Source organism: Hemiscyllium ocellatum, chromosome 31 (assembly GCF_020745735.1).
Source record: "Hemiscyllium ocellatum isolate sHemOce1 chromosome 31, sHemOce1.pat.X.cur, whole genome shotgun sequence".
NCBI classification, from domain to species: domain Eukaryota; kingdom Metazoa; phylum Chordata; class Chondrichthyes; order Orectolobiformes; family Hemiscylliidae; genus Hemiscyllium; species Hemiscyllium ocellatum.
In genome coordinates, this window is record NC_083431.1 from 20,801,513 (window position 1) to 20,945,691 (window position 144,179).

The 144,179-nt window shown below is 39.6% G+C and overlaps 2 protein-coding genes across 6 annotated transcripts; one reads left to right on the forward strand and one right to left on the reverse strand.

The window, feature by feature from the left end:
- The first annotated feature begins 211 nt into the window (after positions 1–211).
- On the forward strand, positions 212–46,119 carry nsrp1 (nuclear speckle splicing regulatory protein 1). The gene is made up of 7 exons (XM_060848088.1): positions 212–282; positions 18,878–18,959; positions 31,147–31,203; positions 33,932–34,060; positions 37,839–38,046; positions 40,073–40,184; positions 44,681–46,119. The coding sequence occupies exons 1-7, from the start codon at positions 263–265 to the stop codon at positions 45,771–45,773; spliced, it is 1,701 nt and encodes a 566-aa protein (XP_060704071.1). The 5' UTR covers positions 212–262; the 3' UTR covers positions 45,774–46,119.
- A 9,045-nt stretch (positions 46,120–55,164) lies between these two features.
- LOC132830530 (sodium-dependent serotonin transporter-like) lies at positions 55,165–118,201 on the reverse strand. Of its 5 annotated transcripts, none has more exons than XM_060848295.1 (15): positions 118,040–118,201; positions 116,680–116,762; positions 115,012–115,550; positions 109,589–109,723; positions 104,844–105,063; positions 102,585–102,723; positions 92,692–92,826; positions 82,033–82,136; positions 80,550–80,677; positions 76,681–76,793; positions 74,946–75,077; positions 70,511–70,610; positions 67,907–68,007; positions 62,194–62,361; positions 55,165–59,428 (listed from the first exon to the last, which is right to left on the reverse strand). In XM_060848295.1, exons 3-15 carry the CDS (start codon positions 115,412–115,414, stop codon positions 59,351–59,353), a joined length of 1,956 nt encoding a protein of 651 aa, XP_060704278.1. In that variant the 5' UTR covers positions 115,415–115,550; positions 116,680–116,762; positions 118,040–118,201; the 3' UTR covers positions 55,165–59,350. The 5 variants fall into 5 exon arrangements, 4 of the variants coding, with proteins under 4 accessions (XP_060704278.1, XP_060704279.1, XP_060704280.1 ...); XR_009646381.1 differs by lacking the exon at positions 55,165–59,428 and adding an exon at positions 63,274–63,361 and having other exon boundaries at positions 62,299–62,361; XM_060848296.1 differs by lacking the exon at positions 116,680–116,762.
- Between the last annotated feature and the right edge of the window lie 25,978 nt (positions 118,202–144,179).

The window sequence follows — 144,179 nt, forward strand, 5'->3', positions numbered from 1 at the left end:
AGTATTTGAACAGTATGATAAACCATCCTGTTTCTCTGAATTAAACCATTGATTGGAGGCATGAATAAATATTAAAAGGAACACGATATTGTATCAGATGTGAGTTTATTGTTGGAGGGGGGAGGGGGTGTGAGTTGTTGTATTCTCTGGTTGCCAGGGTGGACTAGCTCCGCGGAGGAGTACCGGTGGCGGAGTGGTGTGTGAGGGGGGCGGAGGGGTACACGGGGAGTGGTGTGTGTGGAGGGAGGCTGGAGCTCGGAGGATGGCGGCGCCTGTCAGACAGTAAGTGACCGTCTGTGTCGGGTGTCGGAGGTGGGTGGGACCGGCCCCGGGGGGCCAGAGCAAACGGGAGGCCTGTGCGAACCCGGGGCCCAGCGCAGCCTCGGCCTCTGCTTCTCCCTGCAGCCGCCCAACACGCCTCTGTTCCCGGCCCCTCACCTCAGGCCCAGAGCGGCCTCCTCCTGAGCTGTTAACCAGGAGTCAGGTCATGGACATGAGGTCACCTTATAAAACACACACAAAACCTCCTCAGATAAACAATTAAATTATGTTAAATTGTGTTTTAAAAATTTGATTGAATGAGCCTGGTCTGTGGATTCTCCTCAAGCAAAAGTGAGGACTGCAGCTGCTGGAGATTAGAGTCTGGATTAGAGTGGTGCTGGAAAAGCACAACAGGTCAGGCAACATCTGAGGAGCAGGAAAATCGGGCAAAAACCCTTCATCAGGAATCCAGCACCACTCTAATCTAGACTGTGGATTCTTCTCACCCTTGTGGATTTGACCCTGTTGAATAATGGATACTGAATAAAACCTGGAGACAGTGAGGACTGCAGATGCTGGAGATCTGAGCTTAAAAACGTGTTGCTGGAAAAGCGCAGCAGGTCAGGCAGCACCCAAGGAGCAGGAAATTCGACGTTTCGGGCATATGCCTTTCTTCAGGAATGAGGAGGGTATGCCAAGCAGGCTAAGATAAAAGTTAGGAGGGAGGGAGCGTTGGGAATACGAGAGGTGGAACGAGGTTAAGGTGAGGGTGATAGGCCGGATTATAAGGCGTTGGGGGCCGGGGAAGCGAAAATCACGGAGGAGGTGGAGGGCATGGGTGGTGTCCCGAACGTAGGTGGGGAGTTCTTGGACTAAGGGGGACAGGACCATATCGAGGTATGCAGAGATGAGTTCGGTGGGGCAGGAGCAGGCTGAGACAATGGGTCGGCCGGGGCAGTCAGGTTTGTGGATTTTGGGCAGGAGGTAGAAATGGGCGGTGTGGGGTTGTGGGACTATGAGGTTGGAGGCGGTGGATGGGAGATCCCCTGAGGTGATGAGGTTATGGATGGTCTGGAGATGATAGTTTGGTGGTGGGAGGTAGGGTCATGGTCAAGGGGGCAGTAGGAGGAGGTGTCCGCAAGCTGGCGGTTAGCCTCAGCAATATAAAGATTGGTGCGCCAAACTACCACCACGCCTCCCTTGTCTGCCGATTTGATGGTGAGGTTGGGGTTGGAATGGAGGACTGCACGTTGCAAGGGTGAGAGGTTGGAGTGGTTTATAAGGCGTTGGGGGCCCGGGAAGCGAAAATCATGGAGGCCTATCACCCTTACCTTAACCTCCTTCCACCTATCATATTCCCAGTGCCCCTCCCCCAAGTCCCTCCTCCCTACCTTTTATCTTAGTCTACTGAATAAAACATGTCATAAAACAAAACTGTTTCAAAACATATCATTAAAAAAGGAGTAGGCCCTTCGGCCCCTCAAACATGCTCATCCAGGGTAGCAGTTTGAATTGGAGGGGTAATCAGTCGGCCTTAAAAACTAACAATGTTTGGTTTGGTGTGGGCACAAGTAACAGTCTGGCATTGACAAACATGCAGTCAAAGCAACAACAAACCTCATTTATATTGTAAATAAAAACCAAAAGAACTGCAGATGCTGTAACTCAGAGACAAAAACAGAAAAGCTGGACAGGTCTGGCAGCATCTGTGAAGAGAAATCCGGGTTAACATTCCTGGACCTGAAACATTAACTCTGATTTTGCTTCAGAGATGCTGCTAGACCTGGTGAGTTTTTCCAGTAATTTCTTTCTTTGTCTCATTTATATAGTACTTGTGTACAGAAGGCGACTCTGAGTAGCTCAGTATAGAGGAAGAAGAGGAGAACCACAAGTCTAATTGGAGAATTGAAACAAAGGAAATATTGTTAAAGGGGAAAGTGAGAAAACGGAAGTTATTGTACACACTGTTAGGATTGGCACAGTTAGGAAAAAGGTTAAGGCTTTACAGACCGAATAGGTTAGGTGGAAGATTAAAAACACAGCTCCTCAAAAAGTAGTAATCTCAGTGCCAGTGAGGGAAAGAATTAAAGGATAAAGGAAATAAATCAGTGGCTGAAGAAGTTGTGTAATGTCCAGAGATTTGGGAGGGATGATTGGGATGTTTTCTGGGGCACAAAAGACCTGTTCAAAAAGGATGTGTTTTACCTCTACTGGAAAGGGACGAATCCTAATAAAAAAAATCATAATTCTATTAAGGGAAACAGTAAACTACGTTGGGGGGGGTGAGGGGAAGGGCACTGGAGGGATCCTAACAGGAAGAGTTAGTAGAAAGATCGATGAGGTTGGTTTTGACTCTGAAAATAACAAGTAAATTAGAAAAGACAGATAAGAGCAAGTCATAGAGTTATAGAGATGTATAGCATGGAAACAGACCTTTCGGTCCAACCTGTCCATGCCGACCATTATCCTAACCCAATCTAGTCCCACCTGCCAGCACCCGGCCATATGCCTCCAAACCCTTTCTATTTATATACCCATCCAAATGCCTCTTAAATGTTACAATTGTATCAGCCTCCACCACTTGCTCTGGCAGCTCATTCCATACACGTACCACCCTCTGCGTGAAAAAGTTGCCCATGAGGTCTCTTTTATATCCTTCACCTCTCACCCTAAACCTATGCCCTCTAGTTCTGGATTCCCTGACCCCAGGGAAAAGACTTTGTCTATTTATCCCATCCATGCCCCTCATAATTTTGTAAACCTCTATAAGGTCACCCCTCAGCCTCCGACACTCCAGGGAAAACAGCCCCAGTCTGTTCAGCCTCTCCCTATAGCTCAAATCAGAAGAAAAAAAAACTCTGAAATATTAAAGTTAAAAATCACACAACACCAGGTTATAGTCCAACAGGTTTATTTGGAAATACTTGTTTTCAGAGCGCTGCTCCTTCCATCAGATGGACAACCACCTTTTAACTTTGTACACTCCTGTCCAACACCTGCACCTCCAAATCGTGCAAAATTAAACTGCATTTACTTCAATGCAAGGGGTCATACAGGTCAGGCTGATGAACTCAGGGCATGTTTCACAAATGGGATTGCAATGTCATAGCTATAACAGGAAGTTGGCTGACGGATGAACAGGACTGGCTACTCTGTTCTGGGTTTTGGATGCTACAGGAAAGATAGAAAGAGGCAAAAGAGGAGATAGAATGGTGTTTTTGATGAAGGAAAACATTTACTGTTGTAACTCAAAAAAAAATTTATAAAAAATGTTTCTATGAAAAGTCTCCAATCGGGTGTATAAGGTTCTAAAAGGGGAGGGCAAACAGCCAGAAATCGTGTTACATATTGGTACTAATGATATACACAGAAAAAGGATTGAGGATATAAAAGGTGATTTCAGGGAGTTAGGATGGAAGCTGCAAAGCAGGGCGAACAGAGTAATGTTCTCTAGTTTACTACCGGTGCTACGAGGTAGCGAGGCGAGGAACAGGGAGCAGGTGCAGCTTAACATGTGGCAGCGCAGGTGGTGTAGGAGGGAGGGCTTCAGATATGTAGATAATTGGGATGCCCTCTGGGGAAGGTGGGACCTGTACAAGAAGGACAGGTTGCATTTGAACTGGAAGGGGACCAATGTCCTGGGTGGAAGGTTTGCTCAAGTAGTTCGAGAGGGTTTAAACTAGTATGGGAGGGGGGTGGGAGTCTAAGCTGTATACCAGAGGTGAGAGTTGATGCAGATGAGGCAATAGTAAGAGGTAGACCAGCTAGTCGGAAGGATTTTCCTGGGAAGGAACCAAGGGATCAGTTAAAGTGTGTTTGCTTTAACGCAAGGAGTAACAGGAATAAAAGTGATGAACTTAAAGCATGGATCAGTACCTGGTGCTGTGATATTGTGGCCATAACACAGACATGGGTTTCTCAGGGGCAGGAATGGTTGCTGGCTGTTCCAGGGTTTAGAGCATTTAAAAAGAATAGGGAGGGGAGAAAAAGAGGTGGGGGTGTAGCACTACTAATCAGAGAGGGTATCACAGCTATAGAAGCTTCCATTGTCGAGGAAGATCTGCCTACCGAGTCAGTATGGGTGGAAATTAGGAACAGCTAGGGAGCAGTCACCTCATTAGGGGTTTACTACAGGCCCTCCAATAGCAGCAGGGAGATTGAAGAAAGCATAGGTCGGCAGATTTTGGAAAAATGTGGACGTAGTAGCGTTGTTGTAATGGGTGACTTTAACTTTCCCAATATTGATTGGAATCTCCTTCGAGCAGAAGATTTGAATGGAATTGTTTTTGTAAGGTATGTTAGGGAGGGTTTCCTAACTCAATACGTTGACAGGCTGATGAGGGGAGAGGCCATTCTAGACTTGGTGCTCGGAAATGAACTGGGGCAGGTATCAGATCTTGTGGGAGAGCATTTTGGTGATAGTGACCACAACTGCCTCACATTCTACATAGCAATGGAGAAGGAGAGGATTAGGCAAAATGGGAGGATATTTAATTGGGGAAGAGGAAACTATGATGTGATTAGACATCAGTTAGGAAGTATGGACTGGGAGCAATTGTTCCATGGTAAAGGCACTATAGACATGTGGAGACTGTTTAAGGAACAGTTGTTGCGAGTGATGAATAAATATGTCCCTCTGAAACAGGCAAGAGGGGGTAAGATAAAGGAACCTTGGATGACGAGAGCGTTGGAGCTTCTTGTCAAAAGGAAGAAGGTAGCTTACATAAGGTGGAGGAAGCTAGGGTCAAGCTCAGCTCTAGTGGATTACAGGCAGGCAAGGAAGGAGCTCAAAAATGGTCTGAGGAGAGCCAGGAGGGGGCATGAGAAGGACTTGGCAGAACGGATGAGGGAGAACACAAAGGCATTTTACACTTTCGTGAGGAATAAGAGAATGGTCAAAGAGAGAGTAGGGCCGCTCAGGGATAGCATAGGGAACTTGTGTGTGGAGTTTGAGGAGATAGGGGAAGCCCTAAATGAGTTTTTTGCCTCTGTCTTTACGAAAGAAACAGACTTTGTAGTGAATGAAACCTTTGAAGAGCAGGTGTGCATGCTGGAGTGGATAGAGATAGAGGAAGCTGATGTGCTGAAAATTTTGTCAAATATTAAGATTGACAAGTCGCCAGGCCCGGACCAGATTTGTCCTCGGCTGCTTTGGGAAACAAGAAATGCAATTGCTTTGCCACTTGCGAAGATCTTTGCATCCTCGGTCTCCACTGGGGTCGTACCTGAGGACTGGAGAGAGGCAAATGTAATTCCTCTCTTCAAGAAAGGAAATAGGGAAATCCCTGGCAATTACAGACCAGACAGTCTCACGTCTGTTGTCTGCAAGGTATTAGAAAGGATTCTGAGGGATAGGATTTATGACCATCTGGAAGATCATGGCTTGATTAAATGCAGTCAGCACGGCTTTGTGAGGGGCAGATCATGCCTCACAAACCTTATCGAGTTCTTTGAGGATGTGACTAGAAAAGTTGATGAGGGTCGAGCTGTGGATGTGGTGTATATGGACTTCAGCAAGGCATTTGATAAGGTTCCTCATGGTAGGCTCATTCAGAAGGTCAGGAGGAATGGGATACAGGGGAACTTAGCTGTCTGGATACAAAACTGGCTGGCCAACAGATAGTAGAGTGATAGTAGAAGGAAAATATTCTGCCTGGGAGTCAGTGGTGAGTGGTGTTTCACAGGACTCTGTCCTTGGGCCTTTACTATTTGTAATTTTTGTTAATGACTTGGATGAGGGGATTGAAGGATGGGTCAGCAAGTTTGCAGACGACACAAAGATTGGAGATGGCGTTGACAGTATAGAGGGCTGTTGTAGGCTGCAGCGGGACATTGACAGGATGCAGAGATGGGCTGAGAGGTGGCAGATGGAGTTCAACCTGGATAAATGCAAGGTGATGCATTTTGGAAGGTTAAATTTGAAAGCTGAGTACAGGACTAAGGATAGGATTCTTGGCAGTGTGGCGGAACAGAGGGATCTTGGTGTGCAGGTATTTAGATCCTTAAAATGGCCCACCCAAGTGGACAGGGTTGGTAAGAAAGGTTGATATGGTGTTTTGGCTTTCATTAACAGGGGGATTGAGTTTAAGAGTCCTGAGATCTTGTTGCAGCTCTATAAAACTTTGGTTAGACTGCACTTGGAATACTGCATCCAGTTCTGGTCGCTGTATTATAGGAAAGATGTGGATGCTTTGGAGAGGGTTCAGAGGAGGTTTACCAGGATGCTGCCTGGACTGGAGGGCTTATCTTATGAAGAGAGGTTGACTGAGCTTGAACTTTTTTCAGTGGAGAAAAGGAGGAGGAGAGGGGCCCTAATTGAGGTACACAAGATAATGAGAGACATAGATAGAGTCGATAGCCAGAGACTATTTCGCACGGCAGAAATGGCTAACACGAGGGGTCATAGTTTTAAGCTGGTTGGAGGAAAGTATAGAGGGGATGTCAGAGGCAGGTTCTTTACACAGAGAGTTGTGAGAGCATGGAATGCGTTGCCAGCAGCAGTTGTGGAAGCAAGGTCATTGGGGACATTTAAGAGACTGCTTGACATGCGTATGGTCACAGAAATGTGAGGGTGCATACATGAGGATCAGTGGTCGGCACAACATCATGGGCTGAAGGGCCTGTTCTGTGCTGTACTGTTCTATGTTCTATGCATTGAAATTAGAAACAAAAAAATGAATGATTAACCTGGTTGGGATTATACTGTAGACACCCCCCACTCCCCCACCCCCACCCCCACCAAAGTAGTCAGGGGGAAGTTGAGGAACAAATATATAGAGAGATTTCAGATATATGTAAGAATAATAAGGTTGTAATTTTGTAGGCGTGGGTGATTTTAATTTTCCAAACATTGACAGGGGCTACCATAGTGTTAAAGGTTTGGATAGTCAAAAATTTGTTCCATGTGTTCAAGAAAACTTCCTTTGTTAATATGTAAATTATTCCTACCAGAGAAGGAATAAAATTTGACCTTCTCTAGGACGGTACATCTCTGAAGTAATAGCACAGGAACACTTTGGGTCTCGTGATCATAATTCTATTTGTTTTAAAACAGTTATGGAAAAGACAAAACTTCTATAAAAATTAAAGATTTTAATTGGAATAAGGCAAATGTTAATAGTTTGAGACAAAATCTTTCAAAAATTGATCGGAATAGACCGTTTGCAGGACATTTGATATGTAGGAGGCTTTTAAAGGTGTGATAAGAGAGTTCAGTCTTTATGTCCTGTTAAAGCGAAAGGTAAGGTTGCTAGGATTAGAACACAATGGATGAATAAAGATATTAAGGTTCTAGTCAAGAATAAAAAGGAGAGTGTGGTGCTGGAAAAGCACAACAGATCAGGCAGCATTCGAGGAGCAGGAGATTCGATGTTTCAGGCATAAGCCCTTCAGCATAAGCCCGAAACTCTCGATTCTGATTTCTCACTTTCTCCAAGAATAAAAAGGAGTCACATCTTAGATTTAAACAACAGGATTCAAATGAATCTCTTCAACAGTGTAGAGAGTGTAGGGTCATTCTTAAGAGGAAGATTAGGAAGGCAAAGAGATTATATAAGATGATAGTCTTGGCAAATAAGGATAATCCTAAAAGATTCTACAAATACATTAAGAGCAAGAGAGAGAAAGGGGGATTAGGGCCCCTTAAAGATCAAAGAGGTCATCTTTGTGTTGAAGCTGAGGAAATGGGTGAGATAGTGAATTAATATTGTGAGTCACTTTGGAGAAAGAAATGGAGGCTAGTGACCTTAGGGAAATAAATATTGATGTTTTGACAAAAGGTAACACGATGAAAGAGGAAATACGAGAGGTTTTTGGACATATAAATGTGGATAAATCTCTGGGGCCAGATCTAGCATATCCCAGGGCTTTGTAGAAAGTTAAGGAGGAAATTGTGGGGTCCCTTGCGGAAATATTTGTATCATCTGTAACATGGGTGCGGTGCTGGATGATCGGAGAGTGGCTAATGTATTTGTTTAAAAAGGGATGTAAAGAGAAACCTGGGAACTATAGCCCTATGAGTCTGATTTCATTGGTGGCTAAGTTGTGAGAATGTGATTCTAGAAATGACTAGGGATAGTCAGTGTGGTTTCGTGCGAAGAAAATTGTGTTTCACAAACTTGGTTGAGTTTTTTGAGGAAGTAACGAAGATGACTGATGAGGGCAGAGTGGCAGAGTCATAGAGATGTACAGCACAGAAACAGACCCTTTGATCCAATTCGTTCATACCGACCAGATACCCCAACCCAATCTAGTCCCACCTGCCAGCACCTGGCCTATATCCCTCTAAACCTTTGCTATTCATATACCCGTCCAGATGTCTTTTAAATGTCTTTTACATGGCTTGGAAAGGGTGGACGCTAGGAAATTGTTTCCGATAGACGAGGAGACCAGGACCCGTGGACACAGCCTTAGAATTAGAGGGGGTTAATTCAGAACAGAAATGCGGAGACATTTCTTCAGCCAGAGAGTGGTGAGCCTGTGGAATTCATTGCCGCAGAGTGCAGTGGAGGCCAGGACGCTAAATGTCTTCAAGGGAGAGATTGATAAATTCTTGATGTCACAAGGAATTAAGGGCTACGGGGAGAATGCTGGTAAGTTGAGTTGAAATGCCCATCAGCTATGATTAAATGGCGGAGTGGACTCGATGGGCCGAATGGCCTTACTTCCACCCCTATGTCTTATGGTCCTATGGTCTAAATGTTGCAATTGAACCAGTCTCCATCACTTCCTCTGGCAGCTTATTCCATACATGCACCACCCTCTGTGTGAAAAAGTTGCCCCTGAGGTCTCTTTTATATCTTTCCCCTCTCACCCTAAACCTATGCCCTCTAGTTCTGGACTTACCCACCCCAGGGAAAAGACCTGATCTATTTACCCTATTCATGCCCCTCATGATTTTATAAACCTCTGTAAGGTCACTCCTTAGCCTCTGATGCTCCAGAGAAAACAGCCCCAGACTATTCAGCCTTTCACAATTGCTCAAATCCTCCAACCCTGGCAAATCTTTTCTGAATCCTTTCAAGTTTCACAACGTCCTTCCGACAGGAAGATTTCTAGAATTGCACGCAATATTCCTACAGTGGCCTAACCAATACCCTATACAGCCGCAACGTGACCTCCTAGCTCCTGTACCCAATGCTCTGACCAATAAAGGAAAGCATACCAAACGCCTTCTTCACTATTCTATCTACCTGTGATTCAATTTTCAAGGAACTGTGAACCTGCACTCCAAGGTCTCTTTGTTCAGCAACATTCCCCAGGACCTTATCATTAAGTGTACAAGTCCTGCTGAGATTTGCTTTACCAAAATGCAGCACCTCGCATTTATCTAAATTAAACTCCATCTGCCACTCCACATCCCATTGGCCCATCTGATCAAGATCCTGTTGTAATCTGAGGTAACTTTCTTCGCTGTCCACTACACCTCCAATTTTGGTGGCATCTGCAAACTTGCTAACTATACCTCCCATGTTCACATCCAAATCATTTATGTAAATGACAAAAAGTAGTGGACCCAGCACCGATCCTTGTGGTACCCCACTTGTCACAAGCCTCAAGTCTGAAAAGCAACCCTCCCACACCACCCGCTGTCTTCTACCTTTGAGCCAGTTCTGTATTCCATAGATCTAAACTTGTTAACTGGTCTCCCATGGGGAACCTTGTCAAACACCTTACTGAAGTCAACGTGCTATAGGTGCACCAGAGTGCTGTTTGGATGATAATTGCCTGCAGTGTCCCAACCCTCCCTAGCTCTGTAATCCCCCTCCAGACTCAACCCCCCCCCCCCCCCCCCCAATATCTGTAATTTCCCCCCAACCACAAAGCCTCCCTATCTCTGTGGCCTCCCTCCAACCTCTCAACTCTCCCCATCTTCGTACTGCCGCTCCAGCCTTGCAACCCTCCCCAGTGCTTTAATCCCCCACCAGTCTCACAACCCTCCCCAGTGATTTAATCCCCCTCCAGCCTCACAACCCTCCCCAGTCCTCTAATCCCCCTCCAGCCTCACAACCCTCCCTGGTTTTCTAATTCCCCTGTAGCCTCACAACCTTCCCCGGTTTTCCAATCCTCCTCCAACCTCACAGCACTAATTCTGTAACCCTCCCAGCCTCACAACCCTCCTTATCTCTGTAATGTCCTTCTAGCCTCACAACCCCATCTCTGTAATTCCCCTCCAGCTTCACAACCCTCCCTATCGTTAATCTCCTAGCCTCAGAAATTACATTTCTGTGGTACAGGGCTTTTATTTCACTTTTTGGTTCTTTTTAAAATCAAAAATGCAGAAAAAAAGTCCCAAAAACTGAGTTCTGTTAGCGGACCTTTTGGGGAGGTTTACACATGGTCGGCTCAGTTTGTTTCCTCAAGTATAATGGTAGAAGGAGAATTTATTTTTAACATTGCTAAGAGGGGAGGTGACTCGCTAGACAAATAATCTGGAGACCCAGTTAATGCTCTGAGAACCTGGGTTCAAACCCCACCATGGCATATGGTGGCATCTGAATTCAATAACATCTGGAATGCAAAGTCTAATGAAGACCATGAAACTATTGTTGATTTTTAGGGAAACCACATTCACATCACTCATGTTCTTTAGGGAAGGAAACTGCCATCGTCACCTTGTCTGGCCTCCATGTGACTCCAGACCCAGAGCAGTGTGTGTTAGACTGCCCTCTGGGCATTTAGGAATGGACAATGAATGCTGGTCTGGTCAGCAATGCCCACATCTTCTAAATGAATTTTAAAAATTTAAACTGCGGAGGAGAGTTCTTTTTAAAACAAAACTGTATTCATGGAGTTTTTCAAATAAGAAAGAAATGATCACCTTCATGGGATTGTACAACAGACTTTGCAATTATCAGAGGGAAAGTGAGGAACAAATATGAAGAGACATCTCAGATATATGTCACAATGATATGGTTGCAATAATAGGTTATTTAATTTTTCAAACATTGACTGGGAATGTTACAGTGTTAAGGGTTTGGGTGGTGAAGAATTTGTTAACTGAGTTGAAGAAAATGTCCTTTATCAATCTGTACAGAAAGAGCAAAACATGGCCTTGTCTTGGATAAAAAGGCAGGGCAAGTGACTGAAGCCTTCCATAAAAATTAAAGATTTTAACTGGAGAAAATTTTATCAGTATGAGACAAAACTTCCAAATGTTGATTGGAGTAGACTGTTTGCAGAGAAGGGACATCTGATAAGTGGGAGGCTTTCAAAAGTATGATGGTAGATATTGTTTACTTGGATTTGAGTAAAGCTTTTGACGAGATTCTGCACAGTAGACTAATTAGTAAAGTTAGATCGCATGGGATTCAGGATGAGCTTGGATACAAAATTAGCTTAACGGCAGGAGCCAGTGAGTGATGGTTGGGGTGTTGTTTTTGGGATTAGAGGGCTGTGACCAGCAGTGCTTCATAGGGATCGGTGCTGGGGTGTGTATCACTTACATAAATGATTTCAATGACAATGTAGCAGGCATGATTAATAAGTTTGCAGATCAAACCAAGATTGATGTTCTAGTGGATAACCTTCACGAAGGTTATCCAAGATGTCTAAGAGATCTTTATCAATTGGGTCAATAGGCTGAGGTGTGGCAGATGGAGTTTAATTTGGATGAATTCGAGGTAAAACAAGAGTGGGAGAACTTGTCCAATTAAAGTAGGGCCTTGGGTCATGTGGTAGAACAGAGACAGTTCAGGATTCAGCTACATAATTCTTTGAAGTTTGCATCACATATAGGTAGGGTGATTTACAAGGTGTTTAGCATGCTTGCCTTCACCACTCAGACCTTTTGAATATAGGAGTTGGGATGTTGAAGTTGTCCAGGACATTTTGGAATACTGTGTCCAGTTCTGGTCTCCTGTTATAGGAAGGATAGGGTTCAGGAGATTTACCAGGATGTTGCCTGGAATGAAGGGTTTGAGTCTTGGGGAGTTGGGATTTGGTCAGTGCCACTAATCCTCCTTTCTCTGTGGTGACCTGGGGCCTATCTAATTAGCAATGGGAGAAGATAGACCGTAAGTGAGTCTAAATTGAAGAGGCAGTTGTCTTGCATAACAAGGTCGTTCATTGCAATGATAATAAGAAATACAATTTACATTAGCTTGCTAGACATGAGACTAACAAGAATTTTGCAATATTCAAAATCAGCCTCCACCTGATGATTCTGCACTGAGCATCATTACCACTTACCTTCCTGTTCCTCCACTTCTCTTCAATCCATTAAAACACAGGCATGTTGTAAACAATCCCTGAGTTCAAGGATGACATCTATTCAATGTAAACAAGTTTGCAGAAAACTCCATAAAGTAAAAGAATCATATTTAAATACTTAAATTTGTCACATTTTAATAATTCACATTTTAATAATGCACATCATATCACAAGATACTATGCTGAAATTAAATTATTCTATCAGTTTTATACTGTTTTCTTTTGTATTGTGCTGTGTTTCCTGGGGACCTAGTAGTAAACTGGAGCCCTTGACAGACCTATATGTCAATCCACCTTTGAATAGTGGTTGAACTTTAATGAGCTAGAATAATTATAAATAAAGCTGAACATTGTAAAGCATACAGCTGTGTACTTCTGTGTGACTGCGGTAGGAAGAGAAGACATTCTATGTGGATAATTTTGTTCAAAATATCCAATCATTTTACAAAGATATTAATATTGTGATGGAAGTTTTGTTTTTAAAAAGCATTCTTTCTAACATGAAGATTCTAGCCTCTGGTTCTTTCTTGCTTGTTGTGCCATTCCAATTGTGCCTGTGCCAGCAGAAATCACCATAGGTTCAATAATAAACAGCAGGATCTCTAACACCAAACTGACTGAGAGTCACTTGAGATAAAGGAACTTCATGAAACTACACCACAGGTTGGGAATGCAGATTGTAATGATTTGGTTCACTTCCTTTGTTCTCAAGATGATAGTTTAACTCAAAGTCCAGGCACAGCTTGTATTTTTATAGTGTTTTTGATGTCGTCCCAAGGAAAGTAATCTGTAGCAACATTTGAAAACTATTTACTGCTTGTAGATTACTTGTAGGATTTGCACACTGAGGTTACTGTGGTTATTGGAGAAAATAACTGATATGTCATGCCAGGTTTAAATATGAAACTATTTTATCTGTAAATTATAATTTACACAAGTGAAAGATAGTGGTGAGCTATTAAAGTTGATCCAAATAAAGTGACTTTGAGTCCGTTCATGAATTGACACTTTCCATTATGGAGCTCATCCAATTGTCTTTATTTTCATATTTTTTAAAGAGGGAGAAATGGAGTAGTCATTTGATCTTTCTAGTTCTTAGAATATTTGGACATTCCAACTTTTATGACTTCAGGACATGCCCATAAATGCTAACATATAGGTATTTTTCTTACCTAACATTGTGAGTACAAAAGTGTAGTTATAACTTGTGCAAGTTATTTGAAATGTTGAGACCATTACTGAAAATCATCATATTCATCAATGAGTAAGTCATTACCAGAATTTCCCTTTCACATTATAGTAGATGCTGAGTTGTGTTAAATGAAACTTAGGCTCTAACCCTTCTGGGTCTTTTCATTCTATTGCAACTATGCAGGTTGAGTATTTCCCAAACATTTGAAGTGTGAATGGCAAGTCCTTTAAGTAATTAAGCCATTGCAATACCTTGCAGTGAGAACACAGAACAGTACAACACAGGAACAGGCACTTCGGCCCAACATGTCTGTGCCGACCCTGATGCCATCTAAGCTCATCCCATGTTGCCTGTAAATGACCTGTATTTGTGTATTCCCTGCCTGTTTATGTGTCTGTGTAAATGCCTCGTAAACTTTGATAATATATCTGCTTCTACTACCTCCCCGGCAGTGTGTTCTGAGTACCTACCATCTTCTGTGTAAAAAAAAGCTTTCCTCAACACACCACCTTTAAACTTTTGCCCTGTCACCGTAAACCTATATCCCCTAGTATTTGACATTTCAACCTTGATTCCAACTATCCACCCTATCCATACGTCTTGTAACCTTATGTACTTTATACGCCCCTCAGCTTCCAGTGCTCTAATGAAAACAGCCTAAATTTATCCAAACTGTCCTTATAGCTAATAAATCCCAATCCAAACATAACCTGGTAAAAGTCTTTTATGTCTTTTCCAAAGCCTCTACGTCCAATAGTGCGGCGACCTGAACGGCACATAATACTCAAAATGTAGCCGAATTGAAGTATTTTACAGTTGCAACATGATTTGCCAATATTTATACCCATTGCCCGAACCAGTGAAGGCAAGCATACCACATGCCTTCAATATCGCCTTATCCCTTTGTGTTGTCACTTTCAGAGAGTTATGGACTTGGACCCCAAGATCCCTTTGTATATCAGTGCTCCTGCCATTTGTTGTGTAGTTTCCTCTTGCACTTTGACCTCCCAAAATGTATCAACTTAGACTTGCCTAGATTAATCTCCATCTACCATTTCTCCGTCCAACTTTCCAACTGATCTGTATCCTGCTGTATACTTTGATAATGTTCCTTACTGTCTACAACTCCTCCAACATTCATGTTGTCTGCAAACTTACTAATCAGACCATAAACATTTTCATCCAAATCACTTATTTGTGTGATTCCCAGCACTTGAGGCAGACCTCCAGTCAGAAAAACTTCCCGCCACAACTCCTCCTCCTATGACCAAGTCAATCCTGTATCCAGCTTGCCAGCTCACCATGCATTCCATGTGACTTAATCTTCTGGACCAGCCTAACATGAGGGATCTTGTAAATATTTTAGTAAAGTCCCTGTAGACCACATCCTTTGACCTATCCTCTTCAATTATCTTTGAACTTTTTTGAGGAAGTGATAATCAGGTTTGTGAGACAAGGGCAAGACCTCCCCTGCATCTACACTTAAGAAGTCCACTCTTCTTCAATGTGAGTAAATCCTGTCCCTAAGAATCTTCTTCAATAATTTCTCTACCATTGATGTAAGGCTCACTGGCTTAAACCTTACATGTTTTCCTTTATTTTCAACAGTTTAAGGTTCAGTGCCTTAAGGTATTTCCCTGAAATTTGTAGATGGTTTTTGTATCATTCAATTAAATTACCTTTTCATGTATTCCCAGGCATGTCAGATATACATTGGTATTGAAAAATGGTATATATATTCATGACCATATAAGACTAATTTTGATGTTACCCTTGCCTTGATAATCATTGTGCCATTTCTAATTTTTTTTCCAAACCAGCAGAGCAGTCTCTGCTATGCTAATCAATGAAACCTAACTCTTATTACTTTCCCCCAGCTAGATTTGGGAAAATACACTTTAATTCATTGTTGTAATATAGCAGCCCCTACTGGAACAGAATTGGACTTTCTGGCTGCTTTTGTATGGTTTAGTTGCTCCCTCAGGAACTGTACCATTGAGAAGGAAAGTTGGAGAGGAAGATAATACTTTTCAAAATTAAAATTATAAGCTAGAGAATTTAAATGTTGTAGGTTCCATTACTTAAATTCCTCTGTGTTCATTTTATACAATAGGCAAAATTTGAGGGAGAAAAATAATGGCTGTGGGATTAAATAATTTGCATAAATTCAGAGTTCAGGCAACATTGCCTAGATGTGACTGTTGCTTTAGGCCTGTCTAATCGATCTTTCTGTAATCATATTTTCTTTTGTAGAACTGTTTGCAAAATGTGTTGTAATATCAACAGATCTTAAAAGATTTTTGTGTAATTAAGTTTGACAATGGCTAAAGCTAATCTTTTGGTAACTCAGCAAATGCTCTGATAAAGAGGAAATTGCATTTGCTTTAAATGAGGTTGCATTGTGTGAGGTGGGAACAACTTTTCACAATTAGCTTAGATTGCTCTGTAAAGAAAACAAATAATTTCTTTCTGTGTAAATTTATCATGAAATATTTCTGCAGAATAGGAATCAAAGTTACAAAATCTGATGGAGTATGCTTTAATTTAAGTAAAGGTTTTGCATGGAATTTTGGTCTCCTCATTGTCACTCTTCATTAGGTGAGCTAAGAATTAAATGGGAGTAGCCAAGAATAATTTTCTTATAACTTTTATTCCCTTTCTTTGTGAGGGAATTTCTTATTGTTCATGATTTGTCTCTCGACTGGAAAGCTGAGAACACAAAGTTATCTTGAGGAGTTGTGGATCCGGTCTCTGTTTTGATGCAGGCAGGGTTTTCATATTGTGGACCTGTATGTACATATGTATGTAAAATCAACAAATATTTGCTTGGACTTTGGGACTACTCCCAGTTTGGAGTGGGAAATACTACAAAATTAATCCAGTTATTAGTTCATTAAACTATGAAAGGTATTTCATTTGTAGTTTTCTTTCAAATGGTCAGCATTAAGATTTAAATAAGGTAAAGTCTTTACTTTTGTGCTCCCCACATTCTGAAACCCCAAATTTTCTTTACAGCATTGGCGTCAGTCTTCAGCCAATGCTTTGGAATTCCTTCTTCAAACTTTTCTCTTGCTCTAGCTCTCACTGTTTCTTTTAAGACAAACCTTAAAATTTACTTGTATTCAGTATTAAATTTTAGGATGTTTTCCTAGATGGTGTAGAAGTACACACTATCTGATCTATAAGTATGTCTGCGTGGAAGCTTGTAACTGCTATCTAACTGTGTTGCTTTACACTTTATCGAAAATGTCGGAGAGCATGATGAGCTGGAGTATCTTATATTTACTCCACAAACAATATTTGATTTTAATTATTAAACTTCAGCATGAAGGCTTCAGCACAATGTCCAAAAGTATAGATTTGGTCCATCTGGGGCTTTTATTTTGTGAATGTAAACTATCAAGCTGTTAAAATAAGACCAAAGTGTTTGATTTAAAAACCCAAATTTTAGCACCTGCACTTAACTATTTTTTGATGTACAGTTTTCATGTTCAGTGAATGACTGGAACAGCAGAAAGCAGGCATTGTATTTTGCAGTTAAAGAAGTAAAACAAAAGAAAATCTCTATATTCCAAAGTTTAAGACAGAAGCTTAGGGGAAACATTGCCAAACAACGCAAAGCTATCATACAATGATTGTCAAATTAAGAAATTCTTAATGATTGCTGAAATTCTTTCCTCTTTCATACAGGATTTGGATTTATTTGATTAAATCATACGACTTTTATTAATGTAGCAAAGCATTTAAGGAGCTTCATGGGAGCAATATCAAAGAAAATATGACAATCAGCCATGTAAGGTGATATTTGGGCAGATGACCAAAAACATGGTTGAAGAAGTTGGTTTCAGGATATATCTTAAAGGAAGAAAGTGAGGTAGTCAGAAAAGTGTAGGGTAACAAATCCAGTGGTTGGAGTCCAAGAAATTGAAAGTTTAGTCACCAGTAGTAGAGTGATTAAATCAGGGATGTCCAAGAAGCCAGAGTTAGAGGAGTGAAGATTTCCTGGAGCAATGGGAAAAATTAGATTGTAGAGAAAGAGGAGTGGGTGAGGCCAAAGAGGAGTATGAAAGCAAGGATGAGAATTTCATATTCGATGTTGCTTGAATGGGAGCCGGTGTAGACCAGCGATCAGGATAATAGAGGAGCAGAACTTAATGTGAGTTAAGAATTGGGCAGGAGAATTCTTTATTACTTTAAATTTATGAAGTATAGAATGTAGGGGACCAACTAGGAATGGGTTGGAATAGTCAAGTCCAGAGGTAACAAAGGCATAAATGAGGATTTTAACAGTATGAATGTTTATTTTGGTAAAATTTGATTTGAAACTTTTTTTTGAAGAAATTAGCAAAGCCCAAATGTGTGAAGGAAATCACTTGCCGAACTAGGGTGCTTCGCTAGCAGCAAGTGATAAAACTGGTTAGTGTTTGGGTTAAAAGCTAAAGTCACCATAGTATTACCAAACCACAGGATTGCTCTCTCATTAAAGAGAGACTGCTAGTGGTGGTTGTAGCCTGAGAGTCACTGTACCTCAGATGAGGCGGGATGAGAAGGAGAAGCCTTTATTGTAACCTCAGTTGTGGGAATTGAGTCCATGCTATTGACATCGCTTTGCATTGCGAACCAACTGTCCAGCCAACTGAGCTAACATTAGACAGGAAAAGCACTTGTGAGGCTATAGTCATATAGCGATTTTTGTATTTCAAGTGCAATCTTTAAGCAGAGCTCCAAGAAAAAGTGCAAACTCAGGTCTGGCCTGTTGCCACTAAGAATACTCAAAAGATACCAAATGGAGAAATGCTTTATCCTGGACTTTATTGTTTGTTATAAATGTCCAACAATTTTTCTCTCCTTGTTAATTGGGACTCCAGGAAGCACTCTGGAGCTGGGATAAGGGGAAGAAAATAAGAGAAATAGCAAATATGTCAAATCATGCTTAAGGATTTCCTGTCAGCAGCATAGGAAATCCATGATTTGATTTTTGAACTTTGGGAGCAAATTCACGAGTAAGACGCTGCAAAATAATTGGGAGCAACAAGATCATGTCAAAAAGTACTGAATTCCCTATTGAGTAGGGGAAAAATTGGCTAAATGAGATTTGATGGCAATTCGATCATTAGCTGATGAGCAATGCTGTCATTTTGGAGATCAATAATTCATATTACTAATGCTCCTGTATTTTAAATTAATTTACAGTATTTTTCATTCTCTTTTCAGATATGGGCTGATACTGCCCAAGAAGACAAAGAACACTGTAGCATTGTCCAAACACTTTATTTTTGATGATTCAGATGATGAGGTAAATTTAGATGGTTTATGTAACATAATGTATATATCCTTTTGATTTTCCATTTCTTACTGTAACATAACAGATAAGGTAGTGATAATTCAAACAAATATTACTGTTTTTGAACTAAGGTTATGAGTTTTAATTTGCAGGTCATTTGAAAAGGTGCAAACAATTTGGATTTTACAAATTTCTTTGGTAATGTTGAACTTTATACTTGGAGGAACAGCAAGCCATTGTCATCCTGTAGTTAATCCTGAAAGGATTGCAAGAACTTTTCTTGTACTATTATCATCTCTTACCAAGATATTAACATTTACAGTAAAAATATTTTAGTCTCTTCAGAGAGGTACTGTGACAGCAAAACAGACATATCTCGGCAGACATGCTCATTTTAAGTTGTAACTCAAGCTTTTGAGTGTGGCGGTACAAGCTGCTTAAGAAATAAAAAGGAAGTTATGGACTACAATCTTCACTAGGTCCCGGTCATACAGCAATGTGATTTTAAAGTTCTCACCTTATTTTTCAAATCTCTCTATGACCTTGTCTTTTGTATTTGTGTTTTCTTAAGTGACCATGATCCAGTTGTTTGATGTGTGAGGTTAGTGTGTGTTCTTGCCCTGTGGGCTTATCTCAATTTAAATCATTTTAAGTAGTAAGTTTTAGTGAATTTAAGAATAAAGATTATTTATTATCTTATATTTGCCGTGGAGGTTAAAAACATTGTCTCACGCAATCATCAGCACCAAAATTAGTTAGAGATGAAGAAAGACAAAAGCAATATAAAACTAATTCATAATTATTTCCACTCTCTTTGGTAGCAGGACTGCAGTTTCTTGGAAGGCTTTATGAATTAGTTTGTACAGTGGCCTTAGAAAACAAAAGGAATCCTCAGAGGTTGACTCTCAGGTCAATTTGAATTTGGAATTGGCTTTGGGATAGTCCTTATCCCACTTTCAAGATATAGTTGCTTTAACTTGAGTGCATTGTTATTTTGCAGTTGGTTTAATAGTTTTTCTGGTGGTGTTCCAGATGGTATCTGTTATAGTGTTTCTTATCAAAATAGCTTCTGCTACAGTGTTACCCCATCAACTTTTATAAGACCAAAGTTGTTTTCCAAATAAGGTGGTGTGTTAGCCTGATAACCCTCCTGTATTGTAGCTTTTCACATTGAGAATTTTGAGGTAGCCATGGTCTTTATAATTGAATAGCCCATTCAGTTTAAGGTACCCTTTTGAACGTCTTTTAAGTAAATATGTTGAGTTTTGATGGCTGACAGTGAAGTGGAAAGTTAATTCAAGTGATACATGACAGTCTTACATCCTGAAAAGGACTTGTGTTGCTCACAAGTGGCTGTGATTGTCCATATTGTAAGTAGGCTTTTGCTGGAGTTTCAAGCCCACTTGGACCTGGCCTCATCAAAGTCACATAATATGTGACCAGCTATCTTTAAAAACTGCTGTATCCATTTAAAAAATGCACTTCTAATATTTGTAATATCTTCATGTCTGCACTCTGTAATCTCCTCCACTCCTATATATCTTCAAAATATACTCACTCTGTTAATATCTGTTTTTTATCCAGTTTTCTGATTTTGCTTGCTCCACCAATGTATGTGGAGAAGCCGGTGTTGGACTGAGGTGGACAAAGTTAAAAATCACAGCATCAGGTTATAGTCCAACAGGTTTATTTGTAAGCTTTATCTTCAGTTGCCCAGGTCCAAAGCTTTTGAATTCCCTTTATGAATCTCATTGCCTCTACCATTTTTTTCTTTATTCAGACACTTCTTAAGGCCTCAGCACATCTGGCAACATTTGTGGGGAGAACTCTACTTTCTCCCCACAAAGGCTGCCGCAAAGATGCTGTCAGATCTGCTGAGTTCCTGCAGCAATTTCTCTTTTTATTTCAGATTTCCAGCTCCACAGTTGTTATTTTTAAGACTGTCCTCTTTGACCAAGCTTTTGGCTACCTGTCATAATATCTATGTGAGGCTCAGTGTCTGATTTTTGCTCTCTAACCCTCCTGTGCAGCACCTTAGGGCATTTTACAAAGTTAGAAGTGCCATATAAATATTAGTTCTGAAGATCTGAGATGAAAAGAAACGTGTTATAGAAATTCAGCAGGTCTGCCAGTGTTTGTGGACTCAACCAGGAGCTCTGTTTTCTCTTTACAGATGCTACTAGACCTGCTGTCTATGTATTTGAAGTACTTTTTGAAAATATGTATGTAGTATATTTTTTAAGCTCCATCATAATATTTTAGTCAATTTATTTATTGTTTCATTGCACTATATTTTGCTTCCACTTTTATCCCATTTAAAATTTTGGTCTTGCAGAAGTATGATTTTGTAGACATATAGGTGCATGTTTTTTTTTCTTACGTCCCTGCAACTCAATTGCTGAGCTCAGTGGCAGACCAAACCTAGTGAAAACAGTTTTGAGATGTTCTTTTCCTGTGGCTCTTGGCCAGACCCAATTGCTTATTGTATAACCTCATGGACCACTTTGACCTCCTTTCCCCACACCACCCCAAAGCATTACTCCATTTTTTTAAATTTAAAAAATAACATGTCTTCATAGATGTTATAGAATCCCTATGATGTGGAGGCAGGCCATTCAGCCTATCAAGTCCACACCGACCCTCTGAAGAGCATCCCACCCAGGCCCTCCCTCAAGTCTCTGTAACCCTGCATTTTCCAAGGCTAACACAACTTGCCTGCACACCCCTGGATACTATTGGCAATTTAGCATGGCCATTCCATCAAACCTGCACACCTTTGTGGGGGGAAGCTCATGCAGACTGTGCAAGCTCCACATAGACAGTCGTCCAAGGGTGGAAGCAAACCCAGGTCCCTGACGCTGAACCACCGTGCTGCTTTGCTGTGACCAATTCTAGTTTAACCTCTCAAGATTTCAGTTAGCTCACTTTAATCAGTAAGATGATTTCTGTAAAGCTACAAATTAGACAGAGTTAACAATATAGCGATGATGTTTATACTTCCTGTTTCATAACCTATCTATTCCTTTTTCTAAACTAAGAATGTAGACAACTAGGGTTCCTGGAGCAAGAGGACAGCACTTAATACTTTATTCTTAAGCCCTTTTTCATGCTCCAAGTAGGTGCCTAGAAGCAATAATTTTAAATAAGCCAACAAAGTATTTGATATTGTTCCTTTTTCTCATTTTAAAAAAAAGTTTGTTTTTCAATTGAGCAGAGTTCTATTAGAAGCTTGTCTTTATTGGAAAAACATTCTTGTAGCAATTTGAACAAGCAGGTAAAATGTGTAAACACATTAAATAAAAATGAATCCTTTTTTGTTATTGCAACAATGCTTGATGTGGCTCAGAGTGCCCTGAAAAAGCAATAAAACATTGTCTTTGGTTTGATTGTATCTTGAGGAGATAAGAAGTGTGTTTCTTTGACAAAAATAATTTCATTACTTTAGTAATTTGTGAATGATATAGATAAGTAAAATCATAGTAGGTAGGGAATTTCATTTCCTGTGAGGTATGAAGCTGCTTGTCAGTTTTGATATTTGAACCTAGTTCTGAATGTTCTGCATAAACTTTCCCGTGCGCTTGTTTATGCTCGGTATTATGGCATTATACTTACCTGTGGTGGAAGGAAATGAAAGGAGACAAGATAAAGTAGATTTAGTTTAAAATTTGAACACCAGATTTTAAACATTCAAGGACACAATTTGTATTGTGCCTGGGAGGCAGGAGAATACTCTGCATTACACCATAGACCAAAGGATTTGATTTAAATGGTTACAGTTGCAGGAATTCTTAAATTTATTATCCATCTGTAGCTTAGTATCATGTGCAGTTTGATTGTCTTGTTTAACATATGCAAACTTTCTAAATTAGTTTAAACTGTTCAAGTCCATCCCAGTAACATGTTTTCTTCCTGAACCTTTTAAGAAATGATCTCTTGAGACCATACCTCGTGCTATAACATGAAAGACACAGTTGTGCACTTTTCAACAAAGGTAAACTGGTTCTGGGGTTACATTGCACTTTAACAGTGTAACTAGAGTCAGATCTGAACCTGACTTACCAGCAACAAGGACATGATGCTGTGAGAAACCTTCTGTTTGATTGTCTCATGTTATTTGAGTTTTTGCCCAATATAGGCAGAGGACATGGTAACTTGGATCTTCATTCGTTCAATTGTTGAATGTTAAAAAATCTTCAGTGCTGCACCAGATCTTTCGAGTCATTCATAAATTCAGCCTTTTTTCCTAAAGGTGCCATGAGAAGGTAATCTCTCCTGTCCCTGGTGAGGAAACATCAATGCCTGTACTCCTGTGAAAAATTCTGTCCTGACACACTAGACAAGAGTGACAACTCACAGCTTATGTTGGATCTTCTCAACAACATATGTGACACATTCACCATGTTAAATGAGATAGGCCTTGCAATTCCAGACTGGTCATGCATGAAGCACTTTGGGGCTTCAGCAGCAAAACGCAATATAATCTGCAACTTAATGGCCTGCATATTCTCCACTTTACAGGGAATCAACCCAGGTTTAGTGAGGAGTGCAGGGGAGGTGGGCATGTCAGGAACAGGACCAGGCATATCTCAAAATGAGGAGTCAACTTAGGGAAACCACAGTACTGATCTGCTTGCATGCCAAGCAGCATAAGCAGCAAGTGATAGACAGGGCTAAGTGATCCCACAAGCCACAGATCAGATTTAAGCTCTGGAGTCCTCCTACATCTATTCATGAATGGAGATGGGCAATTATACAATGCACTAGAGGAGTAGGCTCCATATATCTTTGTAAAGATAAGGCTGAAGCATTTGCAGCAATCTTCAGCCAGAAGTTCGAGTGGATGTTTCATCTCAGTCTCCTCCAAAGCTCCCCACCATCACAGATGCCATTCTTCAGCCAATTCTGTTCACTCATGCCACACGATATTGAGAAATGGCTGAAGGCACTGGATATTAAAAAGGCTTTGGGCCCTGACAACATCTGGCTGTAATACTGAAGACTTGTGCTCCAGCACATACTGTGTTACCAGCCAAGCTGTTCCAGTACAGCTACAACTGGAAAATCTAGACCATAACATGAAAAATTGCCTAGTTTTGTATGCAAAAACATGGCAAATCCAACCTGTCCAGTTACCACCCCATTGGTTAACTCTCAATCGTCAGTAAAGTGTTGGAAAGGGCTGCTTGCTGTTCAGTGCTATTTGTGATTGCTGAGATGCTGAAGCAGTTCGTTGCCAGATGCAACAAGATCTGGACAGTATCAAGACTTGGACTGACAAGTGACAAGTAATACTGTCAGTCAGTGGCCATCTCCAATGGCTAAGAGAGAATCTAACCGTTCCCCCTTGACACTCAATGGCATTGCCATCACCAAATGTCCTCCATTATTAACATCCTGGGGGTTACTATTAACCATAAACTGAGCTGAATAGCTGAACTAGCCATATAAATACTGTGACCATAAAATCAGATCAGAGGCTTGAAATCTTGTAGCAAGTAACTCCGCAAAATCTGTCTACCATCTACAAGGCCCAAATCAGGAATGTGATGGAACACTCCCCAATTGTCTGGGTGGAAGCAGTGCCAATAACAATCTTATCCAAGGGAAAAATAGTCTACTTGATTGGCACCATATCTATAAACATTCAATTCCTCCACCACTGATTTACAGTAGCAACAATAGTGTAATATCTACAAGATGCACTGCAGAAATTCACCAAGGCTTCTTAGATGGCACCTTCCAAACCAACAGCCAACACTACAAAGAAGGACAAGGACAGCAGATGAATGGTAACAGCACCATCTGCAAGTACTATTCCAATCCACTCACCATCCTGATTTGGAATTGTGCTGCTGTTCCTTTAACATTGTTTTATCAAAATCCTGGAACTCTCCCTAACAGCATTTTGGGTTTACCTACATCAGCTCAAGAAAGCAGTTTACCACCATCTCCTTGAGAGAATGTGGGAATAGGCAATAATGCTGGCCCAACCAGTGCTGCCCACATCCTGTGAATGAATTGAAAAAAAGAAGGGTCACCCATTTAAGGCTGAGAGAAAGAGAGTTTCTTTTTTTTCTCTCAAGGTTGAAAGTCTTTGCAATTCTGCATCCACTTCCTTTTGGAGGAGGATAGTCTTTGAATATTTTGACAGCAGAGGTGGATAGATTCTTGGTAACTGTTGAGAGAGGTCATTGGAGACCACGGGAGGCTAGAGACTGATCCCTGTTCTGATGGCACCTTTGGTGTTCATTCTTCTGTCGTCCACTGCTTTTTTTTTAAACAGATGCCAATTACTTGATCAGAGAGCAAATCTTTCATCTCTTCACTTGACAACAGCTTCATACTTTATTCCCTTTGGAAGATTCATTTCTTTTTGTCATTTGCTATGCCTTACGTAGTCTGCTGTATGGGTGTGACTTAAACATTTTCGCAACACTGCTTGATTCCATGTGCCAAAACAAATGTGGTCATCTTATACAGTGGTTTGACTTGTGTACCATGATTTATGGTCGTAACATCATGCAGCTTTTAAATGTTTCCTTATTAATTGGAAGAATTTCATGATTTTAGCAGCCCAAGTTTATAAGTTTTGTTGGTGATAAAAACCATAAAATAAGATTCTATATAAAATGCGAAAATGCTGTAGGTCCTGGAAATCCGAAATAAAAGCAGGAAATGCTGGAAGTATTCAACAAGTGGGTCAATATCTGGGCGAGAGAGCCATTAATTGATATTTCAGTTGTGTAACTTCTCTTCAGAACTGGATTTAACAGATTTTATGCAAATGTCGATGTAGGCAAAGTTAATAAAAGCACAGAGCTAAGAACAAAGAAGGTGCGTGATAGCGTGGAAAGCAGGAGTAATTTAAATGATGATGGGATAATGAAGCAAGTCAAAAAGGGAATGGTAATGGGGCATGAAACAACAAATGGGTTTACAGGGCGTGTAAATGACATCCACCAACTGGAAACATGGGACCAGTAGTTACAACCTAATCTTGTATTTATGGGATTAAAGTTTATAGTACTTTAATAAGAAAAACAAACTTTTTTTTAAACCCTTGTGTCAATATTATCAACTCGCATACTGTATAAGTTCATCAAACCAATTTGTTGCTGAGAACTATAGGCCGGTAAGCCTGACATCGATGGTGGGCAAGTTTCTAAGGGACAAGGTTTACGTGTATTTGAAAAGGCAAGGACTGATTAGGGATAGTCAAAATGGCTTTGTGTGTGCGAAATCATGTTTCACGAAATTGATTGAGTTTTGAAGACCTAACAAAGAGGGTTGATGAGGGCAAAGTGGTAGACGTGATCTATATGGACTTCAGTAAGGCGCTCTTGATCAGATGGGCTCTTGATCAGGAGAGCCAAAGGGCTGAGGAGTGGCAGAAGGAGTTTAATTTAGACAAATATAAGGTGCTGCAATTTGGAAAAGCAAATCAGAGCAGGACTTAAGCACTTAATAGTAAGGTCCAGGGGAGTGTTGCTGAACAAAGAGACCTTGGAGTGCAGGTTCACAGTTCCTTGAAAGTGGAGTCACAGGTAGATAGGATAGTGAAGAAGGCGTTTGGTATGCTTTCCTTTATTGGTCAGATAATTGAGTACAGGGGTTGGGAGGTCATGTTGCGGCTGTACAGGACATTGGTTAGGCCACTTTTGGAATATTGTGTGCAATTCTGGTCTCCTTCCTATCAAACAGGATGTTGTGAAACTTGAAAGGGTTCAGAAAAGATTTACAAGGATGTCGCCAGAGTTGGAGGATTTGAGCTATAGGGAGAGGCTGAACAGGCTGGGACCGTGTTCCCTGGGGCATTGAAAGCTGAGGGGTTACCTTTTAGAGGTTTATAAAATCATAAGGGACATAGACAAGGTCTTTTTCCTAGGGTGCGAATTGATTTAGGCTGAGAGGGCAGATATATAAAAGAGATCTAAGGGGCAACTTTTTCACACAAAGTATGGTGCATGTATGGAATTAGCTGCCAGAGAAAATTGTGGAGACTGGTAAAATCACTGCATTTAACAGGCATGGATTTATGAATAGGAAGGGTTTAGAGGGATATGGGCCAAGCACTGGCAGATGGGGCTAGATTAATTTAGGATATGTGGTCAGCATGGATGAGTTGGACTGAAGGGTCTATTTCCGTGCTGTACATCTCTATGACTCTATAAATCCCAAAATATCTTTGCAAAAATAATCCTATTATGTGAGCCTTGTTTTTCTGATTTATTGTGCTGTGAAAAATTTGTTAAATACAGATTTTTCTATTGTGCATCTTTTTTGCGCACTCTTTTTCTCCTGAACACCAGAGCATTTTAATTGAAACCTGAACCAGCAATAATTGATCGTACTTCAACAATCCAATACCACAAACTACAGCTTTAAAAAGTTGTACTCTGTTTACTGCTTATGCATTAATTATTTCCACAATGTGTATTTTACTATATTTATAATCTATGGAACTGACTGTCGTCTTTATTTAAACAGTTATCCGACTCCATAAATATCTTTAGTCATTTGAATACTTGAAGGACTTTTTTTTTGGAAAGAGGTCATTGTGTGAACCAACTTCTGGTTCTTTGCTATCTTGTGTTCTTGTTTAAACCTCTGTAAAAATATTAATACTTTGTTAGAGGAGTGAAGTGAAATGTTGTGTATTATTATCACAATATTAAAAAGAACTAGGATTACGTATGCTTTGAAGCACTCCATTTAATAAAGGTTTGATTATATCTCTCAGGTATCTAGCAAAACAGGAAATTTGTATCAGTCAATGGGCTTGGGAAATGCTTCTAGTAAACTGCTGATGTGGTTGAATTTGTAGTTTTGTTTATTTGGTTGACTCTTTTAAAAGAGCAAAGTAAATTGTAGACTTTACTCTGGGATTTAACTTTAATCACACTATTCATTAATTTCTTTGTTAATTTCTGCAGTATGCTGCTTTGTACAATTTCCATTTTTAATACAAATATTATTTTTGCTGGGGAACATTGGTGCCTACTTTTGTGGATGACTGAAATTTAATAGAATGTTAATCATTTGTTTTAAAACGGTGGGGTGTGGGGAGGGGGGGGCGGTGGGGCGGTGGCGCTGACGCGGGGGGTTTTAAGATAGTTAATGAGGAATGAGTTCAGTTGATAGTTTGACCCAAAATAATTCTCCACTGCTTGTCACAGTTTCAGGGCCAGCACAGGTCCTGGTTGGCCTTGGGATATGAGTGTCTCATGACTTGTGGGCATTTCAGGACAGCGAGAAACAGTTTATCTTCTAAGACAATGCATATGTACACTGAAAACTCATCACTGCACTTCAATTGTACTAAATTATAATTTTAGCTATGCGCAATCTCTTTGTCCTAAGTATTTGTAATTTAAATTTAAAGATGACTGTAAACTGTTAGATTTTATGCCAGAACAGATGCAGAAATTTATTGAACATAATCTGTAGAATTAGAGTAGGCTTTGAGTTTTTTGACCCAGGATTGAAAGCTGTAAAAGCAAACTCTCCCACTAAGTCCAAACATGAAACTACCCTAGACATATAATGTATTCAGTCTTGCATGGCTTTCAACTACATGAGTTCTCTAACTTTGTATCTCAGATGACTCTGATGACGTACTGCAGTATATTGATTGAACAAATATACATTAAAAAACATATGTCATCACTAAATGAGGTTGCCATTTGTGGGAGATGAAATGGTATTTGTCTGCATGGATACAAGTCAATTATGATCATTAAACACCACCCCCCACCCCGAACATAATGCTGTTTTTTAGATTGAATGGTTAGTTTCATTGATATGATTCTAAGCATTATGAATAACATGTTAGATTGGGCCTGATCTAATATCTGTATTCTTTGGGTGTCTGCAGAAATAATTATTGGCAAACTGTTTTAATCCCATGTTCTGTTGTGACTAACAAGACAGAATTCATACATAAACCATTATTATTTATTTCATTTTTATCACAGCTTTGGGGTGACATGGCCAGCTAATTGAGACAGAATGCTAGGAAAAAGGAATGCAGTTAACTAACAGCTTTTATCCTTTTGGGAAACTTTTGTGACAATTTTCTTCTTTTCCTTCCTTTACTAAACACAGTGAGGTTTCTTGGGGGTGGTAAGGGAGGATGCGGTAAAGGTCCATAGGTAACAGTTTGAGTCACCCGGTTAATCTGTTTGTTCAATTGTACACTGAATGAGGATACTCAGCCAGTGGGAAACCTATTCAGAAATGGCTTCCAAGAATGACTTAAAACTGTTGGCATCTTACCATTGTCTGGTCGATTATGATTGAAGTGTAAACATATGGTTAAGTAGCACTTTGGTTCATTGTGCTTAAAGTTGAGTTTAGTTTATAGACACCCTGTATATGTCTCCCGCATGTGGATACTGAACTTGCCGTATGATTGAGTGCTTAGTCCCTGGGATGTGTAAAACACTATAATGTTTAGTGTAAGCCAGTGAAGGGTTTTATTAATGAAATGACTTACTTTGCTGAAATGACCATTGCAGAGTGCATGCAAGAAGCACATTGAAGTTGTGATAACTTTCCTGGTTTAGGAAAGTTCTTTCACATTTTATAAAGCACTCATTGAAATTTTGCTCTGATCAATGTCAATTTTTCAGCCTACTTTAAAACTCCCTGGATTTTAAGATTTGCCCCCTCAGAAATTAGAGCATTTGATTTTTCTTTTGGAAACAACTTTCTTCAAAGACAGTAAATGAAATTTTTTTAACCTCTTAAAAATGAGTCAATCATGTGAAATATAGAAACGACCAGAGCTAACTATTAATCCAGCAAATCACCAAGAATTGTTTGACAGTATCTTCCAAGACCAACAGGTATATGTAACATCACCACCTGCAAGTTCTGCTCCAAACCATAGATATCTATACGCATTCTAATATAGAACTGTTGCTTGGTCAAAATTCTGGAACTTTTTCTTTCTAGCACTGTTAACGTATCCAACTGCAGTTCAAGAATGCAGCTTACCACCACCTTTTGTGGGGCAATTGGGGGTGGATGATAAATGCTATTCCCACCTGCTTCATCCACTTCCTGTGAAAAAGTTTTATTTTAAGAAGTCCAGTTAGGTAAAGTCCGAAAAATCAGAGTGAGAATCAAATGTATTTGGTAAATTTATTCTCCAAACCTTTGATTACTATTTAGAATCCAAGTGGAATTTGAAACTTTTTACCAGATGTTCAAACCTGTGATTATTCATATTGTTGGGAAATAAAGTAAGAGTAGGTAATTCTGTGAATTTGATATTGTTGACCTGTCCCACCCCACAGTAAAAATTCAGGTCAACTCAACTTCACTGAATTCTGACTTTTGGTTGCATTCTGAGTAGAAATTATGCAGCAATTTGGCATTTCTTGAATGTGAGGGTGAATAACTTCAAGCTACTCTTGTCTAGCTGCAGTTTAGAACTCAACAATATAGCTAAGGACTTGAAATATGTCCCTATCTTCTGTGTGATTTGGGATAACCTAGATCCTGATGGACCATGCTGAATAAAATGGGATTTGTAATTCTGCTGATGTGTAACTCAAGTTGCTCCTTTATTATTTGCATAATTTGTTTGCCTGTTCTTTCAAATTGTGATGTGTGGTGGCATGTGTCATGGAAAGGGTGCCACCTTAATGCTTGTTTTATGTTATGAAGGTTTAGCTGTATTTCTTCCTGAGAAAAAAAATCAATATTGAATCAATTTTGAGAAAGTATAGACCATGCATCTTCCTTGAAAAATATTAATTTCGTTGAAGTGTGTATTTAGATGAAGAAGTAAATCATCTTCACAATATTGACTTGATGCCATGTTTAAAATTGAGAAAGTCACATTATAGCCTAAGTAAAATGAAATTTTAGTGTAGAAATACTTAATACATTTGTGAGAAATTAATATTTTTAATTCTTTAATCTATTTGAATTATTTTAAACAGATGATATAATAGCTAATATCATATAGGGCAATGTCTAGATTCCTATTTCTAACTGCAGTGACTGTTGTTTAAGTCTTTGACCCAATTTAAGTTAAATTTGAACATTTATATCTCTCCATTGGATTAATTAATCTCCATATAAAAAATATAGTATGTGTTATTTATCTTTAAACTTAAAATAAATTATCCCATGTAGCTAAGATTACATTCAGGTGTTGTTCAGCACATTTTTCATTTTATGCTTGCAGACTTCAGTCAATGAAACCCTTCAAAAGGAGTCACTGAAGAAAACAATGATGAAGCAGGTATGTTTCTGTACAAACATTAAACTATTATTTTTAACCTATTGAAAAAAGTATTCATTTTAAATGAATCTAACTGTGACAAATACTAATGATTTTAGCAAATGCCACAGGTGGTAAAGCCTCAATGCGACTGGTGTAACATCGTGATTGACATTCAAATACTGTACAGAAGATGAGTTTGTACGTTTCATATGTAATTACAATAATTTGCATATGCCAGTTCCCTCAACCAAGGAGACATAATAGGGAAGGGAAAGGGTCTGGAATAACAAAGAAAAAAATTCAGTTGTAATGAAATTATATTAAAATGTGATGTTATAGTATGAAATCTGTATATTGCAAACGTGTCGCATCTTGGTAAAATCTAAAGCTACTGTGGCCATAATAGTGGTTCATCTCAAGTGGCTATAAAACATTGTTGTGAATGACCAAGATATCCATTAGATTGAGTGCATGTTAAACTCTCTAATGACCATATGCACATCAAGTTGCACTACCCTTTTTTATTAATTTGAACTGCTATTGACCGATTTTCATATTTTTCACTTTCTCTCTGATATGTATGCTACTTTCAACTCGTCAGCATATGTTCTAGTTAAAAGATGCTGGTAATTCAGTACCAAACAATTTGTTTTGAATGAATAGTCTAATATTTAGATGGGAAACTTGAAATGTCTTGTTGAAGAACTAAGATGAATCACAATAAGGTCTTTGGGTTCAGCTTATTTGATTAATTACATTGCACAGTTATACTGTCTAATGCCAAATGCTTTCAATTTGGACTATTTGTGGTTAAATACTGGATTTGTATTTACGTGACCAAATATGGATTTGTGAGAACATGCCTCTCTGTATTTCTCTTTGCCATTCAATTTCAACGAGATTTACAAATACAATTTTGATGTGCCTTTGTCCAGAGAAGGCTAATCTTTATTGTGCTCATTGAGAAAAGTTAGTTTCCTAAAGTACTTAATCCAGAGAGAACATCTAATTACAATTGAATCTGAAATTTCAACTGAAATCGTACAGTAATTCATCCTGTCATAGCAATTGAATGATCAGTGCATGTGTATTGTGGTCATCTGTTTTAAAAAGTATGTAGGTTTGCTATTTTTACTGAATCAAAACTGCACAACCAAAACTACATACTTAGTCAGTTTTGAGAAGATTTGTAGCTCAGGTTGAGGTTTTGGATGTAGGTTTGCTCGCTGAGCTTGAAGGTTCATTCCCAGACATTTCATCACCCTACTGGGTATCATCTTCAGTGGGCCTCGGGCGAAGCATTGCTGAAAAATTCTTGCTTTCTATTTATATGTTCGAGTTTTTTTCTATAAATCGAAAGCAGGAATTTTTTAGCAGTGCTTCGCCTGAGGCCCACTGAAGACATTACCTAGTAGGATGACAAAATATCTGGAAATGAACCTTCAAGCTCAGCGAGCAAACCTACATCCAAAACGTCAACCTGAGCTACAAATCTTCTCAAAACTGGCTAAGTATGTAGTTTTGGTTGTGCAGTTTTGATTCAGTAAAAATAATTTCCTAGGAAACTGCATGGATAAGACAGTCCAAGTAGCCATTTCAGTGCTAAACAAGGAAGGGAATTATTTAAGTAACATAAAACATCTCAAAATTATTTGCACCTAATTGATTATTTTGGTGAACAGTCCCTTTCAAATGCACAACTTCTTGAAGTTGCATTTTTATAGCGTTTTTCACAGCTCCAAGTTACCAAAACTTACTTTCTGAAATGTTGTCATTTACATGAGGCAAATTAGTGGTGATGGTGATTAAAAGATGGAAGTTTGCTATGATTGTAAGATACTTTTTAATGTTACCAAGTGATCCTAATGAAGCCTCGGAATAGACTATTGGTTTACAATGTGATCAAGCTATACTGTATAAAAACTGCCTTTTGTTTTCATTGGCAGAAAATCACTGACTAATTTTTTAAAGGACGAAGAGAACAAACTGTAAAGATAGCTCCTGAGGGTCATCAAACCTTTGAAATAAATCTCCAGAAAAGGTCTTAATTAAATGGCGTAGGGGAGGTGCCCTTCCTTGAACAGCCATATAGAGACAAAGTCATCTGTGGAATTTGCACTTTTTATTTTCTGTGGATCTGCCAAAACCCAAGATCCCCAGGCTTCCAGCCTCATTGTGTTTCCAAACTGAAAACTGATCAGAGAGGTATAGTGAAACCAGTTCATCTTGAGTAGGTTTGAATAACTCCGTTGAGTAATAATGACTTTGAACTCTAAATCATACAGGTGGACAGTGGAAGTATTGATCAGATGATCATATGACCAAAACTGACTAGATTTTTAAAAGTCCTTTCTTCAAAAAAGAAAGAAGAAACAAGCCAGGTTGGAAAGAGCAGCACACCTCTGTTGGGGAAGTGGGTCTCTCTCCATCTACTCTTACAGTACCTTACTGGCTGTTTTTGACTAGCTGTGTGGCATTGGCAAAGACATTTTTAAAGCGCTCAACCCAGCAATTATTGCTTCTAGAAGAACTGATAAATAAAGATATGCAGCAGGATAGACTTCACATTCTAGAAATGATATGCCTAAACCTTTTTGCCTATCCACCTCCCTCTTCTTTTTGAACATATTAATATTTCTTTGGATTATGTCTGTGTATAGCACTGGTATAGTTTTAATGTTTCCTGTTTTATGAAGAAAGTCTTTTTCAATGATTAGCTACCAAACATAGACTTTTTTTTTAACAGACTAAGTTAGAAATACAGAAGGCACTGGAGGAAGATTCCACAGTCTATGAATATGACAGTATTTATGATGACCTTCAACAGAAGAAGCTGGAAAGCAGCACAAAGTTGTTGTCTGGTGCCAATAAAAAGGTAGATTTTGATGTATGAAATTAACTTTTTTTTAATACAGCTGAGCTTCCCTGTTCTTAAAAAGAAATTCCAACACACTTTCAATGCCCCAATCTTCTTCCTTAAACTTTCCATACCAAGGTTGTAAGAGAGCTGTTAGTGAAGCACGTCATTAGTTGTCTGACATACTGCTGTGAACAACCCATTATGTGGTACAGTAAACTAGAATGCAGTTTTATGTACTGTTGTTTTGTCTTTCTGATCTTATAAATGTTGAATTGAATTGAATTTATTGTCATGTGTACTGAGGTACAGTGAAAAGCTTTGTCTTGTGAGCAATACAGGCAGGTCACAGAGTTAAGTATTATAGATAGTAAATAATAGGTAAACAGCAGCAAAAACAAAAACACAGGTACAGGCGAATTTTAAGAGTTTGTGAGACCATTCAGTATTCTAACAACATAGGGTAGAAACTGTTACGAAACTGGCTGGTGCATGTATTCTGGCTTCTGTACCTTCTCGCCGATGGTAGAGGTTGTAGAAAAACATTCTTAAAGATCCCTCCCAGGGTCGGATGGATCTTTAAGAATGCTAACAGCCTTTCCTTGACAGCGGGCTTGACAGATGGATTCTCTAGATGGGAAGTTGGTCTTTGTGATTGTCTGTGTCGAGTTCACCATTCTCTGTAACCATCTCTGATCTTGAATGGTACAGTTGCCATACCAGGTAATGATGCATCCAGACAGAATGCTCTCGATGGCGCGCCTATAAAAATTAGCAAGGGTATTCACTGTCATGCCAAATTTCCTCAGCTGTCTGAGGAAGAAGGGACGTTATTGGGCCGTTATAACTAGTATGTCCACATGAAAAATCCAAGAAAGCTTGTTGTGAATGATCACTCCCAGGAGATTGAAACTCTCCACTCATTGCACGTCTGTGTTGTTAATGTGTAGGAGGGCATGAGTAACATCCCGCTGAAAATCGAGGAGTTCCTTAGTAATAAAATGAGTGGACACCTGAAAACCTTAAGTTAAATCAAAAAATATTCGGATGTAGCAAATTTAATGTGCAAAATATTTTGTTTCACGCAGTCTGGAGTGTCCTGACTGGAATCCTTTTCTCTAAATTTGTTTATGAGATGTGGACATCTCTGCCCATCACCTTGGACCGAAGGGTCTGTTTCCATGCTGTACATCTCTATGACTCTATAACCACATTGCAATGGATCTGAAATCACATGTAGGCTAGACTAGGTAAGAACATTGGTGAACCAGGTGGAGGCTTACAACAATTAGTAGTGGTTGTGTAGTTACCATTGGCTAGCTTTTTATTCCAGATTGTGAAATTTGCATTTAATAACAATCTGTCATGGTGGGATTCGAACCCATTCAAGCCCATGTCTCCTGAACATTAGCCTGGTGTTCTTGATCACTAGTCCGGTGATGTTGCTATTACACCATAGGTTCCTGTTGAGACAGGTTCTGTTTAGATGTCCATGAGGGCATTGAATTCAAGTAATGTGCAACAAAGGGGAAACATGTACAATGTTTAGATGCAAAATATTTGTAGGAAAGAATACAGACACAACTGTCCAAATGGCACTTCCTGTGGAGAGGGAACAGGTTTAATGTTCAGAATTCTGTCAGGTTGACATGGCTGTCGTCTGTTGGTCAGGTACCTGATTGGGAAGGCTTGACAGAATTGTGTGACTTTCCTGGCCATGGTATGGTCTTTTGCATGATTGAGGTCCATGACATTGGAGGTCTTGTCACGGAGAGTTGCCAGTCGTTAAGAGACCAGTAATTCCTCGTGCTAATTCCAGCAGTGGCAGCCAACAACATTGTACCTGCCAGTTACCCAGGATCATCGTGCGATTTTAAGTTAAAGATATCTGAGGTGGGATGGGATTACATGAGGGGAAGGAACAGATTTGAGGGGGCAGCACAGTTGTCAACACTCAGGTCAAACTCGGGCCCTCAATCAAGCCAGATTGCCTAATAATTCTGGTCCCCATCCCCAGAAGCCACTGGCAATCAGTAGGGCTTGCTGAATGGTTTTCGAAGGGTTCAGGAATCTATGAATCAGTACTCACTGAACTGCAGTGCGCTCAGGATCAGTTGACTTATCAATAAGCCTAATATTTCAGCAGTAGTAGCGAGGAATGTCACATCAGCCGTTGTCATGCTCCCACCAAATCAGTTATGTTTCACTGCCACTATAAGTGCATTGGGGTCCCTCTGGTTATTAAGTGCACTCAGCCGCCATGTTTCTCACTATGGGGCTACATTATATCCAGTAATCAGCCTGAAACATGAAGTCTGGTTCTCTCTTCACAAGTATTGTCTGACATGCTGAGTACTTCCACTGTTTTCTGTTATTTAATGTTTGATCCTTGGCAGAGGAAGCTTGATATATATTAAACATATGTGTGAAAAATCCCATAACCTGCTGTGCAATTATAAGTATTATGCTGCCAGGGAGATGACTCTTTTTTAAAAAAAGATAAATTAATCCATCTGTTAATGAAGTTAACCGACTCATTTTGCTAATGTCTTTAATTGGTGAAAAATAGACTGAAAGGCCATTTAAACTTTGGTTATTGAGGTGCTTTAAGCATGAAATATATTAGGAAGAATTGATAAATAGTAATAAAATGCTCTGTGAAATTAATATTGCTCAATAATTATTTTGTTTTGGATATTCATATATAGTTAGAAATTTCTCAGAGAAAGTGATTGCGCATGTAATTTGCTTGAGGTACAAAGTTTTACTGCTATTTATAATTTGATTTTTTTCCTAACTTTTTTTTTCTGAGCATTGATGCAAGGCTGGTACAGTCTCCATGGTAATAGTACCTCTACAAATCAGAATCCACTTGCCAGCCTTCCACATTCTCCTCCTGTACAATATAAATGTTATTTAATAGCAAACCTTGGGAATTTTTGTGAATTGTCCTGATGAGTTCAAGACAGTTGTCTTTCAGCAATATTCAAGTTCTGTATAACTAAATGATTATTTAGTTTTCTTTCAAAAAAAAACTTGAAATTTGTTTTTAAATTGAAGCTTATTTATAGATAGTTTAACTATTTTCCTTTTTGTCTAGATTACTTCACTAAAATAAATGTTTATTTTTGCACAATTGACCATTTAAGCTAAACTTAAAGCATTTGACCCAGATTTTAATGTAATTTCAATGCTGGTCCATTTCAAAATTATTAGGTTATACTCTCGTATTATGAAGTGAGAAAATGGGCAAGCATCTGGATAATAAGTTTGAGCATTTCTGCAATGCTGTCTTTCTTTTAATAATATTCAGGAAATTATTGCCTACTTTGTCCCCGAGACCAAACTGCAAACCGTTACTGCCGTTTATATAAACAGTATAATTGGGAGGCTAAACCAAATTTGAAAAATAATAGCTCATATGTCACAAAACTATGCCTTCAATACCATCCTTTCGTTAAGAATGTCCATTATGGAATGCAGATAATATTGTTATGTCCTGTTTCTCAATTGACCATCTTTTCACTTCAGGATGGGATTTTGGTCTCCTCCTTTGCAGCAATCTCTACCTATAATATAACATTTTCATCGTAGTATCAGCTAATAACAAAGACACTAAGTATTCTGGGAATAGTTCATGAGTAATATGTGGCAGTATTGAAATTAACTTCAGACTAATAATTTAAGTTTTATCAATTTCTGTTCTTGGTGGTCTGTGTTCATATTTGTAAAATTTAAAACCCGATTTTAGTTCAAGACTAAGCTACAATTTCTATCCCCCACATTATCTTTAAAGCCCAAGTACATTGAGAGCTTACTAAAAGCTGTAGGAGAGCGCAAAAAAGAACAAGACAGAAGGATGGAACGAAAAATCCAAAAGGAAAGAGAGGCTGAAGGAGAGAAGTATATGGACAAAGATGCATTTGTCACTTCTGCGTACAAAAAGAAACTCCAGGAGCAAGCAGAGGAGAAGGAACAAGAACGCAGAGAGGCAGAAAGAGAGGGTGAGCTATAATATCTGTACACAAAGAGTGCTCAAAAACACTGTTCCCAGCTTTTATAATCCAGGTATTTCAAACAACGGGATATAACCAGTTTTCAAAGTATGCTCAAGATTGCATTTGTTTTGAAAAGGGGTAATCATCTTAAAATATTCTTTTCAGATAGTAGATTCTGACTTAACGTTTTATGCTCCAGAAGAGTTACAGCTTTGAGTGTATGTGTTAGAGGACTAACCAGGAGTTTATTTGCCTAAAAATAACTTTCTGGTGATCTCTGCAAATGATTTGAGTGACTCCAGAGCAGCAAGATGCACCTAAAGAGGTGATACTGACCTTGGACCTTTTTGAGGGATGCATTGCATGTGCACCGTATAACCTTGCAGGTGAGCTGTAACTCCTAAACAAAAACTCCACACAAAAACTAAAAAGGCCTCCTAAGAAGCAATCTATTCGGGCCTCCAAATGCAATCGTATAGCATTCCTTTCATTATTTATTGCATGTTATAGAGGTGTGTCAAGATTTCACAAAAACTAATGAGTTTATAGTTTTTAGCACAAGGATTTGCTTTACTTCGCTGACACAGAAGAAGCACTGATTGCAATTATAAGTAGCTACGTTGAATATCATCATGACTATAAATATAATTAGGAATTTTCATTTGTTGTTTTTCTTTGCATTGAAGGCTAGTACCAAGGCAACAAGTGGTGTGGCAGAACAGAATAGGAAGAAAATGTCTGAAAAGGAAAACAACAATTCTAACAAGCCAATGCTAACAAGCAGAGGGCAGTGTAACTACACATATGTGCACAAAAACTGCAATGCCTGAGGAAAAGTACAGATAGAGAAAAATTGTGCAATGCTAAGGAAGTAGTGTATGCAATTTCTATGCCTTTTACCACTGTAAAGCTACCCAGGCACGCCACCTAATTCAGACCTAAAGCTGATTTGGACAACTGAAGGATATGTTTGCTAAGTTTTGAAGTAAGACATGAGAAAAATATGCAATATGTTATGCAAATGCGATATCATTTTGGATTGTTTTTAACAACGTCATTAATGTAACACAGTGTTCAATGAATTGCAAACTTGTAGATAATTTCTCTGCCGAGAATGCAGGGTCAAGTGATTGGAGTTCTCTTAATTTTGTAATGTAAAGTTGTAAATTTATTCAAGAGATTTTTTTCCCAAAAGGCTGTTTTGGCTGCCAAGAATATAGGAAGTCAGTAATACCTTGCCTGATTGTCATTGTGTATATACTTAGTTATAAATCAAATAAATCAAAAATTTTCAAGGATTTAATACCAATCATTCTTTCATTACATTAGAAAGTATTGAGGCTGCTTGATACAATATATTTTAGTGATTCTGTGCAAGTAGAAATGTTTGCTATTACAAACTGATCCACTATTTGAACTTTCGAATGTAAAAGTAAGTTAAAGCAGCGAAGCAAATTGTTTTCAGATCTTAAAATTTTGGCTGTATTCTAAATGCTGCATTTTAAGGAAATGTTAACACAGAAAATTATGTTTGAATATTGGCTAAAAATGTTCAAAAAAAGTGCAGAATTTGTTTGGTCCCACTATTTCACTTTTGAAAGAAATATATGGATTTAGTTGTTTTTCTTATCTATCTTTTATATAAGAAAAGTCAGTTTCCAATCATAACTGTTTGGCTACTTTATTGTAGATTGAGCTTGAAGCCTAGAAATACACAACATTCTTGCCTTAAAATTAACTGAGAGAGTGCAATTGACCTGGCATATTATTTGAGAGAAGTTAAGAATATGTGACCTTTAGAGTAATCAAATTTAGTAACAGAATATTACTTGTGTGGCACAATGCAACCATACTAATTATAAAATAATGGCTTCCCATGAGTCGTATCACTGGAAATTTCCTGGTTTATTATTAAATTAGAAAGTGTTGAAGCTGCTTTATGTGATATATTTTAGTGATTCTGTGCAAGTAGAAATGGCTATTACATACTGATGCACTATTTGTCTCTAATATTTTATTTTATTCTTATTAGCTTCTTTGGATGTAACAAAACAGAAAGACCTCAGTGGTTTCTATCGGCACTTCTTGAATCAGAAAGTGGGTGAAGAGTCAATTCCAGAATGCAGCATTCGTGGAACCAAAGGGTAAGTTGTACAGTTTTACTGCAGTATTAGTCCATTCCTGAAGAAGAGCTTATGCCCAAAACGTCGATTCTCCTGCTCCTTTGATGCTGCCTGACCTGCTGCGCTTTTCCAGCAACACATTTTTAAACTCTGATCTCCAGCATCTGCAGTCCTCACTTTCTCTCTGCAGTATTCGTCCATCTCCCAGAATTTATATGCTGAAAGCTAAAGGTATCAAATTATAACATAGGACTTGCACAAAATATTTGAGCCCATAAAACCAAACCAAATATATTATTTAGGTCATATTTAATTCTCATAAGCTATTTCCAGGAACATGAGAATTAATTCCATAATGCTTAATTGTATATCAATGTGTTTCATTAGATGCAGGTGAAGGACTTCCAATACTTTTGAGCGTCTGAGTGAAGGTTTAGCCTTGCAATGTTTCATGTAAATAATTGGAAATCTGGCTCCAGTATCATCCCTCTCCAGCTAGTTATCCAGATGAGAACAACATCTTTCCAAACCATCCATGAATTTCAATGATGAATATTAAAAGATTGATTTCTCAAAGTTTGAATAATTCATAACTACGAATTCCACTTTATCAACCCAAAAAATTGGTGATCCTGAGCTTTCTTTGTTTAATTTTTGTTTATTTAATGCATTGTCACAATTACCATAGATCTTGGTGTCTTAGACGACTAAATCTTTCTTGCCCACTTAGCATGTAAGTTGACTTATTTTTCTCTCAACTCCTTTTAGCCATGGTCTGTATTATTAGTGGATCTCAATTTTTCACCCTGCAAAAGGATGTTTTACTTCCTAATATTTTTTAAATTGGGTCCAAATGGATCAAACCGGCAATACCAGCCTTGTCGCCAAGATGCAGGAGAGTTTTAAGATGCATCCACAAAGACCATATACTGTGCAGTGAACAACAAAATGGCATGCATCCACAATATTGTTTCAGATATATATATTCAGCTTATAAATTGACCTGTTTTTATGAGGCTTTGATAGTAAATGTATGCGCTGATCTCTTATGTGATTCCATGTAACCCTTTCTGATCAGAATAGTGCAGATATCAGTTGTTGAATGGGTTTTTGGAGAATAAGTTGAAGATAGAACTTTCTGTGCATTACCCAAACCCCAAAACTGCCTCAAATTATATTTCCAATTTCTACAAAAATTAGGAAATTTTGATTAGCCTAATTGTGATTGATACTAATGGAGACTGGCAGCAACATCCTGCCAATAATTATCTCTCATTGATATTATGCATTAAACTATGTTAGACACTAATACTTAACCACCAAGTTACAGTTAATAAGGTGAAAAATCATGTTAACTTAATTGTTCACTAAATCTGACCTATTGAAAACATCCACTGTTGGTAAGAATAACCATTAAATCATTGTGAATGTTGATTTAACTATTCAGATACTGAGGTATATAAATGTGATCCTATCTTTTACCACTTAGCAACTTTATGGGGAAAAGTTGATTATTCTATTGTCAAAATATTTTCTTCATCATCCTGTTCAGACCTTTTTTGACATGTCTCTCGGATGGGTAGGACCTAAACATGGACCTTCTGACCGAGAGGTTAGGCATTGTCATTGCATCTCATGTCTTAAATACCAAACTTTATATTAATGTAGTATATTTACTGAATTAAGTCAAGAAAAACAAGAACTGTATCTTAATATAATTCATATCAAGTGCTAATCCGACCCACTCTAAGGAGCTAAAAATAGAAGATCCAGAAAATCGATTTGCAACTGTTGAAAGAATGGCAGAAATAATGCCCAAGATTAAGTCACCTTCATACCCCCTCAACCATGGGACCATCATAGCATGGGAATGCCAGGTAGTGGAAAAAAGAAATAAATCTATTGAATATAATATTGATTTTTAAAATATGAACAGATTGGTTGAATACCAACCAAATTAGCTGAGTTGGTTTCTGGTCTCTAGTAAATTCTTCATTCCTGGCTTACTGCTACAGAATGGGGATTGAAAAGTGCTTTGTTGACCAGGAAGATCAATCTCTGTTGTCTTTGATGCAGTCGAGCAGCTAGTGGCTTCAGAGAAAGTTGGAGAGAAATGTTTTAAATATAGATGCAACTTATTTATTTCTTTAAATGATTTTTGATGAGTATAGTTCTCCAAAATGTATTGGTCAGAACAGATTGAGTCTGCACTTATTGGAAGTGTTACTTGATAAAAATTATGGGTTTGCAAATTTCTACAAAACTGCTTTTGTTCCAGAGGTCATATTTAAGGGTTAGTCTGATTGATCTGACTCCTATGGTCTATCCTTCTAAGGTTCAGGGTGAAGCTATAAACTTACATGCAGTATATAAATTAGAAAGTTGTGAATAGTATTAAAACTGTCAGTATTCAATCTCAGTTTTTTTCATGCTTTGTGTCAGTTTACTACTGAATTGCATTGGGTTGAAATAAGCAGCCTGATGTGAGCCCATGTCACTTTGTGGCCAAGAAATAAAAATCCATATGTTTTGTGCAAAGAACTTCACCTAGCACATGAACTGAATTGGAGAATCTGAAACCATGAGCACTCAGGGAATTTTGTTTGCAATGTAACACACTCTAGTCTATTTCAAGTAAGATTATTATGGGCCACCCATTGAGGGAAAAGTATTATTGGAGTGATTACTTTATTTAAAATAACCACCTGATCAATTAATATATTTCAGAGTCATGTGAAATCTTTTCCACAACAATTCTAGGCTGACGTGAATTTTTAAAATTGGCACTGCATTATTGGCTTGCAGAACAGAAAGCATTGATCCTTATCTTGTTGTGATTGGCAGTGTAACTATTTCTTATCCATTAAATGAAAAATGGTAGACAAAGCGGGTTCTGACCTACACTGTTGCCCAACACCCTAGTGAGGAATCAGCCCAATATCTGTTCAGCAAAGTCCCTGTGAGAGAACCCAGATTAAGTAATTTAATGAAGAACGAAAGCAAAATACTCCAGATTCTTGCAAAATAAAATAAAAACAGAAGGTGCTGGAAAGCACAAGCCTGACAGCATCTATGGAGAGACAAATTTAATTAACATTTTGAGTCTCATATGATTCCTTCTGAGAACTCTGTGAGAAGTAGCCTGTACATAACATTGAATGTGCGTACATAGAGCTTTGATTTAACTGTCCAGTAGTAGTAACCTACTAGATTTATATCGCATTGTTCAGCTTGGTGTTTGTCACACATCTAATGAAGCCTGAAATTTTAGAAGTCAGACATGTGATCATGTTCAAACATCCCTGATTTAATGCTTAGCTTGATTAGTTTGTATAGATGCTGACAGTTACTGCTGAAACCTCTGTAGGATGAAGTAGATGAGCTCTGTTGCTGACCTCTCGAGAGGATTTTTGTATTCATGAACTATGTAATTGTCCTTTTTTGCCATCCTGTTCATTAATTTCTGCCCGCACGTAATGGACAATCCCATAACTGTCTAATGATTATTTGATTGGAGATTTGGGATAGAGGGAGAAGTGAGTAAGCAAGATGAGTTTGGGACCAAATTGGCTCCAAATGACATTATTGGCAGTAGGAGATTGGAAGTGAATGGTTCATTATTAAACTGAAAAATAAGATAATTAATTTAGCTCAAAGAACATACTGCAGTTTGGCAAGGGCTAAGCATCTGAAAACGTGTGAAGAACTGCTGGCTTTTAACTGATAAATAGGCTGATAAGTATTGCCTTAAGAGTACTGCTAAATTGGCTGGCTTATTTTTTAGTTTAATAATGATGAATGTCCTGTTGCCAATGATGTCACCTTGGAGTCAATGTGGCTGTTGTTTTGGAGTCTTTTACATCATGATGGATCTTTGCATGCAAAGCACATGCCCCACTAAGAGTGATATCATGTATCCATGTGCTGTTAGCAAGCTAGTCTCCAGGTGGATTTTTTCCCATCTAGTCAAAATGAATTTGTTATTGTGTGTTAAGCAATTGATAAAGCTGACCTTAGAATAGTGGATGTCATTAATTTGACAGTTTAGCATGCTGTGAAGTTGTTGACAAAAATTTACATTTGATCTGGTTAAGGTCAGAAAGTTAAAACATGATCTGTTTTACAGCAGTAGCATTCTGTACCCTGAGAACACACAGGGTAAATTGTGAAATTTAGCTGGCACCAGAGCAATTTCTTAACTTTTGTTCACATTGGATTTTGTGTCCTGTGATGTAGCTTCTCTGAATTAGAGTTGATTTCCTAAAAGTGAAAATGTCTTTGTTTTGTTTAAATCTTTTTTTATGTTTTCAAAATCTCAAGAAATGTTCTAATTTAATATATACACTAAAAGATTGAAGCTACATCACCTTCTGGAAAAAGCTTTTATCAGGTTCCTTTAATTCAATTGATTCAGATCATTTACTTAGTGAATAAAGAATATCTATAAGGTGGAAATTTTAAATACCTGACAGTGGTTTTATTTATTAGACCTAAATTTTCTTTATTTGCCTCCTCAGTGTGAAGGAAGAACAATCTGGAAACTATCCTAATGAAAGTGACTGTCAAAATCCTGCTGCCATATCAAGGGGATCAATGTCTGTGAATGAACAAAACCCTGATGCAGACAGTGACTTTGAAATTGATAGTGAAGATGACAAAGCTAAAAATGGTCAGAAAAAAACGGCTTCCAAAACAAGAAATGATGACAGTTCTGATAATAATGAAGAAAAGGGAGCAGTTCGTCAATACAGAAGGCATGTTGGGTCCTCTAGTGAGGAAGAACAAAGTCATCATCAACATATGAGTTATTCCCACAAAGAAGGAAAAAGTGAGAAAAGCAAGCGGCATTCTAAGAGCTATAGAGATAAAGAAAAAAGCTTCAGAAATAAGGGAAGTTCTGGTCATAAAGAACACTCACATGTAAAGGGCAAGTATAAAGAAAAAGATCATCACAGAAAGGAGAGAGAACATGAAAGATACAAGGATGGCAAAGAACAGAAGAGAATCAAGGAGGAAAAATGTAAAGATAAGGACTACAACAGTGGAAGGAATGTGAGACACAGAGATTATGGAGAGAAGCATAAAGAAAGAGATGAGCAAACAGATGAAAAACTCCAAGAACGAGAACGAAGCAAAGTGGAAAAGTATGCAAAGAAAAATGACAGAAGAAAGGAAGAAAAGCACAGAGAACACAAAGAAGAGGGAAAATGGGACAAGATTATTAGTGAAAGGGAAAAGGAAAAAGATACCTTTGAAAGAACTGATAAGAAATATGGAAGCAGTGATACGAGGGAAGATAGCTCAGAGAAAGAAAAACACAGAAAACATGATCATAAGAGAGCACGATCTGAAGAGAAAAAAATTGAAGAACTGAGTGTGGAAGCCAGAGATAATGAAGAAAAGGGAAAAATTATGAATTTGCTGAGTGAGCAAAAATCAAAAGATGATGCAGAAAAACAAATAGATGAAGCTGCGCTGTCCCAACCAGTTAGTAAATTTGTGAAGCGCAGCAACCAAGAGACTATTACATCTGCAAAAGAGCGATTCCTTGCAAGGCAGATGAACAGAGCTTTAACAAAGTCATATATTGAACCAGAAGAAAATGACTAATTTTATTAGGACTGCTAACTACAAAAAAATCAGATTTTAAATATATAAAATAACCCTTTGAATGTTTTTGTGAAGTCTTGTATGAAACCATGGCAACCATTAAAAATGATTTTCACTTAATAACAAGAGAAATTCATTGTGACTACACGAGTATAAAATAATTAACACGTCACTTTTGAATTGGAGGTGTCAGTGTTGGACTGGGATGGACAAAGTTAAAAATCACACAACTCCAGGTTACAGTCCATATGGACCTATTGGACTATAACCTGGTGTTGTGTGGTTTTTAAACTTTGATCAATTTTGAAACCTCATTTTACTGTATGTATATAAGAACATTTTAAGGCAAAGAATCTATTATTAATTGTCTAGTAACTGCAAAAGTATGCACTTTGGTGTTTAAACATATCCTACTAAACTTAGAACAAAACTTCTTAAAAATACTAGCAAAGATACTGCAGCAATTGCAGATGATTATAGATCAATGTGATTTTATTTGCATCATCAAACTAAACCTGTGCAGTGGGAACCTGTTGTAGCTTAAATATTTTGAGTTTTCCCATGAGGTTGAAATTCTTCAAAGTGGAAAAACTTTGTCACCTGGTGTTTTATGACGATAATAAAAAAAATGCTCGAACCTCGGTCTTCAGCTTGCTTCCTTAGCAGGCTGTGCACATACCATACAATTCATCGGTAGCAATATTTCTCTTGGTTGTGTTTGTGATGCTTCTGTTTCTGAAGAGTATTTTCAAGCTGCCAAGCACAACTTTATTGTTTTTTAATTGAAGCTGCTATAGTAAATGTTTGGTTTCATTTTGAGTAATGTGGCAGGTCTCTGTCTGAATAAATGAAAAAAGAATCCAAGAGTACGAAAAGATGATGCAATCTGGACTCCCTTGTAGATTCCTACAGGCCAGCCTACTGCCTTCTGTGTCCTGGTTCCACACTTCCACATTGCCCTTATTTGGCAAACTGGCAGCCGTCAATTCACACACCATGATGGAAGCACATCACTCTAAACCTCCAGTTGCTGTCAATGCAGTATTAAATGTACTTCCCACATGAATATATATAATTGTTCAACTACACTTCCTTCATAAAGTCATACAGAACAGAAACAGACCCTTTATTACAATCGGTCAATGCTGAACATAATCCCAAACTAAACTAGTCCCACCTGCCTGCACTTGCCCCAACCATTTTTTATTTATGTACTTATTTAAGTATTTTATAAATGTTGTAACTGTGCCCACATCCACCATTTCCTCTGGAAGTTCATTCCACACGTGAATCATGCTCCATGTAAAGAAAAAATCCCCTCCTAGCTTATGAAATCTTTTCCTCTCACCTTAAAAACATGCCTCCTAATTTTGTAAACCCTCATCCCAGGGAAAAAGGCATCCGCTATTCTCTTTATCTTTTTCGCTCATGATTTTATAAACCTCTGAGGTCACCCCCAAACCTCCTTCGCTCCAGTGAAAGAAGCCCCAGCCTATTTAGCCTTTCTTTATAACTCAAACCATCCATTCTTGGCAACACCTTGGTAAATCTCTTCTGAACCCTCTCTAACTTGATAATAATCATAACAGGATGACTAGAACTGGACACAGTAGTCCAAAAGAGGCCTCACCAATGTCCTGTATAACTTCAACGTAATGTTCCAACTCCTTTAATCAAAGGTCTGAGCAATGAAGGGAAGTGTATTATGTTATGGACTAGGCAGACCACTCAAAACATTTTTAATCAGGCAGCCCAGACCATAACTTTGCAATTTGTTTCGGTAAGTGTACAGTGAAAATTACTTGGAGTAAGTTAGCTAGGTTGACAACCAGGTTTTAAAACAGACAGAAATTTATTCACAAAATTACAATGAAACACAAAGAACAGAGTAAAGAACCCCTACAGTACTCAGTCTATCCAAACTATGCTTAGTTATGCTGTTCCGAATATATGCAACATTACCTTCTTGAAAGCAAACCTTCTTGAAAAACAGTATAAATGGAACAAATGCTTACAGGTTGAAGTTAGAAGGGGAAAGAGAGAGAGAGTGAGTGAGTCTGTTTTCACACAGCTCACTGTTGAACACCTAACTAGTTCTGGACTGAACTGTACTGCTGCTAGAGAGCTGACCACTCCCCTTTCATTATACAGGTCACTTCTAAAACATGACCACATTGTGCTGAAACCTCATCTATTTACATATAAACAAAAAGGCCTCTCAATACTCTTTTATCTCTGTACTAAACCAGTCTTAATCGACATCAGGAGATGTTTACGACTTCTCTGAAAAAATCCAAGGACACGGTATCCTTGCGAAAAGGAACAGCTTTTAGAAAAATAGGATCAGCTTTGTGACAGCCCCATTAAAAAAATGAACCATCTATATCAAAAGAAGGCTTAATTTGTACAACCCTTCTAAAACAAACTGGTTAATCGTCTAAAACACACATACAGTGTACTAACTATACACATGAAAACATGCAAAACCATATGCAAATTCAGGCCACAGCACACCCATCATCAAACGCCCCAGTATCTCATTCGAGTCTTGATAGTGCATCGGCAATCGCGTTTCCATAACCTGCGACGTGCACAATTGTCAAATTAAATGGCTGCAACACCAAGCTCCATGTAAACAGTCTGGTATTTTTGTCCTTAACATTTTTCACAAATGTCAATGGGTTGGTTATGATCAGTGTATATGATTGTCTCAGATGCATTGCTGGTAATATAAACACTGAAATGTTGCAATGATCAAGCTCAAAGTCTCTTTCTCCACTTTTGAATATTTCTGTTGATGAACGTCAACTTGCTGGAAAAATACCCAATGGGTCTTTCTATGCCCTCGTCATCCTCCTGCAGGAGCATCGCACTGAAACCCACATTGCTGGAATCGATAACCACCTTGAAAGGCTTTGTGTAATCCATTGTGGCTAATACTGGGGCAGTGGTTAACACAGTTTTTAGGCTGTCAAATGTTTTTTGACCGTCAGCTGTCCATTGAAACTTCTTGCCCTTTTTTAACAATTTGGTGAGTGGAGCAGCCACATTACTAAAGTTTGGCACAAACTTTTGGTAAAATTCACTCAATCCCAGGAACCATAGTACTTTTTTGTCGGCGGTGTGGGAAATTCCCCAATTACTTTAGTTTTTGCATCCCATGGGGCCATTTGTCCATATCCAATAATATGGCCCAGGAAGGTGACTTGGGCTGTGGCAAATACCCTTTTAGCTAGATTTACCACCAAGCCTGCCTTCCGAAGTCAATCGAACAAGTCCAATAAATGCTGTAAATGTTCCTTCCATTATTGACTAAAAATCACTAGGTATTCCGGATATGCCACACAGTTGGGCAATCCAGCTATGACCTTATTAGTCAGTGTCTGAAATGTGGCTGGAGTGTTTTTCGTACCAAATGGCATGACTTTGAATTGATATGGTCCATTTGGCATTACAAAAACCAAAATTGCTTTTGCTCTCTCTGAGTAGCCTCTGAGCATATCCAATTGAGGAATGTTAAGTTGCTTGTCCCACTTTTTTGGCACAGTTCTCCAACCGTGGAATTGGATAGACATCGGTCTTTGTAATGGCGTTGATTTTGCGATAGTCCACACATAGCCATTGGGTACCCTTTGGTTTTGGTACCATGACTATGAGTGAGCTCTAGTCAGTATAACTCACTTTGATTATGCCTTCTTGGAGCATGCGCTCTATCTCCCTCAGCCTGTGCCAACTTTAGAGGGTTATACCTATCAGGATATTGCTTAATCAGAACACGATATCTCCTATACCTACATCATGCATAATTAGGTTAATACTTCATGGTTTATTTCCGCACATCTCCCCATATGATAGTAATAACTCTTTGAGGTCATTTTGATTTTCTTATGAAAGGTAACTCAATAATTTATCCCAATTTTTGACAGCTTCCTCATTGTCCAATTTGATTTGAAGTATGTCCACTTCAGAATCCCCTGAACTTGGATCTTCCTTCTGTGCTGTAATCATTAACATCTTTCCCTCTTGCTTTCCTTCCCTATCAAAATACCTTTTGAGCATATTCACATGACACACTCTGTTAGATTTCTTCCTGTCTAAAGTCCTTAGCAAGTAGTTCACTTCACTCAGTTTCTTCTCAATTTGATAAGGCCCACTTAAACCTTGCTTTTCAAGACTCACCTGTCACTGGAATTAACCTTATACCCAATAGCAAAATTGCTAATTTGTGATTTCTTATCTGTCTCCTGTTTCATTGTAAGCTGTGATACTTCTAAATGCTGTCCAGCCAATCTCCAGCTCTATTTAATTGTTTTCTAAAATTTGACATATCATCCAAATGGGTGGTTTCTGAATTCTGACTTATTAATTTCTCCTTAATCAATTTTAACTTCTTACTTCATGACCAAAAATTAATGCAAGTGGACTGAATTTGGTCGATTCATTCGGTGCATCTCTGATTAAAAAAGTACAAACAGAACTCCCTTATCCCAATCATCTGGAAAATGCTGACCCTAAGCCCTCAACATGGTCTTTAGTGTTTGATGCCATCTCTCTCGCATTCCCTGTGATTCCGGATGGTATGTATGAGATTTGAATTGCTTTATTCCCAAGTTAGCCATAACGTCCATGAATAGTTTGGATGTGATGTTTGATCCTTGTCTGACTAGATCTCTATTGGCAGTCTGTATCTAGTCAAAAATTTAAGTAGTTCTTCTACAATCCTTTTAGCTGTGATGTTGCATAATGGGATTACCTCTGGAAATCTAGTCGATAGATCCATTATTATTAATAAATAACATCCATTATTCCCACTTTTTGTTTGAGGTAGGGGACCTATGCAATCAATCAAGACTCTTGTGAAATACTGGAATAGATATTAAAGGTGCAGGTTTTGTTAGTGCCTGTGGTTTTCCGATTAGCTGCTATGTATGACACATCAGTCAAAATTCAACTGCATCCTTGTGTAGTCCAGGCCAGCAAAAATGTCTTTTCCTCACCCCTAAATTACCTCCAAGTGGTAACTCAGCCACTCACAGCACCTCATTTCTATACCCTACTGGCAAAACAATTTGATGAATCTCTGCCTATGTCTCATCTGCTTGAATGTGTGATGGTCTCCATTTCCTCATTAAGACATCATTTGTTAAGTAATAACATGCAAGAATGCATTCACACTCCTCTGTAAATGCCTTTTGATATAACTGTTTTAAGTTCTCATCTTTCTGCTGTAACTCAATCAGCTTAGCAAAGCTAAAGATGACTGCATGCTTACCTATTTGCTCTTGCTCTGTGCCACTTTTCTGATCAAAAAAGGTTTCTGATAAAGCTGTGTCAACTTCCTTATCTGTATTGATTAAGGAGGAAATGTCCGATTTGCTTATCTGTGTCTTTTGATCTCTCTTGCTTCAACTTGTGCCTCTGTGATCTTGTAACCACACAATCAGGGAAAATTCCTGGAAAAACATTCTTCATTTCTTCAGTTGCCTGTGTCTCCACTGGCTTTTCAATTAGATTAGGCAGCATGCCTACCAGTGAATCAGCTATATCATTTGAAAAGACAACTTGTATTCATGGAGATGAGAGTTTGTCCAGTACTCCTACCACAAATTCTCCACTCTTCTCTGGACTCTGTAGCCTTAATTTACATAATTGAGCAATTTTTGTCTCACCATGAATTCCTGTTACCAATACCTTTTCTGGCAGTAGACCCTCAGGAGTACATTTCTCCTCATCCCTCAGCACTACAGACTGAGAGGATCCTGTGTCCTTTAATAGTGTAATCTCCTTACCTACTACTCCTGGCCTTTGTGAATAATCTTTATCCTTGCATGAATATTTTTTAAGCAAATCGGACATTTCCTCCTTAATCAACCTCTGATCGCCTTGTACACTCTGAGGCAGTTGTCTAACTTCCCTTGTGCCTTTTGTTACTAGTCCAACAAAACCTCCAGGCTTGTCTGGTTTTCCTATATCCTTTCTCCAAGCCCACCAGTACTGTGGCCCACTGTATTACAATGAAAACATCAGAGCTTTTTGACTTCTTTGTCCCTCTCAAGGGTTTCTTCTTTACTCTGTGGTAAATTATCCTTACGATCTTCACTGGGATCTACCTTTTCCTTTCCACGTGAGGATTTCTCTTTGCCCCAATTCCTACCCCTCATGGACCGAAATTGATTCTGGAAGCCAAACCAAGTTTTATGGACCAGCTCATAATCATCAGCCCCTCCAGCTGCTAACCTTGCTGCTTCAACTCTTTGCTCTTCCACATGAGTTTGCACTAATTCAGAGTGAATTTTTGAATTCCTCCAAAATAATTACCTCTCTATATGTTTGCTTGATTTTTAAAACTCTTATCCATCTATCAAAATTACTCTGTTTGTTCCTTTCAAACTCAATATAGGTTTGACCAGGATCCTTCCTTAGATTCCTGAACAGTTGTCTATAGACTTCTGGTACAAGCTCATATGCACTTAAAATGTCTTTTTTTACCTCCTCGTACTTCCCAGATACCTCCTCTGATAATGATACAAATACCTCACTAGCCCTAACTATGCGTTTCATTTGGATCAACAAAACCCACATTGCCACTGGCTATTGCATTTGTTTAGCCACCTTCTCATCAACTTTAGGTTTGAACATACTTAAACAGTTTCTTACTAGGCTTCTGACTCCCAGGGGCTTGCTCACCCTGACTCTCTTCCTCACTGAGCCTACCCTCACCCTTTATCCCCAGCCTTTTAAGCTGACTTTCCTTTTTAAGTGTAAGTTTGGAAGTTCAAAAGCTGTCTCTTTTTCTTTCTCTGCTCTCTGTTTCCCTCTCTTCTGCTGCACTCCCTTTTTCTCTCTGTTCTGCTGCTCTCTCTTTCCCTCTCTTCTGCTTTTAATCATAACTCAAACTGTTTCATTTCCACTGCCCTTTCCTTTTCTCTTCCCTCTAACTCAAGCTGCTTCATTTGCAATTGAATTCTTGCTGTCTCTATCGATTCTGATGCTTTCTTCAGCAAGTTTAAATGCTGAGCCACTACTGTAATTCTCCTCACAAAAGCAACCAGTTCCAATTCCAGCATCTCTGCTAATTCCTGCAGCTTGGTCTTATTCACCTTTTGCAAAATTTCCGAAGTCACTGTATCCACATCCAGAAAACTCCTGGCAACTGCGAGCCCCATTACTATCCCAAGCTTTGTCTCCCAACCAAACAACAACCGAAATAACTAGCACCCACCACTCGCTGTTTAAAATCCCAGACGAGCCCCCAGTCTGTTATGGACTAGGCCAGACTACTCAAAACATTCTTAACAGGTAGCCCAGACCATAACTTTGCAATTTGTTTCAGTAACTGTACAGTGAAAATTACCCGGAGTAAGTTTGCAAGGTTGACTACCGGGTTTTAAAATAGACAGAAATTTATTCACAAAATTACACAATGAAACATGAAGAACAGAATAAAGAAACCCTACAGAACTCAGTTCTATCCAAGCTAGACTTAATTATGCTCTTCCAAATATACAAAACAGTCCCAATAAGTAAACCCTCTTGAAAAACAGTATAAATGGAACAAATGCTTACATTTTGAAGTTAGAAGGACAGGAGAGAGAGAGAGCCTGTTTTCACACCGCTCAATTTTGAACTCCTATTTTGAACTGAAGTTGCTGCTAGAGAGCTAACCACTCCCTTTTCATTATACAAGTCACTTCTAAAACATGACCACTTTGGCCTGAAGTCTCATCTATTTACATATAAACAAAAAGTCTCTCGATACCCTTTTATCTCTGTACCAAATAAGTCTAATCAACACCAAGAGATGTTTCCGACCTTCTGAAAAGGCCAAGGACACAGTATCCTTGAGAAAATGAACAGCTTTTAGCAAAAAGGGACCAGCTTTGTGACAATTAAAATGCTTTCTTATCCATTCGACCATTCTCAATCGTTGCTGACAAAATATCTCTGTGTATAACACTACCTATGATGATACTATGGCTTGAAGAGAGGTATTTTGTTTTTTATTATGAAGCAAGGTTGAGGTGATGAATTGTCTGCCTAAAATCAATAAACAACTTGTGAATTTCTTAAAAATTAGAACAAACAGTCCGAATGGATTGAGTCAAGCTCCCACAATACCAGGAATTTTAGTTTTAGCTTTCTGTAGTTGCTAGAGTCTTGAAGCTGGATGTGCAAGCTCTTTTCCTCTCTCTCAGCTATTAAGCTGGAGTTCTTGCTGCTAGAATTGTATGTGAGACAATCTATTTTACTGAATTTGGCTTTGTCAAGGGTGTGTTTTTGGGATGTTACTATATATTATTAAACATTTCAGTAGTTAGTTAAGCCAATTTTCTTTTTTTATTTTATCTAGTGTAGTGTAACAATATAGTATGTTTTGTTTAACGTTTAGTTTGACCAAACGAATTGTATCCGGAATACAAAGTCTTATAGTTACCTTGAAAATAACAAGAAGTTAGGCTCCGGGCTATCTTCTGAATATATTTTGAGGGGGTTTGGTCTGATCCACAGCACTATCCAAATGTGTACCAATGTACTAACAAACTAAACCACAGTTGTAAATTTGGTTTTTGCAAAATAACTTTCAAAAATTTAAATGGTGTAGTGTTTAGTTTGTGATTCTCCATCATATAGTCATACTTTTTATATAGAATAAAATATAAATTCTGAATTCATGATTGGGTATCACATTCCAGTATATTAATGCTATTCTGGTAAGGACCATCAGTGAATTAATCTCAGTGCAACTTGGAAATTTTCTGTTTTCCTTGCACAAGGGTATGATTTGTTTTGAAATGTGTAAATAGTGTGCAGCATCTTTTCTCCTGTGTTTTTTTGAACAACAGTCTACAAAATGAAAATAATTGCTTCAAACAGCAGGATTTATTTCTTGTTCTATGCGGATGATGGTCTCTCTTATATACAGTAGAGAACTAAATCTGGTCAGCTCATAATGGAAGCCTTGTGGATTGAGCACTTGCCTTTTAGAGTACTTTATTGATATTTCTTTATCCTTGTCTTAGCAACAACATTGCTGTCTTCCTCAAAGGCTTGTCAGGGTATCAAAACTTCCATTTTGTCACAGGAAGAAATTGAAATTAACTTGGCTATTTTCTAAATCTCTCCAACTTGCAGGAAATTAAATTCACTTTTGAACAATGTTTTAAATAGGATATTTTTAAATACTATTTCTTTAGTCTGGTGTTTTCAAAAACAAAAAGAAAAATTGCCACTTTCCATGATCCTACAAATGAATGTTGTGGTTGGGCAGGAAGCAATTAGATGTACATGTAACAATTTTACCTCCATACAAATTTATTAAGTCATCACTCTAATTAATGGAAATCATAAACTTTTATTTAATCATGTAAAATAATAGTAACTGTAGGCACACATTTGCAAGATATAATTACTACAACAATTTAGAAATATAATTTGCATACATACAAAAGCTAGACGAAGACATTAGACAGTAATATATAACTGACGCAGTCAATAAACGTACAGACTTGTGCAACAAACACAGAAGACATACAAAAATGGATTCATACACTGGCAGTTGCATAAGCAACCTCACAAATATGAAAATACTGTACTTAACAAAAATGAACATAGCTGTGTGCACTGTAAAGAGCATTTGATGATCTCTTTAATGTGCAACAAATCCCAAGTACATTTTATGAATGACTGGAATGCTGTGAAATCATAATCAGCACAAGATAATGTTATATTAGTTTATCAGCCATCATTCTGACAATTTGATCTAAAGCCAATTTATTAGTCCCAGTTTATACTCAGCTTTTCTATGTGTCTGGTTCTCATATTGTGGGAAGTTTTGTCGATAACCCAATATGAAGAAATATTTTAATTCGCACTGGACAGTGCAAGCTATTCAATTACAGGCACTTTTCCCTGGGCTGACTAAAGGAATAATGGTTCATAGTCCCATTACTGATGGAAGGGCATCAATATAAATGACAGACAAAAAAAACCCTCACATTTTAATGTCAAAAAAAAGGCAAATATTATGATTCACAACTATCTTCTCATAGACATAGAGTTATACAACACAGAAACACACCCTTTGGTCCAACTTGTCCATGCCAACCAGATATCCTAAATTAATCTAGTCCCATTTGCCAGCACTTGGCCCATATCCTTCTAAATCCTTCCTATTCATATACCCATTCAGATGCCTTTAAATGTTGTAATTGTACCAGCCTCCCACTTCCACTGGCAGTTCATCCCACATGTGCACCACCCTTTGTGTGGAAATATTGGCCCTTAGGTCCCTTTTAAATCTTTCCTCTCTCACCCTAAACCTATCCCCTTCAGTTCTGGACGATTACCTGGAACTGTTTAACTGTGTGATCAGTGGGTAAAAATAATATACATTCGCCATGACTACTTGTGTTTGTACCGTCTCTTACAAGGTGATTCAAGGATATTGATCTGTTTATCCTTATCATAACTGGATAATGTACTTGAGCCTACTTATCATTCAATTCTTTGATCAAAGTACTTTACTCCTGTTTGTACATGGAGATGTTCACAGCTAGTTCACTTAAATGATAATATGTTGCTGTTGAGGGATTTTTGGCTTTCTTTCCAGGATATGTTTGCTGCCTAAATTGTACGAGAATTTGGTTTGCAGGAAAAAAAGACAATTCCAAAATTAACCACCCTCTGCATCAAGCAATTTCTTATTAGCCATAAATATGATGGTGCCCCCGGCTGTTGACCCCACCCCTGCAATGGGAAAAGATCTGCTCCACCACTGTCATAAAGGAATTTGTGCCTTTTTTGTGGATGGTTTGGTCTGGCTCATTGTGCCCTGAATGGTGGAAGTGGTTAACCAAGCTGTCGAGGCAGATTTGGGCAACAGGAGTAAGATCAATTGGAATTTAATTCAGCAAAAAGGATTACTTAAACTTAACCAAGGTAGGAAGGGCAGAGGCAGTTTCATCACAATCACAGCAGAATGTTTTCAGGTGTTTTAACATTGAATTAATTCGCAGGCCACCCAATGGAGTGTTTTGCACTGTATATAATATTTAGAATTTTTCAAATGTGCTTACAATCAATATTCATCATCATTGAATACTTTTGAGGAAGTGTTAGATACATTCCTAACTAACAAGGGTGTCTAGTTATTAGTAGTAGGCTGGAATATAGAGTCGAGGCCACAAACAGCTCAGCAATGATGTTACTGAATGCTAAAGCAGGCTATTGAAGCCGACTGATCCATTCCTATCCAAATCTGTGTGTTCTTATTCAGTTTATTGTTTTAATGGGCTCATTCATCTTCTGGGTCTCAATTTAATTAGATTCTTAGCTAATGATTTTCAATTCAACAACACAATCCAGTAAATAATTTATTAAATGACAAAACCCCTCAACAAAACCATTTCACATTAAGAGAACATATATACATTCAATTTCAGATGTGGATCACTTTTGAGTGTCTTGTTTAATGCAGGATTGTTCTTACTTTGTCTTAGTAAAAAAAATTCTATTTTAAAATATTTTTCATCTTACTGTGTTGTTAACTGGTTTCTTTTGGCAGAAGCAATACCAGGGGAGACTGTAGCCAAATTGTTCAATCCTCTCTGGCTGTACAATGAAATAATAAGCAGCTGAGAAGAAAAAGTCAAAATCATTGTTGCTGTAGGGAAATCAATCTGTTTTCCTTTGTTACAATCAATACTTTCAATTCATCTACCTCAGGACAAAATAATTTGGTCTGGTCATTTTTTTAAAAATGAAATTTTAAATATTTACATTTATAGCAGTTCACATTTGTCTGCGAATAGTGTTTTGATTAGAAGAAACTTAATCTGCATGGTCAGATGCAGCAGAAATGTGCCATCATTTTACGTAACTATAGGAAAATAACTGCGAATCGGTCTCACTTCAGAACTGAGCAAACAACATCACAGAGAGTATAAGACATGAACTCTGATTCAAACAATAGTCAATTAATGTCTTGTTAATTGATTGAATTATGTAGCAGTGGCTTTTTAAGAGAATTGTGATGAATCTTGCTAGAACAATTATGCAAATGACTGATGATGCCTTCTAAAATGTCTAGGTATAACACATTTTATTTCATGACCCAATGTAAAGTGATAACTGCAAGGTAAATGGTCTTGTAGATTTCCTTTCTTTGCAGTAGAAATCTTCACCTAACATAGAATTGGACTTCTATATCAAAAGGGAAGTTTTTCTTTTGCATTGAGTAATTCGTCTCTCTTTCTACGAAGCTGGATTAATTACAATGAATTTAATTTCCATCAAAACATGACCAAGCATACGTTACTCAACTACCATGGGCAACTTTATAAGCTCAGAACAACAGCTGTAGTATCATAGTCCTGAAAGAAGTAAGTAGGTTGGTTAAAAATGCCACACACATTGATGTGTATCAAAATTTAGCAGCTCAGTCATCAGATATGTGAAGACAAAGGATTATACTACCACCTGGATGTAGTTTGAATTACAACAATCTTGTCAGTGGATGTTCAATTAATTTTCAATGCTTTCAAGTTGCTACTTGACTACAATGTCCAGGGTAACCATCGCATTAATTTTGAACAACAGTAGAGCAGTGAAACAGACCAACTCATTCATGCCGACCAGATATCCTAACCTAATCTAGTCTCCTTTGCCAGCATTTGGTCCATATCCCTCTGAAATTTTTCCTATTCTGACAGTCCAGGGAAAACAGCCCCAGCCTATAGTTCAAATCCTTATACAGCTTTTCTGAACTCTTACAACATCCTTCCAATAGAAAGGAGACCAGAATTGCACACACTATTCCAAAAGTGGCCTAACCAATGTCCTGTACAGCTGCAACATGACCTCCCAATTCCTGTCACTCAATGCTCTTACGTGAGTACTTAACAGAGTCTTGAAGCTTCAAATATAAAAATGTAAGTATGAAATGGTTTATAAAAATTACGATCAATATTTTAAATGATTTGTTTTGAATGTTGTATTACAAAAATCAGTTTTTGCTATTCCAGCTACCTCTTCCTTTTGGTCACTTTATTTCCCATTTATCTGCAGTTTTTTTAAAATATAAAAGCAATGATTAATATTTAAATACAGCATATAATGGATAAGGCACCCTGAACATAGATGTGAAGTCTTCCATCAAATACATCAAAAATCAGGTTCATGACTACACTTGGACTAAAAGTCAACAATTTTCACTTTTGAACAAATACACAAGCCAATTACAATGACTTCATGTAACCTTTAACAACCAAACCAAACTCCATCTTATGTTAAAACTAAATTTCTAATTATCTTTGAAATGTTGCTTTGGCAGCTTGGTCATAAAAAATTCTGATGTTGTAATTCAACAATAAATTGCTTGACTATAATTACAATACCAATTGCTTCAAAATACACAAAATACATCATTTTAGGACATAGCAACAGTCTCCAGTCACTGGTACTCATTTATTATAAAAACAATGTGTAGCATAATAATTTGGGGTTTGAGTTTGACCTCTCAAATATCATTGACTGATCTGAGCAGTCAGTCCAAGAAGGTAAGACCCATCATGGTTATATCAAACAGAATTCAGGTGGATACCAGAATTAGGAGTTTCATTTTCGTCAACTTCTGGAGTGATACTTCTTAACAATCGCTGTTAAAAAAACAAGTTTTAAGTATGTTATTACATATAATTTATTTGGTATACAATTAAAAGACATTCTTTGAATCAACATTGTGTAAAATACACAAATTACTGATTCATACTTATAAAACAAGAAAATCAGCTTTCTTATACTGTCATGAAATTATAATGGAATACAAGCTGTAATAGCACAATAATGTAATCTACAATAGTGCTGTTTTAATTTTACAGAAGTGTCTGCCTGACAACAGTCCAATAAAAACTGCAACCATTCTGCACACACTAAACTTTTAGAAAAGCACCACATCCTGTAATGTGTCTGTTGCGTTGTTCACAAGCCAAAACATTTATTTCTCCATCATGAAATATAGTTACAAATTGGTATGGTTCTCTGGGCCAAGTATGGATGGTCAGTAAATGTAGTCATGTCTACATCCCTTGACTGAATATAAAAGAAAATATGCCTTGTCAAATTGCTTCAAAAACTAAATGTTTGTAACAAGTTTTAAGAGTATAACCTAAAATTATTGGGTGTAATAAACTGTACACGCCAATTCTTCCCAACAGTGGAGAAATGAATAGCTATCTGTGATACTGAACCACACAGATCAGAAATTTGCCTTAATTCTTAGACAGTCAATTAGGTGCTTGAAATGGTCTTCAAATTGTCCCCATAGGCATGGGGAGTTGAAAAAAGTTGATTGTAATCCAGTGGCAGTAGAATGTATGAGCTGTTTGCCAATGCTGGTTGAGGACAGAATTAACTAGACTGGTTAAGTAGACACTTCAGCATGGTATCTTAGGCACAGTACTTTCAGTGGAACATCACTCTAATGTCCATTAACTCCTTTTGAGGAAAAAGCACGATTGCTGTGAATGCTAAAGGAAAGAAGTGGGATCAATGATTCATGAAAATTTGTAACAATCACTTACAATATTTACATATTTCATTTGTCTAATGGGCATAACTATTTCATGACATGATCATTTTATTGACTATGAAGCTAGGTTCTTTGTATGTAACTATTAAACCATTAGTCTGAGTGGGATTTATTTGTTGAGGTGAACAACCAAATTGCTGCGGTTTTAATTGAAGGAGGAAAGCAAAAAATTATCAAGCCAGACCATCACCAAGATTTTAGCTGAGAGTTTTTGGACCCCACTGTCCAGCTCAAATGAGCATCAGATGCCTGCACTACGTGAGAAAGCTGATCAGCTGTGACTGTGCCAGGCTTATTATCCAAGTAAAGATGCTTCGAGGGTTCCCAAAGCAAACACTGATGAAGCAAACGATAGCCTCCAAAGACAAAGAGACAGAGGGCAGGTAGACCTGTAATTTGTTCATATGTATCTGTGAAAATAGCCCAGCAATTGGATGAAATCAGGGATCCAGCATGCTAGTGGGCTGTGAGAAATTTCCTGGCTAGTTGCCTCTGTGCCTGTTCCAATTAAGGCTTAATAATTCGGTTCCATGCTAGTAGGCCTGGAATGGGCCTTAAAACTGTAGTGATGACTCAAAGTCAGGAGTCTAGCAACTGGATTAAAACAACACCGAAGGTCTAGATTAGAGTGGTGCTGGAAAAGCACAGGTCAGGCAGCATCCGAGGAGCAGGGAAAATCAACGTTTCGGGCAAAAGCCCTTCATCAGGGATTTTACCTAAAACAACATCCAAGGCAAGTGCACAATACCAATCCCTCAGGATGTTCCCTATTTCAGTATTTGGTCTGTGCTAGGTCCATTCATTTCAGCCAGGATGTTGGTTCTGGTAGTTCAATTTTTGTTCCTGAGTTGCTTTAGTCTTTCAGGGGGACGCGGCTTTCACAGCTAAGGTCAGCATTTGTTACACGTCCCTAATTTCCTTAAGCAGCTTCCAGGCCATTTCATAGGGCAGTTAAAAGTCAACTAAATTTCTGGGTGTCTAAGGTGTATTTTAGGCCAAACTGGATAAGAAAGGCAGGTTTCTTTTCCTAAAGGAAATTAGCAAACCAAATGGTTTTTATAACAATGATTGTTCGTGGTCACAGCCATCATTACTGGGATTAACTTTATATTCCAGGTTTATTAATTGAATTGAAACAGCACCAGCTGCTGTGACAGTGTCTGAAATTGTCACTAGAGCATTAGCCTGGGCCTCCGCTGTCTCTCCCTCTTTCCCTGGAATGGAATAATTAGCTCATGTTTCTGCTTCTTAAAGCATTCCAGCCACTCTTTCCAGAATGATCTATACTATTTGAGTAAGAGCAGCAATGGGTTCAGATTTTTACTGCGTACAAAACTTGGTGCCATGCAGCACTCTGGGCTTTGAACTTTTAACTTTATTTTTCAGTTACTACATTTGATTAGGTTCATACTGAAGTCCTGAAATTGTGAAGGACAGGCAATTCAGAGCTCCCACTGACTGAGTCCCCGTCTCACAATTATGGGGCTACCAAGAATGTAAAATGGGTAAGCTATTGCAAAGTGTTTAATGCCCGTGGAGCTTTTACCCCAGAATTTAAAAAAAACTATTCTGCAAAGCAGATGAGAAAATTGGCAGAAAACGAATAGGAAGCTAGATACAAATTCCTTCTACACTTAAACAATGAGGAGATATCAAACACACTTCTGAAAATAAACAAATGAATCAGCAAGCAAGCATTTCAAACAGCCGGTCAATCTGTGACACTTGCATAGTTCCCTTGGAATAATCTGAACATTGTTTGCTTTCCAGGGTCTTGTCCCCACTAGTCACTCAAACTGAATGTGAAGACTCACTTGAACATCTGCCACATACCTGTTTAAATGTTCCTGGAGTAATTATAATTTTGTAAACCATGTAGGATGGAACACAGATAAATGTTGAAGTACCAATGCAGTAGCCAACTACTGTAGTCCAATAGGGATATGAATAACTAAAGAGCTTAAGTTCTAGAGGGGTTGACAGGAAACTGCCAATGATGAACTGTTGAAAAATAGGACAGCTGTTGTTAACAGAAAGAGAGAAACAATCAAATACAGATTTACAACAAATTGTATCTATCCTTTTTCAGTGATGCCAAAGAGTTGTTTATTGAAAAGTTTGATAATGCTATGAAGCATTCTCACAGTTAGAGTTGAGTAAAGTATCATCTGTTTAAATATGGCTACAGACACATTTAATTTGCATTTAATTCCCAGATCAGATATAACATGGGTTAGATAGTCACTTAGGACAGAGTTGCCCTAAGTCTTCCAATTTCTCCAAATTCAAAAGATACTTTGTCACAACAGTCCAGCAGTACACTAAATTTCCTTGTTCAACACTTCTCCCTTTTATTTATTTCCAAATTGAGTTTCTTTAGAAAACTCAGCAAGCTTGCACAATGTTCTGTTCTTTTTGAATACTTTGAGTAATGATTTGTAGTAAAGTATATTAAACTTTAAAGAATATTTAACATAATTTTCTGTTTATAATTATTTACATTTAGTGTCAATGTCATTCCACTATCAAGAATATGTCCTTGCTATGGACAAAAATTGACCACCAATTTTTCTGAAAGGAGATTGGCAATGCAGAACTTGAATGTCGCTTTAAAAAAACTTTTACCAAAGCTTTTCACTTAGCATGTTCCTTCAGATATTTGTGATGGGCAGAATACAGATTGTACTCAACCAACCTAAGCTTGTTAAATCCAAAACAAATACCATCTGTTGGATATCATTCCATAAATAGGTAGCATATGCTAAATAATCTTAAGCATGCATCAATGAATAATTTAGGATGATCAGTTGAGCTCAGTGTAGCTCATTTATTCTTGCTTGAAGCTTACACAAAGACCTGTTCCCTGCAAACAAAAGGAATATGTTCAAGTCTTGCACTTTTAAAAAATCTTACATGGGAGCACAGACAGCTGGTAACTTGTTGCTTCCTTTTGAGCAATAGTTAACTATTGTTTTCTCCTGTAGTATTTCTTTAATTTGTCCTGATAAGAACAAAATGAAAAGCTTCAGCAACATATCTCCATTTTCAGCAATAATTTATTTTTTTCCTCACAAGACCTCCTAAAAATGGTACAAGAGTCCATGACCATTACTCATTCAGGCATCGGTATGTTGGATACAAATCACAGCAACAGTTCATGTTAAATGGTGTAAGGATGGTATTGCTTGTTGCTCAGATTTATTGGAACCAATGCCCATTTGAACTGAAATATAAATGTATGCACATACACAATTTGCTTTGTTTCTATGAATATTAATTTGATAGGACTTCTATATTTCCACCCAATGGATGTAGCCTTTCATGAACTATGAACTTTAGCAGACCTAACCTGTGATACACAATGAGTTAACTTCAACAAAATATTTCACAATGTAACATTGCAGTTACAAAAATAATGTACTTGGCTTAGTAGTAAATTAATTTTATTATGGTTGTGGTATTTAGATAATGCATTGATGGGACAGCTTGGGATCTAAAACCATTATCAACAGATTGTCAAGTGGCTTTATTTAATGGGTTCATTCAAGTTAAATATCTATTCTTGAGTCTGCCAAATAAATCTTGTTCTGAAATATTCCCTTCCAAGATATTTGACCTGATTTTTAAACATTTTCTTGCTCTTAATTTTATGCATTCACAGTTTAAATGAGAAAAAACTTGAGCCAACACAACTGCAATTCAGGCTAAGGTGGAGATATTAATTGAAATAAGCTGCGATTTTGTTCCAAGTTGCAGTGTCATAGGTGTAGGGTCTATGAAGTAAAAATCAAGCTGTATTGAAATAGATACTTTCAATTCCAGTAGTTAAAGAGTGAGCATTTTCAACAAACCATTTCTTTAAATGATGAATAGCAATTGCATCATTAAAGGAACATGTTGGGAGATTTTAATGAATTTGAGGATCCAAAGGCAGTTACTGTATCAATTAATAATAGTAACCCACAAGGATTAGCTTTGTGTGCAATTCGTCAAATCAGTTTTGCCTATGTTGCAAGGTGCTGGCATTCCTCCAAAGCTGTTTCACTGATGTTAATACTTGAGTTTAAATATATATATTAAAAAAAATCACCAGGAAAAGATCCAAACAGAGATGCTGATAAAAATCTTTATTGGAAGATTTTATAAGTTTGCCATGGAAATATCAATAACATTTTAACTTCCAATTTCTGCTTTCCACTTTTGTATTAAGTAACAAAGGTGGTCTTTGACACCTCCGTAAAGGAGAAGTTACCATAGTTCCAGATAGCCATGAGGCTGCTCTCTCAGTAGAGAGAGTTTAACCTGACGGTCACCACACCTCAGGTGAGGGAACAGGTTAAGAAGGGGGTAACCTCGGCTGATGTGGGAATTGAATCCACACTGTTAATGTCATTCTGCAAAGCAAACCAGGTGTCCAGTCAAATGAACTAACTGACCACCAGCTTTGGGTGGGGTTACAGACTATAATGTACCTTTCTGATACTAATTAAATTTCTAACCTACCAAAATCACCATGCTATTTGGGGAATAATACTTCCACAAGACTATTTTTCACATTAAATCAGTTTAAGTCCCACTAATACCTCATCCTTCTGTCAAACTGAAAGTGATCCACATGGGGAAGAAGTCTGGTATTTGCTTATAACAGAAAGAGCTGATATTTATGGAGGCTCCTGTCACAACCTCAAGGCATCCTTTTTCTTCATGATCAGAAAATAATTTTATTGATGCACAGTTCCTAATGGAATATAGGGGAAAGCCACTGCTCATTTGTACTTAGAAAAGTGTGACAAACAAAAATGAGGTAAATGCTGAGAGAACCTGGCATGGGCCCGGTGCTGGCATAGTCAAAATTAGAGTGGTGCTGGAAAAGCACAGCAAATCAGGCAGCATCCGAGGAGCAGGAAAGTCAACGTTTTGAGCAAAAGCCCTGGTTTGACACTGCTGGTTAAGGGGCAAATAGTGGCCTGGGAAAACTTCCTGCTCTCCTTTCAAATTATTACAGGTATCTTTAATGTCAGTTTGGTGCTATCATTAATAACATTCTCAATGCTCCATGAGAGGATTTGCATAGTAAAATCAGGCTGAGTCAGCACAGCTTTGTCAAGGGTGGTAATGCCTGACAAATCTGTTAGAAGTCTTTAGAGGGCATAACAAGCACATTAACAAAGGAGAGTCAGTGGTTGTGATCTGTTGGTTTTCCAGAAGGCCTTTAACAAGGTGCCACACAGGAGGCTACTAAATAAGGTATCAGCCTATGGCATTAGGGGCAAGATACTGGCAGGGATACAGGATTGGCTAACAGGCAGAATTCTTTTTCAGAATGGCAGCTGGTGACTAGTGGAGTTCCCAGGTGTCAGTGTTGGGACCATAACTAGTCATGTTATGGATTAACAACCCAGTTAAGGAACTGAAGACAATGTTGCCAAGTTTTCAGACGACACGTAGATAACTGGAGGGCCAGGTAGTTTGAGGAAGCTGCAGAAGGACTTGAACAGGCAAGGAGAGTGAGCAAAGAAGTGGCAGGTGGAATACATCGTGGGAAAAGTGGAAGATTATGTACTTAGGTAGGAAAAATAGAGGTTTGGACTATTTTACAAATGGGGAAAGGCTTCAGAAAACTGAAGCACAAAGGTTCTTAGGATTCAGGATTCTCTTAAGGATAACATGCAGCTTTAGTTGGCAGTCAGGAAGGCAAATGCAATGTTAGCATTCATTTCAAGAATACAAAAACAGAGATGACTTGCTGAGGCAGCATAAGGCTCCCGTCAGACACATTCAGAATATTGAGGACAGTTTTGGGCACTGTATCTAATGAAGGATGTGCTGGCCTTGGAGGGGCTCCAGCAGAGAACGATCCTGGGGATGAAAGCTTGTTACGTGAGGAGCAGTTGAGGATTCTGGGTCGGTACTTGATGGAGGTTAGAAGGATGAGAGGGGGATCTGATTGAAACTTACACAACACTGACAGCCTTGGATAGAGTAGACATTTCCTCAAGTAGGAGAGACTCGGACAAGAGGGCACAACCTCAGAGTGAAGGGGCAACCCTTTAGAACTGGGATGTGGAGGAACTTTTTCAGCCAGAGAGCGGTGAGTCTGTAGAACTCATTGCCACAAACGTTTGTGGAGGTCAGATCACTCAGTATATTTCAGGTAGAGATAGACAGGTTTGTGTTTAGTACGGGGATCAAGGGTTATCGGGCGAAGGCAGGAGAATGAGATTGAGAAACATATCAGCCATAACCAAATGGCAGAGCAGATTTGTTGGGCCAAATGATTTAATTCTGCTCCTACATCTTATGGTCTTGAGACCTTATTTTAATAGACAAGCAAACGTTAATAGTGTACCATAACTGAAGGGTGACACTTAAAATATTCTTTGACACTTTACAGGAAATCTATAATGCCATGGCTATCAATATAAAGGCTTTGATTCACAGTAATTAATTGCTTTACTTAATATACCTTTAATTAACAGAAAATTGAGAAATTAATGAAGTTGAAATGCATGTGAATGCAGAGTATAGTAAATAAGATTGGGGAAATTACAGGTACAGATTGCCATGTGAAAATATGATGTTATAGTGATAACAAACATCTGACTCAAGGAACTGCAAGACTGGATGGTAAATAAATTGAATAACTGGAATAAAATTAGTAATCACATGGGTTGATTAGGAAGGGCTAGCCTTAGGGGAAATTGAGTTTTTGAAGAGGTCAATAGAAAGGGTCAATGCTGTTGATATAGAATGTATGGATTCTCAAAGAGCATTTGATATAGTGACACACAAATGTGGCATGAGAGAAGACATTTTCACACAAGTGGTCCCAGTCTAGAATGCACTGCCTGGAAGTGTGGGAGAAGCAAGCTTAATCGAAGCATTCAATAAGGTACTGGATGTTTATTTAGATAGAAACAATGTGCAAGGGTATGGGGAAAAGGCAGATGAATGCTGTTCAGTCAGAATGCTGGTTGGAAAGTTAGTGCAAATGCAAAGCATGGCTTACTTCTGCACCCTAACAATTTAGAGATTTTGTGGCAAGGAACAGTGAGAAAATATCAAAAGTCTTCCAATCAAAGAGTTCTATCTTTGAGTATCTAAGCTCTCCAAAGGCTGTTTGATTTGTAAAGGTCAGTAAATTTCTTTACAGGGATTGTGTATTGAAGCACATTTTAACACTGATATTCCATCTTGGGTCCATCCAAAGGAGATGAAAGGGCCTTTATATCTTACATGAAATAAATCATTTCAATCCCAATGGACACACAGTAAACATCTGCTTTTACATTTACAAATCGGAATGTTTGTTCAATATGACAGTACTGCACAGAAACAGAAAGATCACCTTGATCAAGTACAGGGTATATTATTGAAGCTCAGAATTTGTGTTATTCCTTCAATGCTAATGCAAATGTTTATGTGATCGCTGTTACACCCATATTGTCAGTTTCCTGTGCCTTGAAATGAGTGCCCCATCTTTAATTAGTACTAGATACAAATCAGTAACAAGTTGTTGAAAAACTGCCATCAAGGCTAATCTTACCAGTAGGAAAAGTGGACTAATCGCAAACCAGCATATCTGCCAGTACCAGCCAGGGCTAAAACCAAGCATTTCTTTAACATCCCTGCAGAAACGTTTCATTCCTAAAGTAATAAGACCAGAATGGAAAATGAATAGGAATTAATTCAAACAAACGGAAGCTCTATATACAGCAGTTCTTTAGTGATGCGTTCTCTCTTGGTAATCCAATATGAGAGTGCAACAACTGATTTTTTTTTAATCAAAAGATCTTCCTAGTCCATCTCCTTATGGGGGTCAAAACCAAGTGAAGTTTTCAGGTGGAGATTACAGGATGGGGCACATGCAAGTTATGCAAATGTAACTTGGTCACTAAACATATATAACTTTGATTTTACGTTGTTCTTCATAATTAATTATCAAAACATCCTGCATCATTCTCGCACTTAAAAAGGTCCCAATTCAACAAAGGTGCTGGTAAGTAAAAAAGACACTGACATAAAGTTAATGTTGCGGGGATGACCAAAACTTTGATCAAAGTGATGGATTTTAACGTGGCTCTTGGAAGATGATGGAGTAGTCGGGAGGCTTGACTTTGTTTGGTGGATCATATATGTTTTCCTGATACCTGTGCTGAAGTTCATTTGTCATCAATTTCCACTTATTTAAAATAACCTGTGTTTAGCTTATCTAGAATGTTTATTCTATGTTTCTAATTTAGCCATCTCCCTAGCTCTTCTTTTAAGGCTGCATTGCTCAAGCTGTGATTTGGAGACACCTGATGAAGGAGCAGCGCTCCGAAAGCTAGTGCTTCCAAATAAACCTGTTGGATTATAACCTGGTGTTGTGTGATTTTTAACTTTGCTCAAGCTGATATGCAATTTACATAACAGAAAGAAGACATTTGGTCCAACTGGTCCAAACAGCACGGTGGCTCAGTAGTTAGTACTGCTACCTCACAGCAGCAGGGACCTAGGTTCATTTCCTGCCTTGAGCAACTGTCAGTGCGGAGTTTGCACATTCTCCCCACCGTCTGTGTGGGTTTCCTCCGGATGCTCTGGTTTCCTCCCACAATCCAAAGATGCGCAGGTTAGGTGAATTGGCCATGCTAAATTTCCCATAGTATTCGGTGTAGGGGAAATGGGTCTGGATGGATTACTCTTCTGAGGGTTGGTGTGGATTTGTTGGGCCAAAGGGCCTGTTTCCACACTGTAGGGGAATCTAATCTAAACTAGTATTTATACTTCACATAAAACGTCCTCCCACTCTTCATCCATCCCTATCAATATATCCTATAAACCTTTTTTCTTTAACTAGTTTCCTCCTAATGCATCTATGCTTTTTGCCTCAAGTGCGATATAGAAAGACAGCTGCAAATGTGTTGCTGGTTAAAGCACAGCAGGTTAGGCAGCATCCAAGGAATAGGAAATTCGACGTTTCAGGCATAAGCCCTTCATGATTCCTGATGAAGGGCTTATGCCCGAAACGTCGAATTTCCTATTCCTTGGATGCTGCCTAACCTGCTGTGCTTTAACCAGCAACACATTTGCAGCTGTGATCTCCAGCATCTGCAGACCTCATTTTTTACCCTTTATAGAAAAACAGGAACAGAAGTGAGCCATTCAAATTATCTGCCCTGCTATCCTATACCATCATAGATAATCAAACATTTTCAATGCAATGCTTCCCAATTGCCATAATCCTCTCTATATGCCATTAGTCATCAGAAATCTATAAATCTCTACCTTAAACATACTCAAACACTGAGGTTCCACAGCCCTCTGGCATGAAGAAACCCAAAGGTTCACAGCCCTCCGAGTACAAAACAAACTCCCATCTCGGGTCTAAGTGGCACCCCCTTTATTTTTATGTTTTTCTAGATGTACAACTGGCAGAAACATCTTCCCTGAGTCTATCCAATTATGTATTTTGTAGGTTTCAATCTAATCACATCTTATTCTTCAAAACCCTAAAGAATAAATGCTAGGCTTGCTGAATCTCTCTTCACAGGACAATCCCGTCATCCCAAGAACAAGTTTGATGAACCTCCATTGCAGTTCCTCTCTGCCAATAACATCTTTCCGGAGTTAAGGAGGCTAAAACTGCCCACATACTTCAGGTGTAGGCTAACCAAGCTCCGATACAATTGAAGCATTACAAATATTCATTCTTAACACACTTTGGTTAAAGGAGTGCATCTTGAGGTCCTTTTTGGACTCCTTACTCATGATCATATATGTGCTTCCTAGTTTGGGATTCTTCATAAATAGTAACATCTTTGCTAAGGCTTCACTTACAGTTCTTCACTATCACATCAATATTATACTTGGGATTGCTCGTAACAGGCTTTTCTATCAGATCCTTTATCGCGGGCGTAGATAATTTTGTTCCCTGGCTACCAAACTGATCATTTTAAGCATAATCTGATCAACATATTGTAAAATCTCAGCAAAAGAAACATGATGAAAGGATACGTTTTTAAAAAGGACAATCCATTAAAGCCATTTAGGTTCTGAACATCGTGTGCTCCTCAAATGTACAATGATGAGAAATATGTTCAGCAATCTATCTTACTGAATTCAAGTTCCTCCAATGTTGCACATGATTCTTCAGTGTAAATTCACTTACCGTAAAACCAAGACACTGCTATTGATTCTAGAAAAACAACAGCAATGATAGCAGCTCCAGTAGCGTATTCTTCAAAAAATTTCACCACAAATGCTCCACCCTGAAATAGCAGAAATGTATGACCATTATTCATCATTTCAAAACAATTATGAGGTGTGGGCATCACTGGCAAGTCTAGCACTTGTTGCCCATTTCCAGTTCCCCTTGAACTGAATAACCACCATGTGAAATGGCAGAGTAAGTTAAGAGCCATTGTTGTGAGTCTAGAGTCTTAAATTGGGTTAAAATGGCAGGTTTCCTCCCAGAGTAGTGAACCGAATTTTAACAACAACTTTGCTAAAACTAGCTTTCAATTCCAGATTTTATTAATTTAATTTAAATGTCACCAAGATGGTGTCCCCACAGCATTAACCTGGACTTGGTTACTACATTATTCCCTAAATGTAAATGTATAACATAGAGTCTTGAAGACCTGTCTCATACTGTGCTATTCACCTTCGCAATGCAACTAACAAAATCAACAGTTCATCAAAATACCATTGCATTAACGTTTTTTAGCTATAAGAAAGTGAATGGTACAGTGGTTAGCACTGCTGGCTCACAGCGCCAGGGACCCAGGTTCAATTCCTGCTTTGGGCGACTGTCTGTGTGGAGTTTGCACATTCTCCCTGTATCTGTGTGTGGTTTCCTCCCACAGTCCAACGATGGGCAGGTTAGGTGGATCAGCCATGCTGAATTGCCCTTAGAGTCCTGGGATGGGCAGGTTAGGTGGATCAGCCATGCTGAATTGCCCATAGTGTCCTGAGATGGGCAGGTTAAGTGAATTAGCCATGGGAAATGCAAGGTTATAGGGCAACATACAAGACACTTTCACAACAATTAAATCATTTCTTTCCATAATGCTATAATGACACCAAGGTGCCCCAATGTGCTTTACAGACAGTTAAGAACTTTTGAAGCGCATAAGCATGGCAGCTAACTTGTGTGCAGGGAAGTCCCACAAGGAGATAATGAATAGATCATTTGTTTGCATGACATTGGTGTTGGGATAAATATTGGTTAGAACATTTGCAGAGTTATCAGATTCCTCATGTACAAAGTACAAAATCCAATGTACACAACCTTAAAAATAGGAGTTTGAAACCTGACAAATGGAGAGATACATACATGTAACTACAAAGGTAAGGGAAGGTGGTTTGACTGATAGAGGTATTAATAAGAAGAATAATATGAATGCAGTATATGAATTCTCAGGGGTGTGCAGACAAAGCATGAATGATTTGACAAGATCACAGGTTACAGAGAACAGAGGCTCATTGTCAATTCATCATTTTATTTGATCGGTGGACCACCGGGAATTAAAATCCAGCTTTGGAGATCTAAAAATTGGTATATTGTACAACAAATCAGGAAAGGGTTTTTTGATTGCACAATTGTGATCTTGATATCTAAAAGCAGGATAATCCTACACTGCTAAAAAATATGGATAATGTTGTCCATGTGGAAGGAGGTCTGGTTTATCCAGAATCAATAGTTTTCAACCAGTTAATATGTAGGAATAACTCTCTTTAGTCCTCTTCTCATAGAATGATAGAGTCACAGAGATATACAACACGGAAATGGACTCTTCAGTCCAACTCGTCCATGCCAACCAGATATCCTATTTATATCAATTTAGTCCCATTTGCCAGCATTTGGCCTATATCTCTGTAAACCCTTCCTGTTTATATACCCATCCAGAGGTCTTTTAAATGGTGGAATTGTACCAGCCTCCACCACTTCCTCCGGCAGGTCATTCCATAGACTCACCACCTTCTGTGTGAAAAAAATGCCCCTTGGGTCCCTTTTAAGTCTTTCCCATCTCACCCTGAACCTTGGCTCTTTAGTTTTGGACTCTCCCCACCCCAGGGAATTTTGCCGATTTACTCTGACCATGCCCCTCATGATTTTATAAACCTCCGATAATAGCCCTAGCCTATTCAGCCTCTTGCTATATCTCAAAATCTCTAATCCAAGCAACATCCCTGTAAATCTTTTCTGAACCCTTTCACGTTTCACAACATTGTTCCTATAGGAGGGAGACCAGAATTGCATACACTACTCCAAACGTGGCCGAACCAATGTCCTGTATAGTCGCAACATGACCTCCCAACTCCTGTACTCAATGCACTGACCAATAAAGGCAAGCATACCAAATCTCTTCTTCACTATCCTATCTACCTGCAACTCCACTTTTGATGAACTATGAACCTCCACTCCAAGGTCTCTTTGTTCATTAACACTCCCAGGTCCTTACCATTAAGTGTATAAGTCCTGCCCTGATGTGCCTTTCCAAAATGCAGCACCTCACATTTATCGAAATTAAACTCCATCTGCCACTCCTCAGAACTATTGGCCCATCTGATCAAGATCCCATTGAACACATGCCAGGAAACAATGAGTCAAAATGATAAGCAAGTGTCATTTTGCTGAACAATTTAGAATTGACATCATTCCAATTACAGTTAAGTAATAAAGTGTTTGCCTCACATTATGAAGTGCAATAAAAGCAGTTGTGTAACACACTTCTCCAGAAAAAAAAAATCTGAGTTGTTTAATGAATGGGGTGGTGAGAAGGATGAAGAAAATCGGCAAGGATTTGAATCTTGAGATTTACCCAAATATTACAAGTTTAAATGATCTGCTTATGATGGGAGCGGTTAAGTCAATGGAGGAGTCTACAGGTTAAACTGAGTTATTCCTCTAACCAAGGAAAATAGCGTGTAGCTGCAATGCACAATGTAGCTAAATGTTTAAATCAATCTGTTTAAATTTACATTCATCAGTGAAACATAGCAAAATTATACAGAAAACTTTCCATTTTGGTTACTTGCTGTTGTGAATGCAAAGCTTTCATTCTGTTTTCCCATGTCTTCAAAAGCCCTTTCTAAGACCCAGATCAGACAAGATGTGACCTACATATCTTCCCAGGATTGTTTCAGGTTCAACTTTGATGCAAGTACAATCCCAACAGTGACACTAAGCAAGTCATGCAGGAAGCAAAGGAATGGACCTTCATAGAAGCTACATGGCGATGGCTGCCATGTTTCAGTGAGGAAATACTGTTCCGAGGTCCCAAAGTCATTTGAACACAACGGAGAGGAGGTAGGTGGGTGAAGGAGGAGGGGGACAATTGGTTAATGAGCGGGTGAGGATTTGAACAATGATTTGTCAAAACATAGCCAACCAATAACCCGCCAACCAATAGCCCTCTCCTCTCCTGCAGCTTTAGCGCTGGTTTTGTCTCTCGGTTTGGTATTCTTGCAAATTTGTTTTGATGAGTGCAAGTTTCAAAATGTCTCTTTTTTCAGCAATACTCAAATTGGCTACAGGTTAGAACAGGTTTTAATTCGTCAAACATTTTGTGGCTAACTATTAAGGTAACTAAGAACCCCTCTGAACTCTCCAACTCTAACTCAGAGTTGGGACTTTGTCAGAGTAGTCCAGACACTGGATCTTTGCCCATTGAAAGTGTAAACTTCCGGGTAATTACCACATAGTCTGTCCATCCAAACCTCCAGGTGGTTCTGGCACACATCTTTCAAGGGATGTCTAATCTCTGACTATTTGGAGACTGGAAGATTGGAGGGGAATTAGGAATTGGACAATACATGCTGGCAAAGCCAGCCACACTCACAACGCACGAACAAATATAAGACACTATGTGGCTCATGGCTAACCAATCACATTTTGCATTATGAATTCACAACTGCTGACTTCACCAATTTTCAATTAATACAAGAGCAAAAAAAGCTTTTTGTAAGCAATATTTCTGTTTAATAGATGTTTACGGTCTAGAAGGTGGTCATTCTGCCTACTGTATCTATGTTTCAACTGCTTTAGCAGTTGAAAGCTAATCCCCTGTCCCCTTGTCTTGTTGCTGCTCTCCAAATTCTTCTGCTTCAAATGTTTGCTTGTCTAGGGGATGAATTTTCTGAAACGGTTTCAGCTTTTTCAAAAATGTGTGAAGAATCAAAGAAGCGTTTACAACACAGAAGAAGTCATTCAGCACATCACATCAGTGCTGGCTTCTTCCAACCTCAACTTACCCAGTTCCCCCCATCCTTGTCTTTTCCCTGCATGTTTATTTAAAAGTGGCCATAAAATTAGTGACACTAAGCAAAGATATGAAATACTAAGTTGCCATAAGGTAAGGACCAGGTGAATCACCTCGTGCACCAATATTAGTAATTTTGCAAATGGTAAACGGCAAACAGGCAAAGTACAGACTATGTTTACACATCTTGAATTTATTAAAACTAATGGCACCAAAGTAAATATAATCCAATATTAAACTAAAACTGAAGTTAACAGATATTAAAGGAGGCTCTAGTTAATTATAAGAGCGCAATTGGTATGCAGTTTACGATGATTAAGGTTAAACCTTTCAACTTACATATGTAAGGGTGCTCAAAGCTCCCAAATAGCAGACTATGAGCAGGCCAAGCACAAACCATTCACGATGTTTTCGAAGTAGCTCTGAATATTCATCCAGTATTGCTGTTATCACTCCTTCCAGGCCTGCAAACTGAGGAACAAAAGCAGAAGATCTGACCAAAACTCTTTTTATTTTACATGAACATCCATATTTAATGAATTTTCGAGCAATTCATGAATTGTTACTGTTAATATTGCTGTTAATCCTGCGTATATCATTGTAAATGGAAGATGATGATATACAATTTGTGAAAAATAGTGAAAACATCAGTATGGTCTGGAAGGAAGGTTAGACACTTTTTAAATGGCTTGAGATCACTGAGGTTTTGGGGTAGTCAGTAGACTCAATTGGCACCTACCCCTTATTTTTTCTGGGGGGAGTGGAACGACTGATTGGCCACCTCCCCTATCAGGGATCTCAATGGGCCTTCCACTCTACTTGCCTAATCAGTAGCCTGGCTGATCTGGAGCCATAGCATTGAGATTGGTGATCACCACTAAGGAAGTAGGGACAATGTGAGGGCACCTCCACCTTACAGGGACCTGCTGAAATGTGGGTATTAAATAATTTTTCACATGGGGGAAGCCGGCAGGGCCTGAAGTGTAAATGGGAAGCTCTTCCAGTGCCAGCAATGAGCTAGGGTGGGTGCAGGATATCATTTGTAACTAGCAGTTCTCTTCCTGATCCATGGAGTCTTCATGTCAAATGACCCAAACAGGAAACTGCTAAGAGGGAAGCTCCTTGCAGCTAGGGGCCTCTCCACATGCTGAAGAGCTGAGTGGCCACCAAAGAATGCAAATTGCCAGGACAAAAGTGCTCTTCATTGGGCCAATGACCATTTAAATTCACTGCCCACCTCAGTTTGTCATCCAGCCATTCCTGCCTGTGAGAATTTTCAGTCTCAGGGGACGGTGTCAGGATGCTACCCAAATGCTGATTTCCAGCATTTCATTAGTCTCCCTGGTCTCTACTCCTGCCATCCAAGGCCAATAAAACATCATCCTTTCTTTCAAAACAGTGTATGTATTTATTTAATAAGTTGTAATCTCATAGAGCGATTCCATTAAACCAACTAACTATTCAGACAAATGTTTAGGTCCTCTGCGGTAAGGTGGTAATGAGTGTGTTGCTGGAAAAGCACAGCAGGTCAGGCAGCATCCAAGGAGCAGGAAAATCAACATTTCAGGCTGAAGCCCTTCATCAGGAAGAGCTCTTGCCCGAAACGTTGATTTTCCTGCACCTTGGATGCTGCCTGACCTGCTGTGCTTTTCCAGCAACACACTCTCAACTCTGATCTCCAACATCTGCAGACTTCACTGTCTCCCGTAAGGTGGTAATGTCCCTATCTCTGAGGCAGTAGACCAGGGTTTAAAGTCCCACCTGCTCCAGAGATGTGCCATAACATCCCTGAACAGGGTGACTGGAAAATATTTATCAACGAATGTTGAAGGGCCTGGTGGTGTAGTGGTAATGTCTCTATTTCTGGATCAGGAGGCATGAGAAGAAGTCATACCTGCTCCAGAGATGTCTCTTAACATCTCAGACATGTGATCAGCAATGATCCATAAACAAATTTTAAATACTTTCATATCAAATGTCATGCTGTCTGCATGTTGAAATATGAAACAACTCAATACTAGTAAGGCAATAAAGAATTTCAGCAGGTATCGAGGCTCTCTGATCTTTTACTTACCGTGCTGTCCAAGCCTAATGTGATCAACATTAGGAAAAATATTATAGCGAAAAATGTGGATGCAGGCATATTGGTGATTGCCTCAGCATAAGTAATGAAAAGTAGACTGGGGCCTAGGAGGAGAAAGGCAGAAGCAGATATTATAAACCGATCAGAATAATAAACATATTTTCAATACTTTCTTCCTTTATAAACCTTTGCATCCTAGCCTCTTGCTTGGAGTGTGCCTTTCTAAAGTACCAGACACATGTAAGGAAGCTCATAATTTCATCGTTCTTACTTTTCTACGTGAATTAGTCAGTGAGGCTTGGAGATTGGACTGATAGTCAGAAAATACTTTGAACAGCATTCACTCAGTCACTGCTGGAAATCATCAAAGTCTGTGCATGCATTTGGCTGGAACATTTAAATCAGATACCACCAGGATTATAAACAATTTACAACCAAATCGTCAAACTATTTATTCAAACTCTTCGATTTGTCGTCCTTAAGGTGAATCCCATAAAGTATATTGTGATATAATGAAGATTTTAATTTAGAGGATGAGACATAGAATTGTTATATATTAAAAATCTTTTTAAATATTGTGACATAAGCTTCAGGTCTCATTGTCAATGTTAGTATTAAGACCTTTCATCCAGCTGAACTTCTTCTGTTGACTTAGCATAACACCTCCTCTGACAATTTGAAATAAAGTCCTGGAATTCAGTGGATCCATGATATTAGCAACAAATAACATTAATTAGGTAATTATGCTGTCTGATACGCCACTGTTAAGTAATTTGAATACACCATAGTCAGGTAGATGGGAGAATTGGAAGCTGAATGGCCAATGGCCACTGTATAAAACCAATGAGATGTGAGGCTGCCTGGCACCAAATTTACTGAAAATAGATGTTTTGTGATCATGCAGGCAGACACTAGCACAAACCTAAACTGTGGTAATTTGATTTACCTCATGCACTGCCTCATGCTTGTTTAATTCATTAACAGTGACCCCTTCCATCCATTTCACTCCCCCATCCCAACTCCTGCCAAATTTCCCTTTGATGTTGTCTAAATAACATGGAAACTATAGACTTTAGGTCTTCAGTTTCTCAAGTAGTTTGCAATCCCCGTGTCAGTTTGATTTGCTACTAAAGGTGTAAATGGGCACTAAAAGCCATAACGTCTAAGATTAACAACCTGCTTTGCATATAGAAAGTCACATTTGGATGGTAGGTTAAGGCTAAGTCAACCAACTTCGGCCATCTTTTGAGCTGACTTGTAGTGACCCTTGGCATTCACGAAACTTCCAAGATAAACATCAAAATGCACCCAATGAGGGCAACATGATTATTTCTCAATATTAGTAGTTAACTATGATTGACTGCAAAGATTTTAAGCTCAAGAGTGCCATTCAGCAATGGCTTAGGCGACTGTATCATTCACAGTGGCTTAAATTCAACAACTTCAATCTTGTTGTTGATTTTAATGGGAGGGTGGGGGGAGCTATCAGAGTCAGTTTTTCGACTTTTCTGTTTGGGTCTGAAGAAATTATAGCATGTTGTATGTAATGGTTTCCAGGAGTTCTGCACCTGGGACATTATGCTCTAGTCCAACATCACTTCTTTGTTATTTTCTCAATCTTAGCGATTGAAAACGATTTTTGAGGAACTCTAGAACCATGTGGACTGCTGCTGTTCAAAGCGTCAGCTGACCGTTTCCATCACAGGGGCAATTAAAAATGGACACAAAATGCTGCGCTCATCCCATGAATGAGTTCAAAGAAATTCTGATACTGGCAACAAACCAAAGTCAATCATTTTTACTTGCTTGTTAGTGACTTATCATGTAATATAAGTTGATTAAATTACTCTCCTGAAAATCAATCTCAGTTATCAATAGTTTATTTAATGTTAGATATTAAAGGAAATAATCATATCTATAACCATCCATGAAAGCAATGGTTCTATAATTTCATTTACGTTTAGAAATCTCTCTTAAATTTAAAGATTTAATTTTTAGCTACTACATTGTTATAGTCAGCAAATGTTTCAAATAAATGCACTGAAGGGTCATGGTTCATAGGAATGGCTTATTTGTCTTTATGCTCCTCTGAGCAATTATATCAGTGAAAATTAGCTGTTTTGTACAATGCATATGCTGGTATATTTTAAATGGGATTTCTATCTAGCTGAAAATATTAAAATATTATCTCAATAAATTTTTAAAAATTAGTTCTGATATTAATTTTCATAAAACAAACTGTAGTTGCCAAAGCAGTTCATTGGTAGTGACCACATTGTGAATAAATATATTATTTTCTGTATATGTCAGATGTAAGCATGTTGAGGGACCAGGAATCACAACTGTTCAAAATAATTGTCTGTCCTAACATGAATAGGTTTACTTTGTGAGCAGTCTATGGGTTAATCTTTCTCACACTAGGAAGACAGGTACATGGACCACAGGGATAGTAATCAAGGAGTCTCCATCCCTGCTATTTTCCAACAGTTGCAAGATTATCATGTCTGATAATTTTTTTAAGAGTTCTTTATAGTATTTTAGCACGGGTAGTGAAATTGACTAATTAATAGAAGATAGCTAAAGGAGGCACGCAGGGTAAGGCATTTTCAGGATGGCAGCCTATAACTATTGGAGTGCTACAGGGACCAGTGCTAGAGCCACAATTATTTATGTTTATATTAATGACTTAATGTTAGAAGGTAATGTATTCTTACCAAGTGTATGTATGAATCAAAAATAGGTGGGAAGCAATGACTAAGCATGATGCAAAGAGTCTACAGTGACAGACAGATCAGGTGATGGTATATAATGTGTGAAGATGTGAGGTGATGTACTTTGGCAGGAAGATTGATAAAATGAATATTAATTTAATAGGGACTGACTGCAGAAAGCTGCAGCACAACATAATTTGGAAGTCCTTGTGCATAGATCACAAAACATGAGCACCCAAGTTCAGCTGATAATAGGGACTGTTAAGTTGACTGATGATCTTTAGTTTAAAGAGAATGGAGTATAAAAATAGGGAGGTGTTGCTAAAACTAGACATAGCACTAATCAAACCACACCTAGAAAACTGAACAGTTTTGGACTCCTTATCTGAGGAAAAACACCCTGCTATTGGAGGCAGTCCAGGCAAGGTTCACAAAATTGATTTCGGGTATGTTTGGACTTTCTTACGAAGAGAGATTGAATAGGTTAGGCTTGTACTCATTGGAGTTTTGAAAAAATGAGTGGAGACCGCACTGAAATGTAAGATTCTTAAGAACTTGACAGGGTAGATGCAGAACGGGTTGAGTCCACTTGTGGGAGAATCTAACACCAGAGAGCACTGTCTCAGAGTAAGAGGTTGTCCATTTAAAACAAAAATGAGAACTTTTCTTATCTTAGACAGTAGTGAACCCGTGGAATTCTTTACTGCATAGAACTGTGAAGGCTAGATCATTTAACAAATAAAAGCTAAGATAGACATACTTTTAATCAATGTAGGCACCTAGTGCAATTGGAATAGGCTAGGAACGTAGAGTTGAGGATTATCAAATCGGACATTAACTCAATGAATTGTGGAGCAGCCTCAATTGACCGATGGCTCTGCCTGTTCATGCATCTTACCGTCTAATAAGAGGTGTTCATGGTATTCCTTAGAGGCCACAAGCTTTTAGTGACAGGAAAGCAAATTATAAGTCATCTCACCAATTACTTTCTCATCAGAACTCTCAATCTATTAAAAACTACCCTTCTGAATAATAAAAAAGGTACACAGTGTTTCGAATTGTACATTTTGAGAAACACACCATTGTCACTGGTTATGAACTTCTGGAACTGTCGGAAGTTTGCATGTTATTATTGCAATGTCATCCTACCGGTGTCTTTGGCCACATCTGCCACTTCTTCATTCCTCTTTTCTGCCATGTAGCCAAGGACAGTAAACATAACACAACCAGACATGAAACTGGTCAAGCAGTTCACAGCGCTGATAACCAAAGCATCCCTAAAGCAAGTAAACAAGAAATAGTCCATTGCCTGAATTCAATTTAGGTCACATTTTAATTTCTCACAAATTATTGTTGAGTAAACTTGTTGAATTTTGTTGTAAAGTCATCTAACTATTATACAGAACACTCACTGCATGGGTTTAATGCATTCAGAGACCTTGTTAATTAAGCTGGGATGCTATTCAGTTTGCTTACTAAAATGGGTATCTGAGTTCTATTCAATGTCCCACATCACAAAATAAAATGCAATGGTTAAAACGTAAAGCAGGCATTCAGCTGCATTATACAAAGTTTTATTTAGATACTAAAGGCTTCAAGAGTATTGTGAGAAAGCAGGAATACAGCACTGAGATAGAAAATCAGCTATGATTATAATGAATGGTGGAGCAGGCTCAAAGGGCTGAATGGCCTACTCCTGCTCCTGGTTTCTAAATGGAAATGGTTCTTTCATAATGCGTGCAGCAGGTGCAGTTCCTGGATAGCCATCATTTATCATCTGCAAATCATTTTTTTTCAATCCTGTTGACTCTCCTCCCTTATGCTTTAATGAAGTATGTTGATACTATAATCCTAAAATGAATAGTTAATCAGATGAGAATGTCACTGGATAGGAATGACTTAGCTTTTTGGTAAATCACCTACCCATCCAAAAATAAGAACTGAAAATGCAAGAAACACTCAGCAGATCAGACAGTACCTGTGGAGAGAGTAAGACTCAGATCATTTATGAAAGGTCACCAATTGCATACATTTAACTCTATATTTCTCTCCACAGTGCTACTCATCATTCTGAGTATTTTGGGAATTTTTTGGTTTTACTTCAGAGTTCCAGTATTTACAATATTTTATTTCATATATTCAATTTTGTAACTCAACTGAATGTTTTATCATTATTATTTTTATTAGACTGATACATTTTCTATCAAAACCTTCATAATGTTCCCAATTGATAGGAGCTGTGAGTTGGCATTATCCCATCGTCTGCTCAAATAGATGGAGTGAAAATCTCAATTTACTTTGCTGCAGGAATGACCCTGTATCCAAAGTCTTAGTCTATGTATTATCCAATGATTGAAGACATACTCAATTTATCACAAAACTGGTGCAGTTATCCAGTGCACCTTTAAGTGTAGGAAATGTTACTGGGGTTAAGCTTGCTCATCTGCCTGGCCTTTATTTTAATTGACTTTGATCTGAACAATGGGAACTAAAAATGGCTTTGTTCTTCATTTGCCTGCATTGGCACATTCAATCCTACCAGGAGCCAAGCTTCAATGATTGCAGTGATAAGTGCAAGCCTGAACAAGATAACTTGCTGAAAAGAACTCCATACGTTGTTTAACAGACTGACTTGTAACAGTTGTTACTGAATTTGTTGTAGCTGGCGAATGCCAAGAGCACACCAAATCCCGGGCCAAGCGAAAAGAAAATCTGAGCAGCAGCATCCACCCACACCTGGAAACAAAAGAAGAGAAGCTATTCAAAACATTATTAAACTTTACGGCTATAAATCTCAGCATTATTACAATCATTATTAAACTTCACAGCTATAAATCTCGACAGTGCATCAGACCACAAAAAGACATATTAAACTTTTAATTCCAACATGCATTTTTTTTAAACACTAAGAGGATTGCGACAGCTGATTGCAAATATAAATCCTGAGCAGATCTATAGCAAGGCACATAGGGGTGTCTCAAAAGGAAAGATTAAAAAGGTAGAGATGCAGGTCGTTCTGCTATAATGGCATGTTTCGTTAATGCAAATTCGCTGTAACGCGATTGATGAATTGGGAACATGGTTTCTAAAGCGTGATCTTTTAAAATACGTGTTGGCTGTAATGTGATTACATCGCCAATACTTTAAGCGATGTTTGGAAAGCACCATTGTTCTATAATGCAGGGTTGCACAAGGATACAACTATTGCGTTATAGAAGAACCACTTGTAATGAGAGGCTGATTCTAGTTTAGAGTGGTGCTGGAAAAGCACAGCAGGTCAGGCAGCATCCAAGGAGCAGGAAAATTGACATTTCAGGCAAAAGCCCTTCATCAGGCCTGAAACGTTGATTTTCCTGCTCCTCGGATGCTGCCTGACCTGCTGTGCTTTTCCAGCACCACTCTAATCTAAACTCTGATTTCCAGCATCTGCAATCCTCACTTTCGCCTAGGAGAGGCTGATTGCCTTGTCCCCTCAGCAGGGTGCGAGCTTTTGCAGACATGTTTGTGTTCCTTTTCTGAAGAGGTTAAAAATATAATCCCTGGTCTATGTGCTAGTGGCCTGACATGCTAGTGTGTGGTCTGGCATGTTGGGAAGGGCATAGCTTGAGAAAATCCATTAAAACACTCCTGCAAAGCACTACAAGAATAGGACACTTTCTTCCTTAACTACTGGCAGTCAGTCACTATCAAAAGGAACCAGGACAAAAGATTTTCAACAAAGCCAAAAATTTGAAAATCATCTATTCAACTAATGTATCATCCAATGTAACAGCCACAATATTATACAGTCCACTCTTCATGAATCACTCAGAAACTGACCTATATATTTTATTTTTTGCTTTCATCATTTCTTTGGACTCACTTTATTTTGTTATCTGTTTGTGTGTGTGCAGAGTTATTATTTCTTCTTGTGTTTAGTAACAAATAAGCCCAATCTCTTTGTAAATTCAAGAATGACTGGCTAATTGGTCCCTTTTAAAACATTAAATCATTTGCTCTGGGAGAAAGGGATCCTATTCAAATTAGCCTTGTTGCGACCAATGAGGGGTCAGGTAAAGAAAGAATGGGAGCCAGTTCAGTCCTTGTCAGCTGAGAGTTTAATGATTTGAGGCAACCCATGTGGAACCATAAGAAATGGAGAAACCTCTTCTGAAAACTGCATAAAATAATGGACAAAGATTTGCCCCATTATTTCAATCCTTAAATCCACAAAGATATAAACTATTCCCTTCATATTGTCAGCACCTTCAGCAAATTGCCCTCAAAGTCTCTGCTTTTCTAAAGAATATAGACTCAGCTGTTTCCATAAAGGAGATGTGTTAAACTGTAAAGTAATCCTGTATATCAACATTTCATCAGTAATGAGGTGGTCATGCACTTCATGTTTCAAAGATTTTACATGTTTTTCCAATTAAGTCATCCCAATCATGATACTCATTATTTAACAACTGTACTGGCACCAATGATGGCAACACACTGCATAAAATGACTCATTGTTCTTTGACCCATCCAAAGACTTTTCGGTCTTTTGCATCAAACAGGTCACTACTGCAGAGATGAAAATCCAAGTGTCATGGTATAACAGGTAAGAATTGAAGTGGGAAGTTAGGCGGTTAATCACTGTCAATAAATTACAATTTTAAACTGAGTGTGTCTGACAATCTCAAATCATAACCATAAAGGTTCATGACTGACACATTTTGCCTATTTCTGTGTGGGGTGTTGCAATGTTGCAATGAGGCAATATTCAACTTACACCATCAGGTGCTGCCACCTGAGCTTGTGCAGTTCAGAAAGGTCAGTGATGTATCGATGAATCTATACCGTATTACATTCGATATCCCTGATAGCCTAATGTAGTACCAATCTGGATAACAGATTCATTTGAAGAATAAGGCTCTCTTATTCTGTCACCATCAATCAGTTTGAATTCACAATTCAGGACACACCACCTTATGAATCTTTCACCTTCTAACTCTCTTTGAACAATATTGCCAATTCTACCAAATGGGCAACCACTCAGTGTACACAATCCACCTATTTTAACCAGGCAGTGAACAGCCCTACCAGCAGTACTCAAAACTCCAATGTACTTTTTTGGATGTATATCTCAAATCCAAGAGATTGTGAAAGTTGCTATAAAAATGCAAGTCCCTTCTTTCACTTGGTGTTATATTTCTTTAATATAATCCAAGATAACTAATGTTCCATTATAATACTTATTGAACGGGCAGTCAATCAGATAATAGTGTATGCTGAGATACTGAGTAAATTTAAGGAGGAGGCAGACAGATTTTTATCTAGTAGCTGGTTGACGGATTATGGGTAGCAGGCAGAAGAGTGGAGTTGAGGCTGAGATGAGATCAATCAAGATGCTATCAAATGGTGGAACTACCTACTCCTGCTCCCAGTTCTTCTATTTTTATGATCATAATCCTAGATTTCTGGCTTTGTGTGGATCCCTGGAGACAAGCAATGGTTTGTGATAACACCAGAGATACAGTCAATAAATTATAATACCCCGAAAACTGGGACTTCTGCAGAATTGACATAGTTACACAAGTAATAAATAATAGTACCTTGTTTGTTTGCTGAGTCAATACTTGTTATTTTATAATGATATTGAACACAAACTGACAAATCCCATTTAATTAAAGCACAGATTAAATCACCACTCCTGAGTTATTATGCATTTCCAAGTAACGCAGTGGGTTAATAATTCCATGGCCATACTACCATTTGCTGTCTGGGATGCTATTTTTGAGAGACTGTTTTGTTTTTAAAAAATAACAACAATTAAACCACGTCAAAAATTACAATGAAGGATTTCATACACAGGAAAGGCAGATAGCTACCCAGGAATTAAATCTTTTACACATCTAGTTATATAGACTTGCTGTACAAAAGGTGATGCTGCAAATATCTTTAAAATCAAGTCTGTGACATGATGAACTAAATCATAGACACGCTACAATGTGGAAGCAGGCCAATCAGCCCATCAAGTCCACATTGACTCTCCAAGAGCATCCCGCCCAGTATCATAACCCTACTCTATCCCAGACTAAACTATCTAGCCTGCATATTGCAGGAGACTATGAGCAATTTAGCATGGCCATCCATCTAACCTGCACTTCTTGGGACCGTGGGAGGAAACTGGAGCACACCGAGGAAACGCATGTAGGAACAGGGAGAATGTGCAAACTCCAGTGACAGTCACCTGGGTCTCTGGGGATACAGAGAGTAAGCAGCATTAACCACTGAGCCACCATGCCACCTTCCACTGAGTCACCATATCAATAAGAGGGAGTGTAGAGTGGGGTAAATCTCTACTGCAAACACAAGGTGAGGTGAATCCCTTCAAATAATAACAATTCTTAACTTCTGTTGTAGTGGCAGATTTTCATATATAAGGCTTTACATGCTGTAAAATATCTCTGTGTCTTGAGCATTCATTCCTCAGAGCCCTAAAGCTTCACCATCACATTTCTCTCAATAAAAGGGAGTTTGAGAAATGGAAACCAATTCTTACACCTTACATCTTCTTATCAATGATTGGAAGAAAGGAGATGCAATAAACAACCTTGGTGGAGATTAATATAAATACCCATCATTTAATCTTGATATTAATAATGCTGATACCAATTTTGGAAAAGTACAATAGTTTCCATCTCTTTTTTTTGAAATATCATGCATGCAAAATAAAAACCAAGATCCAAAAGGTACCTGGAGCTCACCTCTATATAGTGGGGAGGGATCCTACTAAGCAGACACCCATGCTATGACAAATACAGGTTATTCCCTTTTCTGAAATTTGTAAGCAATGCTGACAAGGCAGTGTCCCTTACCTGTGTCAAGTTCTTCTGAGGATGTTATGAGTCATCCACATCTTACCCAAGCTGGGTACGGGTGACTGGCTGCCTTCCCAGAAGGACATTAACGAACCAATTTGTTTTTTATGGTGATCCAGCAACCATCATGGATTCTTCTCTGGTGCCAAACCTCAAATTACCAGATTCGTTGAAATCAATTTTGTGACTTATTACTGTCTCTGGGTTGCTAATACAGTCCCTACCACTTATAATGATCCAATCATTTCATTACAAGCACTGGACAATGTATCGTCTTGACAGAGACTAAACTTTTCTCTCCAGCAGTCTAGCAAACCACCACCACCACCACCCCACCCCCATCCCCACCCCCCCGCCCAGTGCATTTACCGCCTTCCTTAAATAAGATAAAAACTACATCAAGTTTTTGAAATGCTAGTTTCTCTAATGTCCTCTATGTCTGAAACAGAAACACCCTTATTTTTATATTTAATTTCCCTCAATAATAAAAGACAACATTTCATTAGCCGCCTTAATTATTTGATGTATCAGCAAACTAACTTTGTGACTCATCTACTAGATCCCTCTGCACCTCAGACTTCTACAGTTGTTATTCATTTAAATAGTGAACTTATTTTGACTGTTCCTGCCAAACAACTTCATATGTCCTCATGTTATACTCCATTTGCCAGATTTTTACTCACTTACTCAACTTATCTACATCTATCTGCAACTTTTGTCCTTTTTTCCCACATGCTCACTTTTCTACCTATTTTCTCGTGATCTATAAATTAGCTACTGCATCTTTGCTCCCTTTATTTAAGTCTTTGATATAAATTGTAAAAAGCTAAATGACCAGAACAGATGCCTGCAGGACTCTGCTTGTCACATCCTGCTAATCAGAAAAAGACTCATTTGTGTATACTCTGTTATCTGTCAGCCAGCTAATCTGCTATCCATGCTAATATGCAGTCCCTTCATAAAACTCAGAATCATGAGCACAGAATGGAAGAATGTTTAAGGGATTTAAATACAAATACAATATAGTAATGAGATAGGAAGACCTTCCGGAATTTCCAAAATAAGCTAACTTCAGTTCATGATTATCTAATCATTAGAAAGTGAACTAAAAAGGCAGCATGAAAGAACTTCCATTACTACGCCAACAATTTCTTTACCTCCAATTAAGTGCTTTTGGAATGTATTCACTGATTTAACAGAGGGAAACATGCAATTCAATTTATGCACAAGTTCTCGTAAAGCAAAAATGAGGTAATCACCAACTATTCTACATTTAGTGACACCGAATGTGGAAAAAAGGTGTGTTGTAATGGTGGGACAGCTGAAGCTCTTAGGTGCACTAAATAGCCTGCTTCTGTGCAGTTTTGACTCTAAGAGAAATAACTAAGCCATCTCAAGATACTGAACTGCTGTTTAGTAGTCAAACACAGTAGCCAATTTGCTGACAGCAAGGGAAATTGGTCCTGATGCTGGGTCACCTCCCATTTTTTGAATCGTGCTGTGGAATCTTTTACATTCACCCGAGCAAGCAGCCTCTGTTTGAAAAGTCACCCATAGACAGCGCTTCTGACAGTGCAGCAGTTCTCCCATACTGTATTGGGGTATGAACATTTCCTGGTGCAGTCTCTACAGTTAAACTGGAACCCACTGACCTCCTGACTCAGAGACAAGAACGTGATTCACTAAACCAAGGCCAATACATAAACTTCAAGATTGGATCATTTTCTAACATGCAGGGCCAACATGAGCCAAAATGCTGAAAAGTAATATTTCAGCTTGTGGTTTTATTCGTGGCCACTGAAAAATAAAGTTATGGTTACAATGTTGAAAATGTGTTGCTGAAAAAGCGCAGCAAGTCAAGCAGCATCCAAGGAGCAGGAGAATCGATGTTTCGGAAGAAGGGCTCATGCCCAAAATGTCGATTCTCCTGCTCCTTGGACGCTGCCGGACCTGCTGCGCTTTTCCAGCAACACATTTTCAGCTATGGTTACAATGTTTTTTAGATGTGTTAGTGTACTCTTATTTTCCTGTTATGGTTGCCTATCTTTCTGTTGTGCTCTGTTGTTAACTTTAAGCTCCAGTAGACAGTATACTGGGCTGTAATCATTTGTTACCGGGTGATATCTTTTGTCCTGACTACTGACCCAAGACCAGACGAATGCTCCCACCTGGGCCAGTTAGGACTTGAACTGTTCAATTTTGAGTTGGAAATACAGTTGTCAACTCAGAATCTGTTCACATCTAATAAATGTGGAAAATAAACTATTAATCTTGAATAGATAATAACAGCAGTTAAGTAGCTGCCAGGTTTTGTTGAGTTAGAGGAAATGATAAACAGTTGTATTAAAAGTTAAGAACAAATGTCAATAAGGAACAAACAAATAAACAAACATTGGTAGTTTCCTCTATAGCTCCATGACTGGATGAAACTGTCTTTAACTAATGGATATGGGTCTCATGTAAAGAGAAAACAATAGCTTCGGTGGATGGAATTACTCTCAACATCCACATCAAGTTCAGATTCATTCACTCTGAGACACTAGGCTGACACTTTAGTGCAGCACTGAATGAGTGCAGCGTTGCTCAGATTTCTTACAGAAGATGTGACATTCTGCGATCTAGTAATGAACCCCCCCCCCCCCCACAACAGAAATGGATGCCACATTGAACAGAATAAATAAAAGGAAAAGGAAGATATGACTGATTACAATACCATTGTATATTTTTAGTGGAAGACATCAGCCAAGCTGTTACACAAAAATCCATCATTTACTTATCTTTAAAAACTGCAGAGAAGGAAACATACTGAACTTCTTAGTAGAGTTTCATCTTCAGACACTGCTAATGATCTGGACATCAACTACAGAATTCCTACAGTCCAGAAAGTAGCCATTTGGCTCATCAAGTCTACATTAATTCTCCCACCCCATAATCCTGTATGGGTTTTTTAACCATGACTAACCTACCTAGCCTATACATCCCTGGACACCACAAGGCAATTTTTAGCATGGCCAATCCACGTAACCTACACATCTTTAGACTGTGGGAGGAAACCGAAGCACTCAGAGGAAAACACCTTGTGGGGGGGGGTGGGGGGGGGGGATATCATGCAAACTTCAAAAAGACAAAGACAGTCACCTAAGGTTGGGAATCAAACCCAGATCCCTGATACTGTGAGCCACTGAACCACCCTAATGTTCCAAATTGTACTCATTTTAAGATATGTTATTTTTCTTGTGTGTCCACTTAAACTCATTGACTTATCACTGACCATAAAAGCTGTCATGATTCATGAAATAAGAAATTTTTTTTCAGAAATATTCCTCAATATCCTTACGGTAACCCATAGCAGTTTGATTAATGAAGTTGAAATGGTGTGGTCACAAAAATACACATATTTAATCAATCCACCACCACAACCTGATTCTAAAAGACCCTGAAAGAGATTTCAGAGTAAAGAGAACTGTATCCAACTTACACTAGTCACTTTGTAAATTTCATAAAATGCAAACATTTTTACAAAGTTCCTATTGGCATCCTTGCATCCAAAAGAACCATTTATTTTTCTGCCTCTCCAAAGATGTGTGGATGAATGCCAGTAACAGAGACTCCCATTGTAGATTAATTCATTCTGGGAGCGTGGGCTGTTTTGCACGAAGGGCTGGCTCCTAGCACAATGTTTTTTGAAAATAATGCATGAGATTGTGGAAACCTGATTTGTGCCAAGCCTTATTAGTGTTTAAGGTTCTTCAATCTTCAGTGCAAGTTAGGTCGACTTTAATTAAGTTACTTGAGAAGAATCTAGCACAATCAAGTAGAAATGCTAAGCTGTAGTTTTCAAGACAGAAGATGAATTTACATGCATGCTGATCAATAAACTGCAAATGTATCCAGCTGTGGTTGGATGTTGTATGGAATTTTAGAAATAATTTTACTTTAATGGCCTCGAGAGGCCTCTCTGGGTCTCAGTGCTAGAAGTTTTCTGAGTAATGTATGATCTTTGTGTACTGGGCCTAGGAGGTGCATGTTTCACACTGCTTTGGGTCTTTATGTATTCATTTGCAAGGGCTGAATGTCATCTTTGTAAATATTCAAACCTTAGACATTTTAATTCTCTTCACTTATTTAATGTTCATTATTTCCGACAAGATGACCAGGCAAAGATCTAAAAAAAAATGATGGAAAAAGTAAAGAGACATGCTGTTGAGATTTTGATCTTGCATTTGTCAGGACAGATGGAAGAATAAGAAATCTCAAAGAGAACCACTGCACATGCAAGAGTGAGCTGAATGGGCGGCACTGTTAAATATTCTTTCATGGGATGTAGATGTCATGGGCAAGGCCAGTATTTGATGCCTTTCTTTAATTGCCTTTGAACTGAGTTGCTAGCTTGTCCATTTCAGAAGGCAGTGAAGTGAATCTACAGTGATATATATCCCAGACCAGCTAAGGATAGTAATTTCCTTCTCTGAAGGATATTAGTGAACCACACAGGGTTTTACAACAAGTAATGGTAGATGACAGTCATCATCATTACAGAAAACAGCTTTCAATTCCAGATGTATGAAGTAAATTTAAATTGAGATTTGAACCCATATCCCTTAATCATTAGCCTACAGTGATGTTACCACAATTCCATCATCTTCTCTGATGGACCCTGACTGTTTGAGATGTTGTCAAAGCAATGCCTTGACAATCAGCAACCTATTTCTCATGCAAAAGTAGATGATAATGAATAAATTATTATTCTCTTTCAAATGTGGCATTCTTACATATGTCCTGATGAGCGCATAATGAAAAGCTTCATTAGCTGTTTCTTTACTCAGTGATGTTCAAGTTCGGTAATATTCAGCAACTGTGGATAAAGATAAGGCATGTCCAAGGACACAGCATTCCCTCAGTGCCACACTAACTTGTTAGCCTAGAGTTTTCACTCCAGCATAATCTATCCCCATGACTTGCTAACTCAGTGATCACATCCTCTACAGGCACATCATCTCAAATTTCACATATGAGGTTTGATCATTTGCATGTGATACCAGGTGGGTAAAGAGACAGTGCCTTTGAAGTTGAACTGCAGATTCTTGTGGAGCGAAAGAAAATCTTCGAGTAAAAAGTGAGGTCTGCAGATGCTGGAGATCAGAGCTGAAAATGTGTTGCTGGTTAAAGCACAGCAGGTCAGGCAGCATCCAAGGAACAGGAAATTCGACATTTCGGGCCGGAGCCCTTCATCGGCAATGAGGAGAGGGTGCCAGGCAGGCTAAGATAAAAGGTAGGGAGGAGGGACTTGGGGGAGGGGCGATGGAGATGTGATAGGTGGAAGGAGGTCAAGGTGAGGGTGATAGGCCGGAGTGGGGTGGGGGCGGAGAGGTCAGGAAGAGGATTGCAGGTTAGGAGGGCGGTGCTGAGTTCGAGGGAATCGACTGAGACAAGGTGGGGGGAGGGGAAATGAGGAAACTGGAGAAATCTGAGTTCATCCCTTGTGGTTGGAGGGTTCCCAGGCGGAAGATGAGGCGCTCTTCCTCCAACCGTTGTGTTGTTATGTTCTGGATGATTTTACTTTATTCCCTTAATGGGGCAGGCTACAATAATACCACAATTTCCTTTGTTGGTCAGAGTATTGAGTACAGGAATTGGGAGGTCATGTTGTAGCTGTACAAGACATGGGTTAGGCCATTTTTGGAATGTTGCGTGCAATTCTGGTCTCCTTCCTATTGGAAGGATGTTGTGAAACTTGAAAGGGTTCAGAAAAGATTTACAAGGATGGTTGCCGGGGTTGGAGGATTTGAGCTATAGGGAGAGGTTGAATAGGCTGGGGTTGTTTTCCTTGGAGTGTCGGAGGTTGAGGGGTGACCTTATAGAGGTTTATAACATCATGAGGGGCGTGGATAGGATAAACAGACAAAGTCTCTTCCCTGGAGTGGGGGAATCCAGAACTAGAGGGCATAGGTTTAAGGTGAGAAAGGAACTTTTTCTTGCAGAGGGTGGTACGTGTATGTAATGAGTTGCCAGATGAAGTGGTGGAGGCAAGTACAATTGCAACATTTAAAAGGCATCTGGATGGGTATATGAATAGGAAGGATTTGGAGGGATATGCGCTGGATGCTGGCAGGTGGGACTAGAGTGGGTTGTGATATTTGGTCGGCATGGACCGAAAGGTCTGTTTCCAGGTTGTACATCTCTATGACTCTATAATTGGATACAGTGCACACTACACATGTTCCTTTTACTTAAACAAAACTTGGTACAATTCCCTTTCAATGTCATGGTTCCAAAAATGGTATTGTAAAAGTACTGTTTTGCAAATTTCAGAGCAGTTTGAAAGCATTTAGAGTGCTAAATCTTAGACTGGTACTGTGGCTGCCTGGTAGATCCCAGAGGATCGGAAATGCAGTAAGTCAACAGAATTAAATCAAAGGCCACTGTGGTTCTGGTTGACTCACCTCGGTGGTAAGCAGTTTGTTCCAATCAGGTTTAAGGTAGAAGAGCAGTCCTCGCCAGGCCCCAGGTAGAGTGGCACCCCGTATCAGGAGAATAAACAGTACAACGTAGGGGAAAGTGGCTGTTACCCACACAACCTGTACAAGAAACAACAACTCTGGCAGTTTTAAAAATGAAAACAAACACATATTCTGTGCGGTCCCGCGATATTTGCAATAAACAGACTAACTGCTGTGAAGGTTCCAAACTAATCAGAGTAATTTATGACATTAAGATGTTACTGCATGTCAGTTTAGAAACTGCAATGGTGCTTTATTCTGCCAGGGAACAAGGTTCCTGAGATTCAGAGTTCTGTGATTGCAAGCTTCAGTACAGATTCAGACTGCAATTTGTGAGAATGGAAGATGACTAGGGTAGCTCTGCATGACACAAGTTACTTTTTAAAACCTGGTGTGGTCTCATGAATCTGCCACAGCTAGCAGATATAAACATCAGGCTGTGGTCATCATCTCCTGGAAGGAAATTCTCCACCAGGGACCAAGTCAGGACACCAGTCACTGGCAAGGCAGTATGCCCTGTCCAGAGGCCCTGCCAGTGCCACTCTGAACTGGCTGCCAGGAAGAGGTGACTAACAAGGAAAAACCTACTGACTCACCTTCATTCATCCATCCATCCAGATAAACCCAACATTTCCATTCATTGTTATGACTAAATATTTGAGAAATGATTTCACAATACTGTATCCCCGCCCATTCAGTCCAAGAGTGGAAAGGACCTTATGTTACCAGGGCTTTCCGCAATGTGTACTGGTTAAATTAATAAAGGTGTTTATAGTGCCACTGACTACCTAATATAATGTCGATGAATAGTCTGAGATGATTCATTTTCCAACTTCATTTTCCTCCAGTAATGGCAAAGGTGCTTGGGATTTGGTGACTATCCATGACAAAGACTGCAGCTCAGGACCTCAGTAAACTGGATATCAAATCTATATTTCATAATCAAGCTCCTTGCCCACCACAGCACATCGGTGAACAGAAATTGTGCATCACACCACTTTCCTGGGTGCTCCTCACTTTCAAAGTGTCTTTAAAACAGTAATAGATAACACAGCTCAAAATTAAGTGTAAGTCTGGAATAATTTGGCTTGCAAAGAGCCAACAATTCTCCAGAACCCTGTGTCCAGGAAAAGATAACAAGGCGGCAAGTCTGAGAGACAGCAATCCCAGACCCATGGGCATTCGAATGCACGGAGACTGTGGGAAGCCAGGCCTATTCTGAGGCCCCAGGCTGATAGCATGCCCTTGGAGTAACATGACAACTGCTGCAGAGAGAGGCGATGGAACATCAGCAGAGCTTCCAGAGGTTATGCACATCCACCTAGAGTCTAGATTAGAGTGGTGCTGGAAAAGCACAGCGGGTCAGGTAGCATCCGAGGAGCAGGAAAATTGACGTTTCAGGCAAAGTCCTTCATCAGGAATGCAGACAGGGAGCCTCCAGTGTGGAGAGATAAATGGGAGGGGGTGGGGAGACTCAGAGATTCTTGCGGAGAGAGGAAGAGAACTTCTTCAAGGCAGGCATCCTTGTAAGAGGATTCGCAGCAAGGTTAAAATCAACTAGGCAAAAGTGAGGACTGCAGATGCTGGAAATCAGAGACCAATCAAGCCCTAAGTCAGGTGTGTACGTATACACAGTTTCCTCCTTCAAGAGGTTAGTGACTCTCATAGAAAGCCTGCTCCAGCTGACACTCAGAGATGTATAGACTGCTGCATTCCAACAGCCATTGTCTATGAGCTCAACACAACAACAGCCAGGTAAGAGCTGCCTGAATTCTTCACCAGTTAAGAGAAGCATATACCTTCACTTGGGGTCTACGTTTATTTAATATCTAGAAAGAATGAGCCTTGTTTCTGTTATGTCTTTCACTCATTCTTACCTTCTCCCCAACTACCTGTTGCTGGAAGAGTTCTTACCTGCAGTCCAACCTTGCTCCCACAATGGCCTGGAAGGAATGGAATGTGGTGTGATCATCCAACTCCTCAGCTTTGTTATTATGCACTCAGAAACTGGGTAATGCACAGCAAAATGAAGGATGCATCAGCAGAAGGGATGGCATGGTGGCTCAGTGGTTAGCACTGCCGCCTCACAGCACCAGGGACTCGGGCCCAATTCCAGCCTCGAGCAACTGTCTGTGTGGGTTTTGCACATTCTCCCAGTGTCTGCGCGGGATTCCTCCAGGTGCTCCAGTTTCCTCCCACAGTCCAAAGATGTGTAGGTTAGGTTAATTTGCATGCTAAATTGCCCAAAGTGTGCAAGGCTAGGTGGATTAGCCATTGGGAACTGCAGAGATAGGGTTGGGACAAGTGGGATGCTCTTCGGAGAGTCAGTGTGGACTCAATAGGCTGAATGGCCTGCTTCCACACTGTAGGGATTTTGCAAGTGAAAACAGGTAAGGCTTTATTGAAATCTTTCTGTAAAGGCAAAACAGGTCACAGGAACCAGCTGTGTGTCAAGATATCCTTAAGTTGGTTTACACACATGGCTCACTGCACGTTGCCTCTGGTCCAAAGATCCCTCAGACTGGCCAGCTGCTCCTACTTATGGTCAATGTCGGAGGTGCAATGGTGATGATGTTCCAAAGTTGTTCAGAACACAGCAGACCATCTTCATACATGAAACCTATACTGAGACATTAGATTAGATTAGATTACTTACAGTGTGGAAACAGGCCCTTCGGCCCAACCAGTCCACACCGACCCGCCGAAGCGCAACCCACCCATTCCCCTATATTTACCTCTTATCTAACACTATGGGCAATTTAGCATGGCCAATTCACCTGACCTGCACATCTTTGGACTGTGGGAGGAAACCGGAGTACCCGGAAGAAACCCACGCAGACATGAAGCACTCCAACTAATTGATCTAGACTCCTGATTCATAACTTTCGAAGACCCAAGGCCAGGAGACTGCTCACTCAGGCTGATCCATGGTCGGTGTTGTGACAATTTCCTCTGAATGGGACACACACCTGCTGGGGCAGACCAGTTCCTGGGATGGAAGCCCTTCCTGGTAATAAAGGCTCTGTCAGGTCCATGGGAGCTTTGATGGTCATGTGCATTCAGTCAATGACAACTTGCACTTGACAAGATCCAGCGACAGTCTCAAAGTCAATGGCCCTCTCTGCTTGACTTTCCAATTAGTTTCAGTAGCGCACATCATCTTGAATACAGCAACAGTCACCTCCTTGACGTACCAATGGTCTGCAGACAGGAACGTTCCAAACAAAATCTCCAGTGCATTCTTAGAAACAGCTATAGACGTCGATAGCCACAGTGATCTTCAGAACCACTGCCACTGGATATTCACCAGATCCCATTGGTCTCAGCTTGTCCAGCATAGCGTCGAGATTAGGAACAGCAGAGATCGGGGATGGAGATCAGAGTTGGCCTCCCTGGAGTGCAATCTTCACTGACCTCAACACATGGATATTTGAACGAAGTGTAGCCTCTGGGGAGTTACACTCTTTCCTGGAGGTTGCCTTATCAGGGCTTCTATGTTTTAAATATGCTCTTTGTCTCTGGCCTGCCCACCTGGAGGCATGTCCTCCTAGTGGTCCCTTTCCCATTCTACCTCCAAACTCGCTCTAATTACCCCAAAAACTTTAAAGCCGTGGTTACAAGGAGACCCTGGCTGAGAACTAGCGATTATAGAGTAAAGAATATTTTGAAAAGACAGGCAGAGTGGGAAAGGAGGAGTAACCCTAATAGTAAAGAATGGCATAAGGACATTAGATGGAAAGGTTTTAGGCTCATAAGATATAAAAGTAGAATCAATATTCATGTTGAATTAAAAAAAAAGGAAAATATATTGGCTTTAGGCCCCCCCCTAACATTAGTAACTGGTGAACTGTGTGTTGAGCAAGAAATAGCTGAAACTGTAACAAAAGCAATGGAACAGTTGTGGAGTGTTTTAATTATAAGGGGCCCCAATCAAATTGGAAAGGTAGGCAGGTGTTTGGACTTGAAGAATGTTTTCTAGGACTATACATAATGGAATCAATTAGGAACAGAATCACTTTGGATCTAGTACTGTGCAGTGAGGCAGCATTAATTAGCAAGCTCATAGTAAAGGAGCTGCTGAGAAACATGATCAACATATAACTAAATTCCATTTTAAGTAGGACAGCACCATAACTCTGATCCTAAGCAAAATTCCGAAACTTAAAGCAAAGCGGATTACATAGTATGAGAAGGGAACTGGTTAAGGTTGGTTGTTTAAATAAACTAAAATATATAGGGGTAAATAAACAGTGAGAAGTAGTTGAAGAGACAATGAAAAATGTTCAGCTAAAATATATTTCATTAAAAGCCAAAACAAAAGCAAAAAATATCCACTTACTAAGAAAGTTAAGGGTAACATTATATTGAATGCACAGGTTCAATGTTGCGAAGATCCATGTTAAGGAAGAAGATCCGGAGTCTATAAACCAGTGAAAATGAAGAAAGCAGAATGCAAGAGTAAGAAAGGCTGGAAAATGAGAACTCAGTAAGAGCTCATCGTAGACAATGAGGTTTAATAAGTGTTTAAAAAGAATAGTATTTTAAGAAAATACTGGGTTCTTAGAGGCAAAGACAGGAAGCATTTTGTGGAGGAAATGATACAAGAGCCAAGGCATACAACAAATGCATTCTGGGTAAAAACATGGACTGCAGATGCTGGAAACCAGAGTCTACATTACAGTGGTGCTGGAAAAGCACAGCAGGTCAGGCAGCATCCAAGCAGCAGGAAAACTGACGTTTCGGGCAAAAGCCCTTCATCAGGAATAGAGGCAGGGTGCTTGCAGAGTGGAGAGATAAATGAGAGGGGGGTGGGAGTGGGGAGAAAGTAGCATAGAGTACAGTAGGTGAATGGGGGTGGGGATAGTGGTGTTAGGTCAGAGAGGAGGGTGGAGTGGATAACTGGAAAGGAAGATAGGCAGGTAGGACAGGTCATGAGGGAGGTGCTGAGCTGGAAGGTTAGAGCTGGGGTGAGATGGGGGAAGGGGAAATGAGGAAACTGGTGAAATCCACATTGATGCCAGGGGGTTGAAGTGTTCTGAGGTGGAAGATGAGGCGTTCTTCCTCCAGGCGTCAGGTGGTGAGGGAGCGGCGGTGGAGGAGGCCCAGAACCTGCATGTCCTCGGCAGAGTGGGAGGGGGAGTTGAAATGTTGGACCACAGGGCAGTGTGGTTGATTGGTGCGGGTTCCCCAGAGATGTTCCCTAAAGAGCTCTGTGAGGAGGCGTCCAGTCTCCCCAATGTAGAGGAGACTGCATCGGGAGCAACGGATACAATAAATGACATTGGTGGATGTGCAGGTGAAACTTTGATGGATGTGGAAGGCTCCTTTGGGGCCTTGGATAGAGGTGAGGGAGGAGGTGTGGGCACACGTTTTGCAATTCCTGCAGTGGCAGGGGAGAGTACTGGGAAGGGAGGGTGTGTTGTTGGGGGGCATGGACCAGAGGTCAATCATCATGGAGCCTTAACTATGTACTTAGAAAATGAGAATGTAAGAAACAGGTGTACAAGTAGGATATCAGCCTGCTCTGCCAAGCAATAAGATGGTGGCTGATCTTTTCATGGATTCAGCTGCACTTACCCATCGACTCACCATAAATCTTAATTCCTTTACTGTTCTAGAATCTATCTTCAACTGAATAACATTCAAGGAGGCAGCCTCAACTGCTTCACAGGGCAGGGAATTCCACAGATTCACAATGCTTTGGGTAAAAAAAGTTCCTCCTCAACTCAGTCTTAAATCTATTCCCCCTTATTTTGAGGCTGTGCCCCCTCGTTCCAGTTTCACATGTCTCCTGCATCTATTTTATCTATTCTCTTCATAATTTTATATGTTTCTAGAAGATCCCACCGCATTCTTCAAAGCATGATCAAACCAAGTAAGCAGTGTTGAGGGAGAAATTGTTCTTGACAATTTTATTACAGGTTTTGAGGATTTACTGGATAGAATAAGACAAAGGTGAACCAGTGGATGTATTATACTTGGATTTCGAAAAGCTAATCACTAAGGTCCGACACTAAAAGTTTACAGAGAAACATGCATTATCTGGCACTCGATTATCCAAATATCCTGGATTATCTGGCAAGACTGCAAGGTCCTGATGTTTGGCTAAATTATGTTATTTGGCATTCGATTGTCTCGAATTCAATTAACCAAATGAAATACTCCCCACCTGTGTCCTTTGGATAATCGAGGTTTCTCTGTATATATAAGTTATGAGCCCAAGGAGTGGAGGGTAATACGTTATCACTGGATGGAGGATTAGTTAATGTACAGGAAACAAAGAGTAGAGACAAATGGAACATTTTCAATTTAGCAGCTTGTAATGACTGGAGTGTCAAAGACTTAGTGCTGGGTCTCATTTACTTACAATCTACCTTAATGACTTAGGCAAAGAAACTGAGAGTAATGTATCCAAGATTGTGAATGATGCAAAATTAGATAGGAATGAATGCTGTGAGGAAGATACAAAGAGGTTGTAAAGACAGATGGAGGAGTTAAATGAGTAGGCAAGAGGGTGGTAAACGGGGATGATTTTGAAAGTGTTGGGCTATTCACTTTGGTAGTGATAAAGTAAAGCAGAATGTCTTTTAATAAGTGAATGCTAATATCTGGAGAGACTTCAGTTTACTCATACTAGAAACATGGAAAATTAACACGCAGGTACAGCAGCAATTAGGAAGCAAAGGACAGATTGGTCTTTATTGCAGGAGGAATTGGAGTACAATAAGAGGCCTTCCTGTAGTTATTATAATCTTTGATGAGACCACAGCTGCATTACTGTGTGCCGTTTGGATTCCATATTTAAGAAGAAAAATATTTGCCTTGTTGACAGCATAACAAGGATCAAAGAACCCCTACAATGCAGAAAGAGGCCATTCTACCATCAAATCTGCACCAAATTTCTGAAGAGCAGTCCCCCATCCCTACAACCTTGCATTTACAATGGCCAATCCACTTAACCTGTGTATCCTTGGACAGCAACTGGAGCAACCCTGCAGTCACAGGGAGAATGTGCAAACTCCAGACAGTCACCTAAGGCTGGAATTGAACCAAGGGCACCTGGAATTGCTAGGCAGCAGTTCTAACCACTGAGCCATCCACTGGCTCCACTACATTGGTGTCTGGATTAGGGATTGACCTATGTTGAGGGGTTGAGTAAATTGGGCCTATATTCTCTGGAGCTTAAAAGAATCACAAATGTTGAATGCAAGAATCTGATTAAACATACAAGATTCTGAAACTATTAGATATTCAGCTGTTGGTTGTCCTGGCTGGGGGAATGTATAACATGGGTGCACTCTCTCAGAACAAGGGACTGAATACCTTATACTGTAACGAGGAGGCATTTTCCGACCCAAAGGGTTGTGGGTCTTTGGAATTCTCTACCCCCAAGTGTTTTTGGATGCTCCATTGTTGAATGAATTAGGGACTGAGATGAACTGTGTTTTTTTCAGGGAAACAAGGGAAGTGAGGAACAGCTAGGAAGGTGGAGTAAAGGCAAAAGGTCAATTTTGATCATACTGAGCAGTATAGCAAGTTGAAATGGACATATGGTTCATTCCTGCACTTACTGCTTATGTTGTCCACTGCTGGCAGCTTCTGAAATTGATGGGTGTCCTCATTATCCAATGAATTGTGGGTACTCATGCCACCAGGATAATACCTAGGGTCACCCATTATGTAAGCTTCACCAGAAATTATCAACAACATTTGTCACCAGAGGCTATGGACTGGCTCCTTACAGCCACCCACTTACACCTCCACATAAAGATCGGAGCTCAACCACACCCCTTCAGCAGAGACAATATCAATTTTCTATGATAGAAGTGAGCAATCACGTTCTTGGATCACATTCTAAGATGGATCCATATTCATCCTGCACAGCCTAGCTTCACTGCAACTGTTTCAGAGCCAGCAGATCTCCAGAGGTCGGAAATACTTGGTCTCATCTCTACCCCATCCTGGGTCAATGTCATTGTCTGGTGTAAACAGAAGCTTTCACCCTCCTCCACTCACTGGTCAAGGGCAAGTACCAGGAAAATATCCTCAGTTTGAACACTTTTTTAACACTTCTGCGTTTGAGTCTGGAGTGACACCATTGGAATCAAGGTATTATTTTCCCCTTCATCAGTGTGTGAATCAGACTCTTTTAGTTGCTAAAATGTGAACTCAAGTTTGTGATTAATAATATTTCGACAAAAAATACATAACGTACAGTACACACTTAGCCTGTTCAGTTCACATGAGAGATATTTGTGTAGCTAATGCGAGAGTTTTTTTTAATAGAACTGGAGAAACCCAAAGAAGTGAATGTAAAGTTGGAAATTTTGCAGTTTTTTAAATTACAATTACAAGCATAGTGATAAAATATTTTGAAACACAATTAAAAATAATTCAGAAGTTCAGTATTAAACATAATCGCTAATGGGGTGAATGCAAGCTTCAAAATGATCAACCTGTGACAGGTAGAAAAGAGAATGCCCCCATGACACAGTTCGAGTTAGGATTGGAAATTGGAGTGTTAAACTTGGGAAAGGGGATTTGGACCTTGGCAATGGAAGTAAAGTGTAAGTTCTATCTTAAATGAGGTGAAGTAAACTGAGTTTTAATTTTTTTCAGGAGTTTCAACAGACGTATTAAATTACAATTGTCATGGGATCATTTGCACATGGTTACATTTTGTTCCTTTGGAAATAGAACTCATGCTTTTGGCTAAAAACAGCCATTTCAAAGACAAAGAGCTAAGATTATTCTAAACGCAACCAAGATTGTTTTGGCCAAGAGCATAATCGTTGTGAACAGCCAAGATCCCTGGTCATTTGTAATCTTGACATGAATTTAGTGGAAGCGCAGTCAAATATGTTGTAGAACCGGGTCGGTGCATGATTTGATAAGTGACAAATGGCGACAGGAGTTGTCAGAGAATCAATGGAGGAGTTGATCCCCTCAAAACAGTGTGACCATTACAAGTGCATTTTGGTCCTGTTCCAGAGAGATGCCACAACTGAAATTGTACATTTAGAATTAGACGTTTAAGTCCTGATTCTATAAAAACCGGATCACAGGCAAAAATATGACACCACTGAGGTAGTAAGAAATATCTGCAAAAACACAGATATGAGGGCATTCTGACAACAGTAAAAATAAGAACCTTTGAGGGAGTAGCCGCAAATGTTCTCTCTCTCTCTCGGACTGAATTAGGTTTCATAAATGTTCTGAGTTTATTGAAAACAATAACTGCTTCATAACAATGTTTGTTTCACGTCCAGAGATGATATGCTCTAGGCAAACTTCGTTTCATTTGCTCCACTCAAGAAAGTTAATGACTTCTTTGGTAAGTTTTAAAATCCCCACACAGAATTGGCTGTTCATGTTTACATCTGCTGTGTAACTCGTACAAAGTAAAATGTAGCTACTAACTGCAAAACTTTAGCTAAAATAAATTATTGGAATGGCCTACATAACTTTACCAAGAATCATTAACTCATTATAAACAATATTGATTTTCTTCAATTGCTAGTCCTGTGTCCAATTATTCTGTCTAGTACTCTACATTTGATTTATAAACACAGTAATGGGACCCATTTATTGCTTGAACAGTTTCCTTTCTGAACAGCACAGTGGGTGCACGTGTATCAGATGGACTATAGCAGAGCAGCTCAGTACCAGCTTCTGAAGGATAATTAGAAATGTGCATTAATGCTAGCTTGACAATGATACTTATAGCCCATAATATTACAAAATTATACAGAATATTACAAAAAAGCAAACTCGGGATGCGATATTGACAGGCACACACCCACAGTATCTTTTTCATATGATTTAGGTTCACTTACCTTTCCTGAAGTCTTTACACCTTTCCAAATACTAAAATACACCACAATAAATATAAGGAACAGACAAAGTGCTAACTGCCAGCAGATGCCACCCAGGTCATCCAATCCACTTGATTTGTTAACCTGAAGTACTTGGCGACTGCAATGAAAAGAAATGTCACAGATTACAATCAATGTTTCTGATTTAAATTTGAAATCAAAATGCATCATTCATTTCTTTTAGTCCAGACACTCGCGGTCTGATTTTGTTTTCTTACGATCTCTCATGCCCCTTCTTCCACGAGGTAATTAAACTTGGGCAACAAATGTTGACTTTGCGAGTGATGAAGTAAACTTTACCAAAGTGACAGAGGGCTGCTCTCTCATTCAGCTATTAATGAGTTTAACCTGAGGGTCACCATGCCTCAGGTGAGGGCCAAGGTTAAGGATGTAGGACCTTTAGCTAGTGCAGGAATTGAACAATGCTGTATGGCATTGTTATGTTGCAAACCAGTCATCTAACCAACTAGGCTAAAATGGTGAGGTTTGCATTAAGTAAAACCTGGAATTAAAAGATGGCCTAATGGTATCTATTGTTATAAAAATCCATCTGATTCACTAATGTCCTTAGGGAAGCAACTATCATTGGAACAGGAAACCAGGCAAAGTGTAAACCAGATTTCAAAATGCCTTCTTTGTGTTGTTGCTTAAGATGAATTTCAGCACCAGCTAGATTTTTAGCTGATTTTTTTTTTGGCAGAACATGAATCCCTTCCATTTTCCTATTTTTTTTTAAATACAGGGTAAAATCTGTAATAGAAGTGTCCACACCACACTCCAATGGCTCTGTGTCCTCTAATGAGTTGCCTTCAAATTTCTTGTTCTTGTTTTGAAATATCACCATGACCATAGCACATCCCCCCCCCCCCCCCCCAAAAAAACCTTCCCCAGCTCTATGTTCTAACTCAGGTTGTTCTAAATCTGGCCTTCTCGGTATCCCTTCCTACTTTTGCTGCTCTGTTGACTTGGTTAGTGGTTTTAACAAAAAATCTTCTTTTGAGTGTTTATAATAAAATATATCCACATATTTCATCAAATTAGACTTTTCTATGCACAAATATGTGTGAATAGATAAGTGCAGTAATATCTTTTCAAAGCCAGGATCCAACATATCTTCTCAAATTTACACAGTGGCTTGTTTTCTCAACATTACAGAATGGAAAAATGCTTTTAGTTAAGCTGCAGTACGTGTGGAATGCAGAAAGAGAATAATGTTGTTGCCACTTGTTAGTGTGAGAAAGTGGTAGAAGAGAGGAGGAGAAACTTTCCTTACTGACGGCATCACAGATTTATGTATAACTATTCACATGAGAGATTGAAAAATCAATAAACAACATCACTATTGTACAAAAAACTGTAATCGGATGAAGCCAAAACAGTGCCAAAGCAAAGTAATATGAAGGCTAGAGCTGGGCAAGAGCCAAAAGGGCATATGAAAGCAATTCTGACCAAGTAGATGTCGACAATTAATCACCTACAAAAATATCTTCTTATAATTAACTGAAGCATTTAATGCTTCAATGATGATTTTATGAGATTTCCCATTTACCGTATACAAACTTGTGGATTTCTTGATGAAATACATCCCAATCGTACATCATATTGTGTGAGCAATGTATTGACAATTTATGAAGAAGCTGATGATGATTGTAAAGATCAGCTGTGATGAGGTCGGACTGCAGATTGCAATAAAATACGCATTCAAAGTGATCTGACAGGATGCACTTAATGATACTGGCTCTGCTGTTCTTTGATTGAAGGAGACAATGGCTCACAGCTTCTTTCTTTACTGCAGCAAATGCTGACTTCTGCTGCTATGATAAAAGTTCAGGCAAATAGGTGGTATCCCAAAACTCTCTGATCCCACTCCGTACCACCATAACTTATCACGAAAGTGCTACTCTCTGTCTATTGGGATAGACTCAGAACAGTACCACCCAGAAGGAGGCCATTGAGCCCATCATGACTGAGCTGACAATGATGGAAATCAAAATGGATTGACAACAGTACCTTAGTCAAGCTCTGACAAATGGATTTTGCTGTTTTGCTTTTAAAATGACAATGATTCAGGCTGACTCTGCCAAGGGTCAATGGATGGCATAACGTTGGAAGCATTTTTTCTATCTACACTCCAGCTTCCTGAAATGGACCGGCAAGCCAGGTCCTTAACTTGGCTGAGTTATCTTGCACGAAGCGCAGCGTCCAGTTACATGCACTTACATATAAAACTCTTCTGCAGGAGAAGTGGAGTACTTGTTCCAGGTGACGTTATCTTTTAGAAAGTAGTTGGTGCAGTTCTGAGTATTCCATTTATTGTTACAGTTGGTCCACGGGAGCTCAGAAGTAAATGATGAGTAGAGGTAGTACACAGCCCAGGCGATAATGGTGTTGTAGTAAAAGGAAACATATAGAGCTACTATACAGATTGAATATCCAATCCCTACAGAGAATGAAAGGGGATAATATTTGAAAGAAACTAGAAAAAGCAGAGACTGAAGAACCATTATATTACTTATATATTCTACTTACGAAAAAAATCAACCATGGTCTCAGTTATTACCTGACCTCCAAAGCTTGACAACTGAAGAGCAGAATAATAAAATGGTTATACAGCTCTAATGAAGCAGGGTTAAACTTGCACTCACTATTGTGTTTTAATGCTACTTTCTATGAGGCAAATATTTTACACTGAGATTCTCAGCAAGTACGTTTGCAATATTCAAGTGTGACTTTTGCTGCTTTTTAAAGATAATATGATAATTTCATTTATCATAACCAGACAGCAATGGCTGAAGGTCCAAAGTGAGTTATTGAGACTGATTTTTGTTATCTTTAATGGAATGAGTTTTGGGTGGGTTAAATTCAAGCCAATCATCACTTGCATCCCAATTACAGTAGGAACAGAATATGACTTAACCTGCGATTCTAAGTCTGTATTTACTGTAAATAGCATATTTTCATGCATGAGTGACAAATGAGATATTCATTAGCTTTGCATCAGCAATGTATATAATAATAGAATTGATGGTCAGAGGCAACTTTAAAGCTTACTTATCCAATAAAAACCTTGTAAACTGCACCAAGCTTCTCTAGAGGGGTGATACACAATTTGTTAGAATGGGGAAATGGAGAATTCTGTGGGACGATCCATGGTGGGAACACATCTCAGAGTAAAATCATGTGAAGATTTAAAATAGAGGATAAACATTTTGAATTCTAGTTGTTGGAGTAATGGAAGTAACGTAGAATATTGAGAAGAGAGGTGACAAGTTTGGTGCTAGGTAGGATATGGAGAACAGAGATTGCTGGAAAAGTTCAGCAGGTCTAGAAGCATTTGTGGACAGAAATCAGAGTTCACATTTCGGATCAAGTGCCCCTTCCTCAGTTCTCTTTCCTCAGATGCTTCCAGACTTGCTGAGTGTTACCAGAAATTTCTGTTTTTGTTTCTGATTTATAACATCTGCAGTTCTTTCGGTTTTTATGAAGAACAGAATTCGGGAGGAACTGAAATTTAGAGAATACATAAAATTCAACATCTGTGCCTAGGTGTATGAAGTATGAACCTTCATCCTATAAAAATATACTTCTGAGATTTCTTTTGTGCAACCAACATACAGTATAATCTGTTCTAACCTAGTGAATGGTAGAGGATAATTAGAACTGTTGAGGCGGCTTCACAAATATCCTCAATAACAAGAGAGCCCAGCACTCCAGTGCAGTAGTCCAGGCCAATACATTTGCATCCATCTTCAGCCAGAACTGCTGACTGGATGATCCAACTCAGCCTTTTCCTGAGGTTTCGACGAGTTCAATTCATTCCACACAATATCAATAAAGTGTAAATACACTGGATGCTGAAAAGATTATGGACTTTGATAACATTCAGGCAATCATGCTGACGACGTGTGCTCTATTACTAGCCATGTCACTAGTCAAGTTGTTTTAGAATAGTTACAATGCTGGCAGGTACCAGACAATGTGGAAAATTGCCCAGGTAAGTCCTGTCCACAAAGAAACAGGACACATCTAACCAACCACTTACTGTTCTACCAGTCCACCCATAATCAATAGTAAACTATTGGAAAGGGTTGGCAACAGTGACATCAAACAGCACTTGCTCAGCGACACTCAGTTTGGGTTCTGCCAGGACCACTCAGCTCCTGGCCTCTTTACAGTCTTTGTCTAAACAAGGACAAAACTGCTGAACTTCAGAGGTGTGGTGAGAGTGACTGTCCTTGACGCCAAGACTGAATTTGACCAAGTAGGGCATCAAGGAGCTCTGGCAAAACTAGAATCAATGGGAATTGGGGAAAACTCTACACTGTTTACAGTCATCTAACAGAAGATGGGTTCTGGCTGTTGGAGGTCAATCACTTCAGTTCCAGGACATTTCTGCAGGAGTTCCACATGATAGTGTTCTAAGCCCAGCCATCTTTAGCTGCTTCAATGACCTTCACCCTATCATTAGGGCAGATTTGGGGATGTTTGCTGATGATTGCACAATACTCAGCACCATTCACTACTCTTCAGCTACCGAAGCAGCTTGTGTTCATATGCAGCACAACCTGGACTGCAGTCAGGCCTTGGCTGAGAAGTGGCAAGTATAATTTAGAACATAGAACAATACAGCATAGAACAGGCCCTTCAGCCCTCAATGTTGCGCCGACCTGTGAACTATTCTCAGCTCGTTCCCCCACACTATCCCATCATCATCCATGTGCTAATCTAAGGATTGTTTAAATCTCCCTCATTTGGCTGCATTAACTACATTGGCAGGTAGGGCATTCCACACCCTTAACACTCTGAGTAAAAAACCAGCCTCTTACATCTGTCTTAAATCTATCACCCCTCAATTTGTAGTTATGCTCCCTCGTACAAGCTGACACCATCATCCTAGGAAAAAGACTTTCATTGTCTACCCTATCTAATCCTCTGGCCATCTTGTATGTCTCTAACAAATCCCCTTAGCCTTCTTTTTTCCAATGAGAACAGATCCAAGTCTCTCAGCTTTTCCTCATAAGACCTTCCCTCCAGATTAGGCAACATCCTGGTAAACCTCCCCTGCACCTTTTCCAATGCTTCCACATCCTTCCTGAAATATGATGACCAGAACTGTATACAATGTTCCAAGTGTGGCTGCACTAGCGTTTTGTATAGTTGCAGCATGATGTTACGGTTCCGGAACTCAATCCCTCTAACAATGAAAACTAACACACCATATGCCTTCTTAACAACACTATCAACCTGGGTGGCAACTTTCAGTGATTTATGTCCATGGACTCCAAGATCCCTCTGCACATCCACTGACTCAGTACTCTGCCTTCCTGTTATTCTTCCCAAGTGTATCACCTCACATTTAGCTGCATTGAACTCCATTTGCCACCTCTCAGCCCAATTCCGTAGTTTATCCAAGTCCCCCATAAGCACCACTTAAGTAACGACTAATTGAAACAAAAATAATCTAACCATTGTCACTTGTTGGTCAATAGCAATACTTTTGATGAATCTTTCACTAACAGCATCTTGGAGGATTACCATTGATGAGAAAATAAACCAGACTGGCTACATAAATATGGTGGGAATGTAAATAGGTCAGAAACTGGAACTTATGTGGTGAGTAAGTCCCTGGTGCCTGTCAAAGGAACAAATCAGGAGTGTGATGAAATTCTCTCCATTTGCTTAAATGGGTACAGCTCCAACAACACTCAAGAAGGTCAATGCGATCCAGAACAAAGCAGTCCACTTAACTGGCATCCTATTCAACACCTTCCACAATTACTCTCCACACCACCAACCAGAGTAGCAGACTGAGCGTTTACAAGGTACGCTGCAGTACCTCACCCAGGCTCTTTTCACAGCATTTCCCAAATCTGCGACCTCCACCACCTAAAAAGACAAGGGCAGCAAATGCATGGGAACACCAGCACCTCCAAGCCACACACCATCCTGATTTGTAACTACATTGCCACTCTGCATTGTCACTGGGTCAGAATCCTGGAATTTCCCCTGGCAGCACTGTGGTAACCCCTAAAAGGCCCATGGAGAATCATTAATTAATCTTCACGTGAAGCTTGTTGAGTATGTGTTTCCTGGTAGGAGGCAATGGCCTGCTAACAGGAACTCATCACCTGAGCCCTTTAAAAAACAGGTTGTCAGGCTCTTGTGGCACACTGTCTGAACCAAGAGGCCTGGTTTCAAGACCCACCTGTTCCAGAGGTGTGTAATAACATTGATGAGCAGGTTGATAACAAAAACACTAAATAAAGCAGGTCTGAAGGGCTCATGTGACACACAGGTAGTGTCCCAAACTCTGGGTTGGGAGGTATAGGTTCAGGTCTCAGTTGCTGCAGTGGTGAATACTGCACCACTGTTCAGAGATGAACAGATCGATTAGGAAATATAAATTAAAGTTGGCCTGTCCCTCTCTTGTTGCTGATAGTTTGCATTGTCCATAAAGGATTTGCACTTAAAATATTCAGTTGGAAACACATGTAATTTACTAGTGGTGGTTAATTGAAGGGATGAAAAAGTCATTTTGTGATGGCAAAAAAAATTACATTGTGTAAGACAACACTTCTGGATATTAAAAATATGAAAGCAAGTCAGCAGGAACTGTCTCTCTTGGTCAGGGTCTTGCCTACATATGCCACGTGTAGTGGCTCTATTTTGATGTTGAACAATAAACACTGTTCCTTTCCAGTCAGGTTATTACATACCCACATACCAAGTACAGGATGGTACAAGAGGGCACCTACTACCACCTTCTCAAGGGCACTTACGGATGCGCAATAACTGTTCGCTTAGCAAATGATGCCCATATCCTGTGAGTTAATTAAACAAAAAATCCACAATTCCCAAAACCCATTTATGAACTATTATTCAAACTATATTTTGCTTAAAATGACACCTATGAACAGGAAAAAGTTTGAAACAAGTTACAGTGCCAGTAAGACAATTGCCCTTACCTTTGAAAATTGGGCATATTTTCCTCCATATAGAAATTGCTCCATTTTTGTGATACTGTCCCAATGCCAACTCCATATAAAAGAGTGGGATGCCTCCAAACACTGCCATCAGGACATAGGGAAGGAGAAAGGCTCCTGAAATTTAGAAAATGTGAAGATATCTTAAGCATTTCAAAGACAATTAATACACACCAGGATGTGATGATTTTAGCCCTGGCCTTTGGAATTTGTGTTAAAATGGCCAGATAGCTATCAAATTTTAGCAAATCGTCCAGATAACTGTTAGGATCAAGTACATTTGGTTGTAGTTCGGAGGTCAATAATTCAGAATCTTTTATGAATAATTCAATGAACACAAGCCCAAGTCCCAGCATGGCTGAAAATTTCAATTTAGTTTACAGTACTAGAAATGGTTTTTATAGCAAAGCACAAAACTTCAAAGTAGAGAACCCAAGTTTAAACCACAACTGTAGGTAGCAATAAAAGATAAATCTTGTTTGGAGTCACACTCAGAATGGATAGTGGAGGAAAAAAGCAATGAACAAGTATAACCACCAGTAAAGAAAAGGATGTTTGATCTTAATAGGCTTGAAAATGTGTTGTGAACCTCAAAGTGGAGCTCACTTTAAGGCAGTAATATGCCTGCATCAAATCCAAATGAGCAAAAATCAATGAAATTATCTTGCTTTGGTTTTCTTGACATTTCTTGATTTTACATTCATAAAATGAAGTATTTGTATAATCCTTACCTAAAAAATGCTAATTTCATGATGTTCGTAGTGCAATATCCAAAAGTGTAAATCAGCCAAGCACCTGAATCTGCCCTTTACGTTATACATCATTGAAGTTAATTTCATTTTAAGTCTTGGATGTGTATTAGATCATAGTAACCATCAGGGTGGCATGGTGGCCGAGTGGTTAGCACTACAGGGATCTGGGTTCGACTCAGCCTTGGGCAACCATCTGGTGGGTTTCCTCTGGGTGCTCGGCTTTTCTTCCGCAATTCAGTGATGTGCAGGTTAGGTGGATTGGCTGATCTAAACTGCCTACGATGTGCAGGTTAGGTAGATTAGCCATGGGGAATGTTGGGTTACAGGGATAGGATTGGGTCTGGGTGGGATGCTCTTCAAAGAGGCAGTGTGCACTTGATGGGCTAAATGGCCTGCTTTCACACTGCAGGGAGTCTATAATTATAAAAACTTGGTATTGTGGAAAATAAAAATAAGAATTGGCCTTTCAGCCGCTCAATTCTGCTCTGCTATTCAATATGATCACGGCCAATCATCCCACTCAGTACCAATGATCCCTTTAGCCCAAGAATATACCTAGCTCCTTCTGGAAATCATTCAGTATTTTGGCCTTAGCTACTTGAAGACTCAGCATGATACATGTTATATAATTTAAAGAACAGATACAAGTTCAGATCACATAATTTATCTTTTTAATAAACTGCCTTTGTAATAAAAGTCCATATTTCATAGCTTAGTATTCTATTTAATTACCAGGCTTTTTGTCGAACTAATGTCTGGCTGCAGATAGACACCTCCCTGAAACAACTCTGAGATGATTGTAAGCAGAAGAGAGGTTTTGGGAATGCTTCCCACCACTTAGTGACTGATCACAAATACTTGAGGAACATTTACATCTCAGAATCCTTCAGAAAAAATTTACTTCATCTAAGTTTAGAATACAATCAAAGCTCAACATATTATAACAAGAAAAAATGTAACAATTCTTAATATGTTTTGCTTCACCCAACAACTACTCAAATTCTTTATTGGTACCACGGTTTAATAGGTCCAAATGTAAGATTCAAGTGGGAATCATCTTACATATTGATGCCTAGTGCGATGTTGTTTCTGATGTGAATTATTGAATACATATTCTGACAGAAAATAAATATGATTTAGAAATAGCCATTGTCAATGGAGATGTGACATTCTCCATATAACTCAATTAAAATGGTCAATATAATGGTTTAAAAATCCAGACACGCTTGCAGGGAATGCGAAACAAATGTAACCAAGATTAATAATTAGCCTGTGTGTGCCGTTTCTACTTGCAGAAAGGTTGGTAACCAGAACACACAGATTCAAATTAATTGGCAAAAGAACCAAAGGGGAGATAAAATTGTATTTAAGTAGTGATCTGCTGAAAGGATGGTGGAAATGGATTCAATAGTAAGGTTGGAAAGGGCTATGGATATGTAATTAAAAATCTGCAGCACTATGGGGAAAGAGTAGGGAAGTTGAGTGAATTGGTTAACACTGCCAAGAAGCTGGACAGGCTTTTGGGGCCAAATGGCTTGTCTATGCACTATGAGTCTATTATAAACAACATTCAATTGTAAAATTGGTTTTGTTTGATCATTAGTTAGTTTCTGCAGCAGCAGGTGAGATTAAAAAACTCCTTGAATGAAGATTTGTTTTCCATACTTTTACATTCTTTTTAGAAGTGATATGTGGAAAAATAATATAATAATCACATAATTTAAGGTGCCAGGGATGCAAATCACACTTATCATTAGTTTTTTAAAAATTTCTCATTTTGTAACCTGTCTGTAGTATATTGTCACATTGATTATTACAGTCCAGGCTAGTTTTCTGATACAAAACTGAAATCTCTATTGATACATATAATTCAAATAAAATACACAACCATAAATACTGAAAGAAACATAAAGTTTCAATACATTGCTTCGCCAAATGTAATTAATCCATTGCTAAACTTCATCAGTGCAGTAGCCTATTTAGTAGTCTGGTCAATTTGAGTGACATGTATTATTTTGGTTTTTCTATTTTATGCCATGTAAATTGCTGACTGTATGATCAAAATGGCTTTCAATGTAAAATTTTTGTCTTTCTATCCTTGGCTTGTGCAATATTTAATCCTCAGCATGGTCATGATTCTAACATAGCAGTTCCTGCCAAGTACTGCAGTGTGCTTAATCAAGGTTAATGATAACATGAATGTTTCAAGAGAATTAAAAACACATAGGTCATCAACAAATTATATTTACATAGTGCCCTTACAAAATGCACAGAGCTTTCTTTTTTCCCCAAGTGGAACAGCAACAGCAACTTGACTCCATAAAACAAAATTTTGCATGTATTTCCTTTGGCTTTCTCTCTCCTCTCCGAAAGATATCAATTGTTGCTGGGCTACAGCTCCATGTGCACTAGAAGTTTTCCAGAAGCTCACACAGATGACCAGTTTTAATGAGAGCTCAAATATAAACATACTATGACTGAGAGAATAAGAGATAAAGAAATATCGCCATTATTAAGGCTGACCTTGTTACATCCTAAACAGAAATCACTGGATAATAATTAATAGTGCAAATTTCAACAAGATATCGTTTCTCTGCTTCTCCAGCTTGAGAAGGGAAAACAACATTTGTGTGGACTCTGCACAGATTAACTTCAAACGAATGTAAAATTGGCCTTGAACCTTTGTGGTCTGCCTGATTCAGCACCACGTAGGGCAGTGTATTGACCTATCCACTCACTGAAGCAGCTTTGGCAGACTGGTCATTCTTAGAATATGATTATATCTACATAGTGGGATAAACTAAGTGAACACTAAGTGAGTTAACCAGCTAAAATTTAAGCTAGAATTCCCATTGTAAGATAAGATCACCAACATTTATTGACAACAGGAGTGGGAAAGTGATATTTATTATTATGGGATAAGTGTTATTTATTAATGTCACCATTTATTATGGAAAATTTGTGAGCTGATTAGTTACTTGTGGTTGGGGAGGCATTCCACACCACGCTTTGCACTTTTGTTTAGATAATATTTATACGTATATAATATTGCTAAATACTAAACAGTAACATTCACAAGGGAAGCAAAAGGCAGATCAAAGTCAGTTGCTGGAAAATATAAGATAAAATATATTATTGTCACAAAAAATCAGAACTGGGTATTCACAGTAATGTCTAGGGTGAGACTTTTGACAAGAAAATAATGTTTAATCTAGCTACCATTTGACAAACATGGAAATCTAGTGATGAGCATTTGTAAAAATCGAAAGAACTGCGGATGCTGGAAATCAGAAACAAAAACAGAAATTGCTGGAAAAGTTCAGCAGGTCTGGCAGCATCAGAATTAATGTTTCAGGTCCAGTGACCCATCTTCAGATGATAGTTTGAGTAAAGTTTCTTTTGAAAGCCCCGCAACCTGTTTGAAAAGGCTCACTGACCTTATTTTTACAAAAGTCATTTATCACATGTGCCAAACAACACAAGATTGGTGAAAATGTTAGAGAATCATAGAATCCTGACAGACTATTCAGCCCATCAATGAGCATCTGACCCAGACATACCCCATAACTCTACAGCCCATACTCCCTATGGGCTAGTCCACCTCTCCTACACACTTCTGGACACCATGCACAATTCACTTAATCTGCACATCTTTAGATTGTAGACAGAAACCAGAACATTCAGAGGAAACCCACACAGACATAAGGAGAATGTGCAAACTCCAAACACACAGTCGCCCCAGGGTAAAATTGAACCCAGATCCCTAGCACTGTGAGGCAGCAGTGCTATCCACTGAACCAGTGTGCCAACCTATCATTGAGCCACCCTAAAGCAGCATTTTAACAATGTTCAAAATCATGAAAGGTTTGGATAGAGTAATTTGACACAATTTGGGTTTCGGGTTAGGGTTAGGCTTTTCCAGTGACATAGATGACACACAGTAACCACAGGATACAGACTGAAGCTAACTGGCAAAAGAACATGAGTTACGATGAGGAGAATCGTTTTAAAGGGACTTTGTTAATGTACTGTCTAACAGGATTGTGGAAATAGATTCAATAGTAATTTTCAAAATAAATACTTAGAGTCATACAGTCGTACAGCACAGAAACTGACCTTATGCTGACCATAACCCCAAACTAAACTACTTCTCACCTGCCTGCGCTTGGCCCAGATCTTTCCAAATCTTTCTTATTCATGAACTTTTACAAATGTCTTTTAACCGTTATAACTGTACAGGCATCCACCACAAGTTCATTCCACGCACAAATTACTCTATATCAAAAAGTTGCCCCTCTGGTCCTTTTTAAAATCGTTCTCCTCTCACCTTAAAAATACGCCCCTAGTTTTGAGATCCCCCACCCTGGGGAAAAGACACCTCTCATGATTTTATAATCCTCCATCAGGTCACCTCCCCAACCTCCTACCCTCCAGTGACAAAAGTCACAGAAGCTTTGGGGGAAAACAGCAGGAGGGGTGGAACCAGTCAACAGCGGTTGGACCCTCCGTCGGTTCTCACTCCAAGAATCGGTGTCAACGATTTCAAACCTTGGCCAAGTTCCGAGGAAGGGCGCAGTGGACCCGAAACGTTACCTCTGCACAGACCTGCCGAGCTTTCCCAGCAGCGCCCGTTGCTGTTACTCGAGCACTTACCGCCTCCGTTCTGGTACGCGATGTAAGGGAAACGCCAGACATTGCCCAGGTCCACCGCGTAGCCGATCACCGAGAACAAAAAGTCCGCTTTTTTGCTCCAGGTTTCCCGGGCAGCGGCCGGCGCCTGCAGCGGAGCCGAGGCCACGGGAGCAGCTCGGTCCCCGTCGCCGGGGCTGTCCGGGTTCTGCACCGCCGAGTACCCATTGAACATACGGCCCGTGTCCCCTTTCTCCAAGCTGCCGGAGGGAGCCTTATCGCCGTCTTCCGAAAGTTTGTGCCCGGAAATGGAGTTCTTAATCAACGCGCCATTCTCTTTGTAATCCTCCTCTTTACTTGGCTCCGACGCCTCTTTTTCGGAGTTGAGGGGAGAGATCTCGTTGTTTCGGGGGAGAATCACCGCCATGCCTTTACTTTAAGGGACCTCTCTGATGTCCATTGGCAGCAAGACCTCCTTGCTTGGACTGGTCAAGCCGCCCCGGGTGGTACTCTAGTCCCGGGTTAAAGTTGCTGCACTGTTCTGCTGGGATTTCCGTGCTCACCTGGACATGGTAAACACACACAACACACACACAAAAAAAGTGTCAACATGAATTAAACAAGCATCTGCTCTTGCACAGAAAGTTAAGGCGTTTCCTATATCAACAAGGCGAAGCAGTGTTTGCGTGACACGATAACACCGTACGACACATGCAGATAAACGAGAGGAATTGGTACTTTTTTTTAAACGTTCACCCGAAAACCGGATAATAGCCTGTCTCGCCTACGCTTTTTTTTACTCTTAAGTTTGCCAACATACGCGGTGTAAAACTAAATTGGGACCAACGCGTTAGGTCGATTGTGCGAGAGAACTGTAAGTGACTATTATTGTTCGCTCATCTCCTGAGAAAGAAACGTTTGTTTATCTTCATGTATTTTACGTTGCTCGACTCCTTCTGAAACTCTCGTCTTAAAACTGTTGGGACTGACAACTTTCTGAATGTGAAACTGTCCACCGTGGAGTGATCTGTATGGAAACGCCAGCTTTGTAACAACACAGACCAGACGTAACTGAGCAGATGGCTGTGGCCGATCTTATTAAACATCATTAAAATGACTGGGGCCCCAAGAGTCTAACAACACGTTCAAAACGTCCAATTTTTAAATTATGAATATCAGCCCTGCAAGAGGACTACTTGATAAACTGTAAGGGTGATACAGGAAATTCCTAACTGTGCTAACAGAAGGTCATTGAATCAATTTTGTGGGTCTTTTTGTTTAATTCTTTCTAGGATTGATCGAAAAGTGCGATAGGGAAGGCAGCCGCCGTGTTTCCTTTAAAGATCCCGTTTTCCGAGTCATATCTATCACTGCAAACTCAATGGAGACGGATTTGAGGTTGGTCGTTAAATTTCACACCACCCTTGGAAGATCAATGTCATTGTTTTTGATCCGGGGTTGCTAAAGAGTCTGGGGGTAACGTTACATTATCCCCATCCAGCACTTTAATGTAAATGCAGTTGTTTCGTTTAGTTTTGGTGCTGATCGGTCGATGAGAAATGGTGTTCTGAAAAAAAAACACGAATTCCAAATATATTTCGCATTTGCAAGACTTAACCTAATGTCCAGCCACTATTTTATGTTCGATCGTTTTAGGTATTTGACTCTGATTTAGATCTGGATTATCGATACCTGCTTTAAAATTCCGCTTTAGCTGATGGATCTCTTCCAGATACTAACGGGCAGTCACAGCTGACAAGTTGAATCTGGGCGTCCTGAAATGTTATCAAAGCATAAAAGTACAGGTTGTACAAGCAAATTCTCTAACTGGTCGGCTCGAATATAGCAATAACCGCCTTCACATCTGGACTGCCTAACAATATAAACAAGCAATGTCAGACAGAGTTCAGGCGCAATTGCAAACAATCAGCCCAGGCAGTGCAAACACCGTCATCCCGCCCGCAGTGGTGACCGACACAACAGCGAAATTAGAAATTCAGAAATAAAATCAACAGATCATTTTCACATCTTGTAAACCACCGCCGGTCAATTCGGATTGATTTTCAACAGCAGGAGGAAAATCCTGCAGATGCTGGAAATCTGAGACAAATACAGAGAACACCTAAGAAACACGGCTGGTCTGGCATGGTCTGTGGAGGAAGAAACAGCGTCAACTTTCTCAGTCCATTATGACATCTTCAGGACTATTTGCAATGGTTTCGTTTTCTAACAGTAGAATTTCCACTAAGTACGAAATCAAAACGGGGAGATGTCCAGGAGTGTTGATCATCAATCGCTGCTTTTCTCGCCTAAAACATTCCTTAAAAACCATCCACTTTAACCAAAATGTTCAACAGCTCACCCAAGAACTCCTTATCGTAGCTCGGTCCCAATTTTAAAAAAAAATCCTGTAAAATATGTTTCATTATATTAAAGTTGGATTATAGGTTGTAGGGTTCAGCTCAGCTACTGCGGCTGAACAAAACTGGAAGTGAAACAACACACCCAGTCCTTTATTAGGTTTGAAAATCCCGCGGTTGTACTTAGATTTATTGCTAGAACCGTGACTGATAAAGTCATTCGCAGCGCAATTTAAATCCGCATTCGCCCAGGACTGCAAGAATTGCATTTATTGTGTGCAACGTGCATTTTACGACCTCAAAGTCGTATACATCTGACTAAGCGTTTTTTAAAAGGTATTATCACTGTTACAACGTAGATGAACACACTCATTTTCAATTGCATTCGTTCAATGTCCTCAATTAACATTTTGCAATAAATTGCCCTGTACTGGTAATCACCTTGAAGATATAATGAGTTAAGCATTTTTCAATGTATTGGTAAGAAGTCGCCTTTACTGTGAAGCCTCACCATTCCCACTCACTTCCCTGCACTTGGAACGCAATTTCTTTCAACTGTAACCGAGGCATGGGGACAAGACTCGGGCGCAATAATTGCGAATTTCTTTAGTGACCGCGTTTTCCCAAAGCAGCTCGCAAAACAAAAAAAATGCTATCCGGAGGTTGTTTACTCTAAGCACAAACACACTTACCTCTCGCTGGGGATGGACAATTAGGTAGAAGTTTGCTCCTGAACTTGTGCTGATTTCGGGCTGTGGGCGACCTGACTTCGGCCGGTCAACACCTCCCAGGAAATATGGGCAATCCAACATATTTCAGAGCTTTTGTAGACGAGCTGTCTCACATGGTTTGATTTTCAGATAATCTGGCTGCCAAAGAGCTGTTTAGCGCGTTATTCACGTCACATTAACTCAGGCAAAGTTTATGTTTTACACACAACGCTCGACACTTTGACAAACGAGGACGGTTGTTGATTTTTTTTCGGTCTCTGTCTCTCTCCGTGAGCTGGTTCACAAGGGTCCAACGTCACACACTGTCGCCAGCCAAGAGCGATCCTATTATTTGCATAAACTTGGTTGAAGTTAGGTTAGTAATCCGTGCCTTTATCTAGGGAGTGCTGCAATTTAAACAATGGCTACATGTTCTGAACCAAATAAAGATTTGAAGGTTTAAAAGTCTGTGCGTATCTTGATTGCCTTTGAATGGCTTATAGTTGGACATTTTGACTTGTGCAGGTAAGTTTGCAAAGTGCTGAATCATGCATCTTTAACCATCACTCAACTCTTTATTCATTTAACTATAACAACAATAATGTTTAACTAAATAGAAGTTTGTAGCTTCACAGAAGTGAGAAAACAAGATGCGCAGAGCAGGTCATTTATTACAAGTTAAATAATTCGCCGTATCGTTCTACCATAGGGGCTGATACATTTTAAATATTCTGTTGTACCTGCAATGTGAAACCTGCAAACAGCACTCTCACTCTCCACAGTCATACAGTTATTTATTGTAGAAAAGTCGCCACCCTTCAAGAGGTTGAGGTATTACAGACAGTTCAAACAGCTGTAATCCCATGTGAAACCTTTCAGCATGGCATGGCCGGAGAAAGTCTTTTGCTGCAATTAAGTGATAATTTACATGTGTGTGCGTGTTTTCTGCAACTTTGAACTTCAAATGAACTTTGGCCAAAACAGATGGCTTTCGTTTTGCAGCACTTGTCTCAATGATTTGTCGAATGTGTACAAACTCAATATACCAGAGCAAAACTAAATGCTTATTGGAGCGTGGAGCATTTGCAAGTGTTAAAGCTGCCTCTAAAGGATCAACGAGAATACTACCAGAAACCAAACTGTCGCGCCTTTTCTTAAAATAGAGCGAGTCTGCAGGTGAATTAAAGGTGGCTCTTGCAGAGCGTTGTCTTCAAAAAACAAGAATAACTGCCTACATGTAGCTCACTCATTTTTAGGATGTACCTGTCAGAAAAAGCTGGCAATTCTAGCTCATCCCTAGCGACCTTGAAAAGGTGGTGGTGAGCTGCCAATTAAAGCACCATGTGATGCAGATACCCCACATGCTGTTGGATAGGCAGTGCCAGGATTTTGACCCAAGGATAGTGGAGGAAAGCAGTATATTACCATATAGATGGTGGTGGTTCAAGAAGACGGCACACCAACATCTTTTCAATGATAATTAGGCACAGCCACCAAAGCTGCCCTGACCAAGGAGGCCCACATATTGTTAAAAAGAATCAGGAATCTTACCCTGAGAGTGAACATGGATGATTTGGTATATCCATGCATGTGTCATCCTAGTCTTTCCAGGTGGATGGAGGTCTCCAGTTTGGAGGGCACTGCCAAGACAGCCTTGCTAACTTGTCGCAGTATATCCTGTAAACTAGGTGTACTGAAGCCAAGGTATGCAAATATTACAACGCATGCCTCTTTAATGCATGTATAGGATCCCATAACACACCTGACTTGTGAATAGATACATTGGGGAGTCAGAAAGTGAGCCATTTGTCATAGGATATCTAGCTTCAGACCAGCTTCAGATATATTCCAGTAGCCACAGCCTCCTCCTTTTGTCAATGATAATGAGCAGCCACTGTATATATGTTGCTGTTCTAGTTGGATTTCTAATCAATAACAATAAGAGCAGTACCAGACATAATTAAAAATGAGGTGTCAACCTGGTGGAGCAACCAAACATGACTCTTTGCTTGTTAAACAGCATAAGCAACAAGTGATAGACAGAGATAAGCAATCCTAGAACCAATGGGCCAGATTTAAGTTCTACAGTCTCTGCCACATTCAGTTGTGAATGTTGGTGGGCAATTAATCAGCTCACTGGAAGAGAAGACTCCACAAATATCCTCAATAATGGAAGAGACCAACACACCAGTCCAAAGTATAAGGCTGAATCATTTGCAGCAATCATCATCCAGACGTGCCAACTGGGTGATTGATCTTGGCATCCTTCAGTGGTCCCCAGCACTACATTTAACCAAGTGTGGCATCAAGGAGCACTAGCAAAACTGAAATCAATGAATATCAGGGAGCAAACCCTGCACTGGTTGGGGTCAAAGCCAGCACATAGGAAGATAGTTGTGGGTGTTGGAGGCCAGTCACCTCAGCTCCGGATATTTCTACATGAGTTTCTAATAGTATTGTCCTAGGCACAATCTACGTGCTTTATTAATGATCTTCCTTCCATAAAAACATCAAAAGTGAGGGTGTTTGCCATTGATTGCACAATGTTCACCACCATTTGTGACTCCTCAGATTCTGAAACACTCCATGTTCAAATGGAACAAGATCTGGACAATATCCAGGCTTAGGCTGACAAATGGCAAGTAGCATTTACGCCAAACAAATGGCAAGCACTTGAGGAGCAGGAGAGTCAATGTTTCGGGCAAAAGCCCTTCATCAGGAGTAAGGCTGTGAGGTGAGGGGGTGGTGAGATAAATGGGAGGAGGGTGGGGCTGGGGGAAGCTGGCTGGGAGTGCATTAGGTAAATGAAGCTGGGGGGAATGGTGATAGGTTGAGAGCAGGATGGAGTGGATAGGTGGGAAGGAAAATGGACAGTTGGGACAGATCATGAGGATGGTGCTGAGCTGGAAGTTTGGATCTGGGAGAAGGTGGGGGAAGGGGAAATGACGAAAGTGGTGAAATCCCCATTAATGCCATGGGGTTGGAGGGTCCCGAATCAAAGATAAGGCATTCTTCCTCCATGCATCAGTTGGTTAGGGAATGGCGATGGAGGAGGCCCAAGACCTGCATGTCCTTGGAGGAGTTGGAGGGGGAGTTGAAGTGTTCGGCCACAAGGCGGTGAGGTTGGTTGGTGCAGGTGTCCCGGAAATGTTCTCTGAAGTGTTCTGTGAGTAGGCTTCCTGTCTCCCCAATGTAGAGGAGATTGTATTGGAAGCAACAGATACAGTAAATGACATGTGTGGAAGTGCAGGTGAAACCTTGATGGATGTGGAAGGCTCTTCTGGGGCCTTGGACAGAGGGAGGGGGGAGGTGTGGGCACAGGTTTTGCAACTCCTGTGGTGGCAGGCAAAGGTACAGGGAGGGGAGTGGGTTGGTGGGGGATGTGGGCCTGACGAGAGAGTTGCAGAGGGAATGGTCTTTCTGGAAAGCATAAAGCATATATCTCTGTGGTGGGGTCCGTTTGTACATGGCAGAAATGGCAGAGGATGATGTGATGTATACGGAGATTAGTGGGGTGGAAGGTGAGGACCAGGGAGTTCTGTCCTTTGTGGTTGGAGGGATAGGGTTCAAGGGTGAAGGCATAGGAAGTGGATACGATGAGCTGGAGGGCATCATCAACCATGTAGGAGGGGAAATTGTGGTCTTTAAAGAAAGAGGCCATCTGGTGTGTTCTGTGGTGGAACTGGTCCTCCTGGGAGCACATGCGGCAGAGGAGGAGGAATTCGGAATGCGGGATAGCATTTTTACAAGAGGCAGGGTGGGAGGAGGTGTAGTCCAGGTAGCTGTGGGAGTTGGTGGGTTTGCAGAAGATGTCAGTGTTGAATTCGTCACTGTTGATGGAGATGGAGAGATCCAGGTAGGGGAGGGAGTTTTCTGAGATGGTCCAGATGAATTTTAGGTAGGGTGCCCCCTCATGGCACCTTCCCCTGCCAATTCCAGGAATTGCAAAACATGAGCCCACACCTCTCCCCTCACCTCTGTCCAAGGCCCGAAAAAAAACCTTCCACATCCATTAAAGTTTCACTGCACTTGCACACAAATCATTTACTGTATCCGCTGCTCCCAATGCGGTCTCCTCTACAGTGGGGAGACAGGACTCCTGTGCAGAGAACTTCAGAGAACATGTTTGGGACAGCCGCACCGACCAACCCCACTGCCTTGGGCCGAACACTTCAGCTCCCCCTCTCACTCTGCCAAGGATATGCAGGTCCTGGGTCTCCGCCATTGCCACTCCCTAACCCCCCAAAGCATGGAGGAAGTATGCCTCATCTTCTGCCTCAGGAACCTCCAACCCCATGGCATAAATGTGGATTTCACCAGTTTCCTCATTCCCCCTCCCCCCACCTTAAGCCAAATCCAACCTTCCAACTCGGCACTACCCTCATGTTCTACCTGTCCATCTTCCTTCCCATCTATCCGCTCCACCCTCCTCTCCAACCTATCATCATTACCCCTATTTACCTATTGCACTCTCAGCTCCCTTCTCCTCAGCCTCAGCCTCCTCCTATTTATCTCACCACTCCCTTGGCTCACAGCCTTATTTCTCATGAAGGGCTTTTGCCCGAATCATCGACTCTCCTGCTCCTCAGATGCTGCCTGACCTGCTGAGCTTTTCCAGCACCACACTCTCAGCTCTGATCTCCAGCACCTGCAGTCCTCACTTCACCTAAATGCCAAGCAATGGCCATCTCCAACAGGAGATACTGACCTTTGACAGTCAATCGTGTTACCACCACTGAGTTCCCCCACTTTCAACATCCTGGAGTTAACATTCACCTGAAAATCAACTGGACTCGCCATATAATACATTGGCTGCAAGAGCAGATCAGAGGCTAGGAATACTGTGGTGAGTAACTCACCTCCTGACTCCGCAAAGCCTGTTCACTATCTACAAGGCACAAATCAGGAGTGTGATGGAATAGTCCCCACTTGACTGGATGGATACAACTCCAACAATACTCAAGAGCTTGCCACTATTCAGGACAAAGCAACCCACTTGATTGGCATCCACAAGTATCCACTTCCTCCAACACTGTGCCTCAGTAACTCCAGTGAGTACTATCCACAAGATGCACTGCAAAAATTCACCCAAAATCCTTCAACAGCACCTTCCAAATCCACAACCGCTTCCATCTAGAAGGTCAAGGGTAGCAGATACATGAGAACACAACCACCTTCAAGTTCCCCTCCAAGCTACTCACAACATGACTTGGAAATATATCACTGTTCCTTCAGGGTTGCTGGGTCAAAATTTTGGAATTCCCTCCCTTAGGACATTGTAGATCTGCCCACAACTGCAGCGGTTCAAGAAAGCAGTTCACCACCACCTTCTCAAGGGTAATTAAGAGATGGAATAAATTCTGACCAGCCAGAAAGGCCCACATCCCACAAGTGAATTAAAAAAAATCCACAAGATATATTTCAAGATATAAATATTTCTTCTTTGTTTATAGAATATGCAGATTGATGGCTATTGCAATGGTGAACTCCATTTTGAATTGCTGCTGTCTATAGGGGAGTAGATACATTCACAATTCACATTCACAATACATTCAGGATTTGACCCAACAACAGTGAAGGATTAGCAATATCATTCCAAATCAGAATGGTTGGGACATGGAAGAACCTTGCATATGGTGGTGCTGTCATGCCCCTAATTCTCTTGTTGTTTTAATTGATAGAATTTGTGCATTTGGAAAGTGATATTGAAGGACCCTTGTGATGCAACTGTGGATGCTACATACCGTTGTCACTGTGTGTTGCGGAGGGAGTGAATGTTAAAAAGTGATGGATGGGTTTCAATCAAAGGTGACTACTTTTTTCCTGGAAGGCATCAGGCTTCTTAAGTGCTGTTGGACCATCACTCAATCAGGCATATGGAGAGTCTAACATGTGCTTTATAGTTGGTGGATATGAGAAAGCTGGTATCCTTACACATCTGCTACAGGATATGTGGGAGGCATTTGTTCAGAAGAATCAAGGACATCTGTTTTTAGTGTCAATGGGTCAGGGTAAAAAAGGTAGCATTTGTTCACTTGTGGAATGTGTGGCAGTACTTCCTTCTCATCCCAAGAGCTGGAAGCTGCTCATATTTCACATTGGATGTTGGATAACTGAATTTCTGGTTTATATGGAAGACTCTTAACAAAAGTCATACTCAATAGGAAAAGAACTTGTAATTTAATAGGCTGAGTGGAATATGCATGTAATAGAACAATACTGATACATTTTCATGTATTTCACACTGAGCAGATTTGAATTTATGAAGCTCAGCTCTCTAAGCTTGACTGTTCCAGAATATGAATGTCTCATTACCCTTACAAGCTAGGAAACCACAAAAGGCTGAAACTGAAATAGTAAGAGAGTTGCAAGATATTCACACATGAGAGAGCGAGAAAACATTTTTCTGTAAATTACCTTCACTGATCTAAGGGTTCAAGAGACATTGAGAGAGAGAGGGAGAGACAAGACCAAAGCTGGTGGAAAGGTGAACTCTTTGTGGTCTGATTTGAGTGTACACTTGCTTATCATGGATTGAATGTTTGTGTATTGTTCCCTGGAGCTTGAGATCTGGGAATGTTATGAATTTAATTTGCATTTTGGGAATCTAAGATGATTTTAAAAGAAAGATCCATTTTGTAGGACAACGATACTGGGCATGTTAGCTGAGCAAGGTTACCTCATGACCTTTTCCACATTGATGTACATGTAGCCTAATTAGTCAAGCAGACTCAGACCTGGCAATTAGTTTACCTTCCTCTGCAAACATTTGCCATTTTATTACTGCTTATCTGTTTTTGTAGTTCTAATAGTTCCTCTATAAAGACAGCTTGTTTGCAGCAATAAGGGGAGTAGCCTGAGAGAGTTCTGAGGGATAAGAGCTGGCACTGTTAATCTGCTAGTTGTTCAAACCTTAGCTCAAGCCTGGCTTGTAGGTAACTATATTAGAGTGTAACATTGATGCCATTGGTAAATAAAGGGAATAATTTAAACTAAACTGTCTAGAAGAGTTTTATATTCCAGACTGTCACAAAGTGCAATCTCCAGGATGAACCAAAAGAGGCTTACAGGTTGAGTTTGTTAGGGATTCCCGGAGCCACCTCGAATTGGTACTTTAACAACATGGCGCTGCGAGCACGTTTCCAACAAGGCATACATGTGAGTGAAACTAGAGAAGAGGAGCTTCATCTAAAGGTTGGAATCAAGACCAACGGGCCCACAAGGTAAGATTATACCTTGGTTGTTCTCTGCCTGCATTTTTGTGTTCCACTTCCCCCATTCCTCTCTCATATACCCTGATGGAACCCCAAATGAGATCATTTAAGTAGGCACAAAAATAGAGACCTTGCAAAGGTAAGAGACAACAGTAAGAATTTTGTGAAGGTATACAGTAGATAGAATAAATGTGGGTGTGACCCTAGATAAGATAAAGGACAAATGTCCCTTAACAGAGATAGTGAGTATGCTTTCTAATTATGAGAAACAACTAAGGGGAATATCGGGTGCAGCTGCCCGTCAGAATAAGGTCTGGCCTCTGGGAAGCACGCATGATTTAAATCTACTTATGAAAGTTGAACAAGAGTAATAGAAAAAAGGTTATGAAAGTAAAAAGAAAGAAACCATATCCATGTGGAAAAGTGTAGCGAAAGAAAAATGGGGAAAATTCATGCAGTCATCATGAAGGCAAAACTGTATTAAAAGGGTATCAGTCCATTAACTAAGGAAGGATTTGAATTAGATTGGCAGAACTAAAATGCAAATATGAAGCACATGATTTAGAAACAGAATTGGAGTTGGCGAGAGAAAGACTAGCAAAAAATAAAGAAGGCAGACAACCACAATTTAATCTGAAATTTTAGGGGTCCCAAAGAAAACGGAAACCGGTAAATAACAATCAGACTGCAGCTGCAGCCGTGCAGGACCAGACAGAGAACAAAGACAACTCCTTGTACCTCACCTATCCAAAGACCCATTATTAAAGGTAATGATTCTCCTGCAAGTGAGCAACTTGAATTGGATTCGGAGGAGGAGATCTTTTGTTACGCCTCCCTCCTGTTAACTGACGTCTTCTGGTTCCCCAACAGGGACTTCCTCGAAACCCACCCATAGTACGATCAAAGCGAACATGAGCTATGAAACGAAAGCACCTGAACTCCCCTTCCTATTCTTTGGACGAACATGCCAAGGCCCATCCTCTTTTTTTCCTCATTTGTCTCTCCTGTCCAGGATAATGAGAATTTGGATGATCGAGGTTACCATCATCCCATTGCCACCTGCACTAGGAATCAACTAAGACTAAGACATGAAAGGAATCATGAGAGGGCACCTTTAAATTCCACAGCACCACCACAAAAGACTCCTGAAGAATTAATGAATCACAATCAAAGATTAGGGATCTTACTGTTAGTCCTCGCACTCACCCTGATATGAAATGGCCAAAGGGAAATTTCCCAAATAGAAGAGTCCCTAACCCACTTGCCCAAAATCAGGTACGAAATCCATTTGTTAATCTTTATCAACCTCAGAAGCCTCATGAACTCTCTAGCATAATCAACAAGGTCCAGACTATGGAAAGAATCCTGAAGGATTCACTAATTATGTTAATAAGACTGGGACCATGTACAAAGCGGCCTCCCAAGACTTACTTAACCTCTTAGAATGTGCTCTTTCCCCGAAAAATAGACTAAGTTCTTAGAAATTTTACAATATAATAATCATACCCAACTCGTGTTTATGATCCCGGTGAACCTAATAGGTCAGATTGGATTACTACCTGTCTCTGTCAAGCAGTGCGCCGTGTAATCGACATGAGTAAGGTCCTCACATGTAAACCTTGCTCAAGCGAAGGAGCTGAGGATTTCCTTGTCCGCTTTAAAGACTACTATGGTGCTCACTCTGGTGATGCTCAGTACCCACAAGGACACTTGGCCCAATTTAATGCCTTATGTATGACTGTCCTTCCTGACCAGGTACAGAAAGCTATTATAACCCAAAATATGCACTGGCAAGATGCTGATGTTGAACAATTCAGCCGGGAAGTATGTTACTTCTGGGAACTAAAGGACCCTGACAGTAAGGCTTCAGTAGTTAAGATCAAGACCAAATATGCTCAAACTGCAGGGGCTAGACCTAAAACAGAACTCCAAATAGACCTTCCCATCCGCAAGGCCAGCTGGGCCATCGAATGGAACCATCATACTGTCATTCAGTATGGCAAGACAATAGGATTGGTACCGTATATCAACAACATCCCAATGGACCTTGGGGTCCTTCTATGTACCCTCCCCAACAGTTCATGATGCCCCTTACTTCCTATACATCCTCACACTATTCCTCTCTGCCTCTCCCACCCCCTAGAGTACCCAAACAACCAGACATTTGTTTCAACTGTAATCAACCAGGTCATTGGTCCAAGAACTGCTCTTTCCCAAGGCAGCCCCTTGTTTATCATCGAAATGGAAGAAGCCAGCAACCTTCTGATCCCTCTCCCCAGGCACCCCAGCACAGAATTTTACTGCACAGAATCCTTTCCGAACCTGACTCACTGAAATTGGTCATCATCCTCCCTTGAATCTTCCATGGTTACTGCTAGCCCTGCGGATATACCTATGCTAACCCTTAATGTTAATGGTCATGATATTGAATTCATGGATGACATGGGAGCCACTATTTCATCGCTTCCCAATAACCTTGTAAATGCCTTCAGCTTTCAAATCTCAGACTCTGTTGAAACCCTACAAGGTTTTGGTGGTTCCTCTAACTGTTATGCATACACTGTCTCTCTCAGAGTGGTGTGGAAAAATTGTATCTCGCTTTTTTTTTGTTTTGTTGTCACTGATAGGTTACATATCCCTCTATGCGTGAGAGATCTCCTCTGTCTTCTACATATTACTATTGAATGTCATGACAAAGGTATCCTAATTCAGGATCCACCTCATTTTGTTCAGTACGTCAACACCAAACCAAAGCCCCCTCAATGGTGGTCTCATGATTTGGATCCTCGCCTTTTTAATCCTACATAATGTCCTGCACCCCCACACTTCTTTAGCTAATGACCCTTTTGGGACTGAGTCACAGCTTTGAACAATACTTTGATCCCTTGCTGGGTACCACTCAACATGCTTGGGTGATTGGTGAAATCACTTCAGCTGCTGGCAGTGCCCTCCTCATGTCAGTTCCTCCTCATATTTGGAAAGCTGGCCCTCTTATTTTCCCTCATGTCACCACTCATGTGAACCCAGAACACAAAGGCAAAGAACTAGGCTTTGTTGCTCAGATTCTTTTTGATCAAGCTGATCAAACCTCCCATAATATTCAGATGCTTGCTCAACTTTGTTCAATTCACAGCAACCTTCGTCACCATCATGCCCACCCCCTCCTGCAGGACACCCTGAAGTCTGGGCAGCCTCTAAAATAAAAGTGGGCCTTGTTAGAATCCCTTCATTCCTGAAGAAGGGCTTATGCCCGAAACGTCGATTCTCCTGTTACTTGGATGCTGCCTGACCTGCTGCGCTTTTCCAGCAACACATTTTCAGCTCTGATCTCCAGCATCTGCAGTCCTCACTTTCTCCTTGTTAGAATCCCACCCATCTCTATTCCAGTCTTCCCTCTATACCCCAATACCCTCTGAAGCCAGAAGCTGAAATTGGCATTCAACCTGTTATTCACTCTTTCTTACAGTAAGGTATCCTAGTCCCATGCCATTTCCTGTCAATACACCCATTTTTCCGATTTCTAAAGCTGGACATCCTGAATGGTGACTTGTTCAGGATCGTTGTGAAGTAAAAAAAAATCATTGAGCCCCTTCACCCTCTCTTACCAATTCTGCTATTACCCTCAGCCAAGTCCCAGCTATTGCCAAGACTTTTACTATTGTTGAACTCCAACATGCATTTATTTCATTCTGTTGCATCCAGATAGCCAGTAAGTGTTTGCCTTCACTTTTAAGAGCTATCAATGTATGAGGACCCGTCCATCTCAAGGTTTTGTTCATTTGCCCACACTTTTTTTCGGAGACCCTTCACACCCAACTTGAATCACTTGAATTTCCTGGAAGCTCTACCCTAACTCAATAAGTCGATGACTTCCTTCTCGCTAGCCCTGATGAACCTTCAAATCAAACTGCCTCCATTACCTTACTGAGCCATTTCCATCAATGTGTCTGTGTTGTACACCCCAGTAAGGTTAAGACGAATGAGAAAGAAGTCAAATTCCTAGGTACTCTCATTTCTGAATCTGATCTATGCTTGACACCTGAACATATTGATCCTATTCTTTGTATTGTTCCTCCAACCACTCCCAAACAGATGAAGTTATTTCTAGGTCTTGTCAATTATTGTACCCTTCTAACTCAGAACTTATCTCCCTTGTCCTCATCTATTGTCCCTCAACAGTATGATCTCACCCCTGTACAACTACATGCCTTTATGGATCTTAAAACTATCCTGTCTTCAGTTCCGACATTTGGTCGACCTTTGTATGATCACCACTTCCACCTCTATGTTCCCATCCATGAAAACTGCTATAGCTTTTCTTGCCCAGGACCATGGCTCCCCATGGTGCCCTGTTGCCTATTATTCCACTAAACTTGACCCTGTTGCTCAAGGTATGCCTTTATACACCCAGATTCTCCCAGCCATCCATACCATGGTATTGGATGTCTCATGTATCTTTACATTAAACTGTGGAAGTCTGTACCTCCCATTCTGCTTACCTCTAAATGCACTCAACATCTCACTGTGGTCTGTCTTAGTCGCCAAGAGGTTTCATTGCTTTCAGAATCTGATTTCTCTTTAAAATACTGTTCCAATGTTAACCCTGCCTCATTCTTGCAGGACGAACCTCTTGAACTGTCCAATCCTCCCCATGTTGTTATAAATGACCTTGTTACTAGGTCATGTCCTGATCTTACAGATCAGGCTCTTGTTAACCCAAATTTTACACTTTTTGTTGATGGCTCTTCTTCTATCTCTCCAGAGGGTAAACACATGTCAGGATATGCGATTGTCACTTTGTCTCAAATGATAGAAGCTTATTCCGTCGATCCACCCTGTTCTACCTAACGAGCGAAGCTCATTGTTCTTACCCATGCCTGCATACTTGCTGAAGGGAAGTCAGCTAAAATCGGCACTGACTCCTGCTATGCCTACTGATGTGCCCATGATTTTGGTCAACTCTGGCAATAGCGTGGCTTTCTTACCTCATCAGGAACTCTATCCTCAGTGCTGCTTAGGTTACTAACCTCCTCTACGCTATTCAACTTCCCTCTCAATTGGCAATTACTAAATGTTCCACTCAGTCTTCCAATACTTCTGATGTCACTAAAGGCAACCATGCCGCTGATGTGGCCACTAAGAAGGCAGCTTTTGAACAAAAAGATATGGTCACTCAAATGACCAACAGGAAACCAAAGGAAAATCCTCCTTTTTCCTCTTCTGATACCCCGACCATGCCTGACCAAGCACAAGTACGGACCCATCAAGGGACGCCTCTGATGAAGAATAACAAAGCTGGATGAACCATGGTTGTTATGTAAATAGTTACAGTAAGCTTTGAGTTACGTTGATAGGACAGATGTGCCTGCCGGATTCGCTTTTACCTATTCTAATTGATAATGTTCATACACATACACATGTAGGTAAGGAGGCAATGGTGGACAGAGGGAAAAAGAAGAAAGAGCTCCAACATTTAAAGACATCACCCCTGGTGATTCCGTACTATTGAAAGACTTTAATTGGGAAAAATTGGGCCCTTACTGGAAAGGTCCTTATCAAGTTCTTCTGACAACTGAAACTGCTGTAAAACTATAAGGACGTTCAACATGGGTCTACAAAAGATATTCCAAGCTTGTATTACCCTCACAATTCCAATGTTAGCACGAGTACAATCATCCAATGAAAACCCAACCCAAGTACATGCGCCCAGATATAATCCGTCCATTGTAATATCTCCAACTGACTAAATCTGTCTGTATGAACGGAATTTGTGTCAATGCCACTGAAATCAAATAGAGAAGTGACTAAGGTGGTGTGCGCATTTAATTTTATCAATCTAAATGATACTTTGGAGAATGCCATATGCTGAAACAATGAGACCTTTAGATATCCATCAATGACAATTCCCCCTACACCGATGACTATATCATCACTTACCTCCATCATTATCAATGACATCGTTACTACTACTCATGACAAGACAACTATGATGACCACGAGACAGCAGAAATTAAAAACACTAACTCTGCTAACCACTACCCAGTTTGCTTCCCCTGTTGCGATTCTGAATACTACCCTTATACCATGCGAACACTGATGTGTCCCACTTGTCACCCCAATGCCACTTTCAGAAACAAAACCAACCATTTAGGTGTAGGATGTAATCATGGCTACACTGGCAATGGCACTGGTGCTTTGGGGTACTCCGATGACAATGAATGTATTATTTTCTCCATTGTTCCCCCTGACGATAGGATTTGTCAGTTCCATGAAACTTGCATCAATACTGTTGGAAACTATGAATGCGGCTGCCCAGCTGGAACTCATTTAAGTTATTCACCTTGCACATCCAAACATCACTTTTGACATTATTGTCACCCTCATAACACATCGATGCCAGTTGTCATGAGATGGCATGATTCCATAACTTTGTCCACTCCATCAGCTGAAAACTGTTATTTTGAAATGTTTGTTCCCCTCCTAAAATGAACTGTATGAATTGCAGTATTGAACACATAGTACTGAAATCACAGAATCCGAAGGCATCTATTGCCCTGAGACCGGTAACCTATACCTTTTCGATGGAACCTTCTCATATCCAACCTACTGCTACTGGCAGAAATGCCTTTATTCAGTTTCTGCAATCAGTAGCTACTGTAGTTAACAAGACAAGCTGGAAAGGTGAAGAAAGACCAAAAATACTATGCACCCCTAATCCCCCTTCTGTTACCAATGGGGTTTCTTTATTCAAGCTAAACACCCTGATCCATGTGTTGTCTGCTCACTTTTCCATCATTCTGTTGTAGAATGTATGAATAAGTCTCACCCACTATGCAACCCCTCACCTGCGATGACAAAACCCATTCAGAAGAAGAAGCACATTGCTGTGTGACGTGCACTAACAAACCTAAAGGATTCAACGTTAACATTGTTCCACTGTTAGAATGGTACATTGAAAGAACTCACGGTACCCACGATATGGGGCAAGTGAAGCAAGTATTGTATAAAATGTTATAAAAGACACTCGTTATACTCCTACTGTCATTCCGGTAATGCATTTGGATAACTGAACGTTTGAGAACACCCACTGTTTACAAGATTCAGCCCTTGGTCTGAGTGGACTCGCCATTCACTCACAGAAGCACACCCTTGGAAGTCCATTTAGCCTTCATTGGCTATGTGAAAACATGGTCTATCCATATTTACTCAATGATTGATATGAACGTTGTGCTTTAGTGCACACCTTACCATTTTCTGCCCATCACCATTAAATACCTAAGGTCAATGATGGATGGAAAGCCCACCAATTTGTGAATCGCTACGGAACAAATATTAGAGGAAAAACAAAGCTAGACTTCCATAAACAAACACTGGTGGTTTAGGTTAATGGGAGACCTTATTTCTGGCTGGGATGTTGAAATCAGATAGGTGATCTTGCATACAATGTCAAAAAACTTGCCCACTCATTAATACTAATGAATAAAGAACTACAGGAGACCCAGATGATAACACTTCATAATCAATTTGTGCTAGATTCCTTCCTTGCTAAAGAAGGAAGTGCTTGTTCTGTCATTGGCTCACAATGTTGCACCTACATAGACGACTTCTCTAAAGACATTGTATATGATACAGATATCATCAACAAAGCGGGTCAAGGTGCAGGGAAGATACCTGCCTCACCATCATCTGACTCATGTGGGTGGATTCCTACCTGCTGGCTATGATCACTGTGCGGATGGTTTGTGTGGGACGCGCTGATAATCTTTAGTTTCATGCTAGGAATATACAATGTTGTCTGCTTATACATGAAGTGGACCATGCATTGCTTCTTGCCTAAGCCAAAGAAGAATTCTTGTTAGTCGACCTTTGTTCACTCCTGTACGAATTTTTATGCCATGTATCTTTCCAACTCTGCTCCTCCAGACGGTGACTCACCAGAAGAGGTGCTCGACTTGTTGAATACACAAATGGACTGAATGGATTAATTGTACTTGTATATGCTGAATTGTTATCACGAAATGATAAAAGGAGGAAATGAGAAAGTTGATAGCCTTACACATCTGCTACAGGATATGCGGGAAAGCGCTTGATCACATTTGGGTGGGGGGGGGGGGGTGGGGGGGGGAAGGGGTGGGGGCAGAGGGAGGGCCTATTTGTTCAGAAGCATTATGGATATCTGTTCATAGTGTCAATGGATTGGTGTAATTAAGGTAATAACATTTGTTCACTTGTGGAAGCGGCCCATATTTCACATTGGATGTTGGATAACTGGATTTCTGGTTTATATTGAAGACTCTTAACAAAACCCATACTCAATAGGAAAAGAACTTGTAATTTATTAAGCTGAGTGGAATATGCATGTAATAGAGCATTCATTATCAGAGCATTCCCAGGTTCTGAAGCAGTCCATACTCACATACTGCAAGCACTGAGAGACTTCCAGAGTTGGGTACATATATGGCTGGTAAGAGAGGTTTCAAAGGAGGCAAAAATCATGATTAGATTCCCTATGGTGTAGAAACAGGCCCTTCGGCCCAACAAGTCCACACTGACCCTCCAAAGAGTAACCCATCCAGACCCATTTCCCTCTGACTAACACACTTAACTATGGGCAATTTAGAATGGCTAAGTCACCTAACCTACACATCATTGGACTATGGGAGCACACCTACACAGACTGTGCAAACTTCACTACAATCACCTGAGGCTGGAATCAAACCTGGGACCCTGGTACTGTGAGGTAGCAGTGCTAACCATTGTGCCACCATATCAAAGGCAGTAGGTCAGTCACTCTTCACTGCAATTCAGCTCCTGTATCCATGCTTGGAGCAGTTCATGTTCAGCAATTGGTAAATGGCAGATACATTTTAATTGGAATAAAGATATATCATCTCTCTGCTAACATTAACAAAGTTCCCAGGTCTCTGAGCACCTGGTTGGATGTCCTACAGCTGACTGAATTGGTCTGTCAGATGTACGTATGAAACTGGTGTGTGAAACTACTGTATCTCTCTGAGGTAGTTTTCTACTATCTGACTAAGCTTAATTTGTGAAATAGTTTTATTTGATACGAAATGTGTGGTTCAACCAGCTCATTCACTCCATCTCAGGATAGTTGAGATGAGAATTCCAAAGAAGGAAAGGAACTAAATCAGGAGATGCCTTTGATGGGATGTGAGTATGAGATTTTACTTTATACCAATGTTATCTTAAATGTAGTCACTGAGGCATTGTTGCACAGTTCTGACCACTGGTATCAAGGTCATTTCAATGTTATCACATAAGAATTGACAATATAAATCAATCCTGTGTGTAGGATTGTGTACAATCCTGCAGCTCTTGCTGCCTTAGAGAAGCTGACTTATCGTTCTGAAATTATTATCTGAAATCCTTCATGTATAATCATTTGCAGAGGCTTTCATAGCAGGATAAGAAAAGTGGTATGACTAAGGCATGAGATTAAATTTATTAATCCCGTTTCAAATTTTCACTTCACCCAATCACATGCAATTGTTCCATTATTGAGGATCACCAAGGCTCAGGGTCAAAAGGTACTTGGTTCACATCCAGTTCGAGAGAATTGACCCAAGATCTGGTTGTGCACTCCAATGTAGCCCTGAGGAAGTACAGTCTTTCAAATGAGACATTAAGCCAAAGCAACGTTCATCCTCTCAGGTAAGTGGTTCCATGGATCTATTTGGTAAAGAGTTCTTGGCACTGTTCTTCCCAATATTTATGCCTCAACCAAGAAAACTGAAAACATATAGCATTCTCTGAAACATACACTTATTGCTATTTTTAGGAGCTTGATGTCTCAAATTGGCAACATCTAATTAATTCGAAGTGCACTTCCAAAATATTTCATTTGGTATAAAGACTTTTGAGACAAGTTAATGTTGTTAAAGTTTTTCTACCTCCCTTGGTCCGTGATTTCAATGGTTTCAGCACTTGTAGTATTTAAGCAATTGACTAAAATGAATTTGACTTAAGTAGACCGTGGGTGAATAGTTACAGACCCAACAACCTGTTGATTTATTCTGTGAGCTGTATTTCGTTGACATTAGATGACTGGGCTGTAACATAGTTCTTCATATAGTCCTCATTCAAATCCTCTCCAAAGTACTCACTTGGGATGGATGGTTGCTCCTGCCTTCTTACCTATCCAGTCCCAGCCATAAAATCACTGGCAATCATTTATTTTCCTTCTCATGCACTGTAATCTAACTTAATTTAGATTTGACTAAATTTAATGTTGAATACAATAATTAAGTAGAACCTTAGAATGTCTTGAGGATGGCAGGTGATGTGTTAAAGCTAACGCTGATGGGAGTTGCTGGAAATAGTTTGATCCAGAGCAAACACATCTGTAGTGAAGTGTTTGAAGTTTGAGCAGTTTCAGCTCAGACGTTATGAGCTGAAGGCTGAACTGCACAACCATAATACATCAGGGAAAGGGGAACTGAACTGGATTCTTTGTGCCAAGAGATCTATTTTGGTTTGTGTTCAGTGACACAAGAGTGTGACTGTGGGTAAAGCAGGCAAGGGCACCAAGAGGACAGGTTTTGCAGCCTTTGCAGTTGTCCAACTGCTTTCAGGTTAATTCAACTTGTCTAAATGCGAATGAGGGCTGCAGGGAGAATGAGCTAACTGATGTTGGTAATATGGTAAAGGACCTCTGCAAAAGGGGTGATTAAGAAGGAATGTAGTTGTAGTAAGGGACAGTATAGTGAGTAGGATCATTCTTTGCAGCAAAGAGCATGCATCCAGCCAATTGTGTTGCTTGTCCAATGGTAGGGTTCAACACATCTACTCAGGGCTGGAGAAGAACATAGGAGATCTTAATCTACATTTTGACTGAGAAAGTCAAAGAAAAGATAGCATAGTTAAGCAGTTCATTGGATGTTTACAGGATAGTTTATTAGAACAGCACATTCTGAAGCCAACCAGCGTGCAATCTGTACAAATCTGTGAAATGAAATGAAATGAAATAAAATAAAATAGGATTAATTAGTGATCTAATCATGAAGTTGTTCCTGGGTAGTGACCATAATAAGACAGAATTTTGCATTAGTTTGAGGGAGAGAAAAGTGGGTCTAAGGCTATTTTTTTCACTTATAAGCAGTTATGAGTATACAGAAGCAAATCTGGCTAAAGTGAATTGGCAAATTAGGTTAAAGGATAGGTCAATAGAGATGTCATGGCAGAGATTTAAGGGGATACTTCAGAATATTCAGGATAGATTCATCACAATAAGTCAGTCAAATTGCAAGGGATGGAACCAGCATCCACAGTTAGCTAGAAATATTAAAGATGACATCAAATTTAAAAATAATTCTGCAAAGGCAGGTGCAGGTCAGAAGATTGAGCATAATATAAAAGAAATTAAAGAATAACCAAAAACTTAATAAAGATGGAGAATTAGAGTACATGAGAAAGCTAGCCAGAAAAATGAAAACAATAATAAGAGTTTCTATAAATATGTGAAGAAAAAGAGAGTTAGCAAAGTGAATGTTGATTACATAGAAAGTCAGATTGGAGAATTAATAATGGAAAATAAGGAAATGACAGATGAATTTAAGTTTTTTTGCATCAGTCTTCACTGCAGAGGATATAAGTAATATCTAAAATAAATCTGGAAAAGGGAAGGAGCGAGGAATTCAGGAAAATCACAACCAACAGAGAAGTAGTACTGGCTTAACTGGGGTGGCACGGTGGCTCAGTGGTTAGCATTGCTGCCTTACAGCACCAGGGACTTGGGTTCAATTCCAGCTTAGGGTGACTGTGTGGAGTTTGTGTTTTCCCCTCTGGGTGCTCCAGTTTCCTCTCACAATCCGAAGACGTGCAGGTTAGATGAATTGGCCATGCTATTTTGCTTATTATGTAGGTTATTGGTTAGGGGAATGGGTCAGGGTGGTCTACTCTTCAGAGGATTGGTGTTGATTTGTTGGTCTGAAGGGCCTGCTTTCACATTGAAGGGATTCTAATTCTAAATTGTTGGAGCTGGGAGCTAACAAATGCTTAGGTTCTGATGGACTTTATCTGAGGGTCTTAAAAGAAATGACTGATGAGATAGTTGATGCATTGATCCATTTCTCCAAAACTCTTATTAGATGAGAAGATCTAAAAGTAACTCCTTTATTCAAGATGGAAAGGAGACAGAAAGCAGGAAGCCAGTTAATTTACCATCTGTCATAAGGAAGACGTTAGAAACAGTAGTGTTGTGTTTAAAAATGATATCTTTAATCTAGACAACGAAGGACAAGGTCAGAAATTGCTGGAACATCTCAGCAACTATGGCAGCACCTATGGAGAGATAGCAGAGGAAACCAGTGATCTTTCTTTTATATCTGGAAGTGTTATTACAGACAACCCAAAGACTTCCACTGGCTCTGCTTTATTTTTTCTTTTTTCCTCTTTTCTATACCCACATCTGCTATCACATACAACTGAACAACTTGTCCACTGCCAACTCACTGTGATATTGCGTCTGCCCTTTTTTAAAAAAAAAACTAACCTAATTTTTTTTGCTCATCAGCCTGTTCAGAGATGTTATTACATACCTTTGGAACAGATGGGACTTGAACCCAAGTCTCTTGAGCTGGGGGGAGGGATGCTATCACTGAGCTACAACAGCCCTCTGTAGCTGTTTTATAAAGGGTTCAGATGATGAGTTCCAGCTGAGCAGGCCACTCCATGGTTACCAAGGGAGTCCCTACTCAATGATAGAGATTAACTATGCTTCAATTATACAGGGAAGTGGTGAGACCACATCTGTGCACAGTCTTAGTGAACTCATTTCAGGAAGAATGTAAATGCATTGGAGACTGTTCAGGGAAGATTTACTGGACAAGTACTTGAATGGGTAGGTTGTCTTATGAGAGAAAGTTTGTATCTGTTAGAGGTTAGGAGATTAAGAGGTGACTTGATTGAAACATATGAGATCCTGATGAAGAGCTTGGCATGTAGATTTGGGGGGTTGTTTCCTGTTATGGGAGAATGTAGAACCAGGTTCATTCTTTAAAAATCAGGAGTTGCCCATTTAAAACAGAAATGAGATGATTCTTTTTGGAAGTTCATGCACCTTTGGAACTCTCTTCCTGAAAAGATGGTGGAAAAAGAACCTTTGGCTATCTTTTAAAGCAAACATAGGAAATGTTATCATGAGCAGGTGGGAATACATGTTTAAGATTGAATTTAGATCAGCTATGTTTAAACAATGTTGTGCAATATAGTATCTTCTCAGAATGTACAAGTGTGAGGCATTCACATAAATTTGAATTAAACACTAGAATTGAGCAAGTATCATAATCTTCATATGGTTTTCATACATCACTGTGCCCCCACCCTGGAATATTAAGAACATTCAATAATGGATTCATGATTTTCTAAAGTTGCATAATTGAGGTTTTTGCTGATTATAAAATTGTTATGATAGAAGCGGTGAATTCTCTAGTATTCTATCATTCACTTTTTGACTCTGATCTCTAGCATCTGCAGTCCTCACTTTCTCCACAGGAAAGTAAGATGTTGAGTGAGTGATTAGTAGAATCATATCTGCAGGAAGTGTAACTGGAGAGGTGATTCCAGGATGATATGTTATGCCCTAGTGCTCAGGTTAAGAATGTTACTTTTGCCACTGCAGGACATTATTCTGGGAAGAGTGAAAAACTTAGCCAAGAGTTAGGAAGGGAAATCTGGTACTTCAGGTGGAATTTAGAAGGCTAGGTACCACACCCACCAGCATCCATTCCCTCCACCACCACTGTTCTGTAGCAGCAGTGCGTATTTACAAGATGCACTGCAGAAATTCACCCTTTGTCAGCACCTTCCATGCCCATAAACACTTCCATCTGGAAGGATAAAGGCAGCAAATACATGGGGAATCCACCCTTACCTTCCTGACTTGGAAATATTTTGCTGTTCCTTGACTGTTACTGGGTCAAAATCCTGGAATTCTCTCCCTATGGGTCTACCTACAGTACACGGATTCTAGTGGTTCAAGATGGCAGCTCACCAACAACTTTTCATCTAGGGATGGACAATAAAGTCTGGCCAGCCAGCAAATGCACACATCCTGCAAGAGAATTTTAAAAGAGGCAGAAAATTAGCAAATAGGATTTCCAAAGTAGTAATCTCTGGACAAACTGTCTATCTCACAAGCAAGTTGGAGTCGAATTGGAATAAGGGAGAAATTGAGACATTCTAAACCCTGGTTACAGTGTTTGTGAATATATGTGAATGCACAAAGCATTGTAGACAAGATTGATAAGTTACAGCTGCAAGTTGCCATGTGGAGTTATGGAGACATTGCTCAAGGAGGACCAGGATTGAGTGATAAATATATCTCAATACATAGTGTTTTGCAAAGGAAGAAAAGAGGAGGTGTGGCAGTATTGATCAATAATAGCATTGCAATATTGGAGAAAAAAGAATGTCCCAAGGGTTCAAGGGTAGAATTAATTTGGCTAGAACTAAGGATTCAATTACTTTTCTTGATGTCGTCTTTATGCCAACAACTTGTAGTAAGGATGTAGAGAATCAAATCTGCAAAGAAGTTATGGAGAATTGCAAACATTATAGAATAGTTAGTGGGAACTTTAATTATCAAAATCTAGACTTAGACAGTGGTACTAGAAAGATCAGAGTTCGCAAGCATTTCTAGATTGTATTCAGGATATATTCAGGGTGGCATGATGGCTCAGTAGTTAGTATTGTTGCCTCATAGCACCAGGGACCCAGGTTTGATTCACACCTTGGGTGATTATCTGTGTGGAGTATGCACATTCTTCCCATGTGTATGTGGGTTTCCTCTTGTTGCTCCAGTTTCCTCCCACAGACCAAAGTTAGGTAAATTGGTCTGTAGTGTACAGGCGAGGTTGGTTAGCTATGATAAATACGGGGTGGGATGGGAGGTGAGATAATCTTCAGAGGGCACAGTGGCTTCCATCGACACTGCAGGGATTCTATGACTTGGACTGTCCCTTCACTCTATGACCTATAATATTCTACAGCAGTATATATCCACTCCAATGGTGAAGGGGACACTGTTAGACCTAGTTCTTGGGAATGAGATGGACCAAGTAGATCAAGTGTTATTGGGATAACATATGGGGGACAGTAATCATTATATTGTAAGGCATAGCCTAATATTGGAAATGAACAATGAACAATCCAGAATAAGAATATTTAACAGGGGAGAGCTGACTTCAGCAGGTCTTATAGGCTGGATCCAAAGTTTGACAGGAAATAGTGTTAAATAATGGAGAATCTTTTAATTCTGTAGAATTTCAAAGACTGAAAGGCGATCTAATTGACAAGGTGTTACACGGTGGATGTAGGTAGGTTGTTTCCATTAGCTGATGAGTTAGTAATCAAGTGACATTGTCTCAGAATTGTCTCCCTAATGGCATTGTGGGTCTGTCTACTGCATATGGACTGCAGCAGTTCAAGAAGGCAGCTCACCACCACCCCTCATGAAATGCTGGCCAGCCAGCGATGCCCATATCCCATGAGATTGGGTAGGCCATTTAAACTGAGATGAGGAGGAATATTTTCATTGAGAAAACAATGGGTCTTTGGCACTGTCCACCCCAGAGGGCTTAGGAAGTTCAATCATTGTGCATGTTCAAGACAGAAATCAATAGGTTGCTAGAGAAAAATGACACCAAGGGATTTGAGATACTTAGGGAAAGTGACATTGAGGTAGGTGATGAGCCATGACCTAACTGAATGGCAGAGGTGGCTTGACAGATGGAATGGTCTACCTTGCTCTTATGTTCTTTCGTTCCTTGTCTAAGTGGATGAATCTTATTATGAATCTTCATCGAGTACATTTTCATCTTTCATTCACTGACTTACAATGTCTCTGTATTTAATATTAATAGACAAATAACCTGCAAGTTTCTGTACACTATTTGGTTGTCTTTTTGTTCTTACAAATAAATAAACTTACTATCTGATTTACAACACGACAGTAAATTTAATTTTTATTCTGTTAAATTATTTTCCTGGTCAAAAATGACATTAACCTATCAAACTAAAGGCCACATATATGCCAGTCCATTGCTAGTCAATTAACATTTCCCCTCTTTATCTATTTTTCTGGAAGAGATGGCTGAGTAACAAGTAATTTGCAGAAAGTGGTAAACATATTTGGGCAAGTTATCTGGATTCAGCACTGATCTAAAGACTTTTTCTCAGAAAAATGAGTTTTAAAACGTGTATTTATGTTTTAGCTGATAAGTTACGGTGGTCCAGAGGTTATGGCATTGGAAACAGACTTGTCTTCATGAATTTAAATTTAGTTGATTCATTAATGTCTAATTGGGACAAAAATATTATTCCCAATAAATGCACAGGCCATCATGTGACTCCAGTTCTACATCAGATGACAAACTCTATTGGAAGAGCTCATTTGGCATAATACCAGTATCCCTACATCTGAAACAGGTTCAAGTCCTACAATGACCAGAGGTGTGGGGGTTTGGTCTGTATGGACAAGTTGGACCAAAGGGTCTGTTTCCATGCTGTATGACTCTATGACAATGACTCTATAACATGCTGATTAAAAATATATACCCTTTAACGATCTCTGAAACTGTCCATTCAGATGTGAAACATCCACTTCAAAACACAGTTAGCAAAGATCCAGGTGTCTGATCAGATCAAGAAAGGTTTCATGACATTCCAGCATATTTGACTCTGCATTGTTCTAACCCAACTATTTGTATCAAAGTTGTGTCAATGGTGCTACAAATCAGTCAAGCAACAGCCCTGCAGATTCCTGCTTAAAGAATCAGAAGTCAGCCTCACATTCCCATTCCTAAATATGTCCTGTCCCAACAGCATGTGCATTGGTATATATTCAATTAAAATCAAAGTGCTGTGAATGCTGGAGATCTGAAACAAAAATAGTAAATGCTGGAGAAACTCAGTAGGCCTTGCAGCATTTGTGGAGAGAGAAACAAATTTAATGTTTTAAGGTCAATCTGACTTTTTTCTCAGAACTACACAATTGGAATGACCAGTCTCTGTAAATCCTTAATATTGATTTAACATTGAACATCAGGGCTACAGGTTAGAGACAATTAAGGAATTCTTTCCCTCCCCCTTTTAATAGGAATTTCCTATGTAAACTGATCCTGAACACTACTATTGAAGGTAGGTGTCTCTAGGTGGTGCTGTTGCTCCACAATACAATGGATTATTATCTCCACTGCAGTACCATGAGCAATGGCACAGAAGGTGTCCTAGCAATTAAAACAAAGCCAAAGTGGAATAAATGGAAGACAATCATGAACAGCAAATAGCGGCTGATTTTTATTAATGCCACTGGATTACGAATCGAGACACCTCTAATATCCATTTAGAGGCAGCAATGGTATAGAATTATAGCCACTGGTCTATTAATCTAGAGACCCAGGAAATGTTCCAGGGTACTGGGTTTGAATCCTATCATGGCAGATGGTGGAATTTGAATTCAATAAAGATCTGAAATTAAAAATCTGGTGATGACAATGCAACCATTTCTGATATTTGTAAAAATCTACCTAGCTCACAAATGTGCTTTAGGGAAGGAAATGTGGCATCTATACCTGGCTTGGCCGACAAGCGACTCCAGATCCACAGTAATGGGGCTAATTCTTAATTGCTCTCTGAAATCACCTAGCAATCTACTCACTTGTATCAACTGCGAGGAAATCTCAGAACAGGAATGAAACCAGACGGATTACCTCGCATCGACTAAGGTTCCAGATATGATAATGGCACACACAGCCCTGCTGACCTTGTAAAGTCCTCCTTACTAACATATTCCCAAAATTGGCAGAGTTGACCATAGTCTAGTCAAGCCTGATGTAGTCATACTCATGGAATCATACCTTGCAGACAATGTCTCACCACTATCACCATCCCTGGATATTTCCTGGACTATGGGTAGAGTGGACAAAGCAGAGGTGGAGACACAGTGGCAAGTAGTCAGGAGGGATTTGCTCTGGGAGTCCTTGACATTGATTTCAAATATCATGACACCATATCATGACATCTGGTCAAACATGGACAAGGAAACTTCCTGCTCAGTACCATGTACTGTCTTCCCTCGGCTGATGAGTAAATACAACTTTATGATGAACAGCACTTGGAGGAAACATTGAGGGTGGCACAGACAAGGAATATACTCTAGATGGGACTTTCAAGGTCCACCACCAAGAATAACTTGGCAATGCCATTACTGATTAAACTAGCCAAGTAGTAAAGGACATTGCTGCTAGACTGGGTCTATGGCAAGTGGTGGGGGAACAAACAAGAGGGAAAGCCAAATTTCACCTTATCCTCAAGCAGCTACACAAAATATCCTCATCCTCAATGGTTGAGGAGACAAGCACATCAGTGCAAAAGATTAGTATTCATAGCATCTTCAGCCAGGAATCCTGAGTGCGTGATCCATCTCAACCTCTTCTAGAAGTCCCCATATCACAGATGCCAGTCATCAGACAATTTGATTCACTCCATGTGATAGCCTTGAATTTTTGATTTCCTACTCTTTTCCTCTTATCAAATAATTGTATTTTGCTAGCTAGTTGTCCTTTTAATTCAGGAGTCTGAATTCATGCCCATTTATAGCTATATGAGTGGAATGCATTAATCAATATGTGGCACTTCATCTTTGATTTGACACTTGAATAGTAGTTAGTATACCAGTCCAAAATAACCACATGCTACTTCAGGTCTTTACAGTCAGCTATGTCACAAGACAATATGCAATTAGCCACCCTGAAAGAATCAATTAAATGTTGGATGTAGACCAAGGTCATAATTACCTCATGTTTCAAGTCTTGTAGTATTTTTAGTTAATTTATCATTTTTGTCAATTCTAGCTGCAAGTTGCCATAATTTGCAAAGCTAATGAG

Bases quoted from the DNA above. Each gene is read 5' to 3' on its own strand.
- LOC132830530 (XM_060848296.1), bottom strand. From the start codon at position 115,414: ATGGCGGTGATTCTCCCCCGAAACAACGAGATCTCTCCCCTCAACTCC. The intron at 109,724-115,011 runs GTAAGTGCTCGA...TCTAAATTTCAG, and splicing joins CGCGTACCAGAACGGAGGCG to GAGCCTTTCTCCTTCCCTAT. The intron at 105,064-109,588 runs GTAAGGGCAATT...CATTCTCTGTAG, and splicing joins AATATGCCCAATTTTCAAAG to GGATTGGATATTCAATCTGT.
- nsrp1 (XM_060848088.1), top strand. From the start codon at position 263: ATGGCGGCGCCTGTCAGACA. The intron at 283-18,877 runs GTAAGTGACCGT...TTCTCTTTTCAG, and splicing joins ATGGCGGCGCCTGTCAGACA to ATATGGGCTGATACTGCCCA. The intron at 34,061-37,838 runs GTAGATTTTGAT...TTATCTTTAAAG, and splicing joins TGTCTGGTGCCAATAAAAAG to CCCAAGTACATTGAGAGCTT.